Raw genomic sequence first — 142,051 nt, forward strand, 5'->3', positions numbered from 1 at the left:
CACATATTACTTGATGTTATATCAGCTTTACAATTGTAACTTCACATTAACAACCTGAATTTACATTTTCAACTTTGAAAAATGCTTTGTTGAGCCTGTTTGTGGTTTTTATAGTAACAAACAACTTACTTTTGGTGCGTTTTGGGGTCCAATACATAGATATAGTAAGTGAAAGGTGAAAAAATAATAGTCTGGTCCTCCAGGCGATGTTAGCGAGATAGCAAACTACATTATGTGGTATACAAGGGCACAAGCACTGAGAATAGCCCTTCACTTCTGAAGGTGAAGGAACTTAAAGACACTTATCTGTGTCTGGTATGTTTTCATCCACAGGTTCAATCACTAAGCCCAATATTCTTGTAAACTCAGTGTATCACACTTGGGAAAGTTTCAAAAATAGTTGTGATGGCACAAAATCCTGCAGATGTGTCTAAATCAGAGAACCCCCCCCCCCCCCCATAGCAGATTAAATAAAATGAATCTCTGCACACACATCACTCTGCTCAGTGGATTTCTAATAGAGTTTTATCTATTTAAGTGAGCATCAGTTTGGGACACCGGAGATGGCCCCTCCCACTGGCACTGTGCAGTCCACGTCAGGCTGTAACCATGGCAACACAGATAGAAGCTCCACATATCATTTATCCCGAATGTCGATTCCAGTGGAATGGAACACGGAGATCAGAACCTGAGAGCTGACCTAGATCTGGAGAGGCAAGTCGTTAGGAGCCAGAGAGATGAGCCACATGGACGAAAAGCTCAGAGTCGATCACAGATGTTATTATCAGATGTTCTTATTATTTCAGAAAGCGAATGGGTCGTCTTGTCCTGGTCAGAATGGGACACATCTTCTGTTACACTCTGACCTGAACAGACACAAACAACTGCATCGCACACAGTTGTAATACAAGATGCAAAAAAATGGCAGTCGCTGGTATTTAGCAGTCACTCGCCCAGGGAGAAGTGGAGAGGCGGTGCGTTGCCATGGCGAGGGTGTGATCATCGTCAGAGTAACTGTCTTATTATGAGGACGGATAATCATCATCAGGAACGGGAAATGGTAACACACACCCCATCATAAACACATGTCAGTGTATGAATCAAAAACCAAAAGTGTGTAATTTCCATAATACACACACACACTTACGTTCTGACTACTACTTTTATATTTAGTATCATATATTAATCTGTTCTATAGTCACATATTCGCATAATACAGCAGCCTAATACTATTACTGTAATACTAGTAATTGTGCTACACTGGCAAGGTTGAGATTTCATTATACATATGACTGGGATTTTGCCTTAGTGGCGTTTTAATGGCTGAACCAAATAGTTGGATTTCCTCCTGAAGGAACCTTGTGGCAAAATCTGTGAGTCTCTGATTTCACTGTCAACTGTCAAATTCAAAACACAAAAAACAAAATGCCCCCCAAAAAAAGGCAGATCTCATGTCACATTGTCCAAGTGCAATGAGCTGAGGCAATAGTTGTCTTTAGTTCAGCATCTCTCTGTCAGTGATGTAACCGCAAGTCAAGTCTTGTGTCTGGTAATGACATCATGGGCTTCGTGCAAGAACCAGTCGTACAAACAGAAAATCGTTTTTTCTAGAATTCTCTCTTAGGTACAAACACAATTCACAAGTAATCATAATGATAATAACTTTATTTATAGAGCACTTTTCAAATTCTTTAAAAAATAAAATTCAATAAGATAGAAATAAATGTTTAAGCTGGTAGTGTGAGTGCAGAGGATCAGGATGCAGGTGTTGATCTTTCACATTCAATCAGAAGAATTTATTCATGAAAGGAACAAAATGGAGAAGCAAAAATCACCACAGAGTCAAAAACCCTGCAACTGTGCGAGCTACACAACTGTTTTATGGGTTTAATCTTTTCATATTTGATAATGACGTGCGATGTATTTTATATTCTAATGTGTGCTTATGATGTGCATTTTATATAATAGTGTATATAAATATGTATCTGCTGCAAAGAGCAGCAGCAGCAGAAAGTAAAGTGGTTGAGCCATAAAGTGCATTATTTATTCAGTTTTTTAAATCCTATGCAAAGTGTTTTTTAAAGATTTTGAGGCGACTGTATAAATAATATGTATTATTATTATCTCCTGTTACCTGTGGCCAATCGTTAGGGCCACAGATCAGAGCCACACATGCTAAAGTCGCCTCAAGTGTTAATTGAAACGGACGAACCCGTGTGAGCGAGAAGACCAGACCCAAGTGAGATGACGACTTCAGCAGCATAAATTCACATTGAAGTGTGGATGAGATGAGCAGAGGAAAGTGCTCCTTCATATAGACAGAGACACACCAACACTGACCCCCACGGAATCACACACTGGGGATGGAGGAAGTCGGCTCCATGACAGTTACAGGGCCAAGGATTGTGTTCAGGGGCAGCATGTTTCTTTCTTTCCTTCTGAATGAAGCACTACATGTAAGGACTGACATCCTGGCACCTGGCATCCTTCGGTTTTGCTTTAATATAAAAAACAAAACAAGTGTCTGCAGTGGTTGTGTCCTTTTTCCTTTTTACACCAGACCAGGATCTTTCCTTATAACCTGATGCAAGAGTCTTAACAAGCGTGAAACAGTATTTTTCTCTTCATCATTTTAGTAGCAAACACACAGATTGTGGATTTTTCACAACGGCAGTGCATTAGAACTCATTGGTGATCCACAGAGCCCGGGTTTGAGTGACACATCAATGAGCTGGAAGACATATCAGACACCGAGACACTTCACACGGGCTCCTAATACCACGAGACAGGACTTCACAACGCTGGAAAATGATCACACCGGCCATTATTTTAGTCTGTGTTATGATTGTGAGATAAAACATAATCACCAGCCTGATTCCAGACCTCAGAATGGTTGATCACGTTCCCAGTGGGTCCCACCAGTGGCTCAGAGTGAGGCCTGCGAACACGTTTCCATTTGACAGGCAGCGGAGCGCGCTGTCTTTCACCAACCACTTTCTTCACCGAAACAAAAGTGACCTCTTTGACTTTAAGTGTCTTCTATGTGCTCTTATCTAAAATCCTGAGCGTGGAAATGTAGAACAAAGGCTCATTAAATTTTGACAAGGCCATGCTCATTAGTAAATGAGATAAAATGTCCCGCGGGGCTCCATCGTGTAAGAGTGTGTGATTTTCCTGCCAGGCTTTCTCTGAGGCCTTCTCCATGAGGGGCTCATCCCTGTAGCGTAACTACTTAGATATCCCTCTGTAAATTTCTCATCTCTCTTTCTCTTCTAACCGCAGATATTATTCTTATTTACCACTGCATTCATGCATGATGTTACCCTCTGCTTTTCCAAGACAGCAAACGGATGTGGGCAGTGATGCAGCACTTCCAGCCTTCTTGTGGTCCAAACAAAATGGCTGTGAGCTGGAAGTTGCACAAAACAAGTCGGGGCCGCCTTTGGCCCTTTGCTACGGCTGATCTGTGGCCCAGCTCAGGCAAACAGGAGCAGACCGCCCAAGTGCCATCATGGTGGTATGTGGCCCAGATGTGGGATATTAGGATGCAGGATGCAGGGCCAGATCTGGGCCAATCCAATTTTGCCATGTGGGTTTGTGTGTTTGTTTGTAATTACACTGGTGTTTGAGGAAATAAGATTAAAACCCGATATGTAGAATAAAAAAATGTTGCAATAATGAAGATTTGAAGACTAAAAAAGACTGGATGTGTTTGTAAACTAAAGTGGCTGTAAAGAAAATAACCAAACTTGATGTAATGATCTAAGTTTGTGAAACTATAAAAATGACTTATAAACAAGTGGCAAAGATATAACCTAACTCTGAACCATAAACAAGGGGAAAAAAGGTATATTTGTAATTATTATTAACATTATCATCATCTCATCAGTGTGTTATCACCACCGTTCTTTGCACGTTATTTATTTGATCTTTCATTCTTTCGTATTTGTACTTCCACTGCACCTTGAGTGTTTTCTTTTCTTATTTTATAATTATCACAACGTTGTCCAACAGTCGTTTCATAGAAAGCATCATCATCATCTTGCATCGTCCTGTGAAACTGCCATTTGACCAGTTCCAGTAGAGTCACTGCAGCGACTTGTCCCACTTTCAAACTTCAAACTAGACCGGACCAACTGTGACGAGTCGGACTGGAAGTAAGGGGAGAGAGCAGGGGAAAGGTCCACAGCTGGAACCCAAGCCTGCAGAGTGCTCTAAAGCCATGTACTTTTTATATTAGCTTTAGATTCCCTGTAATGACTAGGTATGACTCAGGTAAAATATCTTTCTCCTGATTTAGTAATAGGCTACATGTATGAAGGGGATTTACTCAAATAGGACGTTAAGGATCAAATAGTTATCTGTTCCTGAGTTATGGTGTAAAGATATGCCCACAACATATTGAGGTCACCGTGACGATTCTGTCATATTAAAAAAATCTTGAGTTCCATGTTTTGTGAGGTCACAGTTACCCTGACCTTTGACCACCAAAGTCTTACTAGTTCGACTCTGAGTTGTTTCTACTGAATTTAAAGAATTGTGCAGCTGAGGAGACACGTGTGCGTTACTGGACAACACAACTGCAAAAACGCCCCAACACAACAGTGAGTAATTCAATTAATTTCACGGTCAACATCCATTTCTGTTGTGATTGTGCTTCCGTTGTGTGGTCTTTGCAGTTGGGATCACCGTTACCGCGCTCGTTTGAAATGCCTCGGCTGCGTTAGAAGAGCCCTCGAGGAACAGACAGAAAACATAAAATCAAAAGCACAACCAAGAGAATGAACTTAAAGTAGAATATTACGAGAACGGAAGTTGGGAAAATCTCTTGATGGTGAATGGAAAAGGTCACAAACATCTGGATAAACAACACAAGCGGCGCCTCAGCCAGATGCGAGTCGACGGCTAAAATTAAGACAGTGGAATAAATCTTCAGCGGGGAGCCGTTTATTTATTGATGAAAGCTTTCTTCTCCAACCTACATCAAAGGCATGACTGACGGATTCTAGGTGTGTGTAGGTGTGTGAAAGCATGTGTGTGAGACTGACTGTGCAGTGGAGAGAATCAGGTCATTAAAACGAGTTCAAAGTCACATGACGCCGTATCATCGAGATCACAGGCGGCAGAACTTAGCGTCACAGTGAGAAATGTGTCAGCCTTTAATAATAAACAAATAATAACAGTAATCGGTGTAATATTGACGTCACAGTTACAGAAAATCAACAAGCAAGAACATTCGGAAACCGGATCAAAGAGATACACAGAACTATAAATGCTTTATTGGTCCATTTGTCATACAATCGTGAGTTGCTCGACTAAGTTTTCAGTAGCTGTGTTATTTCCTAAGAGATCCTGTAGTCCTGGGATATCCACTTTCAGTTATTCATAAAGAGTTTGGGATGTTCTGTTACAGCTACAGTAGAAAAAAATAGCCAAAAACGTATTAGCAACATTCAAAGTGAAATTAATGTAATGGATTAGGGAGAGCTGCTGTGGTCCTAAGGCAATTTTGATTAACTAGTGACAGTGGTGGTTAGATTTATAGAAGAGGACGGTGTTTATTGAGCCACAATCAGCTCCAGCTCTCCGACATACAGTAAAAGAAAAGTTTGTCTGCTACCGACACATCCCAGATTAATAAGATAGTTCCAGAACCAAAGCAAAGACGAGCTGAGACAACCTGGAAATTAAAATAGCTCCCATCTCCAGCACGGAGCGGGAGCCCACGTGCATTTATCCTATTAAAGGTTCGGTGGTGAAGGCTCAGATATTGAGAACGCCCTAGGCCAACATTTTTCACATTATTTAAAGTGGATGGTGGTGTAAAGGAAGATTAATAACACAAATATCCCTTCGATTTAGAAGAAGCTGCGATTGGTTGGTCATAAAGCTACGGGTCACGCTCGCTTCATCGTGTGGACTCCGTGCTGCTGTCATGTCTTCGTCGTGGTTGAGGAAGGCACAGGAATATGTGAATGGGAATCAGGCTATGAATCTCTAAGTGTTGGGGCCACTGTCCAGCTGTCAGACCCACAACTGCTTCTGACAGTTACTGCTTCGTTTCTATTTTTTGGGGGTGAAGAAGAGAAGAATATAAAAGTATCACAAAGCAATAAAGAGAACAAGATTATGTGTGGGTTACAACTCGATACACATAAGTACTGGACAGAGCCCAAGAACATTTTTCTATTCTTTAAAAGTCAAGTTTGCATTAGAGCAAAGTCATTTAGGCCTTTTTATATCCTCATGGTTCATATCACAATAGTAGGGTTTAGCTCAGTAAACAGCTCCTGTTGTACAGTATTGTAATTGGCTGCAATTCACCAAGAGGGCGCTCATGAGACAGTCCGTAATGACCTAAAATACTTATTTACACCTGCCTCAACACAAAAAAAGATATAGATAATATCGATCATATAGGAACGTGAATGAAGTGAACGAGCCAGATGTAAATCAGGCTAATGTAGAAGCTGCTAACTGATCATGGTGGAGTTAATAACTATATTCCACATACATACATAAAAACGCTCGGGTGAAACTAAAATGCGAATGTGTATTGTTTTGCTTGATGTCACAAATGCAGAAATCTCATCTAATGGAACTATATATATTTTTCTACATCAAAAACATTGTGTAAATTATGTAAAAAAAAAAAAAAAGGTATAACATCAAAGTTACGTTTTGGGTCTACAGCTATCATTCATTCTGGAGTACCTCACGAGCTCCCCCCCCCCTTCACATCCAATCAGCCATTAACTGCTCGTGACTGCAGCTGAAGCCAAAGAGTTCCTTCTTCTCGACTGAGACTGAGGAACGTCCAGCTGGGAACTCGTCAGTCTGGCCTTTGTTTGCTTTCTCGGTTTTCCCTGGCACGGTTTGGAGACAGAAATTGTCTGTTGACACTCTGCGTCGTAGAGGGCCCTCTTCAATGTCCCCGTTCGGGTTCTTGAGCCAGAGCTCGGATCACAATGTCCCCAACTTCCAAACCGATATTTACAGTCAGCTGGAAGAGAGAGAGAGAGAGAGAGAGAGAGAGAGAGAGAGAGAGAGAGAGAGAGAGAGAAGGGAACACAAGCGATGCAGCTTTTCAATTGTTCAATTTTCAGTTTCTGTTTGCAGGTGGGTCCAGTGGGAACTGGTGTATCAGGGGCTGTAGATAACAGATACATTTTTAACATGCTTCTAAGGTTCTGGATCAGCGTTATTTAATTTTTACCTGTCAAACATAAATCAATATCCTCTGAAAATAACCTGTTTTAACATTCCACAGTTAACTCTGGTGTACCTCAAGGTTCCACCCAAGGCCCCATCTGGTTACACATACTAATCAGATATAACTCGTGCCCCAACACTCACACATGCATATATAAAGATTTTATAAGTCTACCATCAGTCTTTAATCCATCAAGGCAGCTTTTCACCACCTCGATAGCGTTTACATATTCCATCAACTTCTATTTTATTCTGAAATGAAATTTTTAATCACATTAATTTCTTTGCGACTTATTATTGTATTATTTTCCACTCTGTCCTGCCTTAGACAATTATTAAAAGCTCTAACTGACCTTGGACCACAGAGTTCTCACACATATGCCTGCATGCTACGTCCATGTGATTATGAAAATTGCTAATCCTTCCCCATTCACAGGGGGCGATTTAAAATAACTTGCATACTCTCAATTAAAACACCTTCTTTGGAAACCATATCCCACGTATCAATTGCTACCACCTACATTCTCTGTGCTGCAATGTAAAACCTCCCACCATTGCTTCCATTGTCAGTTTGTCTGGTGAGGAACACGAGAGCGAGGTCACATCTGATACATTGATTGTAGTTGCAGACTTCGCTCTCTCGCTCTGTGTGTGTGTGTGTGTGTGTGTGTGTGTGTGTGTGTGTGTGTGTGTGTATACCTCCAAAGTCTTTTTTCCAGTTGCATGGTACTTTACATTTCATCTTGTTGGTCTGCTGGTCACATGACCCCTCTCTAAATCCTGCTCCACAGTCTCCGTTGCTAGGCACACAGTTGCCATAGCGCCAGTCGGTGCATTCTGACCCATACTGGGAGGGTTTGTTTTTCTCTAAGAGCAGAAGAAAAGTCTATTAACAAGTGGTTTTAGACGAGACGTGCATAGTTATAAGTATTATTCCAACGTGCAACGCCACGCGCTCCCAGACAAACGGGAGCGATGAGGTGTTTGGTGCTGTGGTGCTGTAACGGTGGAAGGAAATGTACGAAGTAAACATACATCGAATAATCATGCAAATACATGTTGACTAAACATGCATGTATGCATTGAATAGACATCCATTCATACCGTGACTAACCGTGACCTGCATACATACACAGTTTGTCCCTACAAAAGAAAATGCCGACCTTTAGTTTGAAAAGGGAGAAGAAGTGTGTCAAAGCATCCCAACAACCTCTCTGTATGTAACAGCACTTGATCCTTCTGTGCTGCAGTCATAATTCATTTTTAATTGCTTTTTTTCTTTTTTACAGTCAATGATCCCATTTGCTGTCACACATGACCCCAAGATGTCCCTTAACAATAAAACTTTGCTAGTGTTCCTAATTATCTGCTTTAGGCTTGACCGTCCATTTGAGTTTCCAGAGGATTTTACAACGCAAACTGTCGTTGTTATCATCTCCTTGTGTCAACTGAAAAATAACAATATTCTCCAAAATGTTGAACTATGAGGAGCAAAACTGAACCTGTGGCCAGTAAGAAATGCCCAGATTATTATCCCATAGGTCCTCATACTGGAAGTAATTCAGTAGCATTCTGCAGCCTTGGCTACCATTATAAAGATTATCAAACTTTGGCAGTATATAAATACAGTAGATATAACAATATGCAGGACATCACTGTATTCAAAATAAACAATTTTTAATGCATCCCACTGAATGCAAAAATATGAAACAAACATTTTGATTACATGAACTTATTATTTGTAATAACAACAAAAAAGTGACAGAGAAACAGATGGAATGGACGGTTACCTTTGTTTTTCCCTCCAGCCACGGTGGTGATGAAAGCGACCAACAGCAGCAGCAGCAGCGGTGCAGCCCTCATCCTGGAGAAACACGCAGCAAATCAACATCCCCAAAGGTTCACATGCATCACATCTGCTGAGCCATTAGGAGTTGACCCTCAGCCCAGGGTCAGTGTGTGTGTGTGTGATCATTATCTGCTCCACCCACAACCTCCATCAGTGCTCGTAACAACCCGACGGGGGACTGCTGAACACTGGTCACCTTCATACAACAAGGAACCGCTCTACAGTTCGACAATATACTGTCACTTTGTATTGTTTGTGTGTGCAGAGCTTTTTAGGACACGTCTACAGTGCAGATTGAAGTTAGAAAACTTTGTGTTCATCATACCTGGTTTATCTGTGTTTATGTTTGCATGCTACTGGAACTTGCAATATACACAACGGAGAGAGAACACGTGCTTGTGTCGGTTCTGAACTAACTCTCACTCTCTCTCTCTCTCTAGCATAAGAGAAATATAAAAATACCAATATGTACAATATGAACAGGATTTGAATGAATAAGACATGAAGTTCATTAGCATCTCATAGCATGTGTAAGGGATTTCACTGATGTATTATTCATGAAAAGTCCAACACATCCCCTACCATGATGTTTTCTTCAGTTATTAGGGTGTAATTAGAGCTGTTGCTTAGAAGGTGCGCAGATATTTCACCTGTATCCCATCACATTAACTTCTACCCACAAAATAGTATTTCCATGTTTCCAGAAACAGTCAAATACTCCTTCGTTGAGGTACAGCCTTGCTGCACGGCGAACACATCTCCAGAAATTATGCTTCACTTTGACGTTGAAAAAAATAAAAGACCATCAGAAGATAGATGCCTATAAGCGAGCCCACTTTTTTCACTCCACAAAACTGTTTTATCTTCAAACTCAGACTTGAAGTTTTCCAACAGGCATCATTAACCATCACTAGCTTTGCCCCACCAGCCAGCAGCACCAGACGTCTCCTGTACCCCCCCCCACCACGCCGCCTCAGGGCTGAGGTGATCTGATCCGCGTGGTGGAAAAGTTTCTTTTTTCTTTTTGAGCGAAAAAGTGGGTAAACTAATAATCTGTTCGTAGAGTATGTTTAACAGAGTCATGTTGACACCTGAAAACTGGACGTACAAGATTTACTTGCTCTTCCAAGGCCAATCACGAACCTTCAGCTCGATGCACAGCTAAATGTGAAATCAGTAGTTTACAATGTATAAACCTACTAATTCCACAAATATCTGTGAATCACAAAGTGAAGTTGTTGCTGCAACACTACATATTGAGCTGACTTCAAAAGTTGTGAACTTGGATCTGGAGATTGTGGATTGCTTATCAGACGCCCTAAATAACTGACATGCAATGTATGAAAATATATAAATATATAAAGTATAAACCACACACATGAATAGTAAAGACGTAAATTGCAGATAAACCAGGTAGGATGATGCAAAGTTTAAACTGTATATGAAAAGCACAGACAGTATATTGTGTAACTGCTTGAGGAGGACACACTATAATCAGGAATAGTTGTGAAGTAGCCCCAGAGCTTTAACACACACACAAGCAAACAGCCAGGTTTAGAACGGGCTCTGGACTACATGTGTAGTTTACATAGATTTTCCAAACAGTGTCTCTGCAGCTCAAACAAAACATTGTCATGACCTTTGTCCCAGTGTCTCTTTTTCAAGTCAGTAACACACAGTGTGAAGCAAAGCTGGTGGAGCACGATGGAGTGGATGTCTCACACACCACCAGGGCTGCAATTATGCGCTGCCGCTCTAATAGCCCGTCCAGGGACTGGAGCTGGAAAGCACCGCAGCAGCGTCCCATGAGGACACCACTCCGAGCTTTTCCAGGATCAACTGAAGTAGCAGCGAGGGGGATAGAGAAAATATATATATCTGTGGCAACAAGGGTTTTTAAAATCATGTTGCTGATCACAGAACAGTGGAACAACTGAGATATGATGAGACAGAATTGTGATTTTACTTCTGAATTTTTGCGTTTTGCTATTGATCTTCGAATTGTTTTACTATTAATCCTTTTTGTAAATGACCGCCAAAAAAAATCCACAACATCATATTAAATAATAAGGGTAATGATAATGAATAACAGGCTTATTAAGACTGAGTGACGGTCAGAGGTCACTGATTCCAGTCAGTGTTGAGGGACGACCAGTGGTTAGTTTGACATCAGAGGTTAACAACAGTCTGCCCAGGATGCATGTGCAATATAAGTAACATATTATATAATATTTGATAGCAAATTTCATATCATATTTTAATAATGCAATAACAAAGGTATAACACATACACGTGCACAGGGACCACGTATGAAAATAAGGTAATTAAGTGATAAAATCAGTCTCATTGTTGCTGACGATGCTATAAAGCTGCAGCAGCGGAGGTATTGTGTGCACGTGTATCATTGTCGCATCTCACATTGAAATGAACAGGACATTTTTATTAACTTTCTCAATGGCTCAGAGATAAGGGTAAATATTAGGTGTCATGGCTGCTACCAGCTGTTAAGAGCCGACGAGAGGCAGATGTTATTACCTCCGCCGAGGGATGTGTGTGTTTTCATTGCTGTTTTGCTGCCGTCAGCAAGAGGACTCGAAAAACTACCGAGCAGATTGCCGTGACATTTTGTGGAGAGGTGGGACATCACCCGAGGAGGAACCTGTTCAAATTCAGAGCGGATCCAGATAAACGGCCCTTTTATTCACATTCACACAGATGTTGTGCTGTCATTTCATTTGTCACTTGGAACAAGCTCCTCGTCTTCTAATTGTTTCGGGGACAAGCTCAAATATTCAAATATTCTTTCCTCGAGTGTCATTAAACAAAAACTGCCTTTTCTGTTACTTGGGGCAGTGATTTTAAACTGAACATTGACATATCATCACCTGTTAAGTCCATAATTGCTTATTCACACATGCAGCGACTGTCATTTAAAACTGTTTTTTGTCTCCACCACCTCCTGAGGAAACTTTCTTCGTCTGAAGCTGCTAAACAATTTAACGTGCGAGTTTTCCTACGAAACCGTTGCTGTCGCAGTTTAATCACAGAAATGTCACTTTAGGAAATGATATCGTTGGACCCTGGTATCTCCAGGAACAGCCCCCCGCCGTTCTTTGTGGGTTCACAGAGGACCCCTGCATTGGAGGATTTGTTTGCATAACAGCTTTGTAAAATATGGCTGCATACGAATGTGTGTCAACACTGCTCTCATTTATATCCTGCGTGTGTGCTGCCTGGCCGACACGGAGTCTGCACTGGGCTGATCAAACCTTTATAAGGACGCTCGGCCTACATCTGCCAAAGGTTTACTCCACATGACATATTCTGTTTCTGGGCTTTGTAACTAGATGCTGTATATATATATATATTGTATATAGATACTGTGGAAATTATATATATTTAACATTTGAATCAGAATCTGTGACACTTGTGATGCCTGAGTTGCTCTTTTGTTCAAATCTTAATACTATTCCAACTTCTCCCCCAGACTTCAACTCTATTTGTTGATTACTCAGTCGTACCTACTGAATAGTTCAGATAAATACTTGAGATTTCAAAAAGCTTTTTTAAAAAGGTCCGTCATTTGGGATTTAGTTCAAGGATAAAGAAAAATATGATGCGCAGATGATTATAAAGATGTGGCATTTCTTTGTGTGCGCTAAGCTACTGTCACTGTGGGGATGTGAAAGGCTGGAGCGACCAGAGAGAATATCCTTGGTCATCAGACAGAAAAACTCGAAAGTCCCTCGAGTGACTTCACTCTGCTCTAGATCTCTGTGTCAGCGCCTGGAGGTCCATCTGCCAGAAGACACAACAGGAAACCAAACACTCAGACTTTCTTAGGAACATGAAAGCAGACACAAGAAGAAGCTTTCTTCTGGGTCGTGATGGTTATTTCCGGTGGAATAAGTTTGTCAGAGAAAGGAAATTAAATAATTCTGTTCCCCAACATTAAATCTGGATATACCCATTGGCCATTTAATCATCTCTTTCTCTCTTGTTTTAAAGTCAGTTCTGTTGAACCCTTCAGATTTACTGCAATGAGAGTGATGTTAAAGAAAGTATTATTTTATAAACACACATTAAACATCTTCTCTCTGTGTCACAGTGACTAACAGAGTGTAAACACACTGAGCCTCTTATTCGTAATGAGACTGACTGTGTCGTAAAGAGAACGACAGGTTGTAAACTCTGTTAATGTGTAATAACATCAATAAAACATTATATGATCCGATTCACTATGATTCATCCATGTAGCGTTGATCAGTTGATCAGCAGTTGATCAGCAGGATCAGAGTTGATTATCAACCTATCCGTGCTTTTATTGTAATAATCTACAATTCTTGTGTTTGTACTTTTTGTGCTATACTTGTAAATTAAGATCACACACACACACACACACACACACACACACACGGAGTGAAGATCACGTTTATCTCCTTGTTACATAGTTTAGTATAGAGGGCTTTGTCTGTACTGTAGAACTGGGATTATAACTAATAGCACTCACACACACACACACACACACACACTCACACCTCCTAATAAAAGGGTGACAAAGTGAATTTCTGTGGCATGTTCATTTTTTTTAATCTGACAAGCTCTGCTTAATAAGAGCTTTGAAAAAGACCAATTTTGCTCCCCAGCCACCGGAGTTTGAAGTTTGGATTCTGTCCAGCACATTAGAAGTGTGGGGGGGTTGGGGATGAGGGCTGGAGCTTTGAGAGTTGGTGACACAGCGTGTGTGTGTGTGTGTGTGTGTGTGTGTGTGTGTCTTTCTGTTGACTCTGTAATTAGGGATTTTGACAGGCAGTCGAGTGGAAATGACTGTTTTATTGCTCCTTATATGACCCTCTATACCAGAGAGGTTGCAGACCGTTTCTTTGGGGGATCACACACACACACACACACACACACACACACACACACACACACACACACACACACACACACACACACTGTTTACAGAGGACATGTTTTAGGCATGTTTTTCAGTTTTTTGTCTCACACCTAAAGCTACAACGCAAAAACTCTTCTTCCGGACAGAATGGACTGTGTAAAAGACAAAGGAAGGAAACCACAAACACTTGACCATGGAACAGATAACGTCTGACTCACAACCAAACAGATTACTTTGGACCTGGAACAGCAGAGACCTGCGGGTGCTGAAATCATTGCAAGAGGAACTCAACCCCTGAATAATACTCAACAACAAACATTATTGACTTATATAATAAGACCTACTGGGTCTCAGAGTTTCTATTTATATTACCCTGTGTGTGTGTGTGTGTGCGTGTGTGTGTGTGTGTGGGGTACGTAGAGATAATTAACTTTTGGAGCTGGTCGATAAAAGGTCAAGGTCAAAAACAAAACATGGTCAGAAAAACACATTTTCCAAGATATCTCTGCAAATAATAGAGCTTATATTGATCGCATGATGTCATATTTTAAGTTACAAGAAGAAGTCATCCTGCATAACTTAAAAAAATCTACGCATCCAGGACTTTATAAACGACCTAAAGCTTCCCTAGAGCCAAAAGTGATTTATGATCGTATGTTGTTTGTATGAAATCACACATTAGATCTAATCTCGCTGCATGACATCATCACTCCTGTTTCCCAGCAGACATTCTCTGGTCTTTATTTGTAATTAAGAGTTTATTGTTGGTTTTGATTCTATTTAATTTAGAGATAAGACTGCTACCTCAGAAAATGGAGAGAGGCAGGACTGAGTGGGATCAGTATTGTCGAGAGCCAATCTTGCATCATCGCGCTTTAAACCATTAATTCACTGTAATGAAAACCATGGGGTCAGAAAGTGTTTGTAGGGTTGAGTTGTTTATAAGTTGAGTTTTATATTAGTTCTATGTGTGTGGCTCCTGTATATCTTTCTATGTCCTCTCTACTTTTAGTCACTGCTCACCAGTTGTTAAGTCGCCAAATGAGCAAAATAGCACTAATAACATGTAATTCTCTCAACCGTGCACCCAGCTGCCTGCCGACACACACACACACACACACACACACACACACACACACACACAAAGACACACACTGGATATGTTCCAAATTCAACACAACCAAGCTGCCTGCATCAGCAGGAAGCAAAAACACAATGTAAACATTTTTAATCAAACCCCTAAAATGTGCTACAACAGCCCGACACACACACACACACACACACCAATACCCCAAATTCCCACCTCTCTGCCACATACAGAATGTGTGGAGTGTGTATAGAAGAGCTTCACTTGCAGAATTTCAAAGTTGAGACGAGGGGAAAGGGCTGGGATGTGGCTTAGGAAATGGGACAATTATATAAAGACTAATGAAAGCCAGCGGGCAGATGATAAGCACCAAACAAAACAGGGTTAGAGGAGCAGCGGAGTGAGAGTGTACAGCACGGAGCTTTATATGAATCTGAAATGTGTGCCTTTGAAAAAAACAAAATAAGAGTCTGCTCTTCTTAACACCTAATTCCGAAAAACACAAACACACAAGTAATTATGAGTCTCGGTGGAGAGTGTAAGAAAACAACAATTTATCTGAAAGCTATTAGGAAAGCTAATATTTTTTCTTTTGTATTATTCAGTGCAAGTTCTAAACCTGCCTTTTTGCAAAGGGCTTGTTTTATGATATACTGTCTTTTTTATTGTTTCTGTGCTGGATGTTGTGTGCAGAGCTTTTTAGAAACACTACAGAGAGATGATATAAATCTTGTCGTTCATCCTCTGTAAATACGTTCTGCATAAAAAATGTACAGCAATCAAAGAAGACAAATTACTAAAGAGTACTGAGTGATTCTAGGAATGTTGCTGCCATGATGCAGATGCATTTTACTAACAAACAGGTACGACAACAGAAAGACAAAATGAACCCTGGGAAATCCAACTAAACTAAATCATACAAGAGAAAGAAAACACACACGACGAACACACAAGACCAAGCTACGACGCTGGGCAACTGCTGACCTCACAACTGAACCGATCTGCAAAACACACAAAATAAACGTCCTGACTGAAATGTAATCAGAGCAGCAGACTTCAGACCATTCTGAGTCAGCTGGAGTCCGCCCGGCCCCTCCTTCCTCCCAGACCTGATCATGCAAACCTGCTGTCACTCAGCACTGATCGACCCACATCCCGAAAGCAAAAAGGAGCAACATCACCAAACAAAATAAACGGTCAACACAAACTTGCTGGAAAAAGAATACAACACACGACTCAACGCGACAAAATCGGCAGTGCACCTTCTCTGGCAATTTACAACAAGACATGCCAACTGTGAGGCTGATAAGATAAATGCTTCATGAGATATGTGTTCCACAGTTAGTTGGTAGCTGGTTTTTCTAAGGGTTAACTCCATAAAACAAAATAAAAGCATTGCTGATCACTTGGTTCTCTTTGGTTTTGCAGCAGCTACAGTTCAGAGGATCGCAGGCGAACGAGGAGCAGAAGAGAGCGGAGCACTTACTTGTGTATCAGGCGGTCGGGTCAGGGGGAAACTTGTCTCTGGTCTCCTGCCTCTCTCCACTCGTGCACCTCCTCAAGCCCCCCCCAGCTTTTGTCTCCCAAACCAGTTCATTCTGGTTGCATTAGCCTCGTTCACCCCACATCCTCAAACACACACACACACACACACACACACACTATTGACCCAGACACACTTCACACTGCAAAGTTTGGTTCCATGAGAGCAAGCAGCCTCTGCAGGCCGTCAGGGCAGGAGCTACAGGTTCTCACTTTTAACCGCTGCGAGTTCATCTTTTCACCCACTTCTCTATTTGTTGTTTTCTATAGATCTGCAAATGATAAAAGCATCGCTGGAGAAATCCCATTTCGGCGTCTGTTGTTTCTTTTGATCATCGTGTATCTTTGTCTCATATCAGCCGAATCAATTCGCACGTCTCCTTTCATCTCACACTCATAATTTGGGAGAACGACGAGAGAGACAAAGCAAAGCACAAGAAAGAAAGGGGACAGTAACAATCTTAAAGTGATAATGCATCAGAGTTCGATGGTATTTTAAACAGCTTTGTGGTAAACTTTCTGGAACTAAACAAAAACTAAGAGCGTCACTCTGAAGACTGAAAACCCCGAAACACAACTGAAAGCAAAAACATAAGTCCTTAGTCATAATTCTTTCATGAGCCGGTCCATAATAACCTTTGAACCATCAGTTTACAGTGTGATTAAGAGTGTGTGTAACAAGTAGCTGCTACAGTTGCCATCCCCTGCTGCACAGGAGATAATAGAGTTTGATTAATCTTTGCAAATGAGCATAAGAGCAGCTGGCAGCGTGTCAAGCTCCTGATCAAAGACGCCACAACAACCTCGGAACCGGCGCTTCAATTATTCACGAGAACTTAGCTTGCACTCGTCAATGGGAAAATGAGGAGCGATTTCACAGGACTGAGTGCGGCGGCATGCATTATGAAGTGCTCTCGCAGAACCACAATCTGAAATCATGTAACGTCTGTGCCTCATCCCATCACTGACGTGTGCTGCTGCATCAATCGGGACTCAAACCCATGTGTCACAGGGTAAATTTGAATATCGGCGTATTTCTCGCCATGTACGTAGCATCTGTTTTATGAAAATTATTAGTTATATGAAATAATAACAGCGGTTGAGTATTTAAACTTCTACTGTATGTAAGGCACACATGTTAGCAGTATAAAAAAACTGTAAAAACCAATAAACCAGGTAGGATGAACACAAAGTTGTCGAACTTCTCGAAAGCTCGCAACAAGTCCTGCACGAAAACTAAAAAAAAGGATTATTGTAGAACTGTTTAAAGAACTCACTACGAAAAGAATAATTCTGATGAAGGCTATCGAGCATCAACACAGGAAATCCCCCCCCACCCCTCTTTGGGTTGGTCTACATTTTGGCCCTGCAGTGAGGTTTGGTACATTTGACAATCAACACATCACAGTAGCTTATTGTGCTGTGGTTATTATGATAGAGATTCAAATGTTGTGCCTCCGCTGCACTAGCCGTCATTGAAAGTGGAATCAGTACGTCTGTGCCTCAGCAGTGAGAGTGGACTGTCCACTGACTGTGCTGGTTTGATTCCCAGCTTCTGTCTGTATGCAGATGTCCAAACAAGATAGTGAACTACTGCTCCCACAGATTTGACCAGTGCAGAGTGTGTGTGTGTGTGTGTGTGTGTGTGTGTGTGTGTGTGTGTGTGTGTATTGTTGCTGAACCAAAGCTGAAAGGAGGGTGAATACAGAAGTTGGAAGTACACTTGAATAACACACACATGCCACAATTCTGAAGACATTCAGTGTGTGAACTTGGATACACCAGCATCCTTCATCCTTCACTTTGTGCCCCTGGTGTTTGGCCTCCTCTGTGTACACTGGCAGATTGGCATTTATATGCTTAGTTCACTGGCATAATTATAAGAGGGGAAATGTCAGAGGTCTGTACTCGACTCATTCAAACAGCAATTGATTTTTGGACTCGATAACGCCCGGTGTGTGGATAGAAAGACAGTGTCCTTTGTTGTAGAAGCTGTCCTCTGTAAAAAAAAAAAAAGAGTGAGACCTCTACACCGCTCATAGAATAACACTTACACAAGTAATCAATGAAGAGAAAATAAGCAAAAGAGGATATTTGCTTCGGGGAAAACAATACAGCTGCTCATTAAGTACTGACAACAATACGCCGTGATCAATACATCTGATCTGGAGGGAGGGTGTGAATGATTAAGTGTGAAGTAACCAGCCTGCATGGACTCATTAGGAACTCTATTGGCAAGTGGTATTCAAACCAAGTTCCTCTAAAGGTGAGTTGGTCCAATTAAGGATCAGAACAGAGAGGAAATTGTTCTTTTGCGAATAAACGACTAACTTTGAGAAGAACATTTCTTTGGTCACTGAAGGGACCTTGAAGTGACCTCGGCCCGGCTTGATGTGGCGAGTCACCGGTGGCAAATGCAAATGTGCGTTAACACAAAAGGCGACAGGACTCTGGTTCAGAAAGACGAGGTTGAAGAAAATAAGTGAGACACTAATTGGCATTTATCTGCTGTTCTGTGAGCGGCAGGGATCTGACTTGTTGCCGCACAGTGAAAGGAGCTTGTGTCCTGGCCGAGGAGTCGGAGGTGAGCCGCCTGTCGCCTGGAGCTCTTCATCTGACAGCTGCTCCTGATGCTTCCATCACTTCCAGGCATATCTCAGACTGATCTGCTGTCAGGACAATGCACACATTGCAATGTTTTGTTCTGTCTTGCGGACGCATGGCAAGTGCTGAGGTTACTGAAAAAAAACCCGTTGCAGTTCCATTCAGTATTTCACAATAAAAGTCAACTCTGGCTTTTAATGTGACGCTGCAACAGTAGGAACCAAGAAGAAACGGGCAAACTCTGAAGCCAAAGAACTGTCGACTAACAAGATGGAGATTTTACATAGATATTACTCCCTGGTTTGGCTATTGACATTCTCCCCCATTGTAAGTTCGTGCAATCAATATGATTGTCTTTTCTTTGCACAGCTTTGAATCATTCACCCACATTTTCATAATACAACAGGGGATGAAAGGGAAGAGAAGCTCGATGCTAATTGTCCTGTGTCTCTTCACAGCTCCCCCCCGATCGATACCATAATCGATGCATATCACACTTCATAGCTACACATGTTCTAGTCAGTTGTGGCTTCCTGATAAAAACAAAATAAGACTTTTGTTCAATTCACAGTCTCTCAGAAGAAAACAACATTTACATTCACTTGATGTTTGATGTCGGGGAGAAGGCACGTGTCTCTCCTCGCTTCAAACGCAGCCTGACAGACGGAATCAATTACCATTTTTATTTGCACTTGAATCTCTGACTCACCAGTACGAGGGTGAATCAGGTAAAAAGTCAACTTTAATGCTGCAATTTTTCCGTAATTCAAGTGATAAACAAAAAAGGTTATGCACGTTTGACTTAAGCTCAGACTGTTTGGATTGAAGCACACGATTTATTGGGGAGATGAGGCCTCTCGCAGACGAAGCCCGAGGGCAAAGAGGGAATGACAGTTTGCAGGACGCAGCCACGGAATGCTGAGCTGTGAGTGGGGCCGGATGACTGAGCAGCAGGCGGGGGGGAGAAGGAGCCGGGGGGGGGGGGGGGGCAGACTGACGATGGCGAGCTGGTGACCAGTGGAGACGAGCTGGTTATCTTGAGGCACTTTATAGACTGAGGGAAGTCATCACCTTATATCATCGTGAAACAGGGATAATTAAATGCTAAATTAATAGTGTCTAATCCCATTTCTTTTATTCTCTTCATAGCGACTACAAAACAAATCGTACAAATATCAAAGAAGGTAAAAACAAGTGCGGAGAGGGAAATATAAAGAGAAAGAAGATTGAAAATTAAAACCATTTATTTTATCACAACTTGTTTACAAAAAGCAGAATCCTAAACATGAGAGCATTAACATTATATGGTCCTCAGATGTAATAATAAAAAAAGACCTATCGTGCTTTAACCACTGCGATGCAGAACATGTAAGAGTTTACTGTCAAAGCAAAACGAATCTGAAAACACCAACACGGTTCAAACGCTAAATTCCACAGGCAAAACTAAACAAGAAAAGGTCAGTGAAGTTAGTTTTTTCTTCGGCAGCTGCTGTGTTGAATCAAAGTCAGAGAATCTTTTAATAATACACTGTACAAAACAAAAAAAAGAATATCATCAAACCCTCAAAACTCTTGGCGCACAGAAACTTTTTTTTTTTTTGCCATAACTATAAAAGAATTGGAGGTTGGTTCACTTGCTGCTCAGCTTTGATTTTCATCCCAGCAGCGCGTCAGAGTTTTGCATCTCGGAGCTGTGTGTGTGTGTGTGTGTGCGCGCTCTCGTCACCAGCAGGGTGACATGATGGCTGACAACACACTGGGAATGAGCTGGATCTTATTGTGTTCAGTGAGCAAGAAACCTGTGTAAATTACTTACTTGTAAATTTTTGAAAAATGTTGATCTTAAATAAAAATATAATTTGCATTTCAATGTGTGATCGCGAATAACAGCAGAAAATGAGGAATTGTCTGAAGTGAAGCTTTAGCAGAATTACACCATCGCACGTAGAGACACAAAACTCTCAGGCTCCGTCCACACTACTGCGTTTTATAAAATGTAATCTCTGTCCACACAAGCGTTTTGGCTCCATAATCAATACCAACATACTTGAAAATGCATATCACATGACCACTCACATGCACTGGGGCATGTCGGTGTACGCTGGAAGCATTTGGTTGTCAGTTACCGAATTGTTGCATATTCCTGAAATATAAAAGCTCGTCGCAAAATGCAGAATTTAGGGGGTCATGTGATAGGAGCCTGACGAATCAGCAAAGGCTACTTCATGACAGAGAAGAACCAATCAGCTAGCGGTTGTGTCTATGTCCTTTCCAAACATTTCAGTTTCTGTGTCACTGGTAGAGATCGGCATTGATCTGGATTTCTTGTTGTACATTTCTGTGAACTCCACGTTTAACTGTTACGACGATTTAAAGTTTGGCACAACAAAATATAGTTTGCTCAAGTTTAACAAAACCATAATCAGACATGTCTATTTGATCCATTGCTGTACCCCCCCCACCCCCACACATAAATAATAATTATCATCTCTACAATATGTCGACAAACACTGTCAACAAATTACAGTATGTACAATAAAATGATAATGTTGAATAGGTGAGGTAAGATAAAGAAGTAAAGCAGGTTCACAACATAACTGATGGTCGGGTTCATGCTCAGTGGAAATAACCACACAGCTTCATTCCAATATTCACTTCTCATGGCAGAATAAATGTGATCCTGATGATGGTTATGGTTTCACCTGAATTTATCCCCACCATATCAAAATGTCAGCACTTTGGTCCATTACATTGGTCTGATTCACCTGAACTTTGCGAGGGATATTCATGGTCCCCTGAAGATGAACCCTAAATGCCTTCAGGGTCCCCTGAACCGAAAACCATCATATCAAAGTGTCAGAACTTTGGTCCATTGCAAGGTTTTTCACACAAACCTGAACTCAGCTGTGGATATTCATGGCCCCCTGAAGATGAACCCTTCTGGTTTTGACCCTGTGATATTCCCGTCACTGTCTTCTAAAGTTTCCCAAGAGGCTGGATATTCAGTGAACTCATCCAGTCTATCGCTGCGCTCACTATTCATTTCATAATTCCGCCCCAAAGATAAACTCTGATTGGTGCGTTTGGTTTTTTTAAGGCTCGTGAGGCTCAGCTCAGACATTAACACAAGTGAGACGGTCTAACCCCACCAAACGTTGCAGTATCATTAATTCATGGCAGATGATCACTTTTAGTTGGAATTAGTTTGAGATGAAAGAGTTTCTATCAAGTTTCTGTCCACGGTCAGAGTTGGCTTGGACTTTCTTGAAGACTTTTTATCACCAAGCTGCTCAAAAAGAAGAGGAAGGACTTTACATGTCTTCGTCTTCACCCTCATTAACACAAGCTCTGTGTCACTGTCACTGTCATCATATCCGGTAAACGCATATTGGGATCAGATCTGGTCCACCCCCACTCCTCGGCCTCCACTCTGGAATGACACGTGGAAGCCTCAGTCTCATCGTGATGAGGAGGAGGAGGAAGAGGAGGACGACAGCATCTTCATCTCTGCCCTGCTCATTGAGAGTTTGACAGTTTCAAACAGCTGTTTCCTGGTCCTCTCTCTGTATCATCTGGTAATGCTGTCTGTTCTCCAGATAGGCTGCTAGCTCAGCGTCTTGAGCCTTCTCTGCTCGGTTCTTTGGCGTATCACCCTGAAGGGACACAGAGACACTTTCAGGAACAGACAGTTACAGATCTGTTATTGGTAATTCAAACTCTTTGACCTGCAGCCCAACATTTACAGTCCACATCAGACTAACTCAGCAGCAACATGAAAACCCCCTGTCCTGTCTGTCTTTTAGTTTAGTTACAGATTTGTATGGGCTGGATACAATTTCTCAAAATTCACAAACCATGTTTCATATCATTTCTTATCAATTTTATGCACATTTTAAATATACTACATTCGAAACTTGAGGGAAATGTCCAAATAAAAAAAAAATTGCAATTAATATCAAACTGCAATTTCACAGACACACAAACACCAGTAGTAAAACAAAAAGGTAGTTTAAACAAACACAGGTTCTTGCAGAAAACAAGGGTCAAAAGCAAGCACGGCCCAAAAAACTAGGTTAGAAGTACCAAAATAAAACTGAAGATCAAAGGAAACACTAGAGACACCATGACACTGGAACGGTAGAAGGGATAGACACTGACTAACTGACAAAGGGAAGCACAGAGACTTATATACACCGGGGTTGATTGAACACAGGTGAAACACATGAGGGACAGGTGCAGACGATCGCAGGACAAAGACAGGAAGTGGAGAACTCGGGGGGGAACAACTGAACACCAATCTAAACACAAGGCAACACAGGTAAAAGTCAATAAACCAAAAGAGTCCATGATCAAAAGCGATAGAACCCTCATATCATTTAGTTTTAAACTCAATAAAGACATGTAAGTTTGCAGTATCACTTCAACTGAAGCTCCTGACCTGTATCTGCAGGATTTCTACACAGCACTGTTGCCACACTGCTGGCTGATTGGATAACTGCATAAATTAGCATGTGTACAGGTTCCCTAATAAAGTGCTTGGTGAGTGTATCTCAGTATAAAGCGGGAGCACAGCCCACCGGCTGCCTCCCTTCATCTAAAGAAGCCTGTTTTTTGCTCTGAGCTGAGCGGTGAGTGCTCTTACTCGTACTAAAACTCCCCCTTATTACTTAAAACCTATCTGCTGAACAAACAGCGCAGAAGATTTGTCCAATTTGAGGTATCTTAAAGTCTAACGGGCAGATTGGCAGCGTGCTGAACACGCTCATGCTCCTCAAGACGTGGATTTAACGAGCCCGTCGTCTTTCCTCTTTTGACGGCCTCACCATGAGCGCGGTCAGACCTCCGCTAAGCCTCCGACAACAGCATCAATATGTTGTTCATTCTGTCAGACGCTAAGCCTTCGGGCTTTGATTCCTCCTCATAACAAAATGCGCTTTTGTTCCAGTCTGGCTCCCACTTGCCACAGTGACCAGTCTCTACTCGGCGCTGGAAACACACCGAGGTATTTCATTAGGCTCCAGCTGCCTGTGTGATAGTGAGTTTACAGGCCTGTGTCGACAGCTTTTTCCATTTCTTATTTCTGGATAATTGAAAAGTGCAGTTGTTGTTGAAGTAGCAGTGTCTCCGACTGATAAAGCGGAGATAATGAGAAACAGCTGAATGTGAAATGAAATACGCAGCGTGTGTCCTTGGAAAGAAACGGAACACAACACGTACTGTATTCTAAGCGGCTGTTTATGGGGAAGGGGCCACTGAATTTAGAACAGACACTAATTAGTTGGGTCCAGTGTGTGTGTGTGTGTGTGTGTGTGTGTGTGTGTGTGTGTGCGTGTGTGTGTGTGCACATTTGTCTTTGCCGTTTATTTGGAGACATTCCCAGGGAGAGAGCGAGACAGACACCAGCACAACACAACTGTTCCTGACGCCACAAGTTTGCATTAAGCATCCAGACAATGAGCGAGTATCTCAGAGCGAAAAATGTTAAAACCATGGTCTCCCCAGGTCATTTGTCTCTTTCTCAGTGTCTCTCTCTCCTCTGCACTGTCTCTAACTCGCCCTCCCTACTGTCTTTCTTTCCCCCTCTTCCCTGTATCTAGGTCACTGCTGAGTCCAGACAGTTACAGGAGCTTTTCTACACGGTTGAAACCTCCGTGGAAAACCCAACACAAACGAGGGAGGACGCAGCACCGCCACGCACACGGCGTCGCCACCAATGCCTAACTCTTAATTTCTGTGCCGTGTTCATTTGTTGGGCCCACAGTCACGTACAGTGCTCCAACTCATCCACATCCACAATGGTGCTCGACCTCGCCGAGCTGTACAAAGGAGTGTTCTCCATAAAAACACACACAAAAAAAAAAAGAACACTACAAACTTTTCCGAGGACAGCAACGTGAGCTCGGGGAAATAGTTCCAGAGTAAAATGACAGATGATGATAAGATGATAATAAATGTATGAATGCAGTTAGTTTGGTTTCACCTTCAAGACAATTTCACTTCTTTCTATGCTTCTTGTAGATGTCAATGTTCTGAGCTTCATCTCTTTCTGGTCTGATCTCTTTTTTTTTTCAGGTCAATACCTGTATGGGTTCTCTCTTTATTCAAGCGTGTGATCTTTCAGTTTGAGAGAAAGACTTCTTGATTTCACGTTCAGATTTTGTAATGCTTTCACTCGAAACCCTCACAATCGCCGACTTCACACTTGGCTGCAAAAAACCATCCCAGCGGCTGCAGACGAAGTTAGAAGAACTTCATCGTGCACAAAAGAAAAAAAGCAGGAATCCAATCTCAGGTGCCCGGTTACAGGTCACCACACCCGCACAGTTTCAATGCACAGGCAGATGGAGATGTTAACCAGCTCCAGCGATCCCATTTAGCCTTCAGCTGTTACTCTTGGCCTCAGTGAACAACCCGTGTAGTCGGTGTAAAGCTCACCCAGGAGCTGCTTTCTTCTTGTGTACAAGGGTAAACGGCGGTCGAGCCTACCTGCAGGTCTGTTTTCATCAGGGACGCCCCCGCTTCCACCAGATAATGACAGATGGTCCTGTGGCACAGAGACGCAGCTCGATGAAGGACCGTCTCCCCACTGGTGGTCCCCACAGTTCAGACACACAGGGAGAGAGAAGGAGTGAGTGAGCATGAGGTAACGGCGGCTCACGTCTTCCAGGAGTCAAACGCCACTGACAGGCGGGCGCCCCGCTGCTTCTGTTTGCTTTCTGATGTTTATTCTCTTTAAAATTTGCTTTACTAGTTCAGCTGCCCCGGCACATATAGACAGAGCAGGGCCCAGCGGCGCTCTATCAAAGCTGCTGCAGCAGTCACACAGCGAGAGTTTCTCCCATGTCCATGAAACTATTTGAATTTATTGTGACAGAATAAAAAGAAAAACTATTTTAAGATAGGCACTTTAAAACCTCTTTATAATTTATTCAAGTTAACATTAAATATTTGATATTGTTGCACGGTTTAGATGACAACAGTAACCATGACGGCACTTACTGAAGTTTTTCCGTGACATCCAGCAGGTCGTTTGGAGCTGAAAGACACGAGGATCACACTGTGAGTCAAAACATCTGCTCTTACAGGATTTATCAAATTATACGTGTCCTCTCTCCCTTGAATTCTCTGTGTCATGTTGTCAACTTCTAATCAGTGTGATGGGGAGCAATGATTATTTAGCTGAGACAATGTGATTTATTCTGCCTTCAAATGGAACTCATGGGCTTGTAATGATGAGCGTGTGAAGTCGTGTACACAGCGTGAGAAACACTGCTGCTAGGCAACAGCAACATGGACGCTAATGTTAGTTTCTGTTGGAGTCTAGGAGCCACGGGAGCTAAATATTTAGCAAGCATGCAGTCGAATGACATGACATCCATGTTGTGAAATTACAAAGAAAAACTTTATATTAACCAATTAACCCTTTTCTGAAAACATCCATTAGATACAGTAAGCACGGCCCCATTTGAAGGCTGTATGAAAGTTGATTGTATATATTTTCTTTTCAAAGTTAAAATGTATTTATCTATTGATAAGCGATATTGTTGCTGCTTAAATTTTTTCGGACCAAGGACAATTCTTTCCTGGTTTCACCTCTGACATGTTCACATCTAACCAATCACAACCATCACATTTTGAAGAAGCAATAAAAGAAAAGCATCTTCCTCCTCTATCCAGTCTGATCAAATATATTTGTCGATTTATTCAATAAATGGTTATGTGGTAATCTGTAATTCACAATGGACGCTGGTTTGCTGCCGTTACCGTTGTCCAGGATGTAGCGGACCGTCTCTTTGCTCCCCGTGCTCACGGCGTGGTGCAACAAGCTGCAGTCCGATTGGTCCAGCGCCGTGAGGTCCGCCCCCTTCAGGTGCAGCTCCTGCAGCTTTTAGTGAAGGAGGGTCAGATGGGCTTTGAAAATGAAAACAAGATGCAAGTGTCGAGGCAACATTTTTGACGGACAACTACAGAGACACAGAAACATCTCTCCTCTTAAAGATGCATCAGGTTGTTTGGCCACTATCTGATGTGTGATCCTATAAAGCTGACATGCTGAATGTGCTCTGTGTGCCCTGTTCACTCTCCTATATTAAACTGTATGTGCCTGCAGTGTGGTGCCGAGCAGCAGGTGTTTTCCAGTAGCCTAGAGCCTCGGGCCGAAACGATGCATGTCGGGGATGAGTGTCGAAACGCAAGATGATGGATTGGGTTAATGAAACTGTTACTCACCCCCTTCACATCCTTGTTCTTCACACACTCAATCAACATCTCTGGCAGGAGAGAGACAGAGAGGCTGTTAGAGAGGAGTTGTCATGATGCCAATGCAGTTTATGGTTTAAGAACATGTATGAGAGCTTCGTGCGGATAAATCAGGGACAGAACAACAATCTTTTGAGCTTAAGATAACAAGAAGTCACAGGAAATGATGGCAGGTTAAAGAAAACAACACACACACACAAAGTATTAGTCCATGCCCTCAAATGAAACGTATCTTGAATTCTATTGCGACAGTGAAAGCAAAGAGCGAGCTGGCCAGAGGGATAGAGTGTAACTACGCCTTAAAAAGCCCTAGACAAGCCTGAAAGCATCAAACACCCGATGGTGCGTTGCCACGACAATACTATATGATATTATATTATATCATATTCTTGTTAAAGCTCGGCATCTCTGTTTGAATTACTTATCTCACATTGATTGTCCTATACTGTAACTGATTGCTTTCTAGGAATAAAAAAAGAAATGCCAAGTAACAGATATTGCTAAAATGAATATAGTTTACAAACTTAGTTGCTTTTTATTTCATTTTATTTAACCAGGAAGGGACCATTGAGATAAAATATCTCTTCTACCAGGGAGTGCTGGTCACACAATGAAATAAATAGTTTCAATTATAAATACAAGAAGGGATAAATAACTAATAAATACAGCACAAAGGTGAGACATAAAAACATACAGGAATAAATAACAAAATGCTAGTTTATTATAAGGAACACTGTAGTCTGTATAATACAAGGGTCCTGTATTAAATCCCCTTTCATGTAGGGAGGTAATGTTCTAATTTAGCTGTTTGGCCGAGGAGCTGATTCAACTGGATGATCCACTGAGGTGTTCCCATTATTTTGTTCACCCCCTCTATGCCATTGGGGGCAGGTTCAAAACATCCCCGTGCAAACGCAACTCAATTTAACACAACACAGCCTCCACCTGCCAAAAACAGCATCATGACTGCAGCGTACAGGACATCCTAATCCACACCACTTCACACACACACACACAGACACACACACACAGTGCTCATGTCACTGAAACACACGCCGCGTGCTCGTATGCTGGAACACATTGAAACACAGGCTGTGTGTACGGCTGAAGCCAGGCTGGGATACGAGATGAATGTTTATTAGGCTGACCTCAATACTCGCTCTCACTCCTTCTCTCTCTAAATAGCTGAGTCCTAATCCAGTTATGTTAGGCTTAGTGTGTGTGTGTGTGTGTGTGTGTGTGTGTGTGTGTGTGTGTGTGTGTGTGTGTGTGTGTGTGTGTGTGTGTGTGTGTGTGTGTGTGTGTGTGTGTGTGAGAGCGAGAGGGGGGGGGGGGGGACTTCAAAAAATCTCTAATAGCTTTTGTGGCTGCAAGACAAATCAAAAACAACACACAAACCACAAAACCCTACACACTCCCTGAATGTAGAAATTAAATGAATTTAGCCCAGGGACGGAATTAAGGAGACAGGAGAGGAGAAAGAGGAGGAAGAGGAGGAAGAGGAAGGATTTATGAAAACATAGGAGCAATGCATAGACCTCCCAGACTTATAAATTGGACACATCTCTCTGTCTCTCCTCCCCCTCTCTCTCACACAAACACACAGGCGTCACTTGCTCCGTTGAGCTCTTGAGTTTGATGCAGTCAACCTGTCTGACCCTTATGGGAGATTGTGCGTGTGGATTAAAGTGAGAGGTGGAGAAACAGAAGATGCGTGCGCGGCAGGAAGAAAGAAAGATAAATAAAGGATTCTGTAACTAAATCTGTTCCTCGGAAAACAAATAATGCAAATGAGGGAGAATAGAAACGGAGAGAAAGAAGAAAAAGAGTTGTTTGTTGTGTGTGAAGTTCAGCTGAGGCTAACACGAGGTCTGCAGCCATGTTTACAGTTTCTTTTACGTTCCTATTCACCGAGGGATTCCGTGCCACCTGACGTGTGTGTTCTGTATCACGGACAAGGATCCACACTCCCAGAATCCCATATTACCCTGAGCTGAACTTTAATGTGACTGTGTGAGTGTGTGCTACTCTGTGTTTGTGTTTCACCACCGAATATAAACTGAAATAACAAGGAGCCCCAAGGTAACAGTTGTATTATTGCTTTATATTGAATCCTGTAGTACGGCACAGAAGGTGAGTCCTGAGTTCAAATCCACTTTTAAAGGGCTTTATCATCGGATTTATATTAATCTTACACGGAGCATATATAAAGACTAATAAACACAACATGTCAACAGTGGGGTTTAAATCAAACCATACACATAAAGATGCACCTAAAAGACTGAGAACATGAAAAGTAACTTTGTTGTAGTAATTTATTTCAAAAAAGTAAAACTTTGACATATTCTAGATTCATTACATGTGAAATGAAATATAATTTTTTTTTACTTTGAAGATTACGGCTTACAGCTCATAAAAATCGAAAAAAATCCAGTTGCCCATCTCTAAATATTCAAATATTTCCCATGCAAGATCAATCATAAAAATAGATTACATTTAAAATTCAGAAATGTCCGACTTCTGACAAGTGAGTTCATGCAGTCGCTCCTTTAGCACAAATGACCACCTCGATGTGGCGTCGCGTCTGAAAAGACTTTGGCCCCCCGAGCGTCGGCCCAGGTCAGACACCTCTGAGGTCTCTGGTTCAGGACCTGATATGATAGGAATGTGACAGTCGTCGTCCATTTGCTGAAGACGTGTTCTCGATGCACTGACTCCAGCCTCAGTCCAACTTCCCATGAATATGCTTTGATGAGGAGCTCAGCGATCAGCGAGGACCTTATGTGACTTGTCCTCCGTCTTCTAGACAACTTTTAATATAAACACTGTATTTATACGATATAAATAGAAATGTACTAATGAAATATTGTAATATTTTGAGATACTTTTTTTTCCCAGCTGTAGGCCATCATTATCAAAATGCTTGACATTTTAGTTTACATGTAATGAGTCTTTCACTTTCTTATATAACTGACGGAAAATATGTAACTTTTTCATGATATGCAAATTGTATTAATTGCATCTGTCCTGATTCTCAACCAATCACATTACTGATCTCATGGCTCTGAAACATCTGAGCCAATCGCAGTGAAGTGTGACCACCACGGCTCGACCAATGACGAGCCAGGCCTTCTCATTGGCTGTGTTCGAGGTGGACTCGGTCTGACTGGGGGGGCGGATTTTCATGCGACAATGTGATATGGCGGCGGCAGGAGGGTGGAGTATAAAACAAACAGCCGTCAATTCGGACACTTTCTACTTCCTGTCGCGCATCAGACAATCGATCTAAAGTCTTTTCACATCTCAATTGAATCAAAGTACAGTTTCACTTAAAGACACAGGGTGATGGGTTAAGTTATATGAGGGGAAAGTTACACATAATAACTGTAAAGGTGTACTGTAAAAAACAAAACACAAAACCCCTCTAATCTATACCAAAGATATAGAAATATATAAGTATATATACACATACACGTACTTTCATACATGTGCTTTATGCCTTTTTTCCTGCATGAAAATGTTCCTTGTATAGTTTGTTTACCTTCTCAACAACTTCCAGTTTGTTCGAATTTAAGATTCAATAAAAAAAAAAAGTCAAAGATAAAAATACATTCTACGAGAGCATCACTTATTTTTACAACTAATCCGTTTTAACAGCTTGAAAATTTAAATAACTGTATAACGTGTGTAAACAAATAACTGCCAGAAAGAGAACGAATACATCACAACCTTTTTTTTTCTGAGAGAAATAAACAGCAGATAATGGAACTGGATTTCTCAGGATAAAAAATGTCAGACGGGTCATGCGTGTCAGTGAAGCTTTCAGCCAATCAGGGCGAAGTTGCGTCGTCACAGAAGCGGCTCCCCTGGTGCTGCAGTTGGAGGAGAACATGTTTTTAAGATCGCGTCGACACGCCGACGTTCTGCAGCGCTGGAAAAAGTCGGACAGTATTTCTAACCAGCATGCATTGTGTTGAGTCCAGCATGCATCACATTAACAAAGTCCAGCGCCTCTTTTGGGTGGATGGTGCAGAAAAGCATGATGGGAACTCAGCCATCACATTCATCCACAGCATTTGGAGTCCTTCTATGTACATTTTAAGCAATATTTTGTTACGACTGTATTTTCTTTAAGCATTGAGTTGAAAAATAAATTGGCAGTCGATAGTCGTTGGTTTGGGACTCTGCGATCACCTGTTGCACCAAAACACCACAGACGGGCACGGCTAACTTACAGGTGAGGGCGATACCAAAGGGTCGGAGCGCTGCCTCTTCTATCAGCCTTAAAGGACGATTATATAATAATGAGCGCAATCATTGGTTCAGATAATCTGGATAAACTGTTTCCTGTCGCTGTAATCCTAGATATTTGACTCTGGGATGTCTAACTAACACATTATGGACTTAATTAAAAAACAAGAGCCACGTTATAATTGTCATTATCCTTAAGGATGCCACTGTTGATGTGTTCACAATGCCTTCCCATGAGGCAGCTGGCTCTTTCAGGGAGCACAGCAGGACTGTTGCTGCAGAATGGGGCTGATTTCCACAGTGGCACAGGGAACTGGGTTACACTGGGCTCACAACAACCAGAGCTGGAATAAAAAAAAAACTCACCACCACGACAGACACAACTGGAGACAATGCAAGCGCAAGCGCAGACGCAAATTGCGGAGTGAAAAATGTACATGTTCCCGAAGAGAACAAAAGCACGGCAACACTGACAGACAGGGACGAGGGCTCGGGCTCGCACACACAGACTCCCAGCATGCACTGGGAGCGCGGGGAGACAGAAGCTGGGACGATATGTGTCAGAATAAAAGAGTTTGTCTGGAGGAACAGATGCTGTCTTACATCTCTGTCCCCCCACCTTTCAGGTTCAAATCAGGTTAGGGTTTTATCAGTGAGGGTGTTGACAAGTGTTCAAAGTGAGTGTGTGTGTGTGTGTGTGTGTGTGTGTGTGTGTGTGTGTGTGTGTGTGTGTGTGTGTGTGTGTGTCTGTGTGTGTGTGTGTCTGTGTGTGTGTGTGTTACCTTTCTCAATCTCTCCGTCGGTGTCGCCCGTCTTCTGGCTCTTCTCTCGTCTGTAGAGACAGCGAGACTGTCTAACCACTTCCTGTTTCTGTTCTCTTCCCCACACAAGTTACACAAACTACACAGACCCGATGCATCTCATTCCTCTCAGGATCAGTAGCTTTATAGTGTCAAGCGTCTCTTTGGCAAACTTCAGGTGCAGGGATGTTTTTAAAAAAAAAGAGTTTTCCTGCCACGGACTCTGTGATAGTATACATGGCCAACGGAGACGTTAACCAGCTTCCTGTGAGCCACACAGTCTGCAGTTATCAACAGTCTACTCTTTGTTGACTTTACAACCAGTAACCGGTCATGCAAAGCAACAACTCTTCTGAGATCTCTTCTTAGCAAAAATCATAAATCAACACAGCTATTCGGGGTTGGGCGATATGCTAAAATCTTCCAATAGGCCAACATCAGCTCAACAACCATTGTTTTACATTGTGAGCATGTGCAATTATTGAAGAGCTCTCTGCAAAGAATACAAACTCACTCATTTGGGATTATTGTGGCTTTTAAATTAGACAAAACCAGCAAGATTAAGGACCTAAGTGTAGTAATTTGTCTTTAACTTTATTATGGGATGTCAACTCCCTGCTCTTTATGTAAATAATCACGTATGTCATTTGTATTCGCCAGTGGAGTCAGGAGAGGAGTGAATGAATATATAATAAGCACCAGTTCCTAGATAAATTGAATGAATGAATTCTCGAGGAGGCACCTCATTATATTAACAAAGTAAAGCAACAAATCGACAAAAGAAACAACCAACAATGGACGCAACAATGAAACAACCGCTCTAACACACATCTCAAACCGTATTCAGCAGTAGGACTCCGTGTTTTCTAACGACTGACTCCACTTAGCTCTTTGTTGAGAGCTTCACACCGGTGTAAACAAACAGTTTGCAGGTGTACTGACCTCAGTCTTGGTTTAAAATCGGCAGCAGTGGTGTTGGAGCGGTGGATGCAGCCGGCCCTGCACAAAACAAACCAGTGACGCATGATGACAAACAGTAAGAACGGGGAGAAATCATCCACTGATAGCAAATACAAAACAGAAGAGTGCGTCAGTGCCCAGAAGCTGCGGCTTTTGAATCACCTTGTTCCAGATATCGTCTCCACGGCACAAGCTGACATTTGGTGTTGTCAGTAGAACACAGATTGTAAACGAAGATTATATAAGGTCGATACAGGTGCTGCCATCTTGTCAATGTCCTGCTGAATTTATTTTTATAGCATCAAATAACTAAGATTATCTTGCTCTCTGGTGTTCGGCAGGTACTTCAACCGAGTTAGTGAAAGCAGTGAGAACAACCTTTATACAGCTTCCTCAGGCTCAGGTCTATTATTTGTGTCGGCCCCTCTTTGGTTATTTCCTGGAACCGAACCAGCGTTCGTGTGATGTGGGGACCAGAGTCGAGGCCGAGTCTGTGTTTGTGATGATTAGGCAGCTTGGTGTAAAGCTCCTTTTAACACCAAACTGAGTTTCCCCTTTAGAAACCTGCTCAGACTCACCTCTGGTCTCAGCAGCGTGACTTTGTGAAAGAGCGTATTTAAATCAGTGGACGTGGCGACAGGTCAGGATCGGACATTAAGTTTCAGTCTGTTTTTCTAAACTTATAGTGCAGTGGCTCATGAGTCATGAACTCCATTAAACTCAACCAATGAGTATGTTTTGTTTTGTCAGCAGAAAATGATTAATTAATTAGCATTTTGTCTTTGTCTAATATACAATAAATATTGGCCGTTTTCAGTTTATACTCATAGAAGCATATCCATGTAGTAAACAACATGAATCTTCAATCTCTCAACATGAATCTTCAAAATCTTCAAACATGATATTAGGGCTGTTTAATTTTCAAGGTATCACTGGATGAAATAATAAATATGTTAACTGTATTTTAAATTCATGCTGAGTAGGCGAGCCACATATTTAAATTCATTAACAGCTGCCCCAGTCCAGTCACTTGGCCATCGTCAACTTATTGGGATCAATGCATGTTCAGTTTAAGAGTGTTGGGTAGAGTGTTTATTGAAAAGGAATTTAAACTCTCTTCAGAGTTGCATCCTGATTTGTAACTCTGGTCACAGAAAATGCAGAAACAAAGCCCTTTATATGTGTGTGTACTCTGAGAATACAGTCCTTGATTTAACTTTGATGAGTGGGAGGAATTTGGGGAATCATTTTTGAAGCAGGACTCCTCAGAGAGCCGGGGGTGGGTGGTACTTTTCTGTGCTTACGTCTTATTTCACTATACAACCAGCAGCTTGGACACGTAACACCACACGTTGAAGACACTAACCTGGTGAGTTTGCTGGCCACGGGCGCCTTGTTGAGCGCGAACGCTTCGGCTGCGGAGCTGTCGCTGTTCACCCGCTGTCTCTGAGAGCAACTGCAGCAGAACACAGAGGAAACGAAGTCAGTGAGGTGAGCTCGCAGCCTGGACTCAATGTTTCCTACACGGAGTTCTGGATGTTCACTGAGGCCTTCAGCCTGCAGACAGCTCGGGGACTGTTCTGTACAGAGGGTTTGATCCATGTGGCCTGTTTTAAAGGAGCCTGTTCTGCTCATTTGCAGCTTCCTTTTTGTATTCTGGGATTCCGCCGGAGCAGCTTTGCGTGATTCACAGTTCAAAAAGGTGCTTATTGGTTCCAAAGCGCCTGTTGTGCTGCCCCTCGGTTTAGCTTATGACTGAAATAGGTGATATTAGCCCGGGCCTGCTGAGGGGCAGCACCACCTCATCCTCTCGACAGGCTGGGGGTTCTGAAAGCAGACTGTTAAAACATGGCCCTGTTCAGACCTGGTATTAATATCTGTCCTGAGAGATCCGATCACAAGTGGTCCGCGCTAAGTACCCACATTAACGCCCGGTGTTAAATTGGTTTTCTGAAGTGTCTCCTGTGAGCACTTGTGATCGGATCCCACTTCCCCGCTCTAGATGCAAATAATCCCAAAAGGTCATTTGTGTTTGTGAAGACCAAATGGTGTTATTTTTTTTACCCAGTCTGAGTTTACGGATGTGTAGGAAATACAAAAACTAATGTTGTAAGGAAAACGTTATTGAATTGTTGCAAAACCAGTGTTATTTGCACGTTATACATAAAGTAAGAAACAAGGAAAGGTTTTTCAGGTCAATTTAATTCTTCTAAGACTTTTAAATGAAATGTTTTCCCATAATAAATGTATCTCTATTCAATAAGGGAACATTTTCACTTTGAAATCCCTTATAAGGTTAATATGCTGTGTATCAGGATGCAACACATTGACAGATACTGCACTTGCTAAGATGAAATGACGACCTTATAATGACCATATGTGAGGTAGATTTGTGTTTTAGGACTTTGGCGATGCATGTCCGCCTTCGAGCCTATTGTGTCCTTGCGCTCACTTAGTGGTAAAGCTTGGATCCTCGCTGGATAAAGAATTAGAGAGCTGAACACTGGGATAATGAGCCTGAGCGAGATAAAGGCAGGAGGAGAGAAAAGGAGAAAGAAGAGAAAAGCATTTCTTTAAGGGCATTAATGCAGGATGAGCTGAGGGAAAAGCAGAAATATATGAAATTCTCTTTGAATTTCAAGTACGTGAGGAAAGTATCGCAAAAGAGAGCCTTTGGAGAATTCCACCAAACTGCAACACTTGGAAAAATTAATGGAGTGAAGAGGATGTATATGATCGAGTCTGAGTGAGGTGCAACAGGTGTTCAGGAGCTTCTCCACCCTCCAACGACCCGTGGCCATGTTTACCCGACGAGAAACCTGTTGTGGTAACGACCGTCCTCTCTCAGGAGCAGAGGTGGAAGCAAAGTGATGCTGTTCTAACAACGCCAATTACACAGCAGTATCTGACTGCTTTATAATTACATCACGTCTTTCTACATAGTTGTTACAGGACATTAAACAGGCCTGTTTGATCAAATCAAGCTCCCCTATGTCCACTTTCAGGGGACCCCTCTATACCTTGGACCTTTTTGTGCCGTTTCAATTGTGTACGGGCTCCACATATGTACAAAAACTGACCAGGGGTTGGTAAATATATAATCGTTTAAAACGCAGACATCCCGAGACACCACCAATTGAAACTATACAACTATAACTATAAGGATCTCACTAGCAGAATGAATACGTTACGTCTGGTCCCCTTTACACCCTTGGAGATTTCTGTGGAGAATCTCCTGCTGCGTTATTTACATGTGAAAGACAAACTACGGAGAAAGTCCGGACCCAATTCTACGGATATTCTCTGGAGTTTATGTCTGAAAACAGCTACACAGTATAAATCCAAGAGAAAGTCGAGCATTTGTTTTGTTTCGCTCGACAAACTCGAGAATAGTGGAAAAACACACAGGGAAGTTATTTCTCACTCGTGTGAAACCTCCCACAATTAGTCCGAGTCAGGTTTTCTTTCCTGAAATAACCGATCGACAAATTCTCCGTCCTGTGGAGATCCAGACTCTCGCCTGGTCAGATGTTCACCTGACGCCGAAGTGCAAACTGACAGCATGTGAGGCTAAACTCATTTTCCTTTTTTAAAAAAACAAAATGTTTTGTGTGTGGGCGGCGTTCCGTGTGTTTGACAGAGAGTCAGAGAGAAGCAGAAGAGAGAGAGGTAATTACAGTGGGAGGAATAACATTCACCTCTGGCCCTGTGTGGGCACACTGCTGCACTGTTTGAGTGTGTGTGTGTGTGTGTGTGTGTGTGTGTGTGTGTGTGTGTGTGTGTGTGTGTGTGTGTGTGTGTGTGTGTGTGTGTGTGTGAGTACAGTAGATTGGTGTGACTCTGGAGTGCTCTGACATGTGTTCCATCTCTCTCTCTCTCCATCCACTGTTTTTCTGCCTCTTCCTCCCAAACCCATCTCTCCCTCACTCTGCCCCTGCCTCTCGGCCTCATCTCTCCTCCTCGTCCTCCCACTCAGTGCACTCAGCATTGCAAATCAGCCCGCCAACACACACGCACGTACGCACACACACAAATAGCCAAAGGGAAGTGATGTTGGGATCAGAAGGTTGTGTTGTTCTGCCTGTACTCACATTGTACCTGTTTATTTATTCCCTCTTTTGTATTCTGAAGACTGATCTTCCGGCACCAACATTAAAAAACAGTTTCATTTTAAATCCGCACGGGAGAAATATCGTGATCCTGAAAGTGTCCGTTTCACGGCGGAGTTGTTTTCCAGAGCCGGTGTTCGCCTGTTCAACTTGAGGTGACCGCAAAAGTAAATAACAGATCCTGGCTCTGAAGCAAACACGTAGCTGCTCGCTTGGGTTAATTAAATAAAGCTCCGCGCCCACTCGTGTTTACACTAATAACCGCCATTAATTATTGAAATGGCCGCAAAGAGCTCTGCTGCTAATGTGTGAACTTGTTACATCCCGTGATCAGGAGGGAGAGCAAGTCACGTTATCATGTTTAACGGACCAGTTCTCTCTGGCAGTTTGATCACTGGTCACGTTACAATGTGCAGTGATCACCTATTAAAAAACAATCCAGGCTAATGTGCAGTTTTCTGAGCTACAGTTGATATCGTGAGGAGACAGTAAACACCCACTGCGGTGGCATGTAAACTCGCTTCGTTGTAAATTCAAAGTGATTGTTCTCATAATTGCTTCGCTTGTGCTTTTTCCTTCTCCTCCACACACACACACACACCTCATCTCTTGGGCGCGCCAGTGATCGACCGATGTCATGAGCAAAGATGGAAGTATTGGGACATTGTGATATATATATATATATATATTCTAACAGCTTTTTAGGTTTTAGTAGCATTTGTTAAAATCCACAGTGAGAGAGAGAGAGAGAGAGAGAGAGAGAGAGAGAGAGAGAGAGAGAGAGAGAGAGAGAGAGAGAGAGAGAACATCACCTAACAGCTGCTCTAACAGGTTCCTGTAGGTGAGAATTTAATCTGTGTGAGAGTGTGTGTAAATATGGTTAAAAGGATTTAATATGGAGGCAGGGGATGAAAAATATGTTATCCACAAACACACAAACACACACACAGCAGAAAAATGCAGACAGAAATATTATCATTAAATTAATATTAATAATATGTATTTATACATGTATTTACATACACCTACACATAAACATACAGTACACACACACACACACACACTCATAATGCAACTATACAGTGTACAGTATGTGTTTTCACCTGGGAACAGAGGATGAAGATGAAGGAAAGGAGGAAGAGACAGGGTGAACAAAGACGTCAGAGTTCTGATTAGAGGGGCCCTACCTAAAAATGTGTTGTCCATAGTAACTTTTAGTTTGGGATGCAACACTAACTTGTGTTACATTACGGATGCATTTTGACACAAGTCGGGTTTCACAGACAAAAAGGCAGGGGGGGGGGGGGGGGGGTGTCAGAGGAAACAGGGAGTGGAGTAGCAACCAAAGACTGGCTCATTAAAATGGAAAAGTAAAGGTCAAAGATTGACAGTGATGTAAAAGTGCTATTAAGTCTGATTACAATGCTGCTTCGCTTTCCTGCCTGCTGGTTCCACTCAGGCTCCGAGTCGATATGATTGGTTCACGGTGAAAGAAAAATGTGTTGGGCACTATCTTTGCACTGAGCAGCCCCCCCTATAAATTATTACATCATTTGATCCTATAGACTCTCCTATAAGCCGAATACTGTTGTTTGACATAATATGTGACGACAGTAAATATATAAAAAGGGCAAGAATAAAGACGTAATATTACAAGAAAGTTGTTTCATACAACACACACACTAACACACACTAACACACACACTGGTTTTATTGTCGTCCGGACAGAATCAGGATTAACAAGTGATTCTTACCAGCTCTGTAATCCTCATCAGCTAGTATGATGTTATCTACAGGACATTTCTCTGACGAGTCTGTTTACAAAGAAGTTCTGAAGCCAAGTATCTCTTCCATCTGCCGTCTCTAACACAAGTGATAACGCACACTATCGAAACCACAATCGGAAGCCGCAGATCTGCTGGGCACGTTTTACACGGATGTTGCCTCACATCCACAAAAGCCTCCTGTGGACATCCAACCTGTTGTTTCTCGTGCTGATCAACAGGCGTGTCGGACACTGATTCATTAAAATCTTTCACTGACGCCTCCCTCAGGACTGTCCATCCCCTGCTGGTGCTCCCACACTGTCTGAAGCCCCCACATTTCAAATTTGGATGGACAGAATGGGATTTTCTCCCCTTATTTTTATTCAGGACCTGTTTGATTTCACATTCAGATTTCACTCAAAACCCTGCGCTCGCATTCAAATAGCCTCTGCTTGTGCTCAAACTGCGCTTGCATGTTCTACCTGGAACTTTATTTAGACCCTGGTTCCTGTGAGTTCCTGCAATGGTTCCACGTTCTGTTTCCCTTTTAGAAAAGCCTCCGAAACCTCCTATGATCATGTGTTCTGTCTGATCCCCCCCCCCCCCAACCAGGTTGCAGGTGGGCCAGGCTCACCAAAATACCACAGTGGATTTAGCAGTAGCCTGCAATCTGTGCTGCGCTGCAGGGTTCATGAAAAATACAGGCCGCGGTGAGACTCTTCTTCTGTGATGTGCCCCCATTTCAAAATGTCATCCAAAGTATCTCTGTAGAAGTGAGACAATCAAAGAGCCATTTTCCCACCATCTCCTCCATTTCGGTCTGATTTGGGATTCATTTATAAACGCTAGCGCAGTCTGTTTTCTGTGCCTGCTTCATAATCAGTTCACTCTGCTTTTCATTGGGCTGGTTAACAGGAGTTTCACAGTTGCAACCCTTTCCTGCAGGTGTCCATCAAACACATCTGCAGACTGTGTAAATACGTGATTTCCTGTGAGCGTTCACATTAGCACTGTGTCTCTGTGGAGAAGAGATAAACTGATTCTGGAAACTGGATTCCCTCTGTAAAATCACAGCTGCCCTTTTTTTGCCAGGGTAGACAGTGGCTTTGAAAATGTTCAATATGATACGATAATGTTCTCTAGCTTTTTTCAGGGTTAGGGTTAATCCAGTGGGGAGGCTGACTCACCTGCTGTTCACCAGGCTGGAGGCAGGGGTCGCTACGTCAAGACTGTCAGAGGGGGAGGTGCCTACTGTCGTGGTAACGATGAGCTCAGGGTCCAGGATGAAAAGCTCTTCCTGGGAGATCTCGGATACGTAGTTCAGATGCTCCTGATGAAGCAAGACAAACAGTTTTATCAGATATTATTCCTTAAACGATTTCTATAGAATAATCAACCTCATTAACCAACCACAGAAACATCTGGAGCTGAAGCAGAAGTCACTTCAAAACTGGTTTTCTGTCATATTTTCTTGTTTTATTGGCTACATTTATAATAAAATATAATATTATTTGGTATCAAAATGAATAAAATCCTGTATCACAGTTTATACACATAATACATTTGATGTTTTGGGCTGATCTATCAAATCAAATGGTTCATTTGTCACACTGGGACAAATGTCATTAAAAATGATTAAAAACAATAACTCTTATTCCTCTTCTACACCAGAAGTATCAGGTTTACACCGGCTTTTGAAAAGGGTGATTATAATTCATTTCCCTTTGCCAGTAGAGAGTTTGGCTTTCTCAATTTGAACAAAACAACCATGCTGGAAACTCTGAAGCTTTCTAACTGTCGCATTTTGCATGATATAAAGAAAACTAATTGTCGTTGCATGTTGTTCCCAAGCAGGAAAAAACAACAAGTATGACATTTTATAACTAAAATGTTCATGGCTAGTGAATCCTGGGTATTAGTGGGTTTAGGACTCTACACACCTCAGTCGTACTGTACATACTGAATATGTAACTTAAAGCTGGAGTCAGCTGAGGAGGGACAGACGTACCTGTGCTCTGTCGATCCTGTAGAAACGATCCGCTGTCGTAGCTGAGGAGACAAACGCAAAAACACACGCCGTTAACCACCAAGCACAGGAGACGACTCCCAGAGTTCATCGGCTTCTAAAACAAGAGAGTTGTCAGAAGTTGTTTATCTTCTTTTTTTTACTTGACAATCTAAAAGATCCCCCGCTGTGATGTGGAGCAGGTCTGTCGTCTGATACTACAAATGTGAGTCAACGTGTCACGGATCGTCAGCGGCTGCTACAGACGGTGAGATAACGTCACGCTCCTTTATATGCACCCATTCAAACAAAATACACATTTTTCCAGTGTGATTACTCTGAAATGTTACGCTAGTCTGTGCTTTAAAATGAAGATCGGGCCTGGTGCTGTCATCAGTGTTACAGCTCATATACGGGGGCCTTTACTAACAAAACAATGTTACAGTCACTGATCTCATACTTCGCATCTTTTACGTTGGCATGCTTGTTAAGCAATACATCCACTAGAGGGCAGCGCAGAGCCAAGAGTTCCTTAAAATAAACATGGCGATGGTGGATGTGGTTGTGAAAACGCATCCCTTTGCCAGGGTGAAGTAGCATCATATGGACGCATGTAGTATCTTACCAACCCTTAAAGGTTCATTGTGTAGAATTTAGTGACATCTAGTGGTGAAGTTGCATGTTGCAGCTGGTGTTATTGCTCTGTCTCGTCTGTTTTGTCCGTATCCAAGAAGATGTGCACAATTACAGTAGAAATGAAGAGTACGGGTAGAAGACTCTGTTCTTTCTCAAAAAGGGATATCTAATGTAGAGCATAAATGAGCCTTTAAAGGACCAAGACAGGTCAGAGGCTACAAACTGTGTGGCTGATGTATGAGGTCACATGGTTAAAAGAGGTCGTAAAGAGGTCACTTTAAAAGAATGTATGTGAATGTAAAGCACTAATATTGGTTGGAATGTCCCTGTGTAAACTTTTAACACTTCTCTCTTCTCGCAAACTCGGAGCGATTGTTTCTTTTTTAGTCTCAACTTCTCGGCGGAAATTCCACCAGGACTCTGCGCTAGAGGAGTGTGTGTGTGTGTGTGTTTAAAACCCAGTTTTTTTCTGTGTGATATTTTTGGTAAGCTGATATTAATATTCATGACTGTCACCAATAAACAGGAGCTGATGAAACTGTGCTTTTGTTATTTTTGAGGGGAGAACCACAAACAACTAGAAATGTGATTCAATGTCACTAACGACACCTGAACCACCTTCGTAGTCGTGGCCATCGCTGCTACTGGTCCTAATAACCCTGCTTCAATCCGAGCTTCTGCTTCACAGAGGTTTTAAACCATTAAATCAAAACTACAATGGATCCTTTGAGTATTGCTCAGACTGTATTTCAGTTTTTTGTTTGTGCCAGCCAGAGACTGTGTGTATCTGTTTCTGCCGGTCTGATCTAGTGGTAACAAGACTGAGAAGGTGGGGCCGCAGAAAAATAATGATCTGTGTGGGTTGTCACTCTGCCCCCTTCCTTCTCTCAGCTACTGATATAATGAACCTCATCATCGTCTGTAATGTGAACGATGGCTGAAGAAAGCCTACATGAATGCATTTTAATAACGAAAACATTTGCATGTCTTCTACTGACTTCTGCCACTTCCCAATTTATATTATCATTCTTCTTTAGCTGGTGTAGAGGTTAAGTCAGCCCCCCCCCCCCCCGCCCCCCCCCCCCGCCCCCCCCCCGCCCCTCAGCCACTGCCTGCATGATGCATTACAATGTGTCTACAAGTCAGTCCCTGTCCAGGTCAGTGAACTGCTGCCATTGACACGTCAGATGTGTAGTTGTGCTTATTTTTAACTCCACTTGGAGAAGTGCCTGCACAGTTGGTGCCCCGTCAGCGCAGTGGCCATACAGGCCGATGTTGAAACAATTGCAGAAGAAATATCGAAATGTCATATGAAGCGCAGAAAAAGTTATAATTTAACGAGAAAATAAGTAAATATTAAGAGAATTGAGAAAAGAAATCAGTGGAAAACTTGTGCTCACCAGAGTTTCATTCCTACTGGATCTAAATCTACAAAATCCCTTAGAATAGAACATTTCCTCCAGAACAAAAGAGGCGATTTCCTCCAAGTCTGTTTGGCTCTTTCTTCAGAATAGACACAGTTTTTCTTATAATAATAAGACTTTTTTGTGCCAAGTTTTTCTCTTTAAACGGCCCCAATACTGCCTCATAGAAAGTTACAGTCTATCTGAGTCACCCAAGGTTACAAAGTCTAAAACTGGTCTCATGAAAGTTTCCAAAATCTGATGGAATCCAAAGTGAGCACGACCCAGTGTTAGTGTGGTGTTCCTAATAAAGTGAGAGTATACTATACCTGCTTTCTGACCTCAAAAAAGACACAACAAATACAAAGAGGTAGATAAGTGAAAGCAAATCAAATTGCTGAAATTATCTTTTCTGTCCTGATAGTTCACAGATAAGAGTCGCACTGAAATGAAGAAAATATCTTTTCTTGTTATCTCTTATTATTATTTATTTGAAAGAAATCATTTTGATGTAATAAGCTGTGATCGGTGATTTTAGCAGTCGCCCAGGCAGGAAGCCCTAACTACCAACACAGGACCACGAGCAGACAGCGATCGTGTGGTGACGGATCAATGCTCCATCAGGATTTAGGACAAATTGTGTCCTCCGTCATTTCAGAGTGATGCAGTCGTTGCCACGGAGACTTGATTCTCTGTCACATGGGATGGATAATGGATTTGCAGTGCTTTCAAATAATTGTTTTTAACATTTTCCCTCATTTTAACATTAGTTTACATGTTAGTGTATTCAGTACTCAGGTGCCATTCTTGCCTGAAATCAATGTACACGGTTCCTGCATGTAACCCTACAGTGATTCATTAGTAACTTCCAGCTCACTTTTCATTTAAAAAGCTCTTTAACATTGTACAAGAGCTACTGAGGCGAGGGAGTCTCAGTAATGAAAAAAAATCCAATCAAGGGGAAAAGTGCTTTATTAAAAATGGGATTTACTTACAGTCAAGGAAACACCACTTTGGAGATAACCTCTGCGAGGAGAGGATCTTTGGTTTGCCGGCCTCCTCCTGAGTGACAGAGAGACAGAACAGTGAGATGCAGGACGGCGGATCAAGCGGTGAATACAAACGACCGGACCAACGAGGCCACTGCCCAGGGGCCTCTGATCGTTGGGCTCGCATGCTAACTGCTAATGCTGGTGGCTTTGATCAGCTGCGCCTCCTGTCCACACATCCTACAAGACACACAGGACCCCAACCTGCGTTTTCTTTCTGTGCAACAAATCTGTCAAAATTCAGAATGCCAGGTGTATTTCAATTTCATCATGCAACAGATTATTTGAGCGAAAGCGTGTAGCTTAAAGATCTAAGCACAAGCGGGGGTTGTTTGAGGGATATTTGAGTGTGAGCTAAGGGTTTGATGTGCAAGCATTACAAAGTCTAAACATACAAAATAAATAAGTCATGCTCTGAAGCCGAAACACCAGGCGCTCGAATAAAAATAAGGAGAAGAACCTTTGCACATCACGTCATCATGTGATTTTATGAAATCTAAAAACAAATTATCTCATCAAGAGGTACTATCTGTGAATATCTTTCCCAAAGGGTGACGTGCTTTCTAAAGCTCTCAATAAACTTTGCCTTAAACATTTCTTATAACTGTTTGGAATCTTGATGCAGTGTTTTTCGTCCTCGTCTCTCTGTCTCTCTGTTCGCTCTTTGAGTTTCAGAGTGCACGCTCTGCTGCGTCCCTGAGTTGAATCAGGTCACTGCCTTGATTGTCTTGTATGTGAGCAACTTGCTGTCCTTGCTGGGATCAAGGCCTCCAGCAGAAGCGTGTCAGTAACATTATACTACTCCTCTTCTCCATTCATGTTTTACTCTACATTTACCCACACGATATCCCTTTTAATATCTCCTGTAGCTCCACACACACACACACACACACACACACACACACACACACACACACACACACACACACACACACACACACACACACACACACACACACACACACACACACACACACACACACACACACACACACACACACACTTGCATAACACAGTTGCCAAATACCATTAAGTTACAGTGTGTGTGTTTCCCCAAAGTAAATACAGGTGGAAACTACTTAAAGTTATTACGGACATAGTGATTAACAGTTTTGGTATTTTAGTATCATCCAGACTTTTAAAATTTTTTTCATCCTGTCTCCAATTAGTGCAGAATGCTGTCTCCAATTAGTGCAGAATGCTGTAGGAACACTTTTAACAAGATCAGAAAACAGACAGCCTCCTGCTCGGCTGCCTGTTATGTGTAGACGCCTGTTATGTGTAGACGCCTGCTTAAAACCCCGCTCTTTGTTTGCAGAACACTAAATGTTCTCCGCCTGTGAAGTCCAGCCCCCGCAGCACACTGCAAGACTCCTCAGATCCTTGGACCAAAGACTCTCGTCCGTCCACAGGTCAGGGGACTAAATGATGTGGTGCTGGATCTTTCTCATCATGATGCCAGAGAAAGTTATAAAATCCTCCTCCATCATTTTCGTCTTCTCCCTCGACTGATGATTTCAACTTAAAACACACTCTCGCTTTTACATTTCTCCTCCAATCTTTTCACCTGCATTGTTAAAGTTAGTTACAGCAGTTCAGTAAATCATTCAAACTAATAAACTTATATAAACCACACACATGAACAGTTATAAAGCAAATTCAGTTATATTTATAGATAAACCAGGTAGAATGAATAACAGTTTTCTAACTCTGAAGTGGCCCTGAAACAGGCCGAACAAAACGGGCACTGCACTGGTCTATCAAATTGTGATAATCGAAGGGGTTATGTAAGTCTATCATACAACGGTGGTGGGGATATGTTGTCAAGATGCTGTCGTCATAGAAACGAAACCCACTCGCTCCCCAGCGTCCTGATAATGTTTTGTTTTTTTTGCCTGAGAAAATGCACACTGGCTTCTCCACAGTAACAGAGATAACATCCTGCAAGAGGGAGATTCAGCATAAAACTCGGCAAATGTAAAAAAAAAAAGCATCAACACAACACAAAACCAGGTATTTCAGTTCAGCACGGCAAGAAATATCTGAATGTAAAAAGTCCCACTTCAACAGACGTGACGAGACGGAAAGAAAGTGAAGTTATTTTCCTTTCAAAGAGCAAAGCTTTCGTGCAGACTGTGACAGAAAGTCTGGCTGAAGTAAACACCTCGACTCTCGCTCTATGCGTTTGTCTGTATTTATCTAAATCTGCTGTCGGGTTCAGCGGCAGTCTCGAGCCGAGTAAAACGCCGGAGGCTTTTACAGCAAACCTACAAACACTGAATCAAACGCTGAACTTGTCTGGCTGACTCTTTTCTTCTACACCTCCTTTCTTCCTCTGTCTCTTCTCCATTCACTCCCGCTCGTCTCCTCGCACATGAAGCTGCCGAGTTCCTCCTCTGCTGTGGTCAGCGTTGGTTCTCCCAGATTCGCTCTGAGCGCGGAGTCGGGCGTGCTTTTTATCAAAGGGGCCATCGAGCCCTGCAGTGCAGCTGACCTGTCAGTCAGGTGTCAGCTGTGAGACGTATCCCTCTTCAACTCCGCTTTCTACTTACAATGCCAGACAAATCCTCGCTGCATCCACAAGTTCACGCCGTTTTCAAAGGCCTGTTGTAAAGAAGTGCAGCTAAAGATTGAAGTGGTGGTTTGAAATAACTCTGAATATTAATAATTACTATTTTCTTGATAACGTTACTGCTTTAGGAGGAAATAGCAGCACTTAGGTAGAGAAGCTGAGCCGAGAAAAAAATAAAACGTACTGTTTGAATAAATAGGATTAGTCAGTGTAAATAAGAGCCAATGCCAAGTATTTGTAAAAGCTTTCACAAAAATAAGAGCTTGAAGAATGGATTTATAAGAGTGTAGACTTTAGTATGTCTCGGTTCAATGGATAGGGAGTTAAATAATGGGGGGGGGGACTAAAAGCAAAAGATAGGTGACCCATTGTTTTACGAGAGGGACACCTGGATGTAACCAGCAGGGCTCCATCCGCTGATCCCATTGGCCGAGAGGGAACATACCCTAATCAATTTCTCAATTTATTTTAGAGTAAAATAGAAACTAAATCATTGTATACATTGGGGCGTGGATACCGTGTGATTGACAGCCTGTACCGTCCAATTGGTGCATGTCGCAGGTGTTGGTGTCCTCAAGCTCTCAGTCAAGCTCCACCCCCCACTCCTCCCCATATGGTTACTTCTGGTTTGAAAATAATCAACGAAATGCCAAACCCCAGGCTACAAAACAGCAGTTCACAAACCAATGAATTACCACTTGCTGTTTTGTTTGAATGTAGCCCACTGAATACCCTGCAATCAACATCAGAAATAAGCTTTTCCTCTCAGTCACCAGCGAGCAGGCGAACAAATGTTACATAACTTTGGTTGCTATGCAACACAAAGTCTGACAACAACTCATGAGCTGTCTTCTCAGTACCTGTGATCTAACACATACCGTGTTTAAAAGTAGTATATTTGTGTTATAAATAACATTGATAGAATAAAGTGTGGCTCCTGAAGAGCAAGATGAAAAGCTATCTGGGAGATGAAAGATGTGGGAACATGACATCCACATAAATTTAAGATCTATGTCAAGTACAACTGAGGAAATATCAGAGTTACAGAATTACTTAAGCCTCGTAATTGAAGATAAGGTGAAGTAGGCAAGTAGAGAATAACTCTGAATATGCCACGTTATCTCTCAAACTACAGGCAGAGACACATTGGTCTAGTTTGTAGTTTTATTATAGATAATATTTAACATTTTTATGTAGAAAAGTTCCATACTATTCCTTAAAGTCACTTTCTGTAAAGCAGAACATTTAAAAAGGACTTCAGGGGGTTATGCTTTGCGATACACCTCTCAGGTTGCTAGAGAGCAAAAGGCTGCAAAAGCACAGCAGCCCCATCCCCACACCACACGTCAGGGTGACAGAGCATAAGAGTACAGAGGCTCCGTGTCCACCGAGAGGTCAGAACCAAAGGGAACGGACAGTGGAAAAAAAACAACGAGAATCTTAGAGAATGACTCACGGGAGCGGTGAGCAGCTTCTCTTCCCTCTCCTCCACCACTAGATGCTGTTTATTTCAAAGAATCTTAACAAGGTCATCGCAGATTGTTACTGGCCAGTTTATAACAAGATACTGCTAAACATGTTTTTAAAACATATTAAAAAGCACCAGCTGTATTCATATTCTCCTACTAAGCCAGGGAGTGCATGATCTTTCAAGAAAAGGGTTTTCTGTAGTGTCTCTCGGGTCCCAGGAGAGAGAGAAGAGTGGGAGTGAAAATGTACTGGATGACCTCGGGGTGGCTTCTCATCCACACTGCCTACACTGCAGCCCCACTTGCTTCAATCTTTGGTAAATGTTTTTTAGAAGTTATTGTGCAAATTATTATGAATTCATCTTTGCTGTCAGGGCCCCGAGCCTGTGGAATAGTTCACCTGAGGGTCTTGAAACTTAACTGTCTGTTTTTAAATAATCTCTCAAAACTCCTGATTGGCTATTACGACTTCTTTTTAGCTATTACTATTATGCTTATGTGTCTTTATTATTATTAGTAGCAGTAGTAGTAATAGTAGGCAACTCTGTATAATGTGTGTTCATTCAAAATATCAGATATGCACATATGCTGTATATACCCAATTAAAATTATTTGGCAGAAAATCTGTCCATGTTATTTCGTACAGCATCTGTAACTTGTTGTGTACATTTCACCGTGATTAATGCAACATCGGGAAAAATGTTTGGGTGAAACAAACCTGGTGCATAACCAAATGTTCTGTGACCTGCTTCGCGTTTGAATTCGGTGGCTTAAAGCTTTGATAACATGACACCGAGAGCATTATTTTTGGTAGCGGTGCAACGACCAGCGTGCACCGCGCTCTAATCGTTTGGTATTTTCCTGAGCTTGAAATTGGCTTTGCCTACATGGGCGCATTTGTAATACGAGCGCAGGGTGCAGGGGTGTAAATAGGTGCAAACAGGTGGGAGGTTCATTCAAATGAAGCCGCACAAAGCTGATTTCATTTGACAGAAACAACACTGTGCTGAGTTGTCTGAATTATGTCCGTTGATATGAAATAATATCGTTATGGCTACAGCTCCTCTTACAAATCATACCGCCTGTGATGAACATGAGGGAAATTGGGAAAGTTCATGTAATAAATGGAGCTCGTACTTTGAATGCAGCACAGGGACTAATTAATCCTTAAAATCTATAGCCTGTGAAATAAAATGAAGATGAAATACCCTCTCTTTTGTGCAGAGGACATTGACGTCCTGTATATTATTTTATTAAGTGTGGTACATGGTGAATTAAAAGAGCAAAAGAACAACCTGGTGCTGCAAGACTTCATTTTGTAGTCAAGATTCAACATCAAAAGAAACTTCTTCTTTGAGTTTGATTTCTCTCATTTATTAATAGGTTTTCTTTGTCTGTTCCTGTCTCTCTGCTGCCAAACAGTGAGTTTCCCTGAACACAACAATGAAAAGGCGTCAAACTTCTGACGATACTGGGACCTTAAGAAAGACGAGTGGATTAACCTCGTAATTAAACCCAGGAAAAAATAAAAAACCTGACTGACCTTTCTCTGCACTTCCTACATCTTTCTTCTCTCCCTCTTCAGACCCAACAGGATAAACCGCCTCCACATTATCGGACAAACTCACACTTTCTAAAAAAAACAGGTCACAACAAACGCGGCCACACAAACACACTCACACACCAAAGAATATAGATTCCACGAGCACACTATACAATCAATACACTAAGCAAAGGTCTCGCATGCAGATGCTCAAACACAACGGTCCATGCATCGTGCGGTAACACCGAGACACACGAGGGAAACTAACCTCTGAGAGTTTAAGTAATATGGTGTCACCTGAAAGAGTGTGTGTTGGTTCCCTCTTTTCAGTTTGACTGAAGTGGAATGTGAGTCAGAGGTGTGGGGGGGGGAGGGGGGATTCATTCTCCTCTCAACCAGTCACGTCACTTGAAAGATATGTACTCGAAAAAGGTTTGCAAGTGACAGTGGAGCGTGATGAAAAGGGGGATAATCAAAAGCAGAGGAAAGATGGTTTCTCCATGTGTAAAAGTGTTTGAATGGCTTTTGGAATTGGTCTTTTCAAGTTCAAATCTTTGATGCAGATGTCTGAGCGCGTCATTAGTTCATTACCGTGCTCCTGACAAGATCACGAAGCTGAGAAACTCAAGTATTGCTGTATATCTTGAGGTACTATTTGGAGAATCCTTTAGAACTCAGGTCCTAAATAGAGTGAAAAGGCCCCTGGGGTGTTGAACAGGCCCCTGTCACAGCCACCGTGGTTTGACCAGGCTTGGGTTTAGTCAGATAAAGTTTTGGGACAGAAACCGTCTCTGGGACGCGAACCAAGACCCTGGGCAAGGTCCTCAAGTCAGATCTGACCGAACTGGGAAGATCAGGGCGTCCATGAACATTCAAGGCCTGGATCTGTCAACATGGAGACCGAACACAGACTCTATGATCCCTGCTGATCTTCAGGCTTCAAAAGGAAGATCAATCACTTTTTCAAAAGGTGGCTCATACCCCCCCTGAAAAAAAAAAAGCCTAGGCAGCATCAGCAGGTAAAAGAACGAGCTCTGGCTACCCTTTAGCAGATTGACTGAGGAGTTCTCGGTTGCCCGCGAAAGGGAGGTGCTTTATAGAGACTCTTCAGAGGTAACAGTCTTCAGTGATCGCTTCGAGGGCAGAGCAGGAAGTTAAGCTGGACTTGCTTGACCAAGTCTTGGCTGCATTGCTGCATGCTGGCTGTATCAGTGGCATCTGTGCAGAGAAGTCAGCAGATTTTGTTTTTAATAAGGCCTGAGCCCCAAACCTGAGGTTGTATTGTCTGTGTTAGTCTGACACATGTAGATCCATATATTTTGTCTCGAGTTCAGTGAGAGCACTGTCTGGACTGGGTTTGGCTGAATATAGCCACGCCAGGACATCTGTAACATCTCTCCTTTCATTTATCTGCTCAAGTAATGGCCTTTTCAGCCATGGGTCTCCATTAAGGAGATGTTACATAATGACTGCTCCAACATGAAAGGACCGTAATGGATAGAGCTGCAATGCTCATGTGATATTTAGGGTCTGACACAAGACAAAAGGTCTTAAAAGGTCCATTTTCTTTCTCCTCGCCACAAGATAGACCCCATTCGATTTTGGTGCAGGTCTGGTGCATATCTACACAGATCCAGGATTTTTTTTAACATTTTGACGTTTTCACTGACTTCCCTGGGAATAAAAGTATGGATCTTGATTTCAGGGCATATTAGAGTAAGAGGCAGTCGAGTGTCACGTTGGTTAGTTACCAGCATCTCTGGAGGTCTCAGTAATGTCACTGTGTTACCAGATCTCAGTTTTTAACTGGAGGAACTGAGAGGAATGGTGGTTCAAACTAGAGAAACCAGACCCAAGTTGTCGAGTTATTCTTGAGGTGGTAGCAGACTGACTGTGCAGCTACATGAGCAGTAACAAGCCCATTTTAATGAGCGTTCTAGCACCATACAAAGTTAGGATATCTACATTTTCCTCGGATTTGAAATGACTAAGAGGGTGTTTTATTATTTTTTTTACCTGATGCTTAAAACATGTTTTTTGTGTATTTGTGTGTGTAATACAGTAGCTGCTCTGTTTGTGTGTGGGTGGTTTTTTTTTTTGTGTGTACGTGTGTGTGTGGGTGTGTGCTCGAGGAATATAAAGCAGGATTTCATGCTGGTGGGACATTTAGAGCCTTCAATAACAGACGTCTTCAGCTGCCAGTCTCAAAGCTCCGGTGTCAGGTGTCACCTTTCTACCAGAATCCACAACTGGATTCAGAGACAGGAGGCTTCATTCAGGAGTTTATCTTTTTTTTTTTTCGGGAAAGGAACAGCAGCAACAAAAGTGAAGCAATCTGAATGTTTCCCTCCACAGATGCTGCGGTTGAATAATGTTGCCTGCACGTGTTTTGCAGAAAAACAGTGTATAATCTTTAGGGATACTTTGCCCACAATATTTCATGTTATTATATAATGTCTTGTTTGGTAACTACAAAAAAAACAATATACTGACACTACAGTAACTTTCTTAAGGGCCTTTATGATAGAAAGCGGTTTTCAGTTTTATCTCCTCCAGTGAATATCCCTGCAGAGCATTTTGAATGGTCAATAAGACTAGGACAGTATATAAATACAGTCAATTGAGCATTTAGATAATGAGAGTCAGGTCTGCAGCCACTGATAAACACCAATCGGCTGCTTTGACCCTATTGAGTCGTTTCGTCTGTGATTGGTCCGATCGGCGGCTCGACAATATGCTGGAAGTCAATTTTACAACCAACTGAATATGTTTTCAATATCCAGTGTTGTGTATTAAACCCGACTGCTCTCCGTTTTCAAAATCATTAAAAGACGCCCACACCAATATTGATAGACATGTTGTGTTAGTGCCAACACACCGATGTAGAAGGTATTGTGCGTATTCCTCACAACTGAATAAACTGAATATAACTGAAACTAGTTTTAACTGTACACTGTTGCATGTACATACACATTTAATATACTATTTCTTTTATCCTGTAAAGCACGTTGTGTTTGTACGAAAAGTGCAATAGAAATAAAGTCTGACTGATTAATTGATTTGCTCCCTTGATTTGAAACCTTTCAACTCTGCCATCCAAAAAGTCTGTTCTGTGTGTGACTTTATTTTCTGCTCCTTGTTTGTGATCGTTGATGCCACAGAAATTAGTGACTGACTGTTGTGATCATTGTTGTAATCGGAAGTGGGAGTGGTAGCTGTTAGTATCCCGTGTGCCTCTGAGCCAAACAAAAACCACACTGCGAACTCGCGAACGTACAACCACCAACCTGCTGTCCCAAGCACCTAAAGGGAGGATGGACAGAGCAGAAGTCCTAGAGAAGAAGACAGAAGCGTAGGAGGGTGGAAAGTAGAGTAAGCCAGATATTAAGAAGGTTAGGATATACACACACACACACACACACACACACACACACACACACACGCATGCATGCACACACACCCAGCTTAATTGGCTTGGCTTCCAATTAATAAAACAAAGTTTTTCATGCTTCCTCTCTTCTCGGTGTCACTGCCTTTTTTCTTTTCTTTCAGTGACACGGAACCGTGACCTTTTCATCTCATCCCCTCCCCAGCTCCCTCCCCTCTCCGTCTTACCTCCTGCAGGCGCTGGATGTGTTCTCGGCAGGTTTCTAAGTCACTGTCACCAGGAACCACGATCAGGCCCAGAGGAATGGCTGGAGAATACAGAAGGAACAAGACAATTATCCAGCAGCACTTTGACTTCACACGGTCCGGCCCTCAGGAGCCCGGAGAGCGCCGGCGACTTTTCGCTCTGCTCTGACGGAGACACGGGACTCCAGATGTAATTAAATAAATGATGGTTGGGGCTGCCAGCAGCACTGAGGGTGCCGAGGACCCCAAAAAAGTACCAAAAAATTACCAACAGCGACACGTCAACTGATATTCAATCTTGCTGCTTCGAGTGTTGCAGGACACAGAAACACAGCAGTGTTACTTTGAGGGAAAAGCGAGTGATGGTTGAATATTTTCTATTTGTGAAAGAAAGACAGAAATTGCTGATGAGGTCAGAACCAGAGCTACTCCAAGCCCAGCGGCAAATTACAAGTCAAGGGGGATTTAACGTTCTTTAAATTCGGGTGATGATGCAGCTATGGAGCTTATTGTAGGCAACAGTGTTGATCCTGTCCACGTCCTCATGTCACTGCTGCTACAGAGACTCCACTGGGAGACTGCTGCTGCAGGTTGTTTTCTCTTTTCAATGCCGTTGAACCATTCACAAGGATCGGCTGCTTTTCACCAGCACGCGTCTAACAAAGACGTCTCAGCTGCAATGCCACCATCACTGCTCGGCATCACAGCCAATAAAGGAACGTATACAAGCGTCTTCCCATTCAGGGATGAGACAGAGCTGTAAAACTCCAGCTCTGGATGAGCCAAGTTGATGTTGGCGCAGCTGTCTTTTATTTTACCAAATGAGCCTGACTAAGCCGGCTCGTCATCAATGAGCCAACGTAGGTCGCCGGAACAATGGAGACAGTGCCTTCCCCGAGGATGCGCGGGCCGGCCGTCCGCCCGACGCACCGCTGCTGGCTGAACATCACACGGCTCATTGTGCTGGAAGAGCTGTCAAATCGAGCGAGGAGATCCTGAACCCACACACAGACGCATACACACACACACACGCCTCTCATTGATACTAAACACCTTTGTGAGGAAAACAAAGGCTCCACTGGGAGTGAACAGAAAACCAGTCCGATTTGAGAGCTTTTAGTGTCACTTGTGTTTTTTGTTAATTCACGTATCTCAAACTATGAATAATAAGTTCCGATATTCCCAGAATGTGCAATAAAACACTGTACGTACAGTTTACCAGGAACACATGTCAGTCAGTCGAGCACAACCTGTAATTAATCCTCCTTCATTCAGGTTGTAATGGACAGTCTGTCCTCATTTATGTCATGGAACCGAATGCAACACACACTCGTGATCACACAGTCAAATCAAATGCAAACTCAACATTATAATCTCCATGACGCAGGATTTATTCAGACAGTAAGCCGATGATATATGGACTAAACCAAACCTGCACATTTTTAGGATGATAAAAACTGAAAATGATACAGATCAGGGTGTTTTCCCTTTGACTGTGGAAACTCAACGATACGTTAACTTGGAGGATTCATTCAACTTGTAGAAAACCTGTTTCATTTTGTCCCTTGTGTTTAATAAAATTAATTTAGATTTGCAAAGCCCATATTCACAAAGTACAGTTTGTCTCATAGGGCTTAACTATCTGTAGAAGGTGGTGCATCCTCTGTCATTAACGCTCAACTAGGGTGAGGAAAGGGGGTAAACAAAAGAAAAAGGTTTATATAGAGTCAATTTATAAATATGTAATAGTTCTGTATCTCTGTGAGAGAGAGAGAGAGAGAGAGAGAGAGAGAGAGAGAGAGAGAGAGAGAGAGAGAGAGAGAGAGAGAGAGAGAGAGAGAGAGAGAGAGTGTGTGTGTGTGTGTGTGTGTGTGTGTGTGTGTGTGTGTGTGTGTGTGTGTGTGTGTGTGTGTGTGTGACTCCTCTCTTTTTCCCGACAAGTTTTATAAATGTTCCACTGTACGTATATTAGGTTTTTCATTTTCATGTTAATTGGCATGGGTTATATAAGGATATATATACACAAATATATATATTACTTTATTACTTTGACAGTCAAATTATAACCTGCTACAGCATTTAGAATTAATATGTCAATTTTATCACTTGCCTTCTCTTTAGAAATCTGACATCTGCCTCATTTATCATTTCAAATCTCTAAGTGACTGAAGATCAGGAATCTGTGTTTGTCCTGGTCGGTTGTTAACTTGTAACTAAACCTCTTACATGATAAGAAAACTGTGCTCGTGACAGGTTTAATCCGAATCTCTGCTAATAAAGAGTTTCTATAATCGCTTCATGTTCGAGGACGGAGAGCGCGGTGAGAGAATCGGCTTTGAGAGACGACAGAACAGCGGTGCCTCGGGGTGAGAGACGTATTTTTACCATCTCCCCGAATGCTGCACATCCACCAGTTGAGAAGCAGTGATTGATTTGCATAATGGGGGAGCAGACTCAGACTTCAAAGAGTTAGAACAAAGGATGAGCCTAAAAAAAAAGATAAGAATCGTTTCGAACTGATAGGAAGAAAAAAAAAACATTTTGGAAATAAAAAAAACAAAAAAACATGTGATTATGAATTATTGATGTAAATTAGGGTGAGATATGTATCCATATATATTTATTTCCGACACAGATAACGTGGGCTTAAGTCCCAGGATAGATGATGTGAAATAGAGAAACAAGAAGAATAATGTCTACTTTACCAGTATTATAAAACATGCTGTGTCCAGGATTGTAAAAGGAAATAGTGCCACCTTGTGTCAACACTATGTACTCATCCTGACTGTGTGTATACATGCGTGTGCGTGCGTGTGCGTGTGTGTGTGTGTGTGTGTGTGTGTGTGTGTGTGTGTGTGTGTGTTGTGCTGCTGCTGCTGCTGCTGCAAGACCAGCTGAGTGTAACTGTTCTTAATGAGAGAGACAGGGAGCTTTCTTCTGCTATATTCCTCAAACATGTGCATGGGTGTGTGCACGTGTGTGTGTGCATGTGCGCGAGTGAAGAGGATGGAGGGACAGCTGACAATGATCTCCTTGACCTTCACATCACTGCTCCACCCTCCAATCATTCCCCACTTGAAGCTGAAGACGCCGCCGTCACTCAGGCGGCTCCGCGGCCGCGTCGGCCTCAGCGTCACAAAGCTTTTCCACAAGCTGACGAGCAACAAGCAGCCGAGTGTGAAGCGCCCGGTGACGCATTCGTCTTTTCACGTATCTAAAATCGGACGACTGGGAATGATCAGCACCACTCAGCCTCTTGATCTTTTGATCTGCGGCGGGTCAGATCGTCAGCTCGACAATACGCTGGAAGGCGACATCACGGCTGATCAAAATATTTTCTTCAACAGGCATTATTGTCTGTTAAAGCCGACTCAATAAATGTTTCTCGTTGAGATTTAAAGTACTGTTCAGGTCCTAATAACTTCTTATTAGTGTAAAATTGAGCGCAGGCCCGCATGGTACTCCTGCACGGTAAAAGGCAACTTGGCTTTAATTAGCTTTTGCCCAAATCCTGTGGCAGCTGCGGTAATAAAAAAAAAGTGGAGGGCCAACGCTACAAAATGACCAGAGCTGAAACCCTGCACGTCACAACTGAGTAGATTAAATTAACTTCCTGTGAACATGCTATAACCTAAAATATGTAGTGTTTACAGTTGTGTTATTAACTGAACAGTAACAGCATGTGTCATTTTTCATGTTGTCTTGTGTGTAGCAGTAACATCATTGGCCGCACTGTGTACATGGACGAGTGTGTGTGTGTGTGTCCTTACATGCTTGCCGTAGTTTGTCCTTGTCGTAGTGCAGAGCCTCATAGTCGGTCATACCGATCCTGCTGACTCTGATCCTCAGCCTCTCGGGGACCTGCTGCTGACTGACACGCAAACGGCAACACAACGCTTTTAACAACATACATGTACACGCCATAACAACATAAAGCTAGTGTGTGTGTGTTTCTTACTCGTTGAGGTGTGGCAGTGAGGTCCGTCGTTTGGTTTTCAGGACCATGTTGGCCTGGTTCCTGAGGCTGATGTGGATGACAGAGGGAGCCAGTCTGCACGGTTCTCCGTCCACCTGAACATAATCAATATCAACCCATCAATCAATAGCATAATAATCATAATAAACAGTCATCATCATGGACGTGTATGCTCAATGTGTACCTGTACTGGGAGAGGCTTTGTGGTGGTGAGGGTAACTTCTCTACACTGGTTCAACCTCTCGCCATGGCCGCCAACTTGGAGAGTAGCCTACACACACACACACACACACACACACACACACACACACACACACACACACACACACACACACACACACACACACACACACACACACACACACACACACACACACACACACACACACACACACACACACCCTTCAAATGAATGAGTATTTATCATATACTACACTAATTTATGAACTTGTGAAGCTTTAAATCTCTGGCTCCATCTGTCCGACTTTGTCATTGTGACATTAAAGAGCACAGCATCTGTTTTTCTAAAAGAGAAATCCTGTGTTATTTAAAAAACTCAACTCGCTGCTGTTTTTTTCCAAAACTTCTCAGAAACTTTTCTGGCCATCTGGAGAGAAAATTATTCCTCCCACTGCACAAAAAATATGATTTTCCTCTTTTTTTTTAACATGTTTTCCAAGTTGTTAAAGAAAATATTACAACTTCAGCCGCTGTAAGGGAGATTTTTGAGAATAAAGACGTAATATTAGGAGAAAATGTTACATGTCATCACAAAGCTGCATTACATTAAACAGTATATTTATACACCAGTTGTCCCACTACAGATTATGGGCCCTAGTTCCCACGGCTACCATGTCACGGCGAGAGCTCCGTACCAGTGAAGTCATAGTGAATCCGATGACCTCGATGTATCCGTCGTCGTGGCGTTGAGGTTCAAAGTCATGATGATCACCGGGATTTCCCCACGGTGTTGTGCCCGCACAGTACCTGAAGTTCACACACACAGACACACACATTCAGGTTAACTTCATCAGAGGAGCGACAGTAACCCTCATCATCGTCGTCGTCTGATTTGAGAGATTTCAGGAGAACTCTGCCCATCAGAACACGGACGTATGACGAGGCTCCTCCGGCTGATCACTGCTCCGACACCACACAGTCATTTACCAACGACAACAAAATAGATTTCACAAATAGTTTCTTTCCTCAGTGTCATTACAGCTTGTGTAACATCAGGCTCTTCGCAACAAAACACAAGCGAAACAAGGGAATCAACTCATTAAAACACAGCAGCAGCAGAGAGGAAGCTACAGCTGAAGTAAAACACACTGAATGCTTTCGGGCTGACTGCTCTCCCTCCTTCGTGTGCTAAAAATAAACAACGTGAACCACAATTTCATAATTTAAATGAATAGTATCCCCCTTTACAACTTGATGGAAAACAGATGCTTTCTGTTGCAGCTGCTCCGAGTGACGGGAGAGAAAATATTTATACAGAGCCCTGTGGATTCCAGTGAACCGATTAGTCTGATGGTAAACAAAAAGCAAGGACGCACACAAGTGCAATAGATGTTGCGTATAACTGAGAGTATTTATAACATTGATGAGAAGTATAAAGTTAGTGTGTGAAGTATCAGTGACTGTGACAGGGTGACTTTTAACGGCACTGGCTGACCTGGGGATGTTGAGGAAGACCAGACACTGCAGCTTCAAGTCCTGAACCTTCGATGTTATATCAGTCCCATCACACTGGACACAGAGAGAGACAATTAGAAAGACAGACAGACAGAGAGAGACAGACACAGAGCAGATTCGACAGCTACGTGCTTGATTGACAGCTACTCACCACCACTTTGATATGCTTCGACAGGTCTTTGGAGCTTCCCATCAGGAAATCTGAGAACGCTGTCTGTGGGAGAGACAGACAGGCAGACAGGTGAGCAGGCAGACAGACAGGCAGTCGAGCAGGGCGCACTCAGAGGACCGCATCATTAAATAAAGCCACAGTTGGATGCAGTTATCTTCCAGCGCCTCCGGCAAAGTCACAGACACAATGTGTTCCCAAACGGCAACTGTCACCGCTGCAGAGTTATCGTGTAGTTGTGTATCTTTCAGCACATGCAGCAGCCTGACTGTACCACACACACACACACACACACACACACACAAACTGAGCAACAAAGATGTAATGTAATGTAAGTCTGAATAATAATAATAAAGTCTCCCAACTTTAACCACATGTTCCTTTAAAACTGAATACTAGGGGAAATATAGAGGATACCACATAAACAACATGGATATTTAACATGAACTCACCCCAGCATAGAACATCTTATTCCTAAATCGACTGTTAAACTTCTCTGGGTTGGCCTCTGAAACAATGACAGACAAGAGTAAATCACTTCATATATACACTTTACAATCAATTCACACATCAGTAATAATGTGGACAGTGTTAGAGCACAGTGTACCTCTGGATTCATGGAACTCTAGAGTCACATGAGCATCGAATCCCAGACTGAAGTAATTGTTGAAAACATCTAGAGGAAGCTGAGAGAGGACACACACACACACACACACACACACACACACACACACACACACACACACACACACACACACACACACACACACACACACACACACACACACACACACACGCACACGCACACGCACACACGCACAAACCAGTTACGTTTGGGTTAAAAATCGCATCTTGTCATAGTCTTTAGTGCTTGTCAACAAAATATTGTGGTTTGCTAGTGGCACTGACACGTTGACACTTCCAGGTTCATAACAAAAGTTTGTTTTCTCTCCCACAGGGGGCAGCTGTAAAAATACATTTTTCACATGAATGTGTGAGCAGAGCCAACAGGAAGCCAGAGGCGGCCTCGACCAGCTCGACTGCAGGAGGACAACAGTGCAAATGCTTTATGGGCCAAAAAAATGAAGATATTTATTGGCATATTACTCAGTGAGCAACTTTTATAGGAAAGACTGGACACTGGCTTTATACACACGCAATTCAGTTTGAGACAAAATCCTGAGAAACATGTGGGGAGTGTGTACGGAAAAGATACAGATACAGATACAGTCTGAGGAGTTTCTCAGAGTTTCAGACTCTGTGCTGTACGTGCACCGACCTTATCAGTTTGTTGTTCGTCCAGTTCAGCCGCTGCAATGAGGTTCGGTTCCACCTGCAGATTCCACCTGTCGAGCTGGACAACGGTGCCGTCCTCGACGTGGGACAGGATCTTAGACAGAGGTTCGTCTGTGTAGCCCTGGAAAAGACACGCACGGTTATTTAATAACATATGAAACAGGTGAAAGTGAGGTGTCGCATGGAATTGTGACTGGACTCTGTAATTCCTCATAGAGTTTAGTTGTGTGAGGGTTGTGTTTGTCAGTCTTGTACACACCCCTCCCCAGTTGAGGGTCCTAGCGAGGTCATTTCCTGTCCCGAGGGGCAGCACGGCGACAGGAGGCTGAGGGTTTAATGCCAGCTCGTCCAGACAAGACAGGATCCAGCCCACCTGTGTTGAAACACACACACACACACAGATATTGTGCTTTTTGAATTCACAGTACATGTTACTATTAGCTCATATAATCAGACAACATGATATTGATTCATTACTCACAGTGCCATCTCCTCCACAGGCCATGATCCTCAGGTTGTTGACTTTACGATACAGCTCCAGGCTACAAGATAAGTAAATGGTCTGTAAATGGTCTTGATCACCCCTTAAAGCACTTTGGAGTAAAGCTTTTAGCCATTCACACATTTACACACACGTTCACTCAGTGCATCTGTGGGCAGCACATTTTCTATGAGGCAATTTGGGGTTCAGTATCTTGCCCAAGGACACTTCGGCATGGGGAATGGGGGAAGACTGGGAATCGAACCGCCGACCTTCAGTTACAAAGAGCTCTGCACTAGGCCATTTATTTTTATTTGATTAAGTTGGTTTGGTGGGAGAGAACAAGACAATTATGTCTTGTGTGTGTGTGTGTGTGTGTGTGTGTGTGTGTGTGTGTGTGTGTGTGTGTGTGTGTGTGTGTGTGTGTGTGTGTGTGTGTGTGTGTGTGTGAGTGTGTGAGACCTACCCTTCCTTTGGTCCTCCTTGGTTCAGGTCAAACACCTGTCTTGGGTTGAGATACCACATGAAGGACTGCATGATCTTAGTTCCCTGTGAGACAGAGAAACACACATGACATCAGACATGACACCTAACTAACTAACTAACCAACTAACGAACCAACAAACTAACTAACTAACTAACTAACTGACACGTTGTTGTGTAACTCTTCAGTCCAGTTTCAATTGAGGGAGGAGATTAATGTCTAAGGCCTAAATGTTGGGATTTCTACATCAGCTGGATCCTCAGATCCGTCTGTCATCCTCTGACAATAAGGTTGTTCTTCATACAGCTTGTGTTGCTACAGTTTTGACCTCTTGTCTTTCATGTCATAAACACATACACATGCTCTCACACTCGTTCATATTCTTCATATTCTTCTGACTCGACTTAGATATAAATCAAAAGTTGCCTCCAGCTCGTTCAGAATGCAGCATCGGCTTCATAGACGACTTATCAGCCCAATCCCGGCTTCGCTCCATAATTGACTCCCTGTCTGGTTTAGAATTGATTTTAAGATTTGACTCTTCGCCTCGGTCTGGCATCAGGACCCTTCGGCTTTGACACGACCTGGCTGAGGAGATGAGGCTTGCAGATTTTCTTTTAAATCACTTAAAACACATTTTTAGAGACTTGCCTTTCTGTGAGGTCATCTTTTTATTAAATCTTTTAATGTTTTACTGCTTTTATTCTTTTTCTTTGTGTTCATAAGCTTTTGATGTAATGTCATCTTCTTTTTCTTTGTAATTACTGCTTTTAACGTGATGCTGTCTTGTTATTGCTTATTTATACATTTTTATCAGTGTAAATGTCACATTGTGAACACTGTTTTTGAAGGTGCAGTATAAACAAAGTTATTATTATGATTATGAGGTGCATGTAAAAGTGTATGTGCAGCTTTTGACATGAGTCACATGATTTTGAGTCTAAACCTCTCTGATTTATTGGTTTAGTGCCTGATGACGTAACTGGCTGATTACAGATTTGCAGTCTGTTCTGGTGTCACCAGGACGTCACAGCTAACAAGTCGTCCAACTTGCTTCCAGACTGAACAACTGTGTGAATGGACGAGTGACGAGCACAAACACAGGAAGACCCAGCAGCTGACCAACATGAATACCTGGTTCCCTCCACTCTTGGGGTTGACAAACACCAGCAGAGGCTTCATCAGCGGTGAGGGGATGGGTCGGATGATAAACGGCCTCCACATGCGTCCTTCCTGTCAGAACAAAAACATGATCTGCTCAGAGACTCTGTGGCAGGACGTCGAACCTGCAACTGGTGTCCGAGCCAAACATGGAACCCAGGAAAGATAACAAACAGCTCTTCACCCTCTCTCATCTGCAGCTCTATGCATATTACGAGTGACATATACAGTTTCACAACAAGTCGTGTCCCAAAGAAACATCTATAAATGCATACACAGTTAATATGAGTATATAGTATGATGCTTATGAGGGGTTCTTACTATAAAAGTAATGAAACTGGGGGTTCATTTAAAGATTACAGTTTGCAGTATGTGATTAAAATACTATTGCTCCGCATGGGGAAACCTGATCTGTGAATGAGAAAACCTGATACAGCTGAAGTGATGTGTAGCGGTGTGAGGATCCGTTGTGTGGTGGCACAGACAGAGACACAGTCGTATCATCACACAGTGCAACACTGACCTCTGCCCCTTTCTTGCTGCATTTCCTCTTGAACGACGTTCTCTTCTTCTTCTTGCTCGACTTCATAGACGACTGTTAGAGACATTGGAGTCAGAGACACTGGCTTAAACATATCCACACATTAAGGTCAGTAGCAGATAACACGGTGACTGACGGCGGGGTTACCTGATTGCGTCGGACCCGGATGACCCATGTGGGCGGAACTATGAGGGCAGCGTGAGCTCCGATTGGACAAGCCTCCTCAATTTGCTGCAGCATGAAGCAGGAAACCTTGTTGTGGTACTGGAGGGAAACACAAAATAGAAAAAATATGTATTTATGAATGGAAAGAGCATCATTTGGGTTATGAAAAAGATGGTTTTATGGTGGTTGAGTTCAAGTTAAGTGGCAGGGTTTTTGTCCCAGTGAATAACTCACAGCCTGTTTGCACCAGGAGCAGCTGATGGCGACGATCTCTTTGCTGTGAAAAGCAAACTTTTGCTGGAAGCCCTGCGAAGACAAACAAGAAGAGAAGTTCTGCTGCTCTGCTTTTTTAAGTACCATTTACGTATACACCCACATATTTAAAGAATGGGGCCCACGTCAAATTCCATAATTCGACATAGGAAAAAAAACTGTTTTTTACTAATGTAAGATAAGCAACAGTTGAAAAAATCCGAAGGTAATGGATGCTCAATACACAAATCCTCCCAGAAAGACCACTTACCTTCCCACATTGTTTGCATTTGCCTTCTTGCCGTCTCCGATGCACCCAGTGATGACGCACCACAACGGGCTGAACACAGAAACGACAAACAGAAGAGCTAATTTAGGATCAGACAACAACAAAAATATGGTACAAAGAGGAATGAGTTCCAGCAGCAGCACTGTTATGACGCCAAACAACAGGAAAGCAAAGAACTCACCTCTCGAATGTTCCTAGAGCCCGATTCTCTGAAAGATGGTTTACACCTGAAATTGATCTGGAGGAGAGCGGAGAGAGGCAGGCAGGTGTAAGAACATGGATGACCACTGGGTTTGTGAAGCTGCTGCACGGACCACAGTAGAAACCGGAGGAGGTTATGATGGAAAAAAACAGACAGCTGCTTCCCCACGGACGCACCAGTAGATGATTGCAATGATTTCAAGTGATCATTGTCAGGTATGATGTGTTTGAGGAGGAAGAGGCCAAAGAGAAAAAGACGTGTGGCTCTGTGGCAGTGGAGGTGGAGGTGGGCTCCATGATTCCCAGTAATGAAGAGTGCACGGAAAAGAAGAACCAGAGGAGGTGTTTCTCAAAGCCAACGATGTTAGACTGTATGTAAACAGCCTTTTTCCAGGTTTATCGGCCACTCAAAATACTTTAAAGTAAGTTGCATTCATCTGATCACACACACACACAGCCATCAGGGGAAATTTGGGGTTCTGGAGGAGTTTGGGATCGAACCTCCGACAACCCTCTTTACCTCCTTACATCCACAGCCGCCCATTGATCGTTCACACGATTAATGTGATGACAAGGGAAACAGCTCACTGGACCAAAGACTCAATAAGACAACACTTTCCTAAATTCAGGCCCTGCATCAACACACTCACTGCGAATTCACAGAAATGATCTGAAATGTGTCCGACTTGAAAATACTCGATATATATTCAATAATGTTTCCACTAAGTAATTACAAACAAGGAGTCTGAACCTGTAATGTTTCCCATGAAAAACTAATCAATGCTGCACAGAGGGAAGGGTTTTATTTCTGTGTTGTACACTAATTGCAAAGAGGCAGTAACCATGGTGACAGGATGGGTCTACACAGGCTGCTGCCTCTCTAATGTGATTCTGACTCTTTTCATTTGATAACAAACAAGCTTTATGGTCATTCTGCTTACTGCTGATGGATGTGCACAATTAAAAATCATGATCCCTATACAGGGGTTTCATTAGGTTTTCCAACCGCTTCACAAACGTTATTTGTCCATCAAGACTTTAATCTCTCACTGACGAACTTATTCTTAATGATAAGTAGTTTGAGCAGAAGTAGGTAGACATCAGCACAAGGAATCTATGGTGTCGGGCAAGTAGCTTAAGAGTTGCTGATTATTTCTTTCAAAAATAACCAAGTCTCTTTAACAATTACTACATAAAAAGTAAGTAGTCATTCAAGAAACGCTCACATTACTTGTGAGCCCATGAAGTCAAGTGACGAATGCATTTGTCTGCTATAATCATTACATTTCAGTAGTCGTGATTATGATACCTAATCTAAAAAGGTTAGTTAGTCTATAAGTTATTCCCGAAAGCAATGGCATTACAGTGACGGCTTTATCCCTAAACTGGTCACAGAGACAGTGTGGTGGTGAGTGTGAAACATCATTTATGGGAAAAGGGAAGACAAGAGGTCAAAGGTCATGGACCAGGAGTCAGAGGATGAATTATGGCTCCACTCCAGTTAAATCCTGAACCTCTGCTATGATACGCCTGCTCTAAGTCTAAATGTATGTCTGCTGTTAAAAAGGCGTGTGACACGGATTACCTCTTAACAGCGAAGCAGGTCTGTCAGTATGTTGGATACTGTAGTCAGAGCAAAATATCCTAAACCTCCCAGGGATCTCCTCACTCTTACGGAGCACACGCATGGCAGCATTGGAGGCAGTGTTAGCAAGCAGCAGAAGTCGGGAAAAGCTCAGGTTTTCAAGCAGCAGCGCAGTTTATTTCCTGTGTCCTTCCCTTTAGCATTGCACAGGGAGCTAAGCACTGCACGCTCATATGAAGCCCGGCTATGTTGTGTGTTCTGAGTGGGAAACCCTGGTCGGTCGTTGTTATGATGATCGCACCAGCACCAAGCATCGGGCACGCCCCAAAGACACGGCCGTCTTTGAACCAACACGTTTGTGTGAGTGCTGCATTAAACCAACAGAGTGAATAACTGTACCACTTTGATCAACAAGAAAATCAGATGGAGAAACAAAGGATTATTAAAGATTATTAAAAGATTTGATAAAGTCTTATTAAACAAAACAAACAAAAATCAGGAACAAAAGTTGTTCAGAGGGTGTGTCCGACCTGGATCAGATTCCAATTCAATTCACTCATTTCAAAAGTGGATTATCCACGAACCATTAGAGCCTTTAAAGAATAATCATTATATCTGTGTTGAAGAGTTTTTATCAACCACCTATAAAATATATATAATGTAAATATTCTTTTCCACCAAATATATTCTGGCCCGGGGGAAACACTATCATCATTTTGTGCAGTGATTTCCTCATGAATGGATTGAAGTGATGTCCAGACACCCCCCCCTGCTCTGTGGATTTCTCTCAGATTCAGATTAAGGCTCACAGAGGAGGAGAGAGGAGAGAAAGCGGCGTTGTTGTGTATCTCACTCTAAAGCTGGGGTCACTGAGGGGCGGGCTGGCCTCCAACAGAATGGCCTTAGAGCTGGGAAACTGCAGGTCAGACAGGAGGGACAGTTCAAGATAACCTGCTGTCCACTGCTTCAGAAATCAACGACATTCATTTAATGTGACAAGGGATAAATAAAGAACAGTTATTAGATGAAAAGCAACCGTCCCTGGACCCAGTTTTAGATTTCCTTCACGGCTGAGGGTTTAAAGTAATCCTCCTTTCCTCTTCTCTCTGATCTTGCCCTCATCCTCGAGGACGGAGAATTTAATCCTCCTTTATTCTTGCCTCCATCACCTTTTGTCCCTCGCGAAAGACGCTTTAAACATCCTCCTTTTGTCCCCCTTATCCACCGTTGTCTGTTATCGCTGATGTTCTACACCTTTTGTTTTATCTCCATACATTTACAAGGGTCAGTCAGGTTTTCGTTTAACTACAGTGAAAACACAAGAGAGTGATATTACCTTCTCCAGTTGTTCTATACAGATGGTGTGGGCGACGATTTTGCAGGCGGAACACTTCCTTCGACTGACAGACTTTTGCTGGAAAGAGAATAAAAAAAGTGAGAGAGGGATCATGACACGTTTTATACAAGAAAACAGAAAAATCACAGAGACAAGAACCAAGGCTTTATGATCTTCAGCAGCAATCGCAGTAGTACAATCTCTCACCTCTGGGGATCAGTATTGTACCGTAAAAGATGAATGTTGAAAGCACCACAGAGAGAAATGATATGATATAACGGTTTTTGGAGGTCGTTTTTGTACATTTTAACATCTATTTTTATTCAGATATAGAGACACTTACATGTAGAATCTTTGTTGGCAGCAGTTATAGCATAACTTTCTACAAACACCTAGTTTATCTCATTCTTCCTGACTGATCCTCTCAATCTCCGTCAGATTGGATGGGACGCATCTGTGAACTGTCATCTTCAGGTCTATCCATAGATGTATATATACAATAATAATATCTCCTGAAAAATCCTGCTTAATTTGACTAAAACAGAATAAAACTGAGGTCCTAACTTTCAGCACTAAAGACACCTCCACAACCAGGATCACTGCCGTCTGTCATTAAACGTCATTCCTGTATGTTAAAGGTTTGTAAGCAGTCGTTCATGCTTTAATCTCCTCTCGCTGCATCAGTTCATCGGCAGCTACTTGATACTCTTACCACACTTTCAAAACATTGTGTTGTTGAAGCACAAAGGGGGAGAGACAAAGGGGGAGGAAGGGAACAGGAGAAACAAGAGGGAGATACTAACCAGTGCTCTGGCAATACAATGCTGTTCTCCCACGTAACAGTAATCACCGGACGCATTCGTCTCAAACCAGATGTGATCTCCGTACACAGCTGATTCCTGCAGAGACAAAACACACAGAGGTTTCAGGGGAGCAGAGAAAATGAAAAATCATGTTGAAAAACATTTTCCACGAACATTTATCGTCACAAAGAAATTTAAAATAAGTGAAGGATGATGTAGATATAAAACTACTGTCAAATCCTTGACAGAACATGATTGATACAAGGTTGTGTCACTTGAATCAACTCTTGTTTTCAACCATAAAGATCCTGGCACATTGGTTTCTTCTACCTCAACTTTCACATGTAGTTTTTTTATGAGTCACAGTTAGAAAGTGAGTGTTATTCTGTGTGATATCGGAGCTTTTCAAGGAACCTCTCAAAAATGAGAAGGTTCCTTCCAAGGGGTTTATCGTCTTGAATAAAGTAAGGAACAGACAGATGACCCCACTTACAGTCCAGTCCAGAGTACTGCGGATACTTGCTTCTGGGTCGGTCCTGTTCAGTGATGATGTGCTGGGTTGACAGGCCAGATGGTGCAGGCCAGACTTGGAGATGGCTTTCCTGAAAACACAAACACAGTTTAAGTCCTGGAGACAGAGGAGTGCGAAGCTAGGTTTCATGTAAATCTAAGATATCTGAGTAGGGTGCAGTGCAGGTTGTGCATGTGCAAGGCAGAGAAGCACAGCACACTAAAGCATATCACAACAAAAAAAACACCAGACAGTTTTCATTTGGTATCTTTGGTTTTCTTGATTTTTAGATTACAGATTTCGGTATAAAAACAGGAAAACAAGAACATTTGGAATCGATCACTGTAGATTTGTAGGTCTATAGGCATATGTACTTTTGCTCCAAACTTTTATAAGAGCACCCACACAAAGTATTGTCTTTGAATTTGAGCTGGAGATATTTTCTGAAACTGGAACGTGTCCGACTGTGTTTCATTCCTTTCGTCGAACGTAACATGAGAACATCTTTGAGTCGAACCCTTTAACGTCAGATTTCAGAATTAATCCTAACTCTCTAATCTATACTATTCTGATGCTTTAGTCTGAAAGAAATGACTTTTTACACAACAGCATGGCCTTTTTTCAACTTTCTAATACTTGATTATAACGAAATGATGACAGATCTGATTGTTTCAAAACAGTTTCACTCCATCAAGCATCCTCTCTATGGTTATTGACCCAGGCACAGTAATAAAGAAACCATTGTCAAGGGGATGCTTTGCCAGTTGCCCGAGACCAACTATATATCACCCACATATAAAGGCAGTTCATGCTCCTCATAGCCCCTTTGTTGAATATCACAAGACCACGAGGCTCAGGGGCAATCTCAAAATAAGAGTGGAGAGCAGGCATGCTGTTATGTGCCTGTGCTGTATAATAACACACTGGGTCTGTCAATAATAATAAAAATAACCCTGGTCAAAGAAAGCCATGATAAAACCATCCTCCCGAAACATAAAAAATACATATTTTTTATGTTTCTCTTTGTAATAATTCTAGCTAAGGCTACTATTTTGATAAGTCGGAGAGTTTAAACATTTTAACATGTGATCAAAGCTGAACTGTTAGACCACATGAGGAATCAAAATGGGAAAATGTTGCAGCACCCCCAGTCAGTGGTCAAAATAGCCCGGAAAGGCCCAAAGCATGGAGGTGACAGATCTGCCTTTGATTATAAAATAACTTGACATTTTTGCCTGTTGGCGACAGTACGATGAAGGTCAGGGGGTCACCGCTAACATAATATGGGCAATGAATACCCGCAAGTAACTCCACTGAAATCTGGGTTTTAGTTTTCAGGATAATTGACAGAAACACAGAGTCCACCTCAAGGTCATGTAAATATCCAATATGGCAAAATGACCAGATGCTTCTCTGACTGGCAAGATCAAATCAAAGAAATACATTTTTTATTGAAATGAAGATATCAGTTTGACATTTGTGAAAGGAGTACCGCTCAGAACCAATGTATACAAGGAGAATCTGATCCTAACTCAAGTTAAAGACAAGTCAATAAGCTGTGTCCTTATTCAGGGGGCTGCATCCTCTGAAGGCTTCATTTGAAGACCAGTTGCAGCACAGCAATCAGGCTATCCCATTTGAAGCCTCCTAAAACTATGGTGAATTATTCTCTGGCCAACCTATCGTAAAAAATTCACAATTCAATGGTGAGAGAAAGACAAGCTGGTGCCATAAAACCCCAGGACCAGACCAGACCGTCTCATTTGGGCTCAGCCTTCTCAGACTACTTGGTCTACGGAGGCTTCGTAGACTGACAAGACCCTGAATTGGGACACAGCTCATTTTAAATCAGCAGGTGTCACATTACACAGTGTTTATGCATGTGTGTGTGCATGTGTTACATACGACAGGAAGTTCTCCCACGTATCCAGATAAGGATCGTAGTATATGGTTCCCTCGTGGCCCCCAAGAGGTGAAGAACAGCTTTTATGCAGCGTAGACCCCGAGGAGGTAGCACTTGTCTCAGCAGCCCCAGGATCAGAGCTCAGGCCTGCTGAGGCCAGCTGACTCAGACTGGGGCTGGTCGTGGAGGTCTGGATTGGTTTATTTGACATCTGGTAAGGTTCATTAGAACTTCGTCGATTATATTGACCGTAAACTCCATAACCAGTTTCACTGCTGTGAAACACAGAGTCTGCTGGGAGGAGGTGGGAGGAGTTTCGTCTGAGACATCGAGGAGGTCGAAGCAAGGGGTGGGGTTTAATGGTTTTCATAATGACACCCTGAGTTAGATGCATCTGAATTCGTCCGTCTCTGTTGTCTACTTCTTCATCGCTCGGCTCTTCTCCATCTGAATCAGAGAAGGAGCACAGGGAAATATCCAGCTCCTCGTCTTCCTCTTCCTCTTCTTCCTTCTCTTTCACTCCCATATGCACCACACTCGCAAGTAACATAGAGGACCCAAGTAAATGAGGTTCAATGGATTTGACTTTAGATGGACGTCGATATCGCAGCGGTAGCCCATGATGGGCATGGTGAGGTTTATGCTGAAATGCTCTTCTTCCTCTCTTTATTGCTAGATCTCCTCTCTCTGCTCCTTTTCCAGATTCTCCCGATGTTTCACTGCTGAGTGTCAATCCCAGCTCTATAAGTGATCGCCGCCTCGGCCCACTGGCCACCAGTAAGCCAACACTGGGGCGCCTGCGCTGGTCAGCACAAACTGGAGGCAACCCAATAGAGGAACGTCTGGACTGTGATAGTGCTACAGAGGGCAGACCAACACTAGAGCGCCTCCTGGCTTTACTGGTCTGAACAGCAGGACCAGGCTGACGTACTGCGGCCTGCTCCTGTCTTTTTCGGCGATAACCAAAACGCCGCTGGAAGAAGAAATCCATCATGACTTGCTGCAATGTGGACGTTACTAAAAATGTGCCCCTCTCCTTTCCAAATTAAAGGTCAACAGTCACATATAATTTCAGATGATGTTTTAGTAACCATGTAACGAGAGATGGTATCCATGACAACTGGGCTTTGTCCACGCAAGCCAGTATCAGACGATGGTCCAGCGTCTGCTGGTCACCTACTAGTCCACCTCCTCTCCTTGTCTCCAGTCTTCCTGTAGAAATGCTAAAGGGGCAAGTAGGCTGAGTTGTAAATTAAATTGATGTTGTACCATAATTATGACATCAACAAAGAACTGTTAGTACAATGGATCTCTGATGCAGTGCTGCTTTCTTCAAAGTCACTCAAGCCATTAAAATGTCACCGGTTCCCTCATTCACAGTGTGATAGATTGGTTCAGTTGTTCCTTCTACAGAGTTTAGAAATTAGAAATTAGAAGCGAATAAACTGTGGGATCTGGTCTGTTTAATTCCTTCTCAAACAGAATGTGAAATGAGGAATATCCCACGGGTCAAGACGCCAAAAACATGTTTTGCGAGGCCGCCTCTGCCTCGACCTTTGACCAACCACATCTAATTAGAAAACATAACGCCACAGGCTGTATTAATTTAATAATCACTTATACTGATGAACCTAGAGTGAACTCTCGTGTAGCTTTCCCCCAGTTTGGCTCATTTATTGGGTTTTATGACGCATTCACTGTTTTGGTTCAATCTCAACCAACTGTTCTCAAAGAATAACAACGGATAAAGCCAACTGTCCACTAGCTGCTCAGTAGCAGGCAGCACAGACACAGAGCTGAGCTCATAGGTCTCTGTTAGTTTCTGGTGGACTTGACTCAACCAGCCATGCTGTCACTTATGTTATTTTAAAGGAAAATGTCCTCTCTAGGTAAATCTGTCGCTCTGAGCCCTGAGGTATCTGTTGAACCAGATTTTGCCGAGTCGAAAGTATCATGTTCTGCTGCCGGTGCAAATGTTAAGCTTAAGGTAAATTGAGAAAGCATTCCATCTGTAAAAAAACAAAACACTTTTGAACTCTGTAGTCTCACGTTACACCAAAGCCAAGGATATAACTGCAGAGAAATGTCACATCACTCTCAAGATTTTGTCAAAAGATATTGTTTTCATCTCCTCTACATTCGGCGATGACTGCAGAGTGCTGATAATGTAGAAATAATTACAAAGAGCATATACAAAAACTTATCATTCGGACTTTATGAAGGAGGATTTCATGAAGGACAGTTGCGTGACACTGAGTTCCTTTCAGTTTAGTGGACACAATAAACTTCAAACTGAGTGTATCTGTGCTCAGGATATGACACATTTCAATGAACCGGAGTTCTTACAGTAAGACCAATGACTTATTTAACCGTGGGAACTCCTGACTACCTGTCAGCAAAGCACCAGTTTAACACAGTGTACGATTAACGTGAGGATATGCTCGAGAGAACATGGACAGCGATGAGCTCTAAGATACTCCTTGCATCGGTGGAGTTACAGAATCTGCAACCTGCAAAAGCAGATGAGGATGATTCATTTTCTTTAGTCGTGTTGAGCTTTTTTAATGATGAGAACAAAAGAGCTCTGTGGTTGCCTTGAATGAGGGGGACAACGAACAAAAGATCCTTTCGGTATTTGTTTCCCCTGTGTGCCACTGAACTTACAGGAAACACAATGACTGAGTCAGGGACGCACAATATAGACGGCTGCGGACCACAACGCCTCAGACAAACCTGAGTCCGTCTAACAGAAGGGCACCGAAAGCATGAAATGCGGCGTAATCGGTCACATTACTGAGCGTATACATGTTCAACAGGTTTTTATGTAACACAAGACATAAGATGAGAGCAGTGCACGATGAAAGCTGGGAACTCCTCCACTTAAACCACCACACAATCTGACAGGAAGTCCCATCAGCGCACTGAAACCTCCGCCGCTCACTTAATCCCACCCCCACTGACATTTAACTGAGAAGCATTCTGTTTCCTAATGCTCTGTCGGAAAGGTCAGGGGTCGTCACAGTGATGGCTGGCCATCATAAAGCCACGCAGCCAAAGTCTGGGGTGATAAAAAACCGTTTCCAGCTCAAATCTGGAACTCGGGTCATTTAACACAAAGAGCTTCTGGCTTTTCCTTTTCGCTTCACTGAAGGCAAACCTGCTGAACTGCAACCTGTAACACACTTTGAACAAATAGGATGTCGAGAGGCCGTGTGGCTGAATATCCATCATCCCTTTTAAAATATCTGGCATAATTCTTTATAGTGGGTTATAAGACACAAGAGAGGCTGTAGTTTCCGTAGGTGGAACGTGCATCTCATGAACCGGGGCTTCACACTTGAAATGTGTTTTAATAAAAATCTGATAAGAGGAGGGCGCAGGCGGTGTGTCTTCTTCTACGTCCTGCGATACGCTGCGGTTGGAAACTGTGTCAAACCACCACCTGATCATTTTGATGATTTGTTTCTTCACCAAATGAGACTGACACTGACACCGAGGTTCTCCTTATAGGCACCAAATCCACCATAACAAAATCACCACTGATAATTCCTGAGTTTCCATTCTCATTCACATCCATGGTTACATCCCGCATCCATTACTGTAACTCCTTCATAAATTTCAAATTACAGAGCTTCTATTTTGAAACGTTATGAACTTTGGTCAGAAGATTGTGTAGATTGCTTAACAGACTGCTGAAATAGCTGACATATTATGGAGGAAATAATAACAAGTTCAGTCAATCATTGAAAGTTATATACAAGACACAGTAATAAAGCAAATTCTGTTTTTCATTTTATGAAAAAAGTGACTATTCGTTACAGATAAACCAGGTAGGATGACCACACAGTTTTCCAACTTTACTCTGACTGCACCATTAATTGTATCTTTTTTTTATAACTGCTCACAACATCCAGCACGCAAACAATAAAAAGGTACAGTGTATTGTAGAACTGTCTAAGGAATGTGTTTAAATGTTGACCAGCTTCATGACTCGTACTGTTATATATATAACTATATCTGTTACAGGGAATGAAGTGATATTCATTTATCACTTACTAACACAAACACATGGATTTTTTACCGAAGAGTCCCACAACCCTCTCACGCATAACATCTGTCAGAGCACTTGCACTGATCAGGGATCAGATAAGCAGCATGGCTTCTGTGCATACGTGTCGAAGTCGCTGGAGTCACTTCCTTCCTGTCGCTGTGATGTGACAGGAAGTACAGTTAGTGACTTTTCCCACAGACCACTTATTGACTCGGGCGTAAACAGAACACATGTGTCTGCGTTAAACAGATGCATGAACATCTGTCTTCCAAACCACTTAAAACACATCAAGATTTTTAAATGGGATAATACAGAGTAAAGCAGGTGAGATGTTAAGTATATTAACTGGTTTCAGAACTCATCAGACGTCAGTGTTTCCCATCTATTATCTAGAATGTGGCCGCCAACCATATTCTAATTTGTCCCACAACAGTTTCATAACGAACCAAAAACTGATGTATCAGTCGATAATAGCTCTTTCGCAGTTGCATCTCATCAGCCAATATGTCGCATCAGCCAATAAGTAACAAGGAAAAGCAGACATTACAGTTATTTATATCTGACATGTTAGCAGAGAGAACCGAGGAGCGATTGAGGAAACTCACAGGAAATTATTTGAGGTGTTTGCATACAGTCAAATATCAATGTCAGCCACAGAAATCTGATGTTGCGCTCCAGTCTATTTGCATGTCCTTGTTTGCAGTGTAAATAATGAAACTTTAAAGCCTTTTCTCTGGTACTCTCCTCCCTGCCCCTCCTCTGAGGGTGTCACTGTTACGCAACAGCTTGCACAATGATAATCCCTTACCATAACGGGGGAGAGCGAGGGAGACGTGGGTTGAGAGGACTCGCTAATAAAAACCCTATCCACCTGAGTGTGCGTTGACACGTCAACACTGCAAGCGCTCTCTGGCGACCGAGACACACACACGGGCCTATTTCGAACCGCTCACGGAGGCAGGCACTTCCACAAATACAGAGGTTGTAGTGAAGAGGGCAGGACTCCTTTTATGGGGGATGAAGCCAACAGAGGTGCTTCTCAGTGATCTGCAAGCGCACTCACTTCACAGAAAGCCTAACATCCTGAGTCTCCACTGACTTGGTGTGCGTTAAGAGGCAAGAGCTGCTTTCTGACCTGCACTGAAGTTCCCGCACATGCTCATTTATTGGGAAGTTCTCCTACCAGCCCTCAAGTAAAATGTCCAAGTAAGCCCATGTAAGGTGTAAAAAGATGTAGAAGATGCATTCAAAAGCTATTTTCTGCAGCGGAATTCAGAGATCGTGTCCTGCAATGCTCAACATGCCTGTTTTGTTTTTTTTCTGTAATGTAAATGTATGATATCATACACTGTGGTTTTACAAGTTATGATGTTTACAGCCGGTAAAACAGGGCGCCGAGTGATAAATCTCGTCATAAAATCAAATTCCCTGTCAAAACGTGTATTAATTCCACTCAGAGCCTAAATTTCCATGTAGTGAACAACATGTCTGGACTGTTAATAACAACAGGAGACTGTTAATAACAACAGGAGACTGTCCTCATATAAATAAGACAAGGTCCAAACACGGTGCCGTTAAAAGAACTGCTGTTACCAGTCCCTTCCAAAAGGAAAGTGGCTTCATCCTGCACGAAAAGTCGCTTAATGTCACTAGATGATGTAACAGGCTATTTTGCATATTCATGAGGCCGTCGCCTCATATTTGCATTCTGCCTGGAGTCAGTCAGCTTCAGCTTCTGTTTGCTTCTCTCCTACTCACGTACACAGGTTTTTTGATTTGCTAAAAGGGCTCGGGGGGTAGAGCAGTTATCCTGGTTCGATCCCTGTCTTCCCCATTCCCGCACGCCGAAGTGTCCTTGGGCAATACCGAACCCCCAAAACTGCCCCTTCTCATAGAGAAAGTGCTGCACGTAGATGCACTGTGTGAATGTGTGTGAAGCTCTTTGAGTGGTCATCAAGACTAGAAAAAGCGCTGTGTAAATACAAAACCATTTACCATTCAGACACCCACTCAAATGACAGAAATAGAATCTGTTGATGTCAATTCATTTTCAAATAAACATCAGCTGACCGATGGCGTAACTGCACAAGTCAGCCAGTGAGGAGTATTTGGAGATGTAGTACAAACCAGTGGCCAGACCAGCCCAAGCAGGAAAACATGGTTTCTGAGGTAAAAAGCGGTGTGGCTGAGTGCCAGGATACAGTCAGAGAGAACAGAGGTGGTGTCAGAGTGCGAGAGACCAACCAGAGCTCTGTGCCACTGGATTAAATATTTACATAAAACATAGTGGTGGACTATGCAAATGCACAGGCATACAGAGCGCTCTATAACAATGAGCCTTCCAGCTGTCTGCAGCTGCCATGAGAGCAGCTCAACCGCTACAAGGTCGATATTGTCTGTAGATAAACTCCATCTGCCTCATACTGCAATGTGATGTCTGCTGTATGCAGACTTGCTATTTGCTATTTCTTCAATGCTTTTATTCTTAAAATACACACTGCCCATGGATTACAGAATAAAAATAGCCTCTGTGGCCAACTCTGGCATATTTTCAGAAATGTTATTAATAAGCACTGTCCCTGTGTAATACAGTAATAGAGGAAAAGAGGAAGCTGAAGAAGGAACTGCCTCTGCTATCCAAAATAACCCATCACATATTTATGGGAAGAGCGCCTCTAAAAGCCGAAGGAACATCTGAATGGTCTTCACGCTTTTCTATTTGGTTGCACAGCATGAAACTGACGAAATTCAGGCCACTGGTGTCCGTCAGTGATTCTCAAGAAGTCTGGACGATTTCCTAGAACGTTTCCATCCAGCCCACAAGTAAAATGTATGGAAAATGTCCGTGTGAGCCCGAGTGAGAATAACAGAAAATATCAGGCAAAGAAAACCATCTTTTCCAAACAGTTTAGAACGGGCGCTAGTTGGTATCAAACTCAAAAGTCATCCTGAGAAGTACAAAAAAAATAAACACTTCCAGGACTGGGGAAAAAAATAAAATATTTAATCGATGCAGCACTTATGTTTCCTCCACATGTCAAGAAAACGAGTTGTGTAAAAAACATGATTTTCAGAATAAAGGCAGTTAGACCTTAAAACCTTCAGTGAATATGTTTGTACAGTAATCTCTATCATACTTTGTATACACCACCTTTTTACATAATATTCAGTGTGTTTACCGGACCCACACGTCTTATTGGTGTGTGTTTGTGTGTGTGTGTGTGTGTGTGTGTGTGTGTGTAGAGATGTTGTCAGTCTAAACAGAAGCCGTCTCTCACGCTCTTATTCCAACTCTCATGGTGACATGTTTGTTGTCTAAACAGCTGCTTTCATGTCAGACTCGTGACGGAAATTACACACACACACACACACACATCACGGCATCTTGAGAAGTGGCACAAAACAGAATACAATATTGAAAGGCTGAGACAAAGTACACAACATGTGTGTATCTCCTGTGTACTGAGTTGCTGAGCTATGCTTTGATACAACCTCCCCAACTTTTCTCTTTATTGACAAACTGTGCGTTTGGCCTTGCCATCACATTTTCAGACGCAGATTAATTAAGTTTCACCAAGGTTGACAGAGCCCTCAAGAAAACTACTTTCAATATGGATATATTTTAATATAATAAAGATTCTCATCTGTTTTTATTTTTATTGGACTGTATAATAGTATTTTAACTTCACCTTAAACAGCAATCAAATGTTTTTAAGATTTAAAAACACATTCTCGTGTTAGGAGACGGATAACATTTGCACATATGACCTAAAATTCCTCAAAAAATATAGAATATCCTGCTGAAATATTCTCAAAACATGCATCTGATGGAGGTGGAGTCATTTAGCTCTCAAAAATAAATAAATCAATTACAGCATTAAACATTAGCAATGTTCTAATGAATTCTTTCATTCGAACATTATGGAACAGAAGGGTTGACTCCAGTGACGGACAGCTGGTATTTGTTCCACACAGCATTCTGTCTCTGCTGGTTCTCGGTGAATCACTGGTTGTGCTCGTCTGTGATTTCTGCTCCAACTGCAGATCTGCTTTCTTAATTTGCTCTTCTCTTTTTGGGCCATTTCTGAGATTTATGTTTTTCATTTCTCTAGAACGTCTCTGCCTTGATTTGACCCCCCCCTCTTTTCTTGCCTGTTTGTCGGTGGTGTCTCATTCAAGTCATCTAACGGACTATCTGGGGGTGTTGGTTGAGTCTGTCTTCGCTTCCTTGATTCTCTTTGGCTTTCGCTGCCAATTCTTTCTCCTTTTTCCTCTTTTCTCTTTCAGTCAAATCCTTATTTTGCTTCATTTCGCCTTCACTGACTCTCTGTCTCCCTCTCTGTCTCTCCTGTCCGACAAATTCTTCTTTTAAGTCTGGCTGTGTTGATGACTATCAATGCACAAAAGAAAAAAATTAATGCTGATGCAAAGTAATAATCTATATTGACTCAAATGACTCACAAAGCCCATTACAAAATGACGCCTTCCCATTGAATGTCAACTCCGTAATTTGCGTGTCACCACCGTCAGACAGAAGATCTGACCGATTCGACACAATAGGAATTTTGTTTCGCAAAACAAACAGAGTTCATGTAGCAGCCATTTTCTTTTCAGCTTGATGCTAGATGCCAACAGAAACTACTTCAGGAGAATAATATTATTTAAACATTCTGAACAGTTTCCTCAGAAATTGGAAGACGGTGTTGACATGACATGGTTGTGACACAGGAAATGTTAACATTAGGATTTAAAATACTATAAAACTATAAAACCTACTTGAACCTGTCTGCCTTGGATTAACTCTGCATGGTTCGAATGTCAAAATGGACGTGAACATTTACAATTGAAAATATTTAAACCAAACATCAGTTTCAACTGCTGGACGTGTTTTGTCCCATGTCTCAGGAATCAGTGACATACGCACGTTTAATGAATATGACGTACACACCGTGAGAAGCACAAGAGAAAATGACACTGAACTTAAGCTCAACATTTCACTTAACATTCACTGACTTGTAATTAATCTTTCATTATTTATTGACTCTCTCCTCGTCGTTTGCTTGTCTTGGGCCCTGTCCAAAGTGTGTAGAACACGATTCTCCGTTTCACTCTGTTTTTAGTCTCCGCTAAGTCCTGAGAAAAAAGATCAGCCGAACGCTCCACTGCGTCGCAGCTGCTGCAGCTGGACTGTGTGCTGTAAGCACAGCTATAATATCCGTAGTGTGTTGACAGCATTCAGTCCACTCTGTTCTGTGGTTATTACAGATATATCAGCTTTAGCCTCTTTACGTATGCAAGGAACTCGCTTCTTCTGTTGTGTCATGATGTTTCAACCCCAAAGGTTTAAGAGATTACGGAATATACTGCAAGAGATTAAAAGAGAAAAAGTCTGATTCAAATCGATCTTTGTTTGAATAATCTGATATTGATCTTTTAATGTATGGGGCGCAAAACATTGCTCGACAACGCTCATCAGTCTTTGACTCCGTGGTAGAGACCCTCATCCACTTCTACATCCCCCCTCATCTGGACGACTGCAATGGACTCCTGTCTGCGGAACCCAGCAAGAACCTGGACAAGCTCCAGTATGTGCAGAACACAGCAGCCAGGGTTCTCACCAAAACCAAGCCTTTAACAATGTACAGCACTCGCTCTGAGAACCTTTCATATCCAAGACTAGAATAACACCACTGCGGTTGTATGTCTCTGCAGAGCAGTTTCAGTCTACGTGCTTTCTTTTCCAGACTCAAATAGGTCAACCTGACCTTTGAATTCTAACCATTAAAGTTTCATATTTACCTTTAGCCTCAGAGTACCCTCAAGTTCGGCAAAAAAAACACGTGATGGCACAAATGCGCACAACTGAGGTTATGTCCCTAACATCCACTGGCGGCCGCCAACACCTGCCTACATCTACTGTTAGTTAAATTGTGCAGAGGAACTTTAAACGTACGAGGGACATTCAACATCTCGTCTTATATTCTAAAATTTAAAAAAATCTGTTCATCCTAGAGTTCAACTGAACATTTGTAAATGCCGGCGCAGACGCATTAAATAAATATATAAATATATTTCTAACCTTATCACTATTTAACAAAATCAGATTAAAATCAAACCAGAAATCAAATTCATTGCGGACATTGCGAATTGTACACGATCCGATTTGAGGATATTCGGGGATATGATATTTCTTATTTCTGCAACAGAAACTGTAAATTCTTGGTTCACTGTATTTCAACTGTTGTTCCATCTTGATTGTTCTGGAGGTACCAAACAAATGAATGTCGATGAAAAGTTTCAGTTAAGTAAAAAAAAAAAAATGTAACTGCACCTGCGAATGTGGCACATCATCTAAACGCTCGTTAAACCACAACAGAATTTGAAATCTAACATTTTACAAACTGAGCGGGGGGAAAAGGTCACACTCGGTGTCAGAGAGGGCAGCAGCATTTTCAAAAACGTCGATGGTTTCAAATCCAGAGTGATACATTGTGACATTTCTTCATAAAGTGACTTTGTTTAGGGCCGTTAAGGGCATCGTCCGTAGAACTCCACCCACAGTGGAGTCCAGCACCACGAATCAAACCCACAGTTCACCTCGAGGTTGTCAGGACTTCATTGTCAGGAGCGTTCTGTTATACGACTGACAACTAGGAAGAGCACAGCACTGCATCAGTCCACACTTCATACTAAACTCTCTATAACACAACAGACACACGAACAAGATGATTCTATCCCTGTCTGCTACATTCAGCATGTTCACAATATTAAATGAAGTCTATTAAAAAAAAAAATCGAAATAAAAATAATAAATTTAGAGCCAACCTGAAAAAAGGAGGGGAAAACTATCCATCCATGCCTCCACTCCTCTTTCTCATCTATCTATCTATCTGCCGAGCTCACACTAAACCCTGGTGTGCAGTGACCACTAACAGGGAGGGAGGCGGAGGGAGGGGTGAGAGAGAGAGAGAGAGAGAGAGAGATCAGTGGGTGTGGCCCTGAGAGCGAGAGAACGAGAGCGCCTGAGAGATGACTAAAATAACTTTTGTGTACTTTCTTGACAAGATGAGTGCAATGCTGTCTGATAAATATTCTCTCTCACACACACACACACACACACACACACACACACACACACACACACACACACACACACACACACACACACACACACACACACACACACACACACACACACACACACACACACACACACACACAGTGAGTTACATCCCCTCTCCATTGCAAACTGTTTATAAGTAACTCATGAGTGAATGACATCAACTGCAGGTGTAAATATAGAATAGATTCATGGGAATTAACCAAATCATTACACATTTTCATAACCGACAACCGTACAACGCGTGCATTATGCCACAGAGATACTAAATTTGTTTATCTTGAAATATTGTCAAAACACTCAAAACAACCAGATCATTTTGAATATTTGATTATTCTCATGTCACCATATCAGACAGACACAGACAGGTGCTGCCGCTGCTGATCTCCGACATGGCACCACATTTATAGAAACACTTCCTGTCCTGCAACTTGTCAACAAAGTGAACAGATGCTTTAAATCGAGCTGTATTACAAAGCTTTTATTTTGAAAAGTTGTGAACTCAGGCATTATTCACAATATGGAAAGGGGAAATTAATCAGAGATCCTTATAAACATTTCACGATTGCAATAGGTCAACAATGTTATCCATTCCCTGTGTAAACTGTGGTATATGGACGAGCGAGGAGGCTTCAGCCAATGGGTGTTAACATCTCTGGCACATCTCTTCAGATTTTTGGGGAGTTACTCACTGCTCAGCAAAACCAGCCGGTAACTGTTACATCTGCATCTCCCACATGTGTGAATAGAGACACGAGCCAGATTAGGTGTTATTACATTTTGAACCCCGACACACAACTCAACACAATGCATTGTGATGACAGTAACAGTTTGTCACAATTAATAGTAATTTATTTTATTAATTTAGCTTTGGAGGATTTTCTTGCCCCATCTACTGGCTTAGGAAAAAAATGCCACAACAAATAAAAAGGCCACTACACAAATAATTTATTTAAACCATTTAACTGGAAAAAAAATACATCACTGGGATAGCAGCTAAATGTAGTTAATGTGTACTTTGACTTTTTAGTTTGGTCCGTGTCCCATCAGCTAACACAGAGGAGGTCATGTCATCCATCTTTATATACGTCTTCTATGTCTAGAACCTTAATACAGGCCTGGAGTAATAATTCAATGGTTCTACTTTAATCATAACCACAATATTGTTCAGAGAAGTTACACTTAAAAATGCAATCCAAATATACACTATCCTCATATTAGGCCTTTGATAATAAATCAGCATAAGTTGATAAACCAATAAGGAACCTCGTGTGACACAGAATCACAGAGTTTCAGACTCAACTGGTCCCAGCTTCCCACCCGTGAACACTGACAATGGTTTTTTTTTTTCTCGAGTATCTAGTCAAGCAGGAGGCAACACTGTCATCGTTGTTTCTGTTGGCATGACAACCGTGGCCCCTGTTGCTGTGGGAATCGTGTCCCCTGTTCACATGATGACGGCTAGTGACCCGCTGGCAAGGTTACACACACACACACACACACACACACACGCACACACACACACAAACAAATATAATCCGTATCCTGCCCTGACTTACCGGTACAGCAGTAAATAGCACTGCGGGAAAAACCCAGATCATTTCCCAAATGTGTGAATGTTTGATGGGACAGGATCATATGGGCTCCTTATCTGAAGTCTGTGGAGGTGGAGGGGTGATGCTCTGCAGCTTATATAATAAATGTAATATAAATGTGCAAGGTTAGAGTTACAACAGCAGTGTGTGTGTGTCTGTGGATAAGGCTTGAATGATGTTAGAACAGTTGTGAGTCTCAACTGTTCACATCCTGTCTAATCAGGATGGAAGGCTGAGTTTTCAGCCAATGGCTCCACCTGTCGGTCAATGTTGGTTACTTCAACCCATTCAACACTTCACTTCACGCCTCACTGTCTTCTCTCACTCGTGCCATCTTACCTCCGGGTGAAGATCTTGAGTCCGGTGAACGACTTGGAGCAGCCGCTCATCATCTCCTTCTCCTCTTCCACACAGAGTGGTGGCGGCGAGGAGGACGGCGCAGGGAGGGTGGAGGAGGAGCGCAGGGAGGCGTTCGATGAGGAGGACTCCGAGCTGAACTCTCCATCGACTCCTTTCACATTTACAAACCCTTCTCCTCCTTCTCTCTCCGTATCCAACTCTTCTTGTTCAGTTGTGTCCGCACAGGTCGCCGGTGCTGCCCCTTGTCCCAGATCAGCGTCTGCTCCCAGCTCCAGATCCATGACAGACAATAAGCTACTGTGATCTCATGGCCGGTCACATCTTGCCAGGATAAACCACAACTCCTGAAATTTAGGCAGTCCGTGTAAAAACTTGGCCGAGACAGAAGAGTCTTTATGCGACTTAAGTTCTGAATATCATGTGCAGGCCGTCCCAGAGCAGGCCCTCCAAACGTCACTTTAACTATTCCAAATATTCCCCAAGGAATTCTGGGTGTTTAGAGGAATCCCACGTGGAGTAGTCACACTCCTCCTGACTCAGGGTCCTGAGGGCTTTCTGTAAAACCAACTCTCTGACCCCGGCTGCTTCACTGCGGTCAGGTCATAAGGTTTTCATGGAGCGAAATGTGACCTGCAGCAATTAGGTCAAAGGGCTGTTTTAAGAACAGCAAACAAAGGAGGAGACATTACTCAAACCAGTGTTTGTTTACACTTCAAGTCACAATGAGGCCAGTAAAAGAAATGGCACAGGAACGACAGCGCTGCTAACTTCCGTTAAAGCAAATAAGGTATCGAAGTTGATCAATTATGAAAGTTATTAAGTTATAGAGTCTTATTATAAAGATCTGAAAAGTTTTACACAGTGAAGTAACGACAGTGAATGCTTACTATCCATAAACTGCTCTAGGACTTCAAACATGGCTACCCTAATCCAAAGGTCTCTTTACAAGACACACAAGGTGTGTATGTGTGTGTTTGTCTGCGTGTGTGAGTGTGTGTGTGGTGAGAGATTAGTGTTGAGTCCTGAGGGAGAGATAATCCCCCCCAGCATTCCTCTCAACGTCTCCGCTCAGCGTTGGCGCTGTCAGCAGCCGTAGTATCAGTGCGAGCGCAGCAGTCGTCCAATCTTCCTGTGGCTGTCACTCACTCTTCTTCTCTCGTCTTTGTTTGTTCTCCAGCTCTTCACTTCCCCTTCCTCCTCCCTCGCTTCTTCCTCTTCTCCTCCTCGTCCCCTCTGCTCTGCGATTAGCCTGTTGGCCTCCTCCTCCTCCCTCTCTTCTTCTTCTTCAGTTTCTCGCCAAGTTTAATTACACTCCACTCCACGTGAGGCAAACACACACTCACACACACACACTCACACACACACACGCACACACACTCTGATCTTTTCCTGCTCTGCCCGCCCGGCAACAACCAGGAAGTGGATAATGACAACACAGAGGGCCTCACACATAGCTGCTCAGTCACATGCCTGACTGAAAATGTTTGACAGAATAACTGCTGCTCACAGACTGCTGCCTCTCCACCACAAGAGAAGTTGATGTGACTTTGATTTGAGCATTTTTTCAAAGCACTTTTTCATGACTGAAAAAGTAGTTGAACTGACAGAGGTCAAAAACGTGATTAGTGAGGCTGTCATGATGTTAACCTTTGACCTTTGACCACAAAAATATAATAAATTAATCTGCAACTCTATGAGGAGTCTAATTTGTGCCTAATTTGCAAGGACTCTCTTCAGAAGCTTTTAAACTAACACGTTGACGAGGCAACAAAACAAAATCTCAGAGGTCAGAGTGTCTTTGACCTTTGACCACCAGTCCAGGTGAAACTCTCTATTCTCTAAGGGTGTTCCTGATGTATTACTATCACAAGAACATAAGAGCACTGACCGTGACCTTCGGCAACCGAAATAGAATCAGTTCGTCCTCCAGACTAAGTTAATGTTTGACATCTCTGGAGATATCACTTTCACAAGAATGGGACGGACATAAACGATCATACCAGAAGAACAATGCCTCCCTCCACTGGTTGTCGCCTTCTTTATTTGTAATACTGTAAATTATCACATGAGGGCGCTGTCTGACAGGCAGGAGCAGCTTCCCAGGCTCCATAACAAGGTTCCCTTGAGTATATCAATGATAATAATACATCTTATTTATAGACGGCTTCTGAAGAAACGAAAATATACTTAAAATAGAAGAAAAATATGACATAATATAAAATTTCTTTGTAATGTAGTTTGAATAAATGTGGATATGTTAGTAATACGCATGTTGATGCTGCAGCAGTTGATGATAGTGCTCTTCTTCATATACTGATGAGTATTTGAATGTATATCAATGTGTTCACATGCTTCATCTTTGTTTTGTTTGGCCAAGGTATAACGTGAAACAAGAGGACAGACATTTACAGGAAGCGTGAAGAGGATGTGTGTAAATCTCAAAATATGATGTTTGTCTGAGGAACCGTGAACATGATGAAAGCTTTTTCTCATGCAGGGTTAAGGTTTGTGGAGAGAGCACCGTTTGAGATGAAATTAATTTGTGTGGGATCGGATTTGTCGCCACGGTTACGATGTGGTAAATAAAACTGTCTCAAGACAGTGGTCGGCTGTGGCTGAGGGTGGTGAAGCGGTCATACTCGGCGGTTCAATCCCAGCCTTCCCAAGGGGCACGTTACTGAACCCCAAAATCGGCCCTTCTCATGGAGAGCAGCTGCACATAGATGGCCGAAAACTGTACTGTGCTTTGAGTGGGCAACAAGGCAAGAAAAGCACTATTTACCATCTTTAGAGTTCTGTTGGATCATTCATCCATCTGCTGGAATGTTGCACAACGATACCAAAACACGACAATGCCATAGAAACAGAAGAATTATTAAACAGAACTTTAACAGAGCCAGAATGCTGAACTTTGCCACGGACCTTTTTGCCCTGAACGTGACCTTTCAGGTTGCGTCTAATCCCCGGAAGTATTCACCGAAACAAGTTCCATATAAGAACTATAAGACAGTGGAAATATTGTCTTCTTCACAGCCAAGTTAAGTGTAATAAAATAATATTGTGTTTGTATATCATTGTAGTTTTATCACAGCATGCTTATATCTGTATCATGCAAGAGAAACACAATACATTCCTTTAAAAAAAATTTTAAACTCAATTTAAAGTGTGACGGAACCAACGTTAAATGAATGTTAACATAATTGAGATCTATAGAAGAACTAGTAGATAATATACATGGCAGAAACTTTCATCCTATTATTATTATTATTTATATATATATATATATATTTTTTTTTTTTTGCTACAACAGAGCTTAGTTAAAAAAAATTCACAGTTATACTTTTGTAACGGGTGTGACGACGTACATCCTGAATTCTTTCTCTGGCAGGATCACAGAATCCACGACTAAAAATAGACATCTCTATTGGAATTATGATGTAAGCATTACTTAACTGTACCCTGTCCTATTCCGTCCTGAGCGTAACATCAAAAGATTTATTTTTATATAGCATTCACATATCTATATACTGTGTGTGGGAGCAGGAGGAAAAGCAGGGAGGAATTATAAGACTGCTGTTATGGTGCAATGTGATTATCGCTCCCATCCTCTCCACAGACAGAGCACATCCTAATACTTTTATGTGTATTTGCACACACACCCACACACACCCACACCCACACACACACACACACACCTGCTCCTTACCACTGCTCCCTCGCATCCGCCGCCCACTCCCTATTTCCATGACAAATAAAATGCCACTCGACAGCACTACACACAATTCAGAGAGAATCCTTTTAACTTACCAACACCCACAGCTGACCTATTTCCCCCCCCCCGTTTCTCTGCGAGTGAAGCGCTGATTATAAATTATAACATTAATCCTAAACCTGACCCCAAAGCAAACAATGTCCCTAATGAGGTGCAGGAAGCGGCGCGGCACAGCGCTAAGCCCTTCTCTCTCCTTTGTAGTCCTGCAGGGACATTTACATCTGATGACACAGTGGAAATGCACGACATGTACAGGCTGCTGCTGCTGCTGTGCTCATCAGAACCACGGATTAAATCATGTAGGCTAAATAATACTTGACTATATATATATATCTTGTCCAAATGTATGTGTCAAGTTGCAGAAATGTGAGTCGGAGTAAAACTGTTGGAGTTGCACGAGTAGCTGTAGGCAGCAGTCGTGCCAGGAGTATCCAATGTGACGTTGCCTCTAAATGTATTTCAAGAATTTGTAATTCTTTCTGATTGGTTGTTACCTATTACCTTTCAAGAAATACAAGTTCAAGAATAAGCTCTTAACAACTAGCATAGTATGCCTCATCGTGAAAATAGTCAGCTGTAGGCTACAAAAAGCTCGTAACACACGAGACGTCAACTTAACCTACTGCGATCAACAATGTGCTGGTGTCATAAGTTAATTTATACTGTATGACAAAGCATGGACTCATTGTGCTTATATATCGTAACCCTGTCACTATATAACAGAGTAGTGTGGTTGCCAGTTTGACTTGCAATCCTTGTGCATGACTCCTGTGTGTGTGTGTGTGTGTGTGTGTGTGTGTGTGTGTGTGTGTGTGTGTGTGTGTGTGTGTGTGTGTGTGTGTGTGTGTGTGTGTGTGTAGTGCATGTGACGTAAATTGCTTTGTGCTACATAAATGCCGCCACTTAAATTGTTAATACTTGACTCTACTCAGGTTTCAGTATTTGCTTACATGTAACTTCTATCTAGAGTAGCAATCGAGAGCATATATAATGGGCTCTGTTGTGTAGGTATAACAGTTTATCAGTTATCAGCTATTAGGAATTGATATTAATATTCAAATATCAATATTAAATAATAACTTAAATCAATATCGATAATCAATCATATTAATAATTCAAGTCACCTCAGGGCGCAACCCTTCAAAAGGAAGGGAAAAGATTGCCAATCAATCAATTCATAATTCAATCATCAATTTGGAACTCTTAATAATCATAATAATAACTACAACCAAAATCACCCCATGAGCAGTAAGTAACATTAAATGGTGCCCGTTTGTCAAATGCTAATTAGATAGTATGATTCAATATTATTTCTGATAGTTATTCGTTATTATATGATGCTACTTTTATTGTGAATGTGTGGATCACCAAGGCCCAACACAGTCATAGATATCAGTCCTATAAATATGCCAGATTTTTTTGATTATTCCATAGAAAAAGGGGAAAAGAACACGAAAAAGAAAACATTTTTAATTCAAGTTTTTGGTTAATGCTGCTAAATCAAAGAAACAACGAAATGCAGATAAAAACCTCCACTCCTTGGTGGAGGTGACAGCGCTGCAGAGCTCAGTCTTGTCAAGCCTCTGACGTGTGACATGATGCAACGACAACTCTGTCATCAGCGATGAATTCACTTTGTACGAAAACACCACAGAGACATGAAAGAGGTGTGACACGGCCGTGCATCATAAGTGACTCCATCTGCTCTGCATTGTGGATGGTTGGCACTGATCAGTGACAGTGATTAACCTACTTACCGCACTGACCCTGTAAACTGACAGCCGACGCTAACTGGAAGTTTTCTGTCAGTCGACTCCTGAATGGAGCAGAGCCGTGCGGCAGCTGCACGACAGCAGGCAGCGGCTGGTCGGTGTGATTTATATCTAATTTATTGTCCGATCCAAGAATCATGTGTAACATCACTATATCGTTTAATCCCAGTGCTGTAATGGAATGAAAACTTGTATTAACTGGTTGAGCTGGTTTAAATAAGTGGCCTGGTGATAAAATCTGCCCTCCCACCTGAATGATTTTACTTTATTGAGCTAAACCTATCGTGGCTACATTATCGATAAAACTAAACTTATAACTATGTTAAAATACATAAGGAAAATAACCACATTAACCAAGTGAGATCATTAACGCAACATTAATAAAATTGATACTTAACGAGGACATTTAACCGATTGCTACAGTAAACAGTAAAATCGACTTAACTTTCAATTCTAATAAGAACTAATTGTGAAAGTGGACAAAGAGTACAAACTGACGCTGTGTCACGTTCTACCAGATCGCACTGTGACAGAACAGACGATTCCTGCTGCTGGGATGTAGTTCGCTCCTTGTTAACATCACTGAAGACACACTCGGCCTGGCAGTGGCCAATGATGAGAGCTGTGAAAGCTGTGAACGCAGCACAGCCTCAGCAGCCACAGATAATGGGATTACTTTCTGTGTTCAGCAGGTTATTTACAAAAAATGAAGGAACCAGAGGAAGCATGAGTAGTTTTTTGTTTTCTATTCAGCGTATTCCATTTTCAAAACATCTGAATCACTGGACCTAACAACAGAAAAACCTGAGAAGCACCTTAGTGCAGCACATGGCGTCATTGTCTACTGTCGCCCGCTAAAAATCAGGTCATTAGTGCACCGTGTACAGCAGAGTCGTGTCCTGTGTTAGATTTACACACACAAAAAAATATAAATCCCACAAACCTCAAATGTTGGGTTTGAAGACACAGTTGGGAACATTTTCACGATTCAAACCAAGACGAATCCACATTTTCCCAGATCTCCATTTCCACAATACTCATTAAGCTTTTGCCAATGATTATTTGAATAAACCGGTTAACCTGAATATAAAACATAGTTATATAAATGCTTATATACCTGAGTATGATGAGATGAAACGTTTTTCTCTGTCAGGAGGATTCATTCTCCAGGGGACAGACGACAACAATGGAACCGTGTGTGTGTGAGATACGTGAGTCGTACCCACACCACCACACAGAGTCCCAGCATGTGGGACACAAATCTGAACATCGCAACTGTGCAAATGAGATGTCTGTGTTATGAATTCTCAAATAGCTCAGTGGCAGCGAGCTCTTTACTCAAAACAAGCTTGTTTCCCTGGTAAAGCGCAGTATCCTCCTTGTTTCTGCTGTTTCATTGAGGGATGCTAAACATTAACCGAGAAAGAATGCACAGTGTATACACTAAAAGGGATTAAACTGGTATTTGTATTATACATCCACGCCTTATCTCTCCCAGACAATATCCTGCTGTACTCTCACATAGGCTTTATATTATTATCCAGAGTTTTTACTAGGGGGCTGCCAGGAAAAACTCGGGAGAATGTCCAGAGCCTCTGAATCGGACATTTGAAAAGAAGCTTAAAACAAAAGCACAACAAACGGGATCCTGCACACCTTCCTTCAACTGTTTCATATTGAATGGACTACGTTTTAGCATTTACTATCCAACTGGTTTTACAGAGAGACACGGTGATTATTATCTCCATTGGACAGTCTGGGTGAGCACATGCTTTGGTCATGTTCTTCATCGAGATGCAACATCAGCATTCATACACACTCGCAGTGGAAACTACTCCAAGTCTACGGACAGGAGGAGTTTGGGCAGTTTGGGATTGTTGGGCTGCAGCTCCTGTCTGTTCTTTTGGCTGTCTGTCTTTGCCATCTGTGTTAGCTCCACCATCTGGTGTGCGAACATGCTATATTATGCAACTTTTTGGCTTTAGGCAGGAAGTGCATTGTTCTTTCCCTCCCACTCCCTCAGTTGGTCAAGTCAATGCATCAATACGTGTCGATGGCGATCATCAGCGGGACCATCCGCGTGTCGCCGGAGGCTGAGGTAAAACCGCCGCAGACGGCAAAGCATCATATTGCACAAAGGATTAAAAGATGTAAGGCTTATTAGCTGCTGCTTGAGGCTAGAAAATTCACGGTCGAAACAAAAAAAATATTTATTTTCCCGTAGGGTGTTGCTAGGGTTTAAATTATGGAAGCCGATGAGCTCATTTGAGTAAAAGGGTTCATTCTCTGCGGCTCAGGAATGTTGTCAACCTCTGCCAGCCTCCAATCAGTGACCAATTTAGCCTCTGACCTGCTCCTGCACCAGCTAGGTGACAACAGGAGTCACCTTTCCCGGGTGCTTTCTTTGCTATTTCCAGGATGTGTGTACATCCTGTACATCCATGTAGCCGCAAAGATCCCAGTCATCATCCTGTCTACTGAATGTCTTTCAGCATCTACCAACCCAAGCCCTGTGCTTGTCATCTTAACCGGACCCTTCCTCCTCCCTGGTCCAGAGGCCATCCATCAGAAGCCTTCTGGTCCGCTGGTCTCCAGACCATGGGCCATTCCTCCCCAATAATCATTATCATCATTTATTCTATTATCTGACCAGTTTGACTAGCAGGTCCATGAGTTTAAAGGTTTACTACATAACCAAGAAGTACCCACAGGTTTACGATTCAGTGAGGAAGCACTTAACAAGTCCTTGTTTTATCGTGTCATAAGTGATTGAAAGATAAATTGTAGTTTAAATGTATCGGACAAGAATTGGCTCCAAACTATACTATGATGTCATAAATGCTACTGGTATCCAGCTGTCTGAGCCATGAAGTGGGATTATTGTTCAGAATTCAGAGTTTAGTCGATTTTATTCCGTGTGTAGAGATGAACATTTTGTCCTGAATGTATACGACACAAGTAAGTAAGACGGAAACCTGTGTCAGCATCAAACTGCGAGTGGGGGTTCAAGGCCAACTGCACATCCACTGCTGCCTGCTCGTCAACAGGGCTCAAGGACATGGCACATCTTTGTTCTGGGCTATTTTTATAACTGTAATCAGTTGACTGTTTTATTTCCAGTACACATCCTGCAGACTGTAGACATATCTAATCATACAGCATAAACACAATTTTATTCCAATTAGCCACATAACTGCCAGGAAGACAGACACGATTCTTATTAGCATCTGTCATCTGCGACAATATACTATGTTTGAAGTCCTTTTAAATTCAGTTAATTTAATTTCTTTGCAGCCATCTGGAGGCAGCAGGTCTGGGTTCCATCTCCAGCCTCTGTTGTCAGTAACAACCAACATGTCCTTACAAAAAACAGATACAGTGGAAACCTTTGATTATTTCGTTCAAACAGCCTCTGTATCGCTGTCATGTAAAGCCGATGAGTCATATGTAGGTATTCTTTAGCTGTAATACGAGGTGTCTGAGATTAAATTTCATAAAATGTTCTTCCAATAGTTTATACCTGTAACACAGCGAAGCTCAAACTGGTCCGACAAATAAAATCTTCCTGTTGCCAATGATTTAAACCATAGACTGAAAATAAAGATGGACAACGTGTCTCCACTTCCTGCCACTATCTAGAAAGTAGCAGTAGCAATTCTGGGGATGAAACTGCGTTAACAGAAATACACAAATACACACAGTCGACAAATCGTAGGTTGGTCTCAGCTGTCAATAATGACTTTTTTACCCGTTTTCACACCATTTTGATATGAAATTACTCAATAAAACCAAACTAACGAGAGAAACTAGCACTTGAACATACGTCAGTGTGGATAAAACTACCTCAAGTGACAGAAACCTTTTTTCCACGTTTATTTACAGTCCATGATCTCAACATGTGCTTTGTAGAGGAGATCCTGACCTTAAATCTTGGATAACATCTTGGATTAAGGGAACACCGTTTGCTGTAAGTAAATATTAGTGTGTCACTGAGACCGTGAATGTGAAAATACATTTGTTTTAACTGCTTTTTTTTTAAATGATTGACAGCCTTAATAGACAAGGCACACGATTCACTCAGCACACAAATAAAATGAAAAGATAATTACTTCTTCTCTGCCTGCCTAGAAATGTCATGGTTCCCTTAAATATAAAGGTGCTTCCAGTTTCCCTGTAGTAGAGTGTGGGACAGATTTAAGGAAGTGGAGATCCCTGCTGATGTTTTTTTCAGAGCTTTGTAACTTGGAGATGGAGAGGTCACCTCGTGAGAGAAAAGGCAGAACACACAGACACGGATACAGCTGATCCTTATGCAAAGGGGAATTGACAGCTGTGACATCTGGCCTCCCCACCACCCACACACACACACTCCTATCTGGATTACTGATTATACTAAATTATATTGAGATTATGCCTCTTGCTGGCAGTGACATAAGAAGCCGCCTGATGAACCGTGTCCTGCCTGTCGCTGCACTATTTGATCTCCAACTCAGTGATGGCAAACTCCTGAAATCAGACACCGGCCGTGGAAAGACCGAAACCTGCTCGGCATGTATTTAATTGTCACGACCCAGTTCAATATCAGACAGGCTATCGTCTGCCCGTCGATTCACACGCCTCTCCTTAAATCATGAGTGTTCTGGTTAAATCTCTCTCTCTCTCCTCCCAAAACACAGACACAACCCTCCTCCTGCCAAGGTGAGGGACAGGAGGAGGAGGAAACAGAAAGGGAGAAGAGAGGGAAGGGCAAGCATAACATTTTCAGAAGGCCTCTCCTGACACCTTCAGTACTCTGCTTTAATAATCCAAAAACATATTATAAATGTATGAACATGTTTCATTTCAAACATCAAACTGCTCTGCACACACATGCATTCAATCCTAATGCGACATCCAGGTGCTTTTATTGCAAGGTGGGATTAGTGGGATATCTTTGGCTCACTTTTAACCGGGGTACATCACCATGGTAGAGCTGTGCACACGCTGTGCGACTTTACAAATGTTGTTGTTAAATTCCCAGTCACACTGTATGAGTAAATCTTCTGCCATGTGAAGCCAAAACTACTAATTCATGTGCTCATGCGCCTTGATCATATATGTGTCATCCAAAAAAGAGGCGTCTGCATATGGACACACTGGTGGCTTGGAAGAAGTGGGGATTTTGTGTTTAGCCATTTTGCAATCTACTTCAATGTAGATGACACAAAGGACACAGGGAAAAGCAGAAATTTAACAGACTCTAAAATGAGTTTAACACTCGCCTTAACATTTTCATGGGGGTCTGAAGGTGTTGGAAACTCCCAGAGGAAAGAGTGGCCCATAAAGATGGTGGTCATCTCTTACGCCCAGAGATCCAGGGCTTCGCTAGAGCCTCCTCTCCCGACACTACTGCCAAGCACAGGGATGGAGAAGTGTACTCGGGTGTGGTCAGAGGGGCAACGTTCAAACAGTTCAATGGAACAATGGCGTCTGGCTTGGTGTTGAGTTCCCCTCTTAAATAATTCAGTCTGTGTATTCCCACTCATCTGTGTCTATTTGTCTGGGTTGGTGTGTTTGTCCATGAAATGAAACATTCAGGTAGGGAGGGTCAAAGTGCGAGGGCAGCTGCTCAAGCTGTCTGTTTATGAGGAGGGACAGCAATTAGGTTAGAGATTCACACACGCCAACCGTCTCCAAGGCAACGGACAGGCCAATATTTCATTCATAGAGAAGGCAACAGCAACAGTGTCCTGGAAAAACCCAGCAGAAAAACCTTAGATTACATCAAATGTCACAAAGGACTTCGCCGTGAGGTCGTCCCACTCGGGTTTCTCACCCAGTTTGGAAATGGGTGCGACATTGAGATGAAAAACAACACAACAAAACATCTTGAATCCTTTGAAAGAGGCTACATGTGGAAGATGACACGTGACACATGTCAGCGACCTGGCAACAGTTCACAATGAGGTTGAATAAAGTGACGCAACGGAGCTAATTAGTGACGTGACTGCTGCGTGTTTGAGAACAATAAAAACCCGAGGCTTTGACGGTAATTTTAAAGCATCTCGACTAAACGTCTGCATAATCAGATCTCCAATGGACACTTGTTTTGGTTGCCGAGGGATTTGCAGCACCCTTTACGATATAACACTGGTCTGGTTCCTTCCTGAGTGAACGATGCATGGTCTGAATAATGAGGATGTTCCGTCATGGAGACAGAGAATAGCTGAAGAATATGCATGGGGAAAAAAAACGAGAATATTTGATGCCACTGTGTTTCAACAAAAGACGGAACAAACCACATCATCTAGTCTTAAGCACCAGAGGAGGAGAATAATACGAGCTTGAATCCCCATCCGTACTAACACCCTGGAATGAATGTCCATGTACGCTGGGCCTGCACAGGAAGCATTTGGTTGTTTGTTGCGGAAAAAACTTGGCTTGATCTTGAGGGAAAGACCTTAACCATAAATAACAAGGCTTCAAATAACCAAATGGGTACAAAACTACTACTTCAAAAATAATAAAATGAAAAGATAAGGATAAGATAAATCTGCAAAAACTCATGCGCACTCTCTGAGGGCGCACACATTCCCACTGCATATTCAGATTGTATAAATAGAAGTTTCTGTGTAGGATGTGCTGATGTACGTTTCAGCCAAATGCATTTTTTCTGCATCAGGTCCGAGGACTCATCCAACAGACTGAGAGAGATGAAGGGGACCAAGCGGCTGCTTTCATAACTTGAGATATGTAGGTCACATGATGTGGTTGCATATGATGGGGGTGATCAGTAACATTCACATACGCAGAATATAAAAGGAAAGAAAAGGGTTTGGATGCTAAAGTTAGGAAGATAGGGCAGGGATGTTAGAGTTAGGATGCTAGAGTTAGGATGCTGAAGTTAGGATGTTAGAGTTAGGATGTTAGAGTTAGGATGCTAGAGTTAGGATGCTAGAGTTAGGATGCTAGAGTTAGGATGCTAGAGTTACAGAGCACTCACATGGCTGTGTTAGAGCCTTCGACTGAGGTGCTGCTCATTTACTTTGAATGAGGAGACGTCATGTATTACCGAGCTGCGTTGTTGGTTCCGTTGCTTTGCGCTGTATGTGTCAGATGTTTTTCAATCAAATTAATTTTGTTACAAATACATAAGTGCAGGCGCTGGCTAATTCAATCAGGTTACTGACAATGCAGGTCCTGCCAGAGATCAAACATGAGCCTTGAAAGAGGAGCCACAGGCAGCTGGTGAACCTGGTCTGGATGGATTTGTTAGGACGGCATGAAAGGCAGCTATGGTGTGTGTTCTGAGGGGGAGACTGTGATTGGTTGTTGTGGTTATGCAATCACGCCAGCAACAGCACCAGGCATGTCTACTGTCAAGCATTAACGTAATGCATACATGTGAGTTCTCAGTTAGGATGTCAACCCTAGGATCCTAACTAGGATGCTAGACTTAGGATGCTAGGATAGAGATTTGCTTGCACATGCATCACAGACACAACACACAACACACACACACACACACACACACACACACACACACACACACACACACACAGTAGCAGTAAGGACGAGAGAGTATCGTTCAGGTAAAACAGGTTAGCAGGAAGTGGGACGCATACCATATTTTCTGTTTTTTTCTTGAGTGTTTCCTACCTGTAGGACACTTGCTTCCTGAGGTTCAGCTGGACAAACTCCGCCTCCATCCGGGACATGGTCATGTGGCCCTCGTCCTCCTTCGCAGCCCTGACCTCCGTCTCTCTAGGTAGCTACAAAATACAAACATGGATTAATTACTATTCTTAATGTTTAGTTTTTCAAAGCAAGTTGACAGAGGTCATATGAAAACATCCCTCCAGGGACGCAGTGTAAACTTCCTTTACTAACAGGGCTGCTTTACTAGTTCAGCCAGAGATTAAATCAGTAGTGGATCCAGGATTTTCTGTAAATCAGGGGCCACAATTTACTCCGAGGGGCCAAACATTTAAGGCGAACATTTAAGTCGTTCCTTGTTCACTGTTTGCTCAATACCTTTCAACAAAGCAACGCATCAGCAACAGGCAGAGGCAGGAAGTAACGTCCGCTGCAGAGATCACGTGATTGTCTTGAAAGCACACCGGTGTCGGCTGTTATCACCACATCTTTGTTGGCGCCGTCTACATGTGCGGCTCCGTTTTTTCACCGGGAGATATTTGCTTTAAGCATCATCACCCCCCCCCCCCCCCCCCCCGCTCGCTCTGGGTGAATCCAGAGGCGTATCCCCTGCTGTGCTCTCACAGCGGCTTCTCCCGACTGCGGCTCTCACCCGGCAAACACACATGCAAAACACACATGCACCTCCTCCAGAGGACGTGCTGAGATCAGTGCATGTCTGGAAGCAGCTGACGAGTCCGTTTGAACAAATTTGACATGACACACAATTTGCTCGAATAGACTTGAACCCAAACAGCCTCACCTTTGATTGTTTTACTTTGCCGTCTATGCACACAACCCAAAATACTTCACCTGGAGACGGCTCTGCTTGCCAGCGATGGAATATCACTGACTTACTTAAGTGAAAGGTCAAGACGGCATGTGATCGGTCAAGCTGACAGTGATCCCCCCCCCCCAGTGATGGGCCCTACTGACAGGACAGGGGCCAGTCAGGGCTGGTGCCCCCCCTGCCCACGCTCCTAGACTCGCCCCTGAGTTCATCAACACTTCTGCAGAGGCTCCACAAAGCAGAGGGAACACACAACTCTGGAGATGATGACAACACAGTGCAGACATGACTCTCAGGTAAACACACAGGGACAACAAATAAAAACACTACCTGGTAGTTGTTCGGCTCCCGCGGGATCCTGAGGCTCCCGTCCGCCGCGAACACGTCCTCCTCCTCGGACACGTCCTCCAGCCCGGGCCGCTGCAGCAGCGGAGCCGCGGCGTCTCTCATCATCCCTGCGGTTGTCCCCCCGGTTCTCCACCCGTCCCCTCGTGTCTCCTAACGACAGACAGATGTCACAACGTGCGCTCACCAGTCGCCTCGGCCGCTTCCTGTTGGTGTGTCCCCGTGTGTGTTTGTGAACAAGTTCCTTCTCTCGGTGCGGGTGTGAACGAGCTGCGGACCGAGCGGTGCACCGGCCCAGCCCGGACACCGGAGGAGCGGACACGGGGCGGAGGAGCAGGAGGAGCAGGAGGAAACACGGAAGAAGATTCACGCAGTCATGAAAAGTTACCGAGGCAGGTGACAGGAAATCAGCTGTGGGCAACCTCCCTCTCTCTCTCTCTCTCTCTCTGTCTCCCTCTCTCTCTCTCTCTCTCTCTCTGTCTCCCTCTCTCTCTCTCTCTGTCTCCCTCTGTCTCTCTCTCTCTCTCTCTCTCTCCCTCTCTCCCTCTGTCTCTCTCCCTCTCCCTCTCTCTCTCTCTCTCCTCCTGTCATAATACAACTGCTGGTGACGACTGAAATGACGAGATCCTGCATTATTGTCTTCTAATCTTTCCTGTGATTGGACTGCACGACACCCTGACCCCGCCCCCATCCTATGATTGATAAACAGGTTTTATGTTGCCAGGTTGTGGGGGGGGGGTGGTGTCCATGTGGATGCTTTTTATCCAACATGTCTTCATCATGTGCACAAACACCTGCAGAACACCTGATTACAGTTGTGTTGAGTGTCAAGGTCAACCAATCAATCAATCACATTTTATTTGTGTGGCCCACATTCACTAATCACAGTTCATAGGGCTTAAAGGGTCAGTTCACCCAAAAATAAAAAATCCCCTCATCATCTACTCACCACTATTCCGATGAAGTGTTTGTGTCCACAAAACACGTTTCAAGGGCAAACAGTGTTGCAGGCAAATCTGTCTGTAAGCCCCGACATTCAAATTCGACTCAAACAGCATAATTTACACCATGTTGTTCACCTAAATGTCCTCTGATACCCTCCTCCTAGTTACTGCTGCAGTCACTGCAACTATCGTGATACTCACAAGTTCTCACAAGGCAAGAGGAGCAGCAACTAGGAGGATGACTTGGACATTTAGGCTACAAACACAAATGGCGTAAATGTTACTTCCAATAGATCCCTTTCTCCTAAATATTACACACTGGACCTTTAATTGGTGAGGACACTGAAAACAGTGGTGTGGCTGAGCTCAATTTACTCACGAGGACAATCCACCATTATAATAATGGCTGACCCTTGCAATGATTATATAGCTCATAGAAAGCTTATACAAGAAATATCAGCGCTAACGTTTTTTTATTTTTAAATCGGAGCTGTGCAACCACACACTTCCGCAGGGATCCACCCACAGTCCTCCTCCGAGCCGCATGGGCCTGGAAAGGAAATGCTAAAAATAACACAGAATACTGCAAGTACACCTGGTTTCATAATGTATGTGAGAGGATGGTGCTGGGGGGGCGCCTGGCGGTCAAAGGAGATGGGGAAAGTATCGTGAAGCGCTTTGAGTGATCATCAAGACCAGAAAAACACTATATAAATAAACACAGAGCATTTACAGACTATTTATCATTTAATGTGGACATGGTACATGCTACACACACACACGTTTACGCAGCTATCCTTATAGGACTTTGCATTGACCTCCATTAATGTCCCTAACCTTAACCTAACCCTAGTTCAGATCCTACTCCAAACATTAACTAGGACCTCCAAAGGACATTTTGGACGATGTTATCATATATAAGGGTTTGTGAGACGATAAAGTTGTGGTAGGGCTAGGATAACTCACCAGGAAATTAATGTAAGCCCCCAAATGTGCAATTTGTCCCCAAACACACACACAAATATTATCAAATCAAACCGAAATATGTGTTAAACAACATAACTGCACGAAGCCTATTTGGGGCAGTAAAACCATGAAAGTGAATCATCACTATCACAGACTCCCTTTACATAAGCACGTGTGTCCTGGAGGCGTTTGGCTCCGACACGCCACCATCAGCAAGGTCTATTTTTGTGAATGAGGCATGGTCGTACACGGTGAGCCGCTTCACAGACTTAATGTAAAACTGAAATCAGGGAGGGTTGTGGTTCCGTTCGACTCTAGATAAACTCCGGTGTTTGGAGGCTTTAGGTTCAGGGAGGGTGACAGAGAGTTCAGAGGGGGACAGAGGGGATATGGTGTCAGTCCAGCTGGGGGCAGCAGAGCCCAGCTTCTCTGACAGGGTGAAGGACAGAAGGGATATCCCAAATTTCAAATACTTTTATTTACATACATATACATTCCATTAGCTCTTTTTACCTGGCAGCGAAAAATGCGAAAAAACACAGAAACCTCATGAGAAAACATTTAAGAGAAAAGACAGTGTCATAAAAATGAATACATGTATCAATATTAGATTGTTTTGTAGTAAGTAAGTAAGTAAGTTCATGAAATAAAAAGTAGTAATAGCAGTAATCAGAGGAGTTTTTGAAAGTGCTCTAACTATGAACATTTTTACTTTTTTCATTTTCATATCCTCGGTCCAGGCTCTGGTCAACGACTGGTCAACGAAAAAAGGCAAATAGATTACAGGTATAACTTTGTATCTGACCTCAAAACAGATTTTCATGGTTACAAATCTTTGTGCCTGCTTGAATACTGACATTTTTGAGGCATACTGTCAATAGGGTGTTTTCATGTGTGGATACAGGACAAAGGGGGAACTGTAACCTTTTTTAACGTAAACACAAAGGTAAACTGTGTTATCAACTCTACCACGACTAAAACTTCAGTATTTCAGTTCCTTCATTGTCCCTTGCAGTTGTTACATCAGAGTCGATGTGCTGTACACAAAATCACGTGATCTCCACAGCGGAATTAATACTTTACATCCTGCCTCCGCCTGCTGCACCACCCCTCACCACCCAGAGCAATCAATTAAAAATGAAATCGTTGAAATCATTGAAATCTGCAGAACGAATGTATTAGAGTAAATTGTCAAATTAACCAAATACATATACAATGAGAGCACTCAGTACAAAGACATGATAAGAACAAATAAACATGTAATATATGTGAAAGGCTGAATACTTTCATTTTGTGTGTGTTTGTGGGTGTGTGTGTGTGTCATGCGTGTTGTTGCATTCTTGTGATCTGCGATAGATTCCTGTCTGTCTATCTGTCCATCGATCAGTCTGTCTGCCTGACTTCCTGTCTGTCTGACTTCCTGTCTGCCTGCCTGTCTGTCTGTCTGTCTGCCTGCCTGCCTGCCTGCCTGTCTGTCTGCCTGCCTGCCTGCCTGCCTGTCTGTCTGTCTGTCTGTCTGTCTGTCTATCTGTCTGTCTGTCTGTCTGTCTGTCTATCGATCAGTCTGTCTGCCTGACTTCCTGTCTGCCTGACTTCCTGTCTGTCTGTCTGTCTGTCTGTCTGTCTGTCTGTCTGCAAGCTTTAACTATCACCACCTCTTCCATTAAAATCACTGAAGCGTTACTGCCTGTCTGGTCTGTGTCTGTATTCTGGTTCACCCTCCATGTAGTTTCCAAATTTAAGGGTAATTATAACATGACATTAATTCCTGATATTCCAAATATATATAACACATATTTTTTTGTTTTGCCCCTTATGAAGAGTAAAAGATCAATGAATAAAAGTCGGCACATCCACAGCGGGTTGCCAGGTTGTCCGCCAAAACAGCTTTTCAGAGCTGTGGACAGACTGAACACACAGCCTTTGTCTGCCCCATTGATAAAAACCCAGAATGCTGACTGGGCTGGACTGCAGTCAAACCGAATCTACGTCTGGTCTGCGGCACCTCGCAAACCCCGAACCCCAACAACCTCCCCAAACTGCCCCTGAAACAGCCCCTGGTGTCCAGCCCAGTTTCTCTTGGCCTGTACATGCATGGAGCAGCTAAGCCCCCGTGCTAGCCAGCCAAAGCCCTGCGGGATTAGACTAATGCAGGCGGCGGGAAGCCATTGGTGGTGAAACAACAGGCATGGGAAGTGAGCCTTATCTTAAATGAACTCTTTTTTTTTCATGCGACAGCACTCATCTGTCTTTTACTCTAAAATGCATCTTTATTATTGTCTTTTGGTTCTGAATCATTTTTCACATATCCCTTTGGTGAGAAAATGGGCTGACACTGATAATGGTTGGTCTAGTTGGCCGACAGGTGAGGGCGGGGGCGTCTGCACACTGACCTCGGCTAATGAAACTGTCATGGTTTGAAACTGCTGCGGGAAATGGACGATATAGCACTTTTCTACTCTTTTCTACTCTTATCAAACACATTCATAGAGCACATCAATACGCTGAGCTATGCAATTTTGGGATTCAGTATCTTTCCCATTGACACTCTGGTTAGTAGACGACCCACCGGAGCCACGTAATACTTTAATTCGTGCAGTTTGCAGTGCAAATGTATGAAATGCTGTGGTCATGTTATGAAGCGCTTTTCTAGTCTTGATGAGTCAAAGAGCTTTACAGTACAGTTTTGAATGCCATTGACCCATTCACACACATTCATACAGCACTTTTTTCTATGAGGAGCTATTCAGGGTTCAGTATCTTGCCCAAGGACATGTCAGCACGCATGTGGCTGGGATCGAACCCGCCGACCTTCTGGTTGGAGGACAATATTAATGTTAATGTTAATGGACAGCCGCCTGTATGCTGCAGATAGAGGTCAGAAGCAGTTCACTTCTAATATCAGATAATGACAAAAAGTGATCTGGTCTGAAGGTCTGGTCATATGCTCAAAGCATCATTCAGAGGCCCCTCATACAGATGTTTCAACTCTGTGCTCCATCTCTCATCAACACCCCCAGTGTGGGAAGTCTCCTTCAGATCAGAGGCTGCTTATACAAAAGATCTCTTCCATGGTGTTCTACTTCCTGCCCGGGTCCAAGCACCAAAGACTATTTCACAACAATTTATTTTTTAATCTTTGCTTTATTCTTTGCTTTTTTGAATTATCTTTCTCGTCAGTTTCTCGTATGAATACAAGTTTCTCTATAAGTATCTCCTGATTGAAATGCTCTTATTCCTCTTTGAAACCGAAAACAAGAAAGTCAGCTCTGTATATCTCAGTGACTGTACAGTCAGTGAATATTATATATATATATATATCGTAATCTGTAAATCAAGAGCACGTCCTATTAGCTCCCTTTAACTGGGCCGGTTAATATCTGTATTATCTCTATTTTTGATTATAAAACATTTGTCCCTGCAGCTATCTGCTCTCATCTTGTTGTGGCTGTGTGCAGTATTGTTTCTAAATCTGCCCCCTGTCCAACCACACCGGCAGAACAATACGGCAGCATCATGTCGCTGACAGACAGACAGAACACACGTGTGTATGTGTGTGTGTGACGGATGATCACTCAGGTAAAAGCCCTCTGTGTCTTTAGTTTGGCTTCCCGACCTCATTGTCTCTGTCATGCGCTCCTTCGCTGCAGTTTGTTTTGGCAGCTCCGGGTGTCTGGTGTGCGGGTGGCACTGGGTCGCAGCAGGATCTGGACCTAGTGGTGCCCCCCCATCCTCAGCCCCGATTCTGCTGACGGGGCCCAACCCACCATGAGATAATGTCATTCCAGAGGGATCGTGGCTAAAGCCCCTCTTTCTGGCTCTCAGGTATATAAAGAGGAGGCGGCCGTGGAGCAGAGGACAACGCACCCTGGGAACACACTTGACTCGTTGCTTTTTCGTCAACATCCTGCTCTCTCTATCTTTCCTCACCTCCCTTCCCTTCACCTGCTGGACCCCGAACTGAGCAAGTACGACAAACCAAGCCGAGTCGAGCCAGATCCAACTGTCTCCTGCAGTCACTATGGATATTGCCATCCAGCACCCCTGGTTCAGACGTGCCCTGGGCTCTATGTACCCTGCCCGACTCTTTGACCAGTTTTTTGGAGAGGGCATGTTTGACTACGACATCTTTCCCTACACCACCTCCACCATCAGCCCCTACTACAGACAGACACTGTTCCGCAACTTTTTGGATTCTTCTACCTCCGGCATGTCTGAGGTAACGACTCTGACTTCATCGAGCTGTATTTAAGTTTGCAGGAGAAGAAGCTCTTCAGTGATGTTTAACAGCAGAGTTCATAATTCAAAGTAGTAGCAACATTAAATGTCTTTATAAAGTTGCACTTAGAGAACGATGCATAGTTTGAGAGATTTTAAGATGGATTTTATCACAAGTATTTTTATTTATGATAGTTGTAAGATTCTTCTATCGGCTGTCCTGACCTTTATGCAGGTAGTACGTTACTTTGTACTTATATTTTGTATTTTTATTCTGTTCGCGTTTGAGTTTAAGCAGAACTTTTACTGAACTTAACACACAAAACTACAAAAACTCATTTTTTTAACGCTTTTTTTGCCTGTCTCTGCTTGTGTGCGTGTGTGTGTCCTTCAGGTGAGGTCTGACAGGGATAAGTTCATGGTCTACCTGGACGTCAAGCACTTCTCTCCCGATGAGCTCAATGTGAAGGTCACTGACGACTACGTGGAGATCCAGGGCAAGCATGGAGAAAGACAGGTAGTGCTACACACTCACCCACACACACACATTGTTGACGTTTATCAGTATTGTAGAAAATTGTCCAATTCGCAATATTGAAGAAAGTGAAAAAATAAAAACCTGCATTCTGCACCAAAAGTAGTTTTTGCATAATCCTGCTAACAATAAAAAAAAGGCCGATGAAACCCTTGTTGAGATATTTCAGCCCTGTGATAGGCTGTCGACCTGACTGGGGTGTGACACGCCTCTCAGCCAATGTCAGCTGGGATTGGCTCTCGCCCTCCCTCCCTCAGAGGGTGTGTCTCACTTAGATTCAGACATAAATATTGTTTTTTCAGCTCTTGTCTGGGGGGGGGCTTTGGTTCTAGCAGAATGGTGGATAATTACATAGGAAAAGAGCCACAGAGGTTAAATGCTTGGGCCCCCTGCTGGTTGGTTGGGGCTGGAGAGGCCTCTTGGATGGGGGGTGGGCGTTCATCTTCTGTTTGTAGTTGCCTGTGGGCACTTGTCAAAGTCCTGAAGGTCGGTGAAATAATGTTTTCCTCACTTCCTTCCACATAAGACAGTTCTTCTAAATACACATCTTACAGTTGGGACTTTTATTTTGAAGTACAACTGTGACATCTATGGCGTTTGAAAGCATCAGCAGTGACTTGGGAGGAACATTTTCTCACTGTGTGCTCCTGGAATAAAACCAGTGTGAAATGAAGGTTATTTATATAAAAGAGTGAAGTGTTCCTTTAAACCTCTGATCCCACCCTGAGTGTGTTAATCCTGCTTTTTTTTTCAGGACGACCACGGTTACATCTCTCGCGAGTTTCACCGCCGCTACCGCCTCCCCTCCAGCGTCGACCAATCGGCGATCTGCTGCTCCCTGACAACTGACGGTCTGCTGACTCTGACTGGGCCAAAGGTCGGCGGGGGGAGTGAATCTGGCCGCAGCGAGCGCAACATCCCCGTCACCCGTGACGAAAAGCCCAACGCTGCTCCATCCTCTTAAGAGGCCCTGTGGTTGACCAGAAGTCGGCAACCTGCGTCTGCTCGCAATTCTTCCTCTCTGTTTCCGAGTCCTCCTCGCTTCACTTTCTCCTCTCTAGATTCTGCTTAGCTCCCTCTTACAGTTTGAGTAGCATTTGAGTTTAACAAACCTCTGCCTGTGAGGGTGGTTCGGTGAGGGGCGGCTGGAGTGTTTCAAGGAGAAGAGTCATCCAAGGGACGAGACGTTCACACGACCTGACGCTTCGTTCTGCTGATTGTTGTTGATTTGTTTCAGAGTGGTGCCTCTGATGGTGCAGAGTTGAGCTTGGAGGTAAATGTCAAACACCTCCGGCCCCCGATTTGCCATCAGTGAAGTCCTCTGAGCCCTGGCTGCTGCCGTTCTTCTTCTTCTCTCGTCTTGAATATGTTCTGGTACTGTAGTCGAAGGCCTTGTTCAGTGGAGACCTGCTCGTTACTGAGAAGTCCATACTAAAGAAACATATAATAAAGCTGTACAATTAACAAAAGGCAACTCCTGTGTGGATTTGAATTCTTGTCCGAAAGCAATCTACAGCATAATAAAGGTACAACAAGTGGAGGGGGTTTTATAAAATCTAACATAAATAATCAAATTGTATTAAGTGATCTCACACTTTCAAATAGACAGTGCTCTGAAAGTATGCAAACATTATCTTTAATAGATCTTGTACAAACATGTATCATCATATTCACAATATGTAACAGTAACAAGAGATAACAGTGAACAAATCTTAAAGCTGAAAAAGTTTAAAGTTTAAGCTTTTAACTTGAACAAAACCAAATTAATCGAAACTATTCTTTGCACATGAAGTGTTAATAACAAACGTGAGAGACTTTCACACAGAACGAGGAGTGAAGAGGCTGAATCCACATCAGAGGCTGTTCTGTTTACATCCCTGACCCTGGAAACACACAAACACCGACTAAGTCAAACTAACTCACCAATAATTTTGAATCAAGTCTCACTTATGTGTGAATTTTTGATTTTAGAACTGAAAGATTGACTTTTACTGGCAGTTGCCCGTCTCGCCTGTAGGAGCACCAGCACAGCACCAAAACACAATGGCTAGATATGGAGGAAAATCCCTGCTGAGCCGGTTAAGACTCACCTTCACAGAAATGAGGCTTTCCCAACTTGTTCAAAGACAGCAGGCCACTGTCTGTCTTCTTCTTACAACTGTTCTCACAATTTAGGTCAAAAACCTACTGTCCTGCAGACTTAAACTTGTATTTGGACACTGATCCCTAAAAAGCCTTTGCAGGAGCAGATGGTTCAACATACGATGTGTGTGTGGTACCTGTTGGAGGGCGTGCAGATCCTCCAGGGTCTGCTGGGCGGCCGCTCTCAGGCTCGGCTTGGCGCTGGACGTGAGGTGGCTGACTCGGGCCTGGAGGTCCGGGTCGAGCAGAGAGGAGCCCAGCAGGAGCAGCGCCTCCTCCTCCAACAACACCGACTGCAGGAGACGCAGAGAGTGGAGACACACCTCCCAGTCTCCATCTGTCCAACAGAGATCACAGGTGTTGTCAATGTCAAATTAAATTGTCTTGTTTTGTCAATAAAAAGCCTGAAAAAACAGAATTGCCGCCCTGTGGTCGTATGCCTCCACCAACCAGTGCTGTTTCAGTCACCAAATATTATTTTATGAGCTCACTGTGACCACTGAGATCCAATCATCTTTGAGATATGATGTTCAAGAGGCCGTAAACTTGATTTCACCTCCCAATTCTAATTAGGTCATCCTTGAGTCCAAGTGACGGTTTGTGCCAGACGTAATGAAAGTCCCTATGAGTGTTCCTGATATATCATGTTCACAAAACCATTAGCTCAAAGTGACATTCCTGATTTAAATAGATCTGTCATATGTATTTTCTCAGACCTGCACAGATCTTTGGACTTTCACATTGTAAAAAAAGGGGCCTCTCCACATGCAGGGTGTCCTTACCGTTCAGCAGGCTCCAGATCAGAGTTATGAGTCTTGGGTTCTCACTGATATACCTCAGCCCGCTCACACTGATACTGACGTTATACAGAGCCATCAGCATCAGCCTGCAGGACACAAGCACAGTCAGTTGAAAACAAAACAAGAGAACAACACTGACACCTGCTGTCCACATCTAGATACTGACCAGACAGACTGAATCGCTAAGTCATTTGAGTTTATGAGAACTAGCTGGTGGTGGATGTGCTTATATATAATGTGATATGTACGTTTCCTTATTCTGGTTCCTATTTTTCGGTGTTTTTGATAAGAACACTGTTGTCACTGCAGCTATGAAGCTTCCATTAAGTCATTCTTTAAACACTCTGGTTATGAAGCGGTCTAATTTTAATATTGCTGCCTCTTTATGACCTAAAACAACAAATGAGACAATCAGGGAGACATTTGGCTTTTTCTATAAACTATTCTCAATGTCTATTCTCAACAATTTACGACGGAAATCCAACGTATAGGCGGAGGGAGAGGACACAGAAGCGGGGGGAAACGAGCCGGGCCAAAGTCTAACCCGTACAGACCAGTGCTCCTGAGCCTGTTCCTCGCCAACTCCAGGTCTCTTACAAACAAGATGAACGAGATCAGAATGAGAATTACGTCTCATTGTGTGACTGTCATCACAGAGACCTGGATGAACAGCCACACTGAAGTAGCCGGCTGTTCTGTTTACAGAGCGGACCGAACGAGGGACTCTGGGAAGAGCAGAGGAGGGAGGGACGTTCCTTTATCCACAATAAGAGGAGGATTTCTTGTACCTCGTTCATTCTGATTAAAAAAATGTTTACGAAGACAAACCTAGAAATTATACGACAGTAACTCCCAGTGGTTTGTGTTTGTATTCTACCACAGCTCCACGTACACTTTGAGTTTGGGGAAGACCCCCGGCTTCATCTGCTCCAGAAGCTTCATCAGAGTGTCCAGGAGGATGTGAACCGAGCTGGACAGGAAGTTCCGCCCACATGGTAATGCTGCTATGTCTGATTGATCGGGAATAAAGACAAGGCAGGTGACGTCTGGCCTGCAGCCACGGGCACATTTTACATTTGTGTGTAATAACAAAAAGGATGCACCCAAAGCAGATGTACTGGCAAAGAATGGTGAGTTTAGTAATTTGATTTAACAACAAGGGACTCACTAGTGATGGTTCCAGCCAGAGCCAACACAAACTGGTGCTCCTGGGAGTTGTGGTCCTCGGTTTTCACCTCCGCGTCCAACGACCCGACGAAGCTCTCCAGAGTCTGAGCAGCTACAGCCAGAAAGGACTGAAGCTTCCCCTGCACACACACACACACACACACACACAACAATACAGCTCCACTAATCAGTTGCCCGATATTAAAATGTGTCCCAGTTAAATGCCGTTTACCGACTTTTACAACTCACGTCAGCCAGCCAGTGTGTGATCGTGTCCTCGGAGGCAGAGCAGCTCCACAGCAGACTGCAGGTGGCGGATCCCAGAGCAGAGCAGAAGTCGGCCTGCTGCTGCAGCTCTGTGCCGCTCTGCCACAGCTGGTCACGCAACAGCAGCTTCTCCTGCAAACACACACGTACAAGTTGTACGTCTCTTTTGTTTTGTTTCGCTGAAACAACCCTTTATAGGTCCAGTGTGTAAGATTCAGGGGAAAGGGATCTATTGGCTACCACAGGCAACGTGCAACTTCACCACTAGATGCCACTAAATTCTACACACTGATCTTTTAAGGTGTGATCACTGTATAAAGGAATATTCACACAGTTATTACACTGCCTGCCCTCTCTCACCTCTCTCTCTTTCTGACACTCAGTCTGCGCTGCGTCCAGTCGCGACTGAAGGTGCAGAAGCTCCTGTCGCAACTGCTCTTGTTCCTTCACAAGCTGCTCCTTCACTGCATGCACACGCACACACATGCACACACATGTTACACGCTGTCTATGCACATGCAATACACTCAAGAAAATGTTTAACCGAAGGTGTAGATTCGGTTAGTTTGGCGGTTAAAGGTGGTTCAACTACACCACCTGCATTTCTACAAATATAACAACATACATAAATAAAATTGCCATAACCGGGTGAAATATTTAGAAATACCACGTTAATTTGTTGATTATTGATGATGTAAACTTATGGGACTTCATTGATTAAATTATTGTTGAACAAAATGCAGCACATCTTGATTTCATGCTGCCAATGTAAAATGAGCGGGTCACATGAGTCAGATGAGGAGTGAAGGGATCACAAAATCCTATATACTGTAAATAAAGCTTGTAAATAAAAACAATAAAAATCCACTTCTATGACATAAATTAACTAAGTGGTGAGCCGCATCGATCAAAGCTGATAGGCCAAGTGTCTTCAGCTGTCATCACTTCCTGTCTTAGTTATAACTATAGTTATTATTGACACACGTAAGCTGACGCTGTGACAGGTGATGTTTAACTAGAAGCGTACTCGTCTGGGCTGTTCGAGCTTTGTGCAGCTTCTCTACCAGGCCCCGGTTCAGGACCCGGGGCAGGAACTCTCTCAGCTGCATGACCTCGGTGGTCAACTTGTCCAAGTCCCGTTTCCTCACTCTGACAAAGTCGTCCTGGGAGAAATCAAGAGAACGTATAAGGCAAACATGAATCTTGTGCTTTTTCAAGTTTTCACTAATGAAGACGGAGGCATGGAAGTAATTCAGTTGCAAATATCTGCAATGGGAGGAATGCTAATCTGCGACTGAATGAAAGACCCCGTATGCATGAACGACAAAAGTCCTTTGAATCATATCAGACAAAAGCTAATAAAAGAAATCTTCATCTTTGATTCTGCCTCGTCAAAAATACAATTATCTTGAATTAGTGATCTGACCCAAACAGCTAGCCATAGCAGAAACACCTGTTATCTACCTTGACAGCAGTGTGGTGGGGGGGGAGGAATTTAAATGGCTCAACCACACATGTTATGGTTTTTTGCTTGACTCATCATCATCGACATGATCAATAATCGACATTTACCTTTGCTCCATAACTCCGAGCCACAGGTTTCCCGCCTGACATCTTCCTCTGGTCGCGGTGCTGGTTCCTCCTCCTCTTCCTCCTCTTCCTCCGCCTCCTCCTACTGTCTCCCTGCGCCTGTTAGCATCGATGCTACATGCCACAGCTAACCTAGCTACAAATGTGTCAGTGTTTACTTGTTCGACTCGTGACAACAAAGCACATTTTAAGATGATGTATTATTGATTCCTCTTAGTTGTAGAACCAGAGCATCCCTCCGACCTCCAGAGGGGGCACGACGGGGGATGTAGTTCCCGACCGGCTCCAGGCGCCGCGGTGAGCTCCACTCCAGTCCGGGTTTTGTGCTCCCCCCGGCGGCCGCAGCAGCTTATCTCCGCTCCCTTTGTGTTTGAACCCTTTTCACTGTGGTTCACGTTTATATGGAGCCGGGAAACCTGCAGGGAAACGTCTCCGTCCGCCTCCTCCGCAGCTCCCTCATGTCCGCGGGACAGGAACCAGACTTCCCCGGCGATGAGGTGTTCATGGGCCGGTTCCCCGTCCACCGCGCCTGCCGGGATGGAGATGTCGGGGCTCTGGTGTCCCTGTCCGAGCAGCACCGGGCTCACCTCACCGCTGAGGACCCCTGTTACGGGTGGACCCCCGTGCACTGGGCGGCTCACTACGGACAGGTACGGATTAAGTTCCGAGAGATGTACCGATCGCCTCCATTTTGGCTCAAACTGTCCGTGATGTTCTCTGATTTATTGAGACATTCGCTCCTCACAACTTAAACACAGTTAGTTTCACACGCAGCACGTATAGCAGCTGTAATAATGGCTTTGTTTGATTCTCGTGTTTAGTGACTGAAGTTAATATTTAATGGAAATAACGCGCAGTTCGTTCATTCTGTCGCATCAGACACGCGGGGTTTTCCTGTCTGATCGGCTACTGTTATGTCTAATTATCACTGTGCAATAAAGTTTTACTGTACGATAAAAAAATATAAAAAAATTAAATAAGTGGATTGCAGAATTTTCATTGGTTCCGGTGTAGCCAATGGCCGTTCAGGCGCCAAATCACCTGAAGGTAAACAGGAAATGTAGAAATATACACAAATATATATATAAACACTTAAAAACTACAGGTGCCATGATCCAAGCTTTAAAAATGATGTATCATTAGTAATAATAACAACTTTATATATATATATATAGTACATTTCTGCACAAAGTACTACAAATTTGTAAAGAAAGTACAGAAGGAAGTACATAAGTATTAATGGCAATAATAAGTATACAGATAAAAGAACAATGATAAACTGACCCCCCAAGTAAATTCAGGAATTTTCCTCCTGAAAAAAAGTCTCTATAAAAATCTATATAATCTATATTTGTGTACTAACCACACATTTCTTGTAAAAACACACTATTCTTCAACAAAACAACAAAATCTTCTTTTTTCTACATTTAGACCTCTATCCTTCAGCTCTGCGTGGACTCGAGCCTCCTGGTTGTTTGACGACTCTTTGGTTTTTCAGTATTTTACTTGCCACTCCTCACACTATTGCCTCGCCCTCTGTGTTGCAGCTGGAGTGCGTGGTGCGCCTGGTGCAGATGGGCTGTGGCGTGAATGTGGGGACCAGCCGCTTCAACCAGACACCGACGCACACCGCGGCGTTCGGAGGGCACCCCCACTGTGTGGTGTGGCTGACCCAGGCCGGAGCTGATGTCAACAGGCAGGTCAGTGGTGGATGTGACAGATAACCTGTGATTCACATAAAAGTTTGTTTCTTTGGGCTTTTTGCATCATCGTGTAGGATTATGCTGTAGCTGTGATGTAATTTGACACTAAATCAATTCTGGAAACAAGATCAACATCAAACTTCACTCCAGTGGTGGAGAGCCACACTGATAATAATCATGCAACCATCCCCACCACCCGTTCCCTGCATGTTCAATGTTCAGCACCAGAGGAACCTTTTAAGGTGGATTGAATGGACTTGTTAGTACAGTCCAAGGCGACACCACTCACAGTTTTCATCTCATTTCATCCCTCAGAGTGTGTCTCTTGAGATTTGTTTAAAAATAGTCACATTCCTTTTGTCCCTTATCCAAACCGCCCTCGCTTCGTTCCAACCTGACAGCAGTGATCTGAGGAACCTCATCAAAGCTGCAGCGACTGAATGTCTGACAGCGACACTTTCTGCAGGTGTTTTGCGTCCACATGACATTTTGGCTAATCTCTATTAAAGCTATCTGAATATGAGAGCAGATAAATTACAAGGCCATCATTGCATTTTAATGTGTTCCTCCTGTTTGGCTTTCCACATGAACTGTTTACCTGCGGGCATCCAACGCCTGCTCAAATGGGATTGGTCCGACTAGAAATGGATATCACAAGGCTTCCATACCCAAAACCCTTGTCCCCCCCCCGCCTTCTTGTTTGTAATAGCCTTGAATAAAGCCTTCTCCACATTGTGTTCTCAGGACTTTGTAGGTGAGGCCCCCATCCACAAGGCGGCCCGGTCAGGTAGCTTGGAGTGTATCCAGGTCCTGCTGATAGCAGGTGCTAAACCGCAGTAAGTATCCCGCAGTCTGAGCCGTGTGTGCAGCAACACAGCAGTTCTGTCACGCTGAGTGTGAACCACAGCAGCAGGTACACTTCTCTTCTCACGGGGGTTTGTTAACGAAAAAAAAATCAAAGCTCCCGTCCTATTATAACTGTTTGAAGACACTGTGGGGTTTTGCACTGCTGCTGGTGTCAGATGTCAGTTTAGCTATAAACTAACAACAGTGATGGTAAATACATAAAATATACACACTAATTTGCATTTTTCATATATACTGAACTCTAACATCAACTAATTCAATGTGACATAGATAAAGATAATCCTGAATATGCAACATAGCTTTTACATCTGTGCATTTACACTGTGTTTCCTAACATGATAGAAACGCTGCTGCTGTGGTGTTGATATATATTGCTCATGTAACATCAGCTGTTTTGGAGGAAACTGGCCGCACTGGTTTACTTTCCCTTATCGTCGTCTACTTCTTAGTAAGAATTCCTTATAATAGGAATATTGGACTTTGTACCAATAAACCAATAATACTAATAAACGAAAAATTTGGAAATATCGCGAATGTTTTGAAACCTGCACCAACCTAAGTGTGATAATACATTGTATTATCTGCAAAAAATTACAATCACGTTATTACACCAGCTTTAAATCCCCAAGCTGAACAAGTTTACTGTACCATATACCATTCGGGGTGTTTTATTTCTAATTTAAAAAAAAGCTACTACTCCTTTTTTATTTTTCCACCTTGTTCACACCCAGAGCAAGTAGTTGGTAACTCTGCAAAATGTCCATACATGTCTACATAATGCAGTAAAGGTCAGAATACTCCACATGTCTTAATTAGCCTATTGATTAGTCTGAGTATGACCTTATTCCGGTTGTGCTGTTGTGACCCACATCTACAACCCAACCAGTCAGAATACACTGCTTGCATATAGATATCAGCACTGGTGTGATGCTCAGCGCACAATGTGACATGGAGTGTCAATGTCCCTTGAGAGACTGACTCATTTCTAGAAAGTTTGTGAGGAACAGAAAGCTGCAGGGACCACGGGGCTTTATCTCACTTCAAAACAGAGGTGTTGGGTTCAACACTGCCTCACATGATCGGCTCCCACACACCAGGGGTCGGGGGTGTATTCCAGATTTCTACTGGCAGCTCTCCTCCAAACCAGCTGATTTGAAAGTCGTATTTAATACAGTTGTGTAGTTCACAATGAGAGTAATGTTATTTGTGTGTGTTGTTTTTTTTCCTTCAGGTAGAAATGTTCTAATAGTCAAATGTTAGTTTATTCTTGAGAATGTTGACATGATGCAAAGGCTGAGAAGCTCACGTGTTTCCATGTGGCACACTGACAAAAAGGCGTTGTACTGCATTTATATACATTCAAATATAATCATATAACTAAAATATTTCAATTGTTCTCCTCAACATACATTATATCATAACATCTGGGGAGGGGAGAGAGTGAGATCAATTGTTTCTGATGAATTTGTTTTAGAAAATGAAATTTGAAATCAGAAGACAAGAACACTATGACTGAAGCGAACAAGCTAAATGTTTTAATTTGGAGTTACTTTATCCTTAATGTTGAGCACACATAAGAATAAAGTTAGTCCACAGACAGACAGACGGATCAGGCTGCTGCTGATGATGCTAAGAGTAAAAGTGAAAACTTCAAATAGCTGCCACCAAGCCTCTGTCCTTACATTTTAACTTTAATGTGGACAGGCTTTGGATTTCTCTCTTATTTCTCTTGAACCCTCGTACTTTGGCATATTTGGTAAATGCTTACTTTTCTTCAGTACAGCTGGTAGAGGATCGAACTTAGAACGATATCAAGTGGTTCCTGGTTGATTTGAACTTGGAATCCGTGTCAGTAAACACACATCGTGAGCTTTTCAGCCTCAGGGGCTTTCACAATCAGCCCCAGTGAATAGGTTGTGTAGAAACTTGTGCTACATGTGACTTTTAACCTGACACTGTATGTTACATTTTGTTGCTTTTGCATCATGTTCTCTATTGTGTAAAGAAAGGATCGACTGTGCTGGCCGAGACAAACACCCCTGCACGTTCTGATGTTTTGCAGCTATTGAATTTGAACATGATTTTCTCAAGTAATCCCAGAAAGAGGGAGCAATCCATATAGGCACTGCAGAATCTGGCACACGTGCATCAGCGAGCATCTTTACAGTTGTGGCAATGAGTGTTCACTATCGCTTCCCACAGTTTCTGCAGCTGGCAAACTGGCGAGGTATTTCCTGCAGTGATTGGTTTCAATGCTAAGACAGCCCTGATGATGATAGCCATGTCAAGACATGCATGCCATAGCTTACCACTAACTGTTTTCAGACACTGTGCTAACAAACTGTACTGGACGTGTCTCAGGAGTCAGCGTAGGAGTCTCAGATGGAGGATTATTGGGCTCTGTGAAGAATCGCAGCATGTCAGGAGATCACACATGAAATGAAATGCCTCCTTGAACTGTTTATTGAATCAAGATTATGATTAATTATAATTATTTAACTGATGGATGTTATTAATACAGGGTTTCTACACAGTCTGGAAAGTGTTGTACGAGACCGTTCATTAAAATATTCAGTCATATTATATGTGACAAAATAATCCCACCTCAAAGGTCAACTTGTCTTGACTAATAACTGGATATAAAGGTGGATGATGGCTCTTAAAGTCAAAACATCAAGATCACCCCCTGGTGGCTGGCTAGAGTAAGTCATAAACCCCGCCACCTCCATGTTAGCCAAAAAAAGAAATTAAAGTCCTCACCAATTGTCATTTTAGGTAGTTCTTATCACACTGATGCATGTTCATGTTTGGTTTTAATTAGTGATATGATGCTGTAAAGATGGGGTGAAACGTGATGATTGACAGTTAAACTTGAACACGAATGGTCGAGCGTCTGCATCGGGGGGGGACCTCACTAAAAGCCTCCATGCTCAAAAACCTGACGGACACTGAAACTGTGTAGGAACTCTGAAGCTTCTCTCAACACCAGACAAGACACATTTTTATATAACACGAAGAAGAGGATCAAATAATAACTAATTCGTAATGAGTTAGTTTTTTATCTATTGTCTGACAGTAGAACAAATGTGTGAGTAACAAGCCTTCATCCTGTAGCTATGCTGCTTTTGCTTTAGAGGATGTAAAGGTTGCCAGTCAAGTTCTAATTGTGCTGATAAAATAGACGAGCACTAATAACAAAGCTAAATAAAGAAGTACTTGACCAATCTGGAACTTAATGAAGAACCTGGTCCCTGCAAAGATTCCTAGTTAATGGAGGAAGTTCCTGAGGTGGAAACACAGCTAAATATTCTCATTTACTCTTAATACTTAAGAGAATTGACAGTTTCCAGTTTAACTAAACTGTGTTTTCGTTCTGTCTCTGCGCAGAAAAACTCCAGCTGGAGACAGTCAACAAACTCTAGCCTGGCCGTGAGGTGTGGCGAAATGAACTTTAAATGATTAACTACATTAACTTTGAACCACACCCATTCATAAATCATCCTAGGTTCCGCCCAGTTTCAGTGTATTTCTTTCAAAATAGAGCCTGATCTATAAACCCATATATATTTGTCAACATCCCTCTGTGGTCAAATAACCTCTCACAGTTCGAGTTGTGTAGGACAGAAACTGAAAACAGGGCTTTTCACTTCCAGCTCCATTTGCCCTCAGCTAATAACCTTATTACAAATACTAAACTTTACCACATTAGACAAACTTTATGTTATCCCTTTGCTAATGTTAGCGTAAAAAAGGCAAATAGAAATATATAAGTATTGGCCCTCATTTTAATTTTGTCTGGTTTTGAGGAAGATTAATTAATAACTGAATTTGATTATCCCAGATCCCAGTTAGGAGACATTTCATTTGATGTAAATGACCTAGAGTGAGGATGTTTCATTTACCAGGACAGTGTTATTTAAAACTGAAATGTACTTGATTGTCTTAAGCTTTTTTTTTTGTCATAAACCCTGAGATAGCGTTGATGTTAGAATTTATTGATTTAGCGTTGCGGAGGGAGATCGTCCCGACCGGAACACGTAGAGGAGACGCTGTGTTTCCTCTCAGCTGTCTCTCGTGACCACAGCTCTGTTTGCTGAGCACAGGGTCCTGACAACCTCTCTCTGCAACACGTAGGCCCTGTTATATGCGATGAGAGCCGGTCAGTGATGAGTGCAGGAGGCAGTCAGACAGTTTGAGATGAGCTGCTGTGACATCTCGACAGGAAGTGGTTTGTTTGACTCGCCCCTCTTCTCGTTTAGTGTAAGAAATGCCAGTGGGCAGACGGCAGCGGACCTGGCCCACGCCCACGGCTTCGCCGACTGCTTCCGCTTCATCTCCAACGCCCAGAAACACCTGCTGCAGCTCGGCGGCCTCCACGTGAACGGCGTGCAGAACGGGAGCGTCCCCTGTGGTCTCGGCCGGCTCAACAGAAAGAGGCTGCCGACCACCGTGGAGCCCGGACACCTGAAGAAAGCCAGGAGAGCAGAGGGTAAGAAATGGGCTGGTTTCCTGTAGGTCTTGTTATTACACTACAGTTATTTTCATTTCTGGTTCATTCACTTTAATGAATCGTTGCATCAAATGCAAAATACTGAAAACCACGTCACCTATTATATCTCTTCTCAACCATTAAAGCACACACATCACTAGTATTTATTTGTAAATAGCCCTAACCACATAAATCCCCTGATTCCAGACCGTAGACTGTTTTTAAAGACAAATGAATAAAATGTGCATTTTGATCCCTGTCCCATCCACTAACATGTCCCTGTGTCTGTCCCTTGCAGATGTATTGGTGCAGATGCACAGCAGTGGAGGTGAGGCGGTGGAGAGCATGAACATGGAGTCTGCACAGGGCCTCAGCTCAGGTGGGACTGGAGCTTCTGTGGCTTTATAACATCTTTATTAGATTTTTGCTGATTGAGCTTAACTTTATTATGTGGAGATCACAAATAGAAAAGTAGAGTGTTGCCGCTTGTGAAGAGATTTACTGTGAGATTTCTTTTTAAAAGCAGATGACACCAAAGGCGTCGCCAACGGCCATCACCATGCGCTGCCTCGTGCTGCCCAGGATGAGCCTGAGCCCCCCAAAACCACCCCCCCTCCTCAGCGCTCGTCGGCCGACATGTGCGGCTCCCTGCATCTGACCGGCAGCCCCAGCAGCTGCGTGTCCCAGCGGCCGGCCTGGTGGGGGCTGACGGGAGCCGAGCGCGGGGACTTTCAGCATTACGGACACTACCACGGCTTCGGAGACACCGCGGAGGAGCTGAACGACAGCATCCAGGCTGAGCTCAGATACAAGCAGGCCGTGGCCAGCACCGTCCACCTCTACCACGGATCCTAAACAGAGAGTCAGCGTCCCGAGCCCGGCCCCCTGGAGACACCCTCTCTGACACGCTGTCCCGTAACTTTAAAGGATCACTTATATTTTGGGAAAGATCCTTTAGCCGCTAAATCTAGGGTCACTACTACAGATAAGTAGGTCATTTTGGATAATCTTTAAACAAAGACCCCAGTTCAGACCTGGTGTAAACGTCCGTCCTGAGGGATCTGATCATGGGGGGTCACAGGAGGCATTTGAATCCCAGATGCGAACACACGCACTTCACGCTGACCACTTAGGATCAGATCTCTCATGACGGACGTTAATACCTGGTCTGAACAGGGCCGGTGGGGGGGGGGGGGGGTACCATACTTACTGTACCTGTTTTGAGACAACTTCGATGTTTTGTATGTTCCTTTAGTGACCACACATTGCACAATATACCCTACTATGTTTTATAGCCTTTACTGCTTTCCAGGATTTTTGTAAGAGTTGACCTGGGACTCAGTATCTAAAGTCCTGCCCTCGTCGTGGGGTTGCCAGGTCTGTGAAACAAACAACAAATCAGACAAGCTTTGATTTGGAAGGTTTCACAAACACACGATTTCCTATTTTATTCCACATTTACGACATTGATTTTAATTTGTTAGTGTACTGCTACCACTGGCTGGTTTTCACTATTAAGAGCTAATTAGTTGGATTGTATGCCGTTTTGTGTGTGTGTGTGTGTGTGTGTGTGTGTGTGTGTGTACAGTGGTCGAGGTGTGTGTGTATGTTGAGGCTGTCCTCTCTGAATCTGCCGTCCTTAAGCCAGGAGGAGCAACCGCACGGAAAACTGAAAACCTCCCCAGCTCGCCTTGATCTACCAAAGGGAATGTGTTTTGCAGCTTTTAATTTGAAAATCATTTGTTTGTTGTATTTATACTTTAGAGCAGGTGAATGTACTGTCATGTTTTTATAAAGGATACTGTTTGTTGGGACATGTTGGGAAACTGCACTAAGTGCCAAAGGCTGTTTTATACTCGTTCTGGTTTAGCCTCTTTTCCTATTAAAACTTTTTTGCAGTTTGATAAAAAAATATTGAAGTGAGTGAGTTTTTGTTCTTTTACAAATGTGTCCAAGAAAAATACTTTCAAAAAAATGCTTTATTTCTAATCTTAAATATCACTTCAAATTATAAATTATTAAAAAGGAGCAAAGTGCAGGTTACAACAGCAGCTCGAGCAGATCTTGATGAAAACACAATGTGGAGAGCAGCTCATGTAACAGCTCGTCACCTCCTCAGATCCAGCTGCATCGTCTTCTGCAGACTGGCTATGCTGGCGTCCAGAGCCACGAGGCCGTCCCTGAACGCCGCCTCGTCTCTGGTGTCGAAGGTCGACCCGGATCTCATGCTGCAGTCGGACCACAGAGACTCCACGTCGCAGTGGGACAGCGTGGCGTCCAGCCGCCGCCCGCACGGCTGCACTTCACTCAGACGCTGGGACTGGTCAGTTTGAGTGTTTGCAGGTTTGTCTGAGGTGCTTCTCTCCCTCTCTGCGACCATGTGCTCGGCGGGCGCGGGATCAAACCGGCCGAGAGACATCAGGTACTGGGTGACGCGCTCGTTGAGGGGCTGGTGTGGCGTCGTCGGCAGAGACTCGACAACTGTAGAACAAACTGATGACTCCTGACTCTGAAGCATCCTGAAACAGACGGGGCGCAGAGAAGAGAGATCTCCCAGTTATAGAATCCATTGCCCATTACTCTCAGCACTGATATCACACATCAAACACGCACCTCTTCAAGTTCTCTATCTCCTCCAGTCTTTGTTGAGCAAGTGAGGCCCACTCGCTCTTCTGTCGCTCCGCGTCCACCAGCCGGCTTCGAGTTGCTTCCAGGTCTGCACACAAACACATCAGCACAATAAAAACACACGTATACGGCATCTCCACCGCGTCAGCCATCTTTCAGTTGAATCTATTTCGTCTGATATATCTAAACGTTGCTGGTAAGACGGACACAGAGGAGATCACAGAACCTGTCCTGACGGCTGCGTTCTCTGCCTCTCGCCCTCTCAGCTGGCTCTGCGTGTCCTGAAGATCCTTCCGGAGCTCCGCGAGGTCATGCTGCAGTTCTCGCAGCCGGCACTGAGCTGTGGTAACCTCCTCCTGCAGAATCGTCACTGTGGAGACACACGGGTCAAATTATTCACATTCCCCTTTTAGTCCCCATCTGTGATCGTGACAGAGTGCACACACACTCACACACAGATTACCTTCCGAGTTACTCTCCGTGTCCCTCTCTGCTTTCTCTTTCTCCTTCAGCTGCTGGTTCAGGATCCTCACGCGCCTGACACACAGAGACACACAGAGACACACCGTTTAATGTAGCCTACTTATGTGGGGAAACACACACAAACACACAGAGTCGGTGAGGGTCCACGTGCTGCAGTACCTGCGGAGCTGAAGGTTGTGGTCGTGCAGCGACGACAGGTCTGGAGCGCTCTCAGTGTGGATGTTTAAACCACCGTCATTCAGCAGTGGTGAGGACACAGCCTGCTCCAGGTGATGGAGCAGCCTCTCTGCTACACTGCCTGCACGCACACACACACACACACAGTGGATAAGCTGTCAGCTGTAACATCTCTCTCTATGGGTTAGAGTCGAATCACCACTGGACAGACAGGCTGAGTCTAAATGTGTGGATTTCAGGATGTGTACTGCAGGTTACCTTGTCCAGTGATCAGAGCCTTGAGTTCTCCCAGCAAATACTGAACCGTCTTCTCCTTCACCTCTTCTCCTGCGCTGCACATTTCCCTGCTGTGAGCGTCCTGAGGAACTTCCTGAACCAGACCAGGTTCCAGATGCATGTCCGACACCTTCGTGGTACAACTGTGTGGATATGAGGGTGTGTGTCCGGCGGCTGCATCTGTGGCAGCGCGTTGGGTGTCGGTGTCTCTCACGGGGACAAACTCCTGCTCGTCACTAGACAGGCACTCTGTCTGACCAGGAGGTGGCTGAGAGGATGACTGGTGCACAGACAGGAGGACGGAGGTGTGGGGTGGAGGGGTGGAGGCCTGGGGCTGGGGTGGAGGGGTGGAGGTCTGGGGCTGCGGTGGAGGGGCATAGGGGGAGTGGTGAGCTTTGGTGTGAACTCGCCTCAGAGTTGGATGCAGCTTCACCCCTGAGTGTGCAGCCGGAGTGGGGGACTGGGGTGTTGGAGCGGTGCTGCCTGCTCCTCGCTGGCCTGACGGAGGATTCTTGTGCACTGGAGCTGGAGAGAAGAGAAATGAGTCAAATTTATGAGATGACTGTGAAACCACTGGTTTCTAAAGCATCACCACTCACATTTCTGCTACTATTCCTGTCTGCTCCCACAACCAATGTATCAAAGTAAAACTGTCAAAAAACACACACACACACACACACCTACCTGTCTTTTTAGGTACTTTCTTAATGGACTTCTTCCCCAGTGAGGTGGGAGGTCTTGATTTGGCTGCTCCACACGTCCCTGCTCTATGAAGTCTTGGCGAGGCTTCTACAAACTCTCACACACACACACACACACACACACACACACACACACACACACACACACACACACACACACACACACACACAGTGTCATTATGACAGAATAGGATTTGTATACTTGACTAACTACTAACGGCCATCAGATTAATGAAACTCATCCGACCTGTGGTGTCAGCCTGGAGGATGCCGCTGAGCAAGGCAGCACAGCGGTCCAGACCCTGGTGGAGAGTGGTGACCTGAGAGCACAGGACACAGCTGTGAGCATCACATCTGTACCGACTCCACTTTGTAACATTGTTCAGGAAAGTGCTTTTCATTATTCATTCTCTCTTATGTCTCCATTCACCTGCTCCTCTGGGTCTGTGGAGTACAGGGAGTAGGCCGGCTCGGGGGGGCGGGCGGGCGGCCCCGGATTCACTCTGAAAACACAAGTTAGACACCATGTACTGTCAGTACACTGAGGATGAAGAGTAAAACGTTAAAAGAAATTCAAAGAAAGGGCCGACGTGCTCACTGTCGTCTGGGCGGCTGCACCTTGGCTCCTCCCGTCAGCCTCCCTGATGTCACCGCCTGCCAATCACAAGCCACACGCCACACATTTCAAACTGACTCTTACTGTTTAGTTTAGTGTACGTGAGACACTGTGGAATTTAGAAACACAGTAGACACCACCCTCCAGCTTACGAGTGGTTGAACTAGATATATGATTTATTGATTTTGAATGTGTCATGCACAAGGTGTGCCCCGCCTAGGGCAAGACACCACTGTTTCAAAAAAGAGAAAGTATATAAAACAGAGAAAGCAGAGTAGCAGCATCAACACTAAACAGGTTTTTTGATAAGAAAACATTCAAATTAAACATCCATTACATTCTGTTATCATCAGTGCACCAGGACGTCCCTGTCGTCGTCAGGAAGGTTATTAAATCGACCAGTTTTCAGTGCCAGAGGAAGGATTCCTGTTTTTAGCATCGACCCCTTGATAAGTTTGCTTCAACACAATATTCTGTGTCATAAGTAAGCTTGATTTGAATATATGTTTGTAATCTCGGTTTCTTCAAATTCAGCAAATAACTTCCATCTAGTTGTGTTCAAGCTGCATGATAAATTATAGCTATGCATATATTGTGATTCAGCTCTGTAGCCCATGGAGAATCTTGTGATTGACTCTTATTGATCCAGGAATCCATTTGCAATAGAATATAGTTTTTGCACAGTTCAATGATCATCACTGTTAATGCAGACAGTGTTTATTGTTTTTAACCCCAGGTGGTTCATGAAGTGTCCCTTCACCCAGCCCTACATCCCATAATGTGAGTTAACAACCAGCAAATTCACTATATTATTGAAAGTGCACGGTTTTAAACAAGCATGCAAGTCCCGGTCATGGGATCTTTGTATGTTCATGATCTTAACTGTCAGGAACAGTATAAAAAGGACCTGTTTCCAGTTATAGATACGTTTGGCCTTCATCATTTTACTTATAAGTAGAACGTAAACACACCGACTCAATCCTCGTCAGTAGTGTTGACAGCAGTCTGTTGTCACTACTGACACACGAGCAGCACGTGTCAAACATCCAGAGGCACTGACAGTTAGCTCTCCTAGCTTACCTTGTGTTTAGCTGTAGCTTTCATGGTGAACGACGCTTCCTGTTCTCCACCAGCTGCTGTTCTTCTTCTCCCCCTCCGGAGTGCTCCCTTCATCCACGGCTCTGCTCCGTGCCCACAGCTTCCGGTTTGTTTGAAAAATTGGAAACATGCGGTCAGCCAATCACAGGGGAGCAAGGCGTGGGCGGAGTTACAAAGGCAGGAAGCGTTAGTTCCGTTGGTTGAAAACGTGCGTGACCTCAGGTCAGACTAAACGTCACTAGTTCATCTTCCATTACTGCGTTTTATCCGTTGTTCATCCCACATTACTCATTACTGCAGTACGCATGCGCCTCACTGGCCGTTGCTATGGAGACCCCGTCAGGCCTTTCCTCAAGTTTGGGGGTGTTTTCTTTTTCAGAAATCAAATACAATTTTTAAATGATTATAAATTCTGTATTGGAGCCCACAAGTTTTACAACAGATTAAATATTGTATTTAAATTATAACCACGCAAATAAAAATGATCAGCCCTCAGATATTCTGTCCCCACATGACAGCATCAGTGCTGAGGGCTGGAATGTTTAGAAACTTCTATTCTACTGGAGCAGTTTACATTTTGGTTTCATGTTTAATTTGTTGAGCATGAAGTGCGGTGATGACTCATTATATAAAGAAATGTTTTCATTCTAATGATAAATGGATCAATCAGGACACATTTATACAGTTGAACTTGTTTTTAATCTTCAAGTCTTAGCTTGGAACACAATTATTAATTGTTCTCTCTCCTCAGACATATTAACCATTTTCATGCAAGTGATAATTAAAAAAAGAATAAAACAAAACAAAAGCTTTCCACAACATGCAGGTCTGAAGACGAACGCTCAGGAGAAATATCTGGTTTCTCCATTTAAACACCTCACTTGACATATTCCATTTTCTATTGAAACAAAATCAGTGATAAAAATGCAACAAGCTTAACGGCAAATAAGAGCAGCTCAGGTCGATGTGTGGGAGGATGTGCTGCACCAATAGTCCCTCTACCCCCAGTCTTCCTCTGCAGCAGCACCTGCCGCCACCTGGCTCTGCACTGCACTGTCCTGAGAGAATCCTCCGTGGGGACCCTGAGGACAGAGGACAAAGTGAGTACACTGAGGACAGACAGCCACACTGTCAAAGATTATGAAACTGAAAAGTCAGCCCTGATACCTTTCTGGAGTCTGTAGAGGCAAAGTTCCTCCTGGAAGAGTTGACATCATTGCTACCGGGGGCATTGAACGCATGCTCCTCTAACCACGAGGGCACGACTTGCTGGGCCTGTAATTCCAAATCATATACAGACAATTAGGGCCAACACTGCACATCAAGTCCACCCACTAGTGATGCACAACCTCTGCACTGTGTGATGCCATCTTACCTTGGACAGGATTGTAACCAAGGAGCGAGCCAACTGGCCATCTGCATCTGGGTCGAAGAAAGACACAGCCTTCCCAGTGTTACCACAGCGGCCAGTTCTCCCAATACGGTGGACATACTCGTCAATGTTGTTGGGGATGTCAAAGTTCACCACATGCTGCACATCTGGAATATCCAGACCTCGGGCAGCTACAGAGGTCGCGACGAGGACCGGACATTTGCCAGAGCGGAATTCTGTCAGGGCCAGCTCTCGTTCCCGCTGCTCACGGTCACTGCCAGACAACACCACACGTTAACCATGTGCATTAAAACAAACTGTAGAGTCCTGAACACGTCACCTACCCGTGTATGCTGGTGGTTGGAACTTTCTCCTGGCACAAAAAAGCAGCAATAAAATCGGCTTGTCTCTTGGTCTCCACAAACACCATGGTGCGTTCCGTTCCTGCAAGCACACCAGGATCACTGATCAACACCAGAAGAGGCAAGCTCATCCCATCATCCAATAGCCGCCAGAAAGAAATTACCTGTGGCTTTCAGCAGATCAAGGAGCTGCTCCCTCTTGGAGAATTTGGTAACTTCAATAAATGTCTGCTCTACATCACTGCAGGCTCCGCCCACTACACCCACAGCTAAGAACAGGTAGTCGGTCTTGAGGAAGTCACCTGCCATCCTGTGAGAACATGCTTTAGGATTCATAGATGCAAACCAACAATCCAGCTCACGTATAGAACAAGTAAAGCAGTAAAATCTGCAGCTGATTGGGGTCCAGACCTCTGGATGTCCTCAGGGTACGTGGCACTGAACATCAGAGTCTGACGGTTCTCTTTGGTTGGCATTCCAGGCGAGCCCACCAGACGGCGCATGTCGGGCTCAAAGCCCATGTCCAACATGCGGTCAGCCTCATCCATTACCAAGTACCGCAGCTTCTCCAACCCGACCTAAAGCACAGACATCGACCACTTACATGTTTGAGACTTTAGCTGAAGACAGAAGAACTGAAAAATCTTAATTCATTTACCTTTCCTCGTCCAATCATGTCCAACAGTCTTCCTGGGGTTCCACACAATAGATTGCATCCGTTTGAAATGTCTCTTATTTGGTGTCCAGTACTGACTCCACCATAAACAACCACTGGACGCACACATGTCCTACAACATTCAACAAGCCAGGAAAAATGTATTGTTTCATTCATTCATTCATACATGTTAAGAGACAATTGTAGCGTTAAATGATTCTTTATCAAAATCTAAACTATACCCAAAGGCAAACTTCCTGGCCTCCAGGTATATCTGGCAGATGAGCTCCCTGGTCGGGGCCACGATGATGGCTTCAGGCTCCTGCAGCTCACTGAAGCGACTGGCTGCCACACCGTCTGCCATCAGCTGCTGCAGGATGGGGAGGAGAAACGCAGCCTGGTGGAGGGAGGACACATTTAAGCTCCGCCCACACTTACACTTACAGTTCAGGGGGCGATTCACTCTCATCTCACCGTTTTACCGGATCCAGTCTGGGCACAGGCCATGAGATCTCTGCCAGCAGAGATGATTGGTATGCCGTGCTTCTGCACAGGGGTCGGCTTCACGTAACCAGATTTGTTGACGTTTTTTGCCAGGGAGTCGCACAAATGTGCCTCTTCAAAAGTCTGAGCAGAACACATGAAACAAACCAGCTTAACACACTTTCAAGAATATTTAATGGTTTAAGATTTAATTATTCGACATTCATTCAGTTTAGACTTGTTTGCTGCATCTTTATCCTTTACTGTATCAGGGTGGCTCCACCTGGTTCCCCTTGGCAGCAAAGAGGCACATTACTCCGCTGGTTAAGACATTTTGCACCTCTCCTCTTTTCTAATCAATCACTTTGAGCTGATCTCTCCAGTTTAAATTGATATGTTGACATTTGTAAATCGAACTTATATTGTCTTTTAACTGTTGATTTTGTTAAATAAACCTGTTATCAATTGTTAGTATTTTATCAAATGATTAGCTCAGCACTTCTTACCATGAGTGCCTGCGGTGGGTTGGTTCCACTGATGTCCACCATAATGTCATCATACTTGTCAAAGTTGATGCCTCTTTCATAGTGGGCAAAAACAGCCTCTTCATCCTCAGAGAGAGTTGGTGGAATGTAAGTGACCTTTGGTCCTGAGGGTGAAAAGAAATTCAACAGGTGGAGAAATCAAACTCCTGGACTGTTTAACATATTGACAGGGAAACATTCATCAACTTACTTTCCCCCTCAGTTGCATCCTTCTGTTCTGGATCTCTATCTTCACCTGTATCACACACACTCACATCAGTGAAATGTTTAAAATTATATTAAGCAAATTATGAAAAAAAAAAACACTGATGTAACCTTGAGAAAAGATTTGTTCGTCTTTTCCACGGTAACCTGCACACACAAAACACCCAACATTAACAAACATGAATACAAAAAATATTATTCTAACAAAAGGTTTAATGGTTTCTCACTAACCTCCTCCAAGTCCTCCTCTGCCACCCTGGTCACCTTCAACAAATCATCAACTATTAATCCTCTGCTCTTCAAAATTCAAACAGAGACTATATAACATTTCTACCGGGGTTGAATCAAATACCTTGTCTGAAACCTCCTCCACTGCCGCCTCTTCCTCCTCTAAATCCTAATCATGACGTACAGTGATTAGATGAAACATTCACATATGGTGGAGAAAATGTACTATTTGTGTGTATGTAGTTGGTGCTTAACAAAAAACAATACACTTGCCACTTTCACACGCTCTGTCATCGTCTCCTGTAAAATCAAGATAGTTCACATTATTTGTAATCTCTTCAGGAGGACTTCAAATTGATCTGATTCCAAGTTGCCTCTGATCCAAACATGAAAACATTACCAGTCACTTCACTTCTGTCACCTCTGCCAAACCCTCTGCTACGTCCTGGTAAAATAAACACATGAATTCATGACTTCAGTTTGGTTATATGGATGACTTACTATGATGTTTCTATGAATGTTGAATTACTCTTCTGTGAATTCCGACTTTATATCTGTAAGCTTACTATAGATGAAAGTTTTAGAGCCACCTTTCAGGCCTACAGGGGACTGGTGTCTGATATTTAACATGTTTTCAGAAGCGTAAAACTTCTCAAAACAGAAAGTTAGTTAATTATTCACTATTGATAAGTTCCTGTCTTGTTGTATTTAGCATTTTGTTTAGAAAACTCAAATCTGAGGCAGAGCAATAAATTCTATTAAAAGTGGGTTGATTAGTTTTTAAGAGTTCGTGTTTCACCTCTTCCTCTGAAACCACCTCTCCTGTCTCCTGTGTTGTTCCAGCTGTCGCCATCTATAAAAAACAAATTGGAGAATCAGTAGCAGTCAGGACTGAGCTAATAACGTAATATTCTGAGAAGGGAGAATTTGAAATAAAGAGATGGTGTTTGCTTGGAGGATTTATATATTTTTTTAAATAGGTGTAAGTTTTATTTATTTTAAAATAATGATCAATGTTATGCAGCACCTTTCATGCCATTAAATGGTGGGCACGGGTTGAGCAACTGTCCTGTCAATCTGGTGCGGTGGTCAGAAAAGTAATAATGAATCAGAGCAGCACTCAAAACAAAAAAGATTCAGACTGTTTTCTGGGTTTCAAATGTCTATATTTAACATATCAAAGGGCTGCAAAGACAATTGTATGCCCTGCAACATGAGAAATAAGACATTTGACATCCAAACTACAGTCTGAATCATTTCTGTTACAACAATGTGAGTTGGAAAATCACATCTGAGGTGCTATACTGCCACCTTGTGGTAGAAAACGGTAGAGCAGCAAATGGCAGCTCCTTCAAAGCTGAACAATATGACTTTTAATCAGCATCAAAAATTGGATTCCACTAAAGCTCCAAAGTTTCTACTGACTCTCCACCTGGCCGGTAGTATAAAGCTCGTAGAGAATCGATGCGAGAACACATCAGGGGGTTTTGGTACATCACTTCCTGCCGCTGTCTGCTGCATTCAGTCTGAATAATTATTGCTGAATTGCTGTTGTGATCCCGCTGCATTGTGCATGTGTGAAGGCAAACTCTCCAGACTTTATCCACAGGTCATGTCTGAAAACGATATGGAACTGGTACTTACCACTTCCATTCTCATCCCCGCCTACAAAAAAAAAAGAAAGGGCAAAGAAGCAAAGTTGATTTCTCTCCACAATACTAATGGAGGTCAAGTCCTCCTACTCAGGGGGTCTATCTTCATGTCCATACAATATCATATATTACTACATTCCTAATGTATGGATCTGATTGTGTAGAAGCACCTATTGAGCCGCCTAGTTTAGAGTCTTACTTCACAAGTTATTAAGCCAAAGCGACGTTGTCTTATGTTCAGTCAGTCAACTAACATTCTCCTACTTATCAATAACATGTGATCAATGGGCACCTGAGGAAAAGGATCCTGAAAATCCTCCTCGGCTGCCTCTTCCACCGCGGCCTGGAGAGAAACAGGAAACAAATATCTATCCACGTACCCAGGGTAGAGATAATCACTGCTTATCCTTTCTTCAATTACCTTGTCCAAATCCTCCATGGTCACCATTCCAGGAGTCTCCTTGTGGGGCTAAAAATATTCAGATCATTTTTAAATAATGCATTGTTTTAACTTGATAAGGAAAAGCTTAAAAGGGCAGAACTAGTCCTTTTTACAGGTTCAACGTGGATGTGAAAGAAGAGTGAACATACCTTCACTTGATGCATGGCTGGTTGGTGCATTGCAACCTTTAGCAGTTTCCTACAATCAGGAGTAAATGTTAGTCGGGCAAATGAGTACTTTTCTTTGGTACTTAGTGAGTAAACTGCCTTACCGTTTCGTCCCACTCGTCCATTTCTGTTCACCTGAAAAACACAATTATACATTCAGGTTCCCTTTCAATAATATATTATTTAGATTTTCTGAAATGTCAACGGGGAAAATAAAAGACATTTTTCTTCTGGAACCAGGTGAACTCTATCGCATTTGCTTCAAACATACTGTTATAGACATATTTTATAACATTAATCCCCCCCCCTTGTCCTGGCAAATAATCAATATGTAGAAAGGTTATTAGAGTTAGTAGACATGTACAAACATGTGAAGTGTAATGTAAAACTGATTCGCAGAGGCGTGTAGCTAGCAGCCTTTCGTTGGCGACATTTGAGAAGAACAAAATACCGCGAGACTTCGATGAGCAGCGGGAGCCGTCAGCCTCGTGCGTTTTCTTTGCTAACTCGCGCTAAGCTAACCCTTAGCTAAAGCTACCAATTCAAACTGGGGGCGAATTCGCTGGGACAGATATTTAACAGGTTGTTTTTATTGCCCGGTTCTTTCTCCTTATTCAATAACCACCCCCCTCCCCCCAAATAAACTTTCAACCCACTAAATTAAGCTAACCCACATGTAGCTAACACCATTGCTGCCATTAGTTAGCTAGCTTGGTGGCTAATTGCCCCGCACACACGAAGAGCGGGACAAGCACCTGCTACATCGATGGAGCCGCATGAACCAACAAAAAATATACAAGAATTCACGCAGATTTCAAAACCACGAACGAAAATATACGCAGAAGTGACGCTAAGTAAAATTAGCTAACCTGGCACTAATAGCAAAAGACAGCGAAATACGAATTCGTTTTCGGTCCTGTGTCTTGACATGTTTCACGAACTTATAGCGGGATAAATAATTAGAGTAGATGTATAATTTATTTACCAAATGTTCGTGTGGTGGTCGGGTGGTCGCCTCGTGTGGTCGCCTCGTGCCTCGACGTGCAGCTCAGCTCGCGGGTAGCGTCTAGTGTCGAGGCCGTGTGCAGAGCGCGCAAAGCTACAGGTGCCCAGGGTTGCCAGTTCCGTTGCTTTCCTCCTCCTCCTCCCTCCCTCACACCCCCCAACGGGTCTGTTTTCAGACAAACCGATAAAAGTTACTTCCACCGCAAACTAAATACACTGTGGTGTCCGATGGTCGTATGACTCGTGTTGATTTGAGTTTTGCTCGCATGCTAAACACCTCCGGAGTGAATTGTCCCACCTTCTTGCTGATCACCCCAATTTTACTTTATTTTGAAAAAATGTGTCAATGGCATCCATGACAAGATCCTCAGCTGTCAATTGTATCTGATTCTTTAATAAAATCATTTCATACATCTGAATTAAATGAATTACTGTTGTTCACTTGATTTACATTTGTTAAATACAGTTTTTGAAAGTAAGGGTAAGGACAGAAGATGTTGCACCTTGTTAAGCCCTATGACACTAATTGTGATTTATGGATATGGGCTGTACAAATAAAATTTGATCGATCGATTCATTGATTGATTGAAAAAAATAAAAGAAGAAACAGGAGGGGGTTGTTAGGAGCCCACTGTATATGACAGCCATGATGTTGTGATGAACGTGGTGACTCCAGGTCCTTGTAGCATCACGATCCACTTCCACTCCGCCAGGTCTTGTGGCCAGGCCCCAGTGCATTGTGGGACGCGGGCTGACGGTGAAGTCAAGATGGCTGTGGACCTGAAGCAGGGTGAAGAGCCTGCAGTGGAAAGGCCGTGAATGAAGTTTTAGACCGAACATCTGTCGTCGCTGCTGGTGAAGTCGTAATCGAACCCGCTCCGGACTCGGCACGTTTGCAAAACCTGCAGCAGAATCGCGATCAACCGAGGAGGAAGTGTCGTATGAATTCCGACGAGGAGGAGGACTGTGAGTGTGCGCCACCACAGGCCGAGACCAGCCCCGCAGGAGGACCCGATAGGTGGGGAGGCCGGGAGGAAAGAGTCGGGGATGCCGGGGATGCTAGGAGAAGCGCTGGGAGTTAGCAGCCAGCTAACTTAGCTGCTGCTGGTAGCTGCGTGGAGGCTGTTGCTCAGTGGTTTTTAGTGATCTATTTAGGCCGAGCTCCCAGTAAGCACGGGTTGGCTAAAGAATTAAATCGTTGCTATTTGGGAAACGCCAGGATTTGCATGAATAATATTTGTGCTAAGGCTAGCGGGCTTGCTACATTAGCATGCTAAGTCAGCGTTAGGATGTGCAGGTACCTGACATTTCTCCTGCCTCGCTGCCCTTTTGTTTGCATTCAAACTTGTGCTGTGGGCTTTGTGCTTCGTCACCTATTGCAACAGTCAGTAACAGGGTGCACTTACTAACGATGATGGTTTTTGCATAAATCTTTAGAAAACACACTGATTACGACCCCTAATCTCAACCAGAGGAACCTGGTGGTTTCCAGCCACAAGGCTCAGATGTAGCTCTGGAGCCAGCATGTCATTTCATCACTGTATTGCTTGTTACGCAGTTTCTAGGTCCACACAAGCCCTGATGTTCCCCTCGAACGCAACCGAGCCAAGAGCATGTGCTGTAATGATCATCAGTGCAGCACATTGTACCAACTGTTATTGTTTGTCGTCCAATCAGAGAATACGAGGAGCCTGCAATAGAAAACCCAGAAGCAAGCCGAATGTAAGTCCTTTGAATTTTCTACTCGTGTTTGACTGTTTTTGTTGCCTGTTATAACCATGTACCTGATGAAGCATATGCTCGAACCAATGGTGTGACACCAGATTGTCAGATTCATCCTGCTGCAGCGCTGGGCTCGCTTTACTTTGAATAGTCATCTGAATTATTCAAAGATCACAGTTCAGTTTCCCACGATGTAATTTTTTGCCATTAACCCATTCGCACCCACATGTATACAGTCCATCTATGTGCCGCACGTTATCACACATCCCTCACACACTGTCAACACATTTGGGGTTCAGTATCTTGCCCAACGAAACTTCCTGCATGCTGAATGGGGGGGTAATGGGGATCGAACAAACCGTCTTGTTTGTGGATGACCCGCCCTATCTCCTGAGCCATAGCTGCCGTTATCTCACATGGGAGCTAATTAGCCTTCTTAGACTTGTAAGTAATGTTTGCCTCATTAAAAAAGTTAAAATCTCCAATATAGCTGACTCGGCTCTTAAAGTGCGCATATTTAGTCCATGTACAGGTTCATCCTACATTCAATTTACTGTGATGAGTAAATTGAAGTCACGCTGTTCTTCTAACTTTTTGTGTCTCACCTCTGAATGCAGGAAGCGAGCAGCTGCCAAACATCTAATAGAGCGCTATTACCACCAGTTAACAGAGGGCTGTGGGAATGAGACATGCTCCAACTCATGGTGTGCCTCATCAGTCGGCTTCAACCGCATGGATAACAATGCGGCGGCGGTCAAAGCCCTGGAGCTCTACAAGGTCAACGCTAAGCTATGTGACCCCCACCCCTCGAAGAAGGGCACGGCCTCTGCCTACCTGGAGAGCAGCGCCCGCAGCAACTCGGCCTGCCTCAACAGGAAGATGAACCATAAAGATGTCCACTCTGTACGGGACAATTTCAGAGGTGAGTTCGTGCACAACATGTATACACTGTTGATGAGTGAAATATACTATTCCATTTATTCTGATTGTTTTGTTTTCCTTTTCATTTTTAACAATGCAATGTGGGATTCTGTGTGCAGATGTGAATTACCTGACAGAGGAGAAAGTGTATGAGATCTTGGACATCTGTGGAGAGAAGGAGGATTATTCGCCCCTGATCCGAGTAATAGGGCGGGTGTTCTCTAGTGCTGAGGGCCTGGTGGAGAGCTTCAGGAGATCCAAGCCTCACACCAAGGAGGAGCTCAAGTCCCTTCAAGGTAAAGATGAGGACAAGGACGAGGATGAGAAGGAGGCTGCTGCCTGCTCTGCCACAGCCATGGATGACTCCCCAGCTTCCTCCTCCTCATCAAGGCTGGGTGAGGGCTCTTCAGAGAAAAACGATGTCCAAAAGCTGGCCCCTGATGAGGTGTCGGTGGACATCGAAGCTGTGCGTCGGGTCTACGAACGCCTGCTATCCAATGAGAAGATTGAAGCCGCCTTCCTGAACGCACTGGTCTACCTCTCACCCAATGTAGAGTGCGACCTGACGTACCACAATGTGTATTCACGAGACCCGAACTACCTTAACCTGTTTGTTATCGTGATGGAAAACAGCAACCTCCACAGCCCAGAGTACCTGGAGATCGCCCTCCCACAGTTCTGCAAGGCCATGAGCAAACTCCCGCTGGCAGCTCAGGCCAAGCTAACACGCTTGTGGGCGCACTACAGCGCCGAGCAGATCCGGCGCATGGTGGAGACCTTCCAGCAGCTCATCACCTACAAGGTGATCAGTAACGAGTTCAACAGCCGCAATCTGGTCAACGATGACGACGCAGTGGTGGCGTCCACCAAGTGCTTGAAGATCGTCTACTATGCAAACGTGCTGGGCGGCGACCTCGACATGGAGCATAACGAGGAAGAGGATGAGGAGCCCATCCCAGAGTCCAGTGAGCTCACGCTGCAAGAGCTGCTGGGCGAGGAACGGCGGAACAAGAAGGGCCCGCGGGTGGACCCCCTGGAAACGGAGTTGGGGATCCGCACCAACGATTGTCGGCGGCCGCTCATTCCCTTCGAGGAGTTTGTCAATGAGCCTCTGAACGAGGTGCTGGAGATGGACAAGGACTACACTTTCTTTAAGGTTGAAACTGAAAACAAGTTCTCCTTCATGACGTGTCCCTTCATCCTAAATGCCGTCACCAAGAACCTGGGCCTGTACTACGACAACCGCATCCGCATGTACAGTGAGCGGCGTATTACTGTGCTCTACAGCTTGGTGCAGGGCCAGCAGCTCAACCCCTACCTGCGGCTCAAAGTGCGCAGAGACCACATAATTGATGACGCTTTGGTCAGGGTACGTGTCAGCAAGTTAAATACAGCACACTAAATGTATTGCTTCCTTTTTTAATAATTGTGGTTTAGCTGAAGGCTCATTTCACTGATCTGTTTTTTTCTTTTGACTCCGTAGTTGGAAATGATAGCGATGGAGAATCCTGCAGACTTGAAGAAGCAGCTGTATGTGGAGTTTGAAGGAGAGCAAGGTGTTGATGAAGGAGGCGTTTCCAAAGAGTTTTTCCAGCTGGTGGTGGAGGAAATCTTCAACCCAGATATTGGTAAGAAACCACACGACGATCATTAGTTAGTAAAGTTCAGTATAGAAACCACATGCTAAAAGCCCCTGACAGACGATCTGACCCTTTTCGACAGTTGTCGCTAATTATACTCGGCTGCTGTCGCTTTGTGTTTGTCTGCACGCCGCTGACACTTCCTGTCAAAGATGTGTGAGAAGAACCTCCACTCTGAAACAACACTGTTTCTGCAGTGTCCACAAATCAGAGCGAGGCATCTTCTTTCTAGTGGATCACGTCACATCACTGTCTGAGGTGGTGTTCTTTCAGCTGAGCTTTCACTCATGTATCAGATTGGATCGAGGAGCTTATCAAAAACAATGTGTCAGATAAACAGGCTGTTTAGTTAAGTATCAGACAGGACTCAGTATCAGCAGATCCTTGATCAGGACGTCACTGATAAAAATGTTACAGCTTTAAAAACCCTTGGTACCACTCTAGGTAATGATTTCAACATTTCACATCTGCTCACAGAACTCATTTATACATTTTTTCCTCTTGCAGGCATGTTCACATACGATGAGCGCACCAAAATGTTTTGGTTCAACCCGTCATCTCTTGAAAACGAGGGCCAGTACACTCTGATCGGCATCGTCCTCGGTCTGGCAATCTATAACAACTGTATCCTGGATGTCCACTTCCCCATGGTGGTCTACAGGAAGCTGATGGGCAAGAAAGGAACGTTCAGGGACCTGGCTGACGCCAACCCGGTGAGAAATGTTGTGATCACATAGTTCAAGTTGCAGCCATGTTTGAAACTTGATAAGAAATGCTAAATATGAACTGTGCTTGTGTCGGGAAGGTTCTGCACCAGAGCCTGAAGGAGCTTATGGAGTACGAGGGCAGCGTGGAGGAGGACATGATGATCACTTTCCAGATTTCCCAGACCGACCTGTATGGGAACCCACTCATGTATGATTTAAGGGAAAACGGGGACAAGATTCCAGTCACGAATGAAAACAGAAAGGTGAGGAAAAAGACATCTTTCATGCATCTGCTTTGTGTTGACAGCAGTGAATGAACAAACTGTGGCAAATATTCAAAATCCACTAGGTTAAAAGGGAGAATGTAGCTATGAAAGGCTAAAACCCCCAGTCAGCATTTTAAATGGCCATTAACTGTGTTGTTGTGTGTTGGCGCAGGAGTTTGTGGCGCAGTATGCAGAGTACATGCTGAACAAAAGTGTGGAGAAGCAGTTCAAAGCCTTCAGGAGAGGCTTCCACATGGTCACCAACGAGTCGCCGCTCAAATACCTGTTCAGACCAGAAGAAATCGAGCTGCTCATCTGCGGAAGCAGGGTGAGAGATTTTTTTCTTTCCACCACAGATTTGATTAAGTTTTTATATTTGTTTAAATGCTTCATTAACATCTATATTTTGTCTGTGTCACATGCTGCAGAACCTGGACTTCCTAGCACTTGAAGAAACGACAGAATATGATGGCGGTTACAACAGAGATTCTCGAATCATCAAGTAAGAATATGAGTGTGTGTGAGAGGGAGAAAGAATTTCAAGAAATGGTCAGGATCACGGTAAAATAATTGTCTTTGATATTACAAAGTATCACATGTACACAAAGCAACTATATTCTATAGGTTAAATGTTGATTGGACCCTGATGAACTAAAGAGTTGTGCTATTAAACAGTAAAACATGCTGATAGGTGAGAATGTAAAAGCCAGAAGTGACTGTTTGATGATGGGACTGTTCTTGTGTACATTGCACACATTCTAACCTGTCGTGTGTGTGTGTGTGTGTGTGTGTGTGTGTGTGTGTGTGTGTGTGTGTGTGTGTGTGTGTGTGTGTGTGTGTGTGTGTGTGTGTGTGTGTGTGTGTGTGTGTGTGTGTGTGTGTGTGTGTGTGTGTGTGTGTGTGTGTGTCGCAGGGAGTTCTGGGAGACGTTGCACTCGTTTGGGGAGGAGCAGAAGCGTCTCTTCCTGCAGTTCACCACTGGCACGGACCGAGCACCTGTGGGTGGGCTGGGCAAGCTGAAGATGATCATTGCCAAGAACGGCCCTGACACAGACAGGTGAGCTGCCTCGCGTCACAGTGGGAATATTAATGCGACACACTTCTTTTTTTCTTTTTTTTTTTGTTTCTTAAATTGTTCCATTAACTGCATCACTCTGTTCCACTGGTTTTTCAATCACTTCACTGCACTTAATTAAAACTAATGGAGCCTTTTCCAAATCTGCAATCAAGGGAATAACTCAACCTGACTGACTTGCTCTTATTAGACGCCTTAGGCCAATCGTGCTGAGGAGGTTTTCAAAACAGACCTCCATGAAGAGCACACACTGGTAAAAACATCACTAGGATTATTTTATACTCTATTCCTGCTAAAGGCTCAAAGCTTTTTCCTAGGACTTTCGTGTAAGATCATGTGACGTTTGACATCTTGTGCTCTTAATTTGTCTCTTTTGAAGAGTGATATGATTTCCTCTTTTTTTCACATTGCCTTTGAGCGCACTGAGAAGAGAGATCAAACGGTGCCCCTCTATGACGATGCATAAATGTCCCCGTCTTGTCTGTGTGAGAGGGAAACTGACCCGCTGTGTGTCGTCTCGTCTCGTCAGGTTACCGACGTCTCACACTTGCTTTAACGTGCTGCTGCTGCCCGAGTACAACGACAAGGAGAAGCTGCGAGAGAGACTGCTGAAAGCCATCACCTATGCCAAAGGGTTTGGCATGCTCTGAGCCCCTGCTCCACACACTCAGCAAAGGGACTCCTTCTCAGAAAGCCCACCAAACCCTCCCCCCCCCCCCCGCCCTTCCTTTATCAGACACGATCCCAACGGTGACAAAGAGTACGTTCCGAGGAAAAGCAAGTCAATAATGCGAGAGGAGACACGGTTCCAATAGAGCGCTCTGGTAGTTCTTCTGCTGTGCCTGCATCATCCCTCATCAGTCAGTGTGAGCACAGAGACCTCCTGATCAAAGTACCCCCCCACCCCACACACACATCCACATTAAGTGAATGTGCCGCAGCCTCCCCTCCTTTTTTTTTTTTCTATGTACAGAGAGGATCAGTTTCCTTATTATTTATTTGAAGGCAAAAAATGGGTGATTATTTTTTTTTTTTTCATGCCTGCCTGTTTCTTCCCTACTTGTGGAAAGGGATAAAGGTTAATATTAAACGATGTAAATTTAGGATGATACATTAACAAGTCAATATAAACCCCCCCCCGTTTATTGAACAAGAAGCTGTTAGTGTAGCCCTGAGTTCACGGAGCGTTGACAGAGGAAATCTAGTTCTAGAATAGTCTTGAATACAAAATATTGTATTCCCCAGTGAGAAGAAGAGCTCTCGCTGACCATTCCCCTCACAGCCGTCACTTATTCTTTCTACCAAGGTAAGAAATCTGGAAAATTACTGTCATTTGCTCCAAAATGGCATTATACAATAGCAATTTTTCTGTTTTTTGTTTTTGGCCTTTTTATTTCCTTTTGGGGAGGGGGGGGGGAGCGGACACCGCAGGTTAGATCCAAACCTTGTCAGAGCTGTGTAAGTGCACTTAGACATTTTCAGAATGTTTGTTTTTTGGCCACAGGTCGCCACGATTGTTTGAAGCATTTTATTTCCATGTCTTCCTGTGTTGACAATTCTAACTAAAATAAAATAAAAAAACAACAGTATTTATATATCAGTGGGGTTGGAGCTATGATACCGTATCGTGCATGTTCTGGAGGATGTCCACATGTAAACCAGTCACCGATGATGTTCTCAGATGAAGACCTAGAGCTCTTCTTGTGCCAACCTATAGTCAGATCCTAGGTGAAACCCCAGTAAGCGCTTTTGTGTTGTCTGTTTCTGGCTTAGTCTTGTCTGAGTGGACAGCTCACACTGCGGCCTCTGTTCAGTGTAACTCCAGTGTATCTCTCATACAGTCGGGTGGGCGGTGTGCACGAGAGGAAACGTCACTGACGAGCTTTGCTAACCTTGTAACCTTGAGTCCACTGGACCCAGATCTCTGGCTTTGGTTACACCTGTCATTTTATCACCTGGCAGCATCACTGGGGAAAGTGCGATCACGTCCACCAGCCCCAGATCCCAGTACGGGCTGGACGGCTCTGTGATCGGACACTGGGCACATGAGGACAGCAGTCTGAGCAAAGTGATTGTTCCGTCCAAACTGCAGTGAAGGGTCAGTCTACCCTGAAGCCCCTGAAACGTTCCCATCAGCCCCTCCTTAGCCGTTAGACCCACTGTCTTAATGTGTAGAGCTGTTGTTTGATCTGCGCTTATGAGAGGAGGGGGGGAGACAACATTTAAGGGAACAGCGACGTTTTGATTGAATGCGCTCACTAACACCATGAAATGAGAAGATGAATCTAATGTAATATCTCGTTTAAGTCCACTCACGGCCAAACGGTCAACCTCGCTCTGTAGAACAAGAGGATGCGGTCACGTTTATATTGTATAGTTTTAGTTATAATGGATACACAAAGGCGAGGGTACCTGTGTCTCCCCCCCTCCCCCCTCTGTACACAGAGACAACACTGATGTGGATTGTCTTCTGCGACTCCGGGGAGACGGTACTGTGTGGACACATCACTGTGATCACATTTCAATTTGGATCTGTGACATACGTTCATTGAGAATGAAAACAGGTGTAACCACTGTCGATGAAGAAGTCGTTTTTGTGTGTTTTGTCAACATGAATTGGAATATCAGCTGTGAAATACCCCCCCCCCCCCCCTCTCAAAGAACAGGCAGACATTTTCTTTTCTTTTATAATTCTTTGTTTGTTCACTTTATTGGGCTGTAATTTTTTTTATTTTTGACCTCTGCTATTTTCAAACTTTGTCAATCGAGGGCAAGCAACACATGTCATCAGATGCCCCCTGCTGGGTTTGAAATGACTCGACAGTTGAACCAAGTTATTTAAACCACTTATGAGGAAGAGAAAAAAAACAAAGTGGACCCAACTGAAATATCAGTTCATTGAATTGTTGTATCGTGCACATACAGTAACTATGGATTTGTACATTGTTTCCAAGACGATCCTCTGCAAAAAGCATTGTTTCTTTTCTTTTTTTAGCTCATTTACTAAAAAATGATATATACCCAGATCCTTTCAAACCACGAGCTGTGTTCTTGAAATCTAAATTTATTTTCCAGAGTTCCAATCGTTCAGTAGAAATTGAGAATCAATGTAAACCATCGCATCAAGGTGCAGCCAGTCTTCACTCAAACTTGAGATGGATCACAAAGCTCAAGCACAATGTCAGTTTAACATGGTTTTACTTCCAAAATAAGTGTTTGAGATCATTTGGGTAAACTGGATAAATGCATGTTGCTGTAATGCGTTCGAACAGTTTCCCCCCCTCATCTCAAGTGCTGGTGTGAAATGGTACAGCTCCTATGTCACGGTCTGCTCACCAGCTTCTCTAAACTTTCAACCACAGCTCACTGTCCTTATCAGTAAATGAAGCTGGCTCATCTGTCAATTTGTCCAGTCACAGGATACCAGATGGTCCTACGTGGGGGGGGGGGGAGTGTAACCCCTGCCTCTGTTCAGAGATGGTTCTCCAATGTGAATGTCCTTGATCTTTCCTTTGCTTTCTCGGTGTCAACTTCGAGGACCATCCAGAGGTCAAAGATCAGTGGAGAGGCAGGGTTTTCCATTTCTCCCTCGTAACCAGCCGCCTGTTACCGTGTGACCCACGTTTATTTTCATATGGCGACCGAGCCGAACTTCAGGACATCCCAGCAAACTCGATCCACTGATGAAATCCAAGAGATGTGGTTGAAAGGCCCGGGGGAAATTGCTAAGTGGACCGTCAGTTAATATTTCTTAGGGATTATTTAATGAATGTTTCCTTGAACAGAACCTTGTTCAAAGTGTAACCTTGTTGAAAGCATCAGCGCAGGGGAGGAGCGATACAACGAGGCCTGTCTGCTTCGTGTTGTCATGGGCACGTCTGTGGTGGGAGGTGGGAGGTTGAATCTGTCCTGTGAATCAAGACTACCTGATACTTTGAATCTCTGCTCAGCCTTGGGGGGGCGTGACGGCGCTCCGCAGCACGCCACTGAACCACGGTGCTCAGACCGCCGCCGCACACGACAACCCTGAGCCATTCTTTGTGTTCCATTGCTCTTTATTTTCTTCGTGGTCACGGTTTCAACCAGATCTGGGCGAAAATGATGAACTTTCCTTCACTGCTTGTTCTGGCCTGCGACGGAGGACAAACACTGGACTGTGTTGCAGAGTCACCACAGCACTGTAGTAAACTTTGCTCATGTTGCTCTTAAGTAAACCTCAATCATGTGGAAGGCTCAAACAAAGGGTAAAGGATTAGTTCCAACAGTTATCGAGCCCAGATCTGGTTTCAGCTGTTTTAACATTACTCTGTACCTCCGTTTTGTAATGCTGAAGATGCTGCTCACCTGGGCTCCGGAGCCTTGTGAAGGTCAAAGGTGAGAGGGCAACCTGATCTTGGAAAGGGAAGCGTTTTTTTCTCGTGAATTGGTTTTACTCGACAGTTCCAAACAGTTTCTAAAAAGATAAAGGCTAAACTGATGAAAGGCTAAAAGTATTCAGTGTTGTGAAAACATGCTAAATAAAGATGACTGCTTTTTTCCAACTTGTGTCGCTGTCGAACCCTGATTTGAAGTCCACAGATTTGTTGATGTCGTGAAAATGAATGTCGTCATGTTCGGCTCTTTAACAGCGTGTCAGTCGATGTATAGCTTTGACTAGAAAATGATTTCTGCTGCTTTCTATATAAAGTAACTTATATTATCTAAAATAGAAAATGCCCGGAAATGTGAATAAAGGTTTGTCACTGATCAAGGTGGACATAGAGGGGAAAGAAGATCAGTGGTGTCCTTATCCAGCCATAAAGGCCATAAAGGAAATGGAGAAGTTCTCACACTGAATTTTGAATCTTCCCCCAAAAAGTTTAATGATGCAACATTTTGACCTGGAAGGGAACTTTTCACCCAACCTGAAATTAAAGCAGTGCCTTGTAGTCACATGCTCTGCGGTGACGAATCAGACCGGTG

At 43.3% G+C, this 142,051-nt stretch overlaps 7 protein-coding genes and 2 long non-coding RNA genes across 15 annotated transcripts; 4 read left to right on the forward strand and 5 right to left on the reverse strand.

Annotated features, from left to right (window-relative positions):
* Window positions 1-5,955: 5,955 nt before the first annotated feature.
* Window positions 5,956-16,641, reverse strand: LOC117772333. Its single transcript, XR_004615754.1, has 4 exons — window positions 16,535-16,641; window positions 9,003-9,076; window positions 7,912-8,079; window positions 5,956-7,003 (listed from the first exon to the last, which is right to left on the reverse strand). It is a non-coding gene; the product is annotated as an uncharacterized LOC117772333 (long non-coding RNA).
* Window positions 16,642-18,202: 1,561 nt separating this feature from the next.
* LOC117772339 lies at window positions 18,203-21,017 on the forward strand. Of its 2 annotated transcripts, none has more exons than XR_004615755.1 (2): window positions 18,203-18,233; window positions 20,886-21,017. It is a non-coding gene; the product is annotated as an uncharacterized LOC117772339 (long non-coding RNA). The 2 variants fall into 2 exon arrangements; XR_004615757.1 differs by having other exon boundaries at window positions 18,207-18,247.
* Window positions 21,018-22,281: 1,264 nt separating this feature from the next.
* On the reverse strand, window positions 22,282-81,490 carry dgkza (diacylglycerol kinase, zeta a). Of its 3 annotated transcripts, XM_034603347.1 has the most exons (37): window positions 81,374-81,490; window positions 70,500-71,720; window positions 68,577-68,685; window positions 68,084-68,179; window positions 67,281-67,358; window positions 66,798-66,860; window positions 64,340-64,396; window positions 64,141-64,209; window positions 63,852-63,923; window positions 63,600-63,716; window positions 63,435-63,506; window positions 62,885-62,983; window positions 61,733-61,815; window positions 61,267-61,327; window positions 61,045-61,158; window positions 60,769-60,906; window positions 60,097-60,175; window positions 59,942-59,997; window positions 59,472-59,534; window positions 59,301-59,374; window positions 58,501-58,612; window positions 57,810-57,896; window positions 57,608-57,720; window positions 57,420-57,520; window positions 53,632-53,711; window positions 53,304-53,348; window positions 44,379-44,445; window positions 41,348-41,388; window positions 40,527-40,669; window positions 34,831-34,920; window positions 33,447-33,503; window positions 32,487-32,536; window positions 27,424-27,464; window positions 26,959-27,079; window positions 26,194-26,230; window positions 25,681-25,780; window positions 22,282-22,847 (listed from the first exon to the last, which is right to left on the reverse strand). In XM_034603347.1, exons 2-37 carry the CDS (start codon window positions 71,489-71,491, stop codon window positions 22,731-22,733), a joined length of 3,894 nt encoding a protein of 1,297 aa, XP_034459238.1. In that variant the 5' UTR covers window positions 71,492-71,720; window positions 81,374-81,490; the 3' UTR covers window positions 22,282-22,730. The 3 variants fall into 3 exon arrangements, with proteins under 3 accessions (XP_034459238.1, XP_034459254.1, XP_034459246.1); XM_034603363.1 differs by lacking the exon at window positions 66,798-66,860; XM_034603355.1 differs by lacking the exon at window positions 53,304-53,348 and having other exon boundaries at window positions 81,374-81,489.
* Window positions 81,491-103,517: 22,027 nt separating this feature from the next.
* On the forward strand, window positions 103,518-105,935 carry cryaa (crystallin, alpha A). Its single transcript, XM_034603378.1, has 3 exons — window positions 103,518-104,105; window positions 104,499-104,621; window positions 105,394-105,935. The coding sequence occupies exons 1-3, from the start codon at window positions 103,908-103,910 to the stop codon at window positions 105,601-105,603; spliced, it is 531 nt and encodes a 176-aa protein (XP_034459269.1). The 5' UTR covers window positions 103,518-103,907; the 3' UTR covers window positions 105,604-105,935.
* A 323-nt stretch (window positions 105,936-106,258) lies between these two features.
* On the reverse strand, window positions 106,259-110,774 carry hsf2bp (heat shock transcription factor 2 binding protein). Of its 2 annotated transcripts, XM_034603605.1 has the most exons (10): window positions 110,705-110,774; window positions 110,588-110,671; window positions 110,043-110,178; window positions 109,376-109,479; window positions 108,998-109,147; window positions 108,750-108,888; window positions 108,474-108,591; window positions 107,564-107,667; window positions 106,919-107,118; window positions 106,259-106,522 (listed from the first exon to the last, which is right to left on the reverse strand). In XM_034603605.1, the coding sequence occupies exons 2-10, from the start codon at window positions 110,627-110,629 to the stop codon at window positions 106,493-106,495; spliced, it is 1,023 nt and encodes a 340-aa protein (XP_034459496.1). In that variant the 5' UTR covers window positions 110,630-110,671; window positions 110,705-110,774; the 3' UTR covers window positions 106,259-106,492. The 2 variants fall into 2 exon arrangements, with proteins under 2 accessions (XP_034459496.1, XP_034459504.1); XM_034603613.1 differs by lacking the exons at window positions 106,259-106,522; window positions 106,919-107,118 and adding an exon at window positions 107,275-107,397 and having other exon boundaries at window positions 107,534-107,667.
* A 33-nt stretch (window positions 110,775-110,807) lies between these two features.
* ankrd10a (ankyrin repeat domain 10a) lies at window positions 110,808-119,576 on the forward strand. Its single transcript, XM_034603591.1, has 6 exons — window positions 110,808-111,255; window positions 112,153-112,305; window positions 113,053-113,144; window positions 117,435-117,664; window positions 117,963-118,043; window positions 118,188-119,576. Exons 1-6 carry the CDS (start codon window positions 111,007-111,009, stop codon window positions 118,517-118,519), a joined length of 1,137 nt encoding a protein of 378 aa, XP_034459482.1. The 5' UTR covers window positions 110,808-111,006; the 3' UTR covers window positions 118,520-119,576.
* Window positions 119,577-119,625: 49 nt separating this feature from the next.
* On the reverse strand, window positions 119,626-123,744 carry ccdc14 (coiled-coil domain containing 14). The gene is made up of 11 exons (XM_034614266.1): window positions 123,626-123,744; window positions 122,528-122,583; window positions 122,360-122,432; window positions 122,177-122,249; window positions 121,913-122,017; window positions 121,211-121,747; window positions 120,935-121,073; window positions 120,756-120,829; window positions 120,519-120,662; window positions 120,278-120,380; window positions 119,626-120,183 (listed from the first exon to the last, which is right to left on the reverse strand). Exons 1-11 carry the CDS (start codon window positions 123,716-123,718, stop codon window positions 119,772-119,774), a joined length of 1,809 nt encoding a protein of 602 aa, XP_034470157.1. The 5' UTR covers window positions 123,719-123,744; the 3' UTR covers window positions 119,626-119,771.
* A 574-nt stretch (window positions 123,745-124,318) lies between these two features.
* On the reverse strand, window positions 124,319-130,094 carry ddx4 (DEAD (Asp-Glu-Ala-Asp) box polypeptide 4). Of its 2 annotated transcripts, none has more exons than XM_034603568.1 (23): window positions 130,059-130,094; window positions 129,858-129,888; window positions 129,736-129,784; window positions 129,566-129,613; window positions 129,437-129,487; window positions 129,137-129,157; window positions 128,292-128,345; window positions 127,893-127,937; window positions 127,766-127,792; window positions 127,617-127,661; window positions 127,496-127,528; window positions 127,376-127,411; window positions 127,251-127,295; window positions 127,022-127,164; window positions 126,507-126,659; window positions 126,275-126,429; window positions 126,036-126,165; window positions 125,789-125,955; window positions 125,542-125,687; window positions 125,360-125,459; window positions 125,019-125,289; window positions 124,811-124,918; window positions 124,319-124,725 (listed from the first exon to the last, which is right to left on the reverse strand). In XM_034603568.1, the coding sequence occupies exons 2-23, from the start codon at window positions 129,876-129,878 to the stop codon at window positions 124,642-124,644; spliced, it is 1,932 nt and encodes a 643-aa protein (XP_034459459.1). In that variant the 5' UTR covers window positions 129,879-129,888; window positions 130,059-130,094; the 3' UTR covers window positions 124,319-124,641. The 2 variants fall into 2 exon arrangements, with proteins under 2 accessions (XP_034459459.1, XP_034459468.1); XM_034603577.1 differs by having other exon boundaries at window positions 127,766-127,789; window positions 127,890-127,937.
* A 1,334-nt stretch (window positions 130,095-131,428) lies between these two features.
* Window positions 131,429-139,973, forward strand: LOC117772426 (ubiquitin-protein ligase E3A). 2 transcript variants are annotated; one of them, XM_034603555.1, is made up of 11 exons: window positions 131,429-131,724; window positions 132,436-132,480; window positions 133,098-133,402; window positions 133,521-134,770; window positions 134,885-135,029; window positions 135,549-135,754; window positions 135,847-136,011; window positions 136,187-136,342; window positions 136,443-136,516; window positions 136,928-137,071; window positions 137,619-139,973. In XM_034603555.1, coding segments are annotated over exons 2-11 (2,568 nt in total). In that variant the 5' UTR covers window positions 131,429-131,724; window positions 132,436-132,478; the 3' UTR covers window positions 137,740-139,973. The 2 variants fall into 2 exon arrangements, with proteins under 2 accessions (XP_034459446.1, XP_034459437.1); XM_034603546.1 differs by having other exon boundaries at window positions 131,472-131,776.
* Window positions 139,974-142,051: the final 2,078 nt, after the last annotated feature.

The sequence above is a fragment of the Hippoglossus hippoglossus genome, chromosome 2, assembly GCF_009819705.1.
Source record: "Hippoglossus hippoglossus isolate fHipHip1 chromosome 2, fHipHip1.pri, whole genome shotgun sequence".
Lineage (NCBI taxonomy): Eukaryota > Metazoa > Chordata > Actinopteri > Pleuronectiformes > Pleuronectidae > Hippoglossus > Hippoglossus hippoglossus.

Bases quoted from the DNA above. Each gene is read 5' to 3' on its own strand.
- dgkza (XM_034603347.1), bottom strand. From the start codon at position 71,491: ATGATGGATTTCTTCTTCCAGCGGCGTTTTGGTTATCGCCGAAAAAGA. The intron at 60,907-61,044 runs GTGTGTACAAGA...TGTCTTTTCCAG, and splicing joins GGACCCTCAACTGGGGAGGG to GGCTACACAGACGAACCTCT. The intron at 57,721-57,809 runs GTACACATTGAG...GATTATGTTCAG, and splicing joins CAAAGCCTCTCCCAGTACAG to GTGGACGGAGAACCGTGCAG.
- cryaa (XM_034603378.1), top strand. From the start codon at position 103,908: ATGGATATTGCCATCCAGCACCCCTGGTTCAGACGTGCCCTGGGCTCT. The intron at 104,106-104,498 runs GTAACGACTCTG...TGTGTCCTTCAG, and splicing joins CTACCTCCGGCATGTCTGAG to GTGAGGTCTGACAGGGATAA. The intron at 104,622-105,393 runs GTAGTGCTACAC...TTTTTTTTTCAG, and splicing joins GCAAGCATGGAGAAAGACAG to GACGACCACGGTTACATCTC.
- hsf2bp (XM_034603605.1), bottom strand. From the start codon at position 110,629: ATGTCAGGCGGGAAACCTGTGGCTCGGAGTTATGGAGCAAAG. The intron at 109,148-109,375 runs GTGAGAGAGGGC...GTGTGTTTGCAG, and splicing joins AGTGTCAGAAAGAGAGAGAG to GAGAAGCTGCTGTTGCGTGA. The intron at 107,668-108,473 runs GTACGTGGAGCT...TGTGTCCTGCAG, and splicing joins GTCTTCCCCAAACTCAAAGT to GCTGATGCTGATGGCTCTGT.
- ankrd10a (XM_034603591.1), top strand. From the start codon at position 111,007: ATGGAGCCGGGAAACCTGCAGGGAAACGTCTCCGTCCGCCTCCTCCGC. The intron at 112,306-113,052 runs GTCAGTGGTGGA...TTGTGTTCTCAG, and splicing joins GAGCTGATGTCAACAGGCAG to GACTTTGTAGGTGAGGCCCC. The intron at 118,044-118,187 runs GTGGGACTGGAG...TCTTTTTAAAAG, and splicing joins TGCACAGGGCCTCAGCTCAG to CAGATGACACCAAAGGCGTC.
- ccdc14 (XM_034614266.1), bottom strand. From the start codon at position 123,718: ATGAAGGGAGCACTCCGGAGGGGGAGAAGAAGAACAGCAGCTGGTGGA. The intron at 121,748-121,912 runs GTAGGTGTGTGT...CTCCAGCTCCAG, and splicing joins GAAAGTACCTAAAAAGACAG to TGCACAAGAATCCTCCGTCA. The intron at 120,184-120,277 runs GTGCGTGTTTGA...CGTCTGTTTCAG, and splicing joins GAGATAGAGAACTTGAAGAG to GATGCTTCAGAGTCAGGAGT.
- ddx4 (XM_034603568.1), bottom strand. From the start codon at position 129,878: ATGGACGAGTGGGACGAAACG. The intron at 129,785-129,857 runs GTAAGGCAGTTT...TCCTGATTGTAG, and splicing joins TGGACGAGTGGGACGAAACG to GAAACTGCTAAAGGTTGCAA. The intron at 129,158-129,436 runs GTGCCCATTGAT...TTTTTTTTGTAG, and splicing joins TTCAGGATCCTTTTCCTCAG to GCGGGGATGAGAATGGAAGT.
- LOC117772426 (XM_034603546.1), top strand. From the start codon at position 131,700: ATGAATTCCGACGAGGAGGAGGACTGTGAGTGTGCGCCACCACAGGCC. The intron at 134,771-134,884 runs GTACGTGTCAGC...TTGACTCCGTAG, and splicing joins TTGATGACGCTTTGGTCAGG to TTGGAAATGATAGCGATGGA. The intron at 135,755-135,846 runs GTGAGAAATGTT...TGTGTCGGGAAG, and splicing joins ACCTGGCTGACGCCAACCCG to GTTCTGCACCAGAGCCTGAA.